At 37.0% G+C, this 144,179-nt stretch overlaps 2 protein-coding genes across 2 annotated transcripts; both read left to right on the top strand.

The window, feature by feature from the left end:
* The first annotated feature begins 14,403 nt into the window (after positions 1-14,403).
* Positions 14,404-29,125, top strand: LOC145984443 (uncharacterized). Its single transcript, XM_083118105.1, has 2 exons — positions 14,404-14,437; positions 28,395-29,125. The coding sequence occupies exon 2, from the start codon at positions 28,410-28,412 to the stop codon at positions 29,082-29,084; it is 675 nt and encodes a 224-aa protein (XP_082974231.1). The 5' UTR covers positions 14,404-14,437; positions 28,395-28,409; the 3' UTR covers positions 29,085-29,125.
* Positions 29,126-56,492: 27,367 nt separating this feature from the next.
* On the top strand, positions 56,493-126,143 carry LOC145984057 (kinesin-like protein KIF3B). The gene is made up of 17 exons (XM_083117424.1): positions 56,493-56,647; positions 66,468-66,548; positions 67,625-67,758; positions 69,852-69,949; positions 72,708-72,815; positions 76,158-76,282; positions 79,678-79,816; positions 81,688-81,840; positions 89,962-90,118; positions 93,512-93,644; positions 95,844-96,034; positions 100,552-100,806; positions 103,631-103,828; positions 104,745-104,968; positions 108,862-109,096; positions 120,317-120,528; positions 124,315-126,143. Exons 3-17 carry the CDS (start codon positions 67,732-67,734, stop codon positions 124,406-124,408), a joined length of 2,349 nt encoding a protein of 782 aa, XP_082973550.1. The 5' UTR covers positions 56,493-56,647; positions 66,468-66,548; positions 67,625-67,731; the 3' UTR covers positions 124,409-126,143.
* Positions 126,144-144,179: the final 18,036 nt, after the last annotated feature.

Raw genomic sequence — 144,179 nt, 5'->3', positions numbered from 1 at the left:
TTCAAAAAAATCTCCAGAAATTCAAGAAATGAACTATTACCTCCTGCGACAGAAGAGGACTCTGAACTTCGAAAACACTGTGCTTATTTCTCCCGGCATAAAGAGAGAGAGAGACCCATGCTGTTCATGGTGGAATTGTGTCCATGAGATATTGCGAGAGGTTGATGTGTGTAACAATAATAGCATTTGTAAATTTCCATGTGAACCACAATAAATTATTATATATATCTATTAAGATACAAAATTCAGTGCTTGAATGCTCAGAGTAGTATTGGCATTAAATAACTGTGGCATCAGTGGTAACACTATTATTCATTGTTGAAGCAGCTTTCTTTGCACTCCTTTGGTACTGAAAATTTCTAACTATCATCCATCCACAGCAGGCATGGAGTGGATGTAAATATATGCACATGATCTGAAAGAAATAGTATTAATTATTTCTGTTCCAAAGCTCAAGAGTGCTACTATGCTAGGGGTCCCAGGTTCAAATCCTGGCCTGGGCATGGATGTTTCTAAGTGTCCATTCATCAATTTCATCTTATCATCGTTCATTCCCATCTTCGCAAATTAGTCAAAAGTGGCACAAAAAGTGAAGTAAAATAAATCAAATAAAACCAAATCTCAAGAATATAGAGTGTATGGCAAATGAATGCCATTTACCAAAGCTTCTATACTGAAGCAGGGAGGAGGAATTATGGAATCAAGTCACATCCCCCTAAAGGATAAACAGTAGAAATGAGAAGGGGGAAATCCCCATTTATCCCCTCTCCCAAACCAAGCAAGCACCTTTTAGACATAGGCACTCACACAGAGATACGAAGATAACGTATCATTAACCAACAAATAAGTCCACCCTGCTGCTGTCACTGGCACCTGGAATTGTGACTCGTATCTTTTTGATGTCTGTGATTGGTCGAAGGGTGGTTTTCTTGATATTTGCATCTGTAGTTTCCAGTTACTGGATGTCCTTGTCCCAACAAGGACACAAAGGAAGATGCATACTTGAAATAAATGATTATATTAAATTACTTGCAGTATATGCCAATAAGATGCACATTATGCTGAAATATGTATTAACACCTCAAGTATGCATTTATATGCACTATAAAACTTTGCCAGAGTGTTCCCAATCAAGTCAAATGAATGAATCCATTGAATGCATGTGAATTTTCCACAAGTAAAAAAAATGCAAATATGCAAAAATCCTCCCTCAACTGATCATCCAGAAAGATGTCACATTTATGCATATATTATAGTCGAAGTTTTGATCATCAAAATGGTGTTGCTTGAACTAGCATATAATATTCACAAAATACAGAAGCTTGTGACTGTTTTTTGGTGGACTACGATTGTTTGTGATTGCCGTAACTTCTTGACCATAGTAATTCTTACAAATGCAGTAGACGTTGTAGATTGTGAACTATGTATATATAAATATATTTGATGAATATCTTTGATACACATGATTATACACATACACTAACCAATATAACTGTTCATGCAACACACACATACGTTTTGCTTGAGTGTTTTTCTCCAGTCGAACGTGACTGGGTTTTGAGGCAGTGTTACCAACTCTAACGCTGCTTCACTGGCATGCTGTAAGTCCCACTAAAAATACACTGTTAAATGATTGAAATTTGAACATTCTCCCCCCTCTTTGATTTACTAAATCAACATAAAGCACTAGAACAAATTTTTTTCTCTATTGGAGGAGGGATGAGTTTATGAATTGGTCTTTTAAATGTACCTTGAGTAGTGCAAACGTTCACTACTCCCACAAGTTTATCAGATCCTGTGTAGACCTCTTTGATGACTCCAGTCCTCCATGTGAGGGGTGGAACATGGTCTTCCTTGATTAGCACTAGCATCCCTGGTCTGAGATTGAGTCTGGTTGTTGTTGTCCATCTGGTTCACTGCTGCAGGTTGTTGAGATAGTCCCTGGACCACTGCTGCCAGATGAGTTGGTAGATCCGTTGCCACCGATCCAAATGATTTTCTGCTATATGTGTCACATCAAGCTCATGAAAGGACATAAGAGTACTACCTATTAGGAAGTGACCTGCGGTGAGATATCTATTGTCAGTAGGGTCATTGGACATAGCTGTGATAGGACGTGAATTTAAACAGGCTTCGATTTTACAAAGCAAAGTTGATTTTTTTCAAATGTGAAATGCTGATTTCCAGCTGCTCTACTTAAGTGGTATTTCATTAATTTTACTACTGCTTCCTGCAGGCTATTGAAATGGGGCACATATGGAGGTATAAAATGCCATGTGAATTTTTCTGATGCTACATATACATAATTGTGTATTTCAATCTTGAATTCTTGAGACTCAAACAGCTGATGCAATAGTTCTCTGTAAGCTCATATGAAGTTCGTTTCATTATCGCTGTATAAATTTCTACATTTTCCCCTTCTTGAAATAAATCTCCTTAGAGCTGCGAAAAAGGCAGGTGATGTTAGATCTGAGACTAATTCTAGATTTATAGCCCTTGTGCTGAGGCACGCGAAGACTGCTACATAGCATTTTCTTGAACTCTTTGTTCTTGCGATTTCTGATTTCACATTAAGTGGACCAGCATAATCCACTCCTGCATTGAGAAATGCTCTACCTGGTTGAAGTCTTATTGATGGTAGTTGACCCATCAGTTGCTCTGACACAGATGATTTTAGCTTGAAGCAAGGTAAACAATTTTGTATAACCTTCCTGATGCCTTGTCTTGCTCTCGGAATCCAGTATTTTTGGCGAAGTGAGGCCAACAATAGCTGAGAGCCCACGTGAAGTAATCTCTGATGCTCTGCTAGTATAATGAGTCTTGTTAAGTGATGCTCTGATGGAAATATAAGTTGGTGTTTGCTCTCATAGGGTATTTGAGCATTTTCTAGTCTTCACCTATTCGATGCATGTTGTTTTCATCTATAAATGGATAGAGACTTCTTAATGGACTATCCCTTGCCACTTGTCCATTACGTTGAAGCTCCTAATATGCTTCTCTAAAAACATCTTGTTGCATTGCCTTGATTATTGCTTCTAAGGCTGACTTTTAAATTGTTTGCTGTTAGCTGCTCTGTTTTTTTGTTTACACGATTCTTTGTATTATGAATAAAACCCTGGTAATAGGCAATGACTCTAACCTGTTTCGATAATGACGAAATTTTTTTAATGAAATTTGTCAATGCAACCTGAATGACTAGTGATGTGACCCTTTTTCTTTCTTCTGTAATTTCTTCCTTCTCTGTGAGTGATGAAGAATATGGCTATGATGAAGATTTTTTACTCAAGAATATGGGTCCATTCCACCACAGTGTATTATCTTGTAATGTGGCTGGTTCTACATCTTGAGATAGGATTGTCATGTGATAACACATGTCTCCATTGTGAAGGATTTGTTGATTCCTAAAAGTGTGCCACCCTGTTGGCAATAAAGGTTTTCCACTTGTTTGGTGGTGATGACAACCATGCTAGGACTATCTTCGAGTCTGTCCAAAAATATATTTGACTGATTGCAAGATTGAGTACTGCTAATACTTTCTTCATTAATTTGGCAAGTAAAACTGCTCCACATAGTTCCAGACGAGGAAGTGTAACCTGTTTTACTGGAGCCACTCTTGATTTGGCACATAGAAGTTTAACTGCAATACAGCAGTTGTGTTTGTTGACCAAACGTAGATTGCTGCACCGTAAGCCTTTGTACTGACATTGCAGAATCCATGAAGCTGTATGTCATTGATTTTTCCTTCAATCAAGATGAATCTACTGACTCTTATATCATTGATGCATGGTAGGTTTCTATACAACTGCAACCATTGATGCAATGATGTTGGTAGTAAGCTCTCGTCCCAATGATGCGTTGAAACCACAACTGTTGTAGAAATGCCTTGAAACTGATAACTTCAGGACAGAACAATCCTAGAGGATCAAATATTGAGGAGATTACTGACGTTACTCTTCTTTTGTTTATTTCTGCTGCGTGTGCAGATGTTGATGCTGTCTTGTTGGCGATTAAGAATGTGTCGTTGCTTGGATCCCAAAGTAGACCAAGAGTTTTGACACCTTTATCCTTATCTAACTCAAGTGGTAACCGCACTTCTCTACGGCTGTGAGGTACTGCCTATAAAAGTACGGGATGGTTTGGTTTGAGTTTTAAGTCCACTTTACGCACAGTAAGGCTAATCGGGACTGGACCTACAGTTTAAAGTGGGATCCGAACCACTATGTGCCTCTACTGGGTATCGAACCCTGGACCCCTTGATTACAAAGTGACAACGCTACCACTGCACCATGGAGGAGGCCTCAAAAGTGCAGGATGGTTAGTTAGAACATCATTTTTGAAGATTGAAACCGCTACCTTATAGAAGGTTTATTAATTCTTGTTGTAATTTCAGTGCATCCTCTACACTGTCACTGCCTGATAAACAATCATCCATGTACATATCTAACTTTACTGTTCTTCTGCATTCGGATACACGTTTTGCTCCTGTTTGGCTAGCATTTGCATACATGCTGTTGCGAGGAATGAAGCTGGTTTTGTGCCATAAGTCACTGTTAAAAGTTCATACGTGTCCTGGGTTATCTGATGAGTATCTCCAGAATATTCTCTGCAATTGTAAGTCGTCTTCATGCACTATAATTTGGCGGAACATTTTCTCAATATCTGCTGTGAAGGTTATGCGGTGTGTGTGAAACCATAGGATGATTGAGTACAAATCTTGTTGCAGAATAGGACCTGCCAGTAAAATGCCATTAAGTGAGTTTCCAGACGTAGTTTTGGCACTGGTATCATAGACAACTGTAGTCTTCATTGTGCTGCTGTCTGGCTTAAATACCAGATGATGAGGCACATAGAATACTTGTGTGCCACCCTTGACTGTGTCTAATTCTAACTTCCTCATATGTCCTAAAATCTTGTATTCCTTCATGAAGTTAGTGTAATCTCTCAAACCAGGCTGCCTCTTCAATCTTCTCTCCAGTTGTTCCAATCTGCTCATGGCTTGTTGACTTGAATCACCTAATTGTGGATGATTAGGACATTTAGGTAGACATAATGTGTAATGACCAGATTCAGATTGAGTTGTATTTAATTTAAAATGCTCTTCACATAGCTCTTCTTCCTTAGATCTGTGTGGTGACTCTATTTCTTCCAACTACCAGAAGCATTTAAGTTGGTTCTCCAAACTGTCATCAATTCGTACAAAACATGCAGTGATTGATGAGTTACATTCTTGAGGCATGGATCCACCCAGTATCCATCCAAGTTGCGAATCTTGTAGAACAGGATAATTGCCATCTCTACTTAGATGCTCTGGCTTCAATATGGCATAGAAAAGCCCTGTGCCCAAAAGAATGTATATCATGCCAGATAGATTGAATATGGGGTCCGCCAGTGTGATGTCTCTTGGAATATTCCAAAAGTCGTAGTTTATGTGCTCTGCAGGCATATCTCCAGTAATATTAGGCAGCACTGAACCAGAAATTGTAGTCGAGAAGTCATTAAATGTTCACATTGACACTGAAATGAGTTTCCGATGTTTGAGTTATTTATCCCATGAATTGGAATGCACATCCTTTGTTTCTTTAGATGCAGTCTTTGTACGGTTTCCTCCATTATGATGATAGACTGACTTCCATTATCTAGTAAGGCACAACCTTGTTATTCTGTGTTTCCCTTTGAACAGTACTGAACTCCGTTGAACATCATGCAACAAGGTGTTATGCCTCTGTGCACACGCTCTACAATTGCTCAATTTACAGTCCCTGCTCCGACGTGGTTTCAAACAGTTCCAACATAACTTGTTTTCACACACACACAGACTATCTCCTTTGATTTACACTTACACTGAGAAAACCTGGGCATGCATACAGAAAATGATGCATTTGATGAATGTGACTGAGGCCTCCCCAATGGTGTATTGGTAGTGTTGTCGCCTTGTAATCAACAGGTCCCAGGTTCAATACCCGATGGAGGCACAGTGGTTCGGATTCCACTTTAAAACTGTAGGTCCAGTCTCAATTTTTGTGCATAAAGTGGACTTAAAACACCAATTCAATCAATCAATCAATGAATGTGACTGCTGTGTATTTTTGTTTTGTTTGGCCCTTGTGTCACTGAATTTATTACACCTTGGTGTCTGGCTTATAGTTTGATAGTTTCTAGTGCTTGACATTTATGCTCGAGGAACTTAAAGAATTCTGAGAGTGGTGGGAAGTCTTGCTCAGTGTGAGTTTTTTCCCCAATCACCTCTTGTTTGCATGTCTAATTGAGATAGGAAGTGTTGCAATAATATTGCATCCTCTAAAGGTTCCAATAACTGTAATGCCGAAAGATTGCTTGTTATGGTATTTATGAAGTGACGCAAATCTGATGCATTTTCCCTGCTAACTGAATGAATATGCAAGAGTTATTTTATGTGTGTTGCTGCTATGAGCTTCTTGTATTCATAGCGCTGAACTAGCTATTCCCAAGCTATTGCTTAATTGCCCTCAGTGATTGACAAATTCTGTATTAAGCATAGTGCTTGACCCTTCACAGCTAATTTCAAATAATGGAATTTCTGAATTGCAGATAATGTGTTATTATTGTGAACTAAGGCTACTAATGTATCCGAAATCCATAAGCACTTGACGTAACTACTATCAAAAGTAGGAAGAGAAATCGAAGGTAGCTTGGTTGTCTTTATATGTAAATTTCTGATCAACTGATTCTTGACAATGATTGTTGATTGCAGCATGTTTAGAAATTACGTATTGCATTTGAACCTTAATCTGAAAGTAGAACTCTTCAAGTTCAATGCGGAAAGTTTCATGATCTTGTGACTCGTTGTCTTTGAGTTCCAGCTGTGTTTGCACTTCATTGAATTTTGCCCAAACATCTGATAAATACTGAGCATGGCATTTCACCTCTTCAATATTTTACGTTTCTTTAAAGTCTGAATTAATTCTATCAAACGTGTAAGTTGCCCCTTTACAACTCTGCTCTTTTGTGTTAATTTCTTTATTGCTTGATTCATCATGAAAAGGAGAGAAAGAAGAAAGAGGGAAGGAATTGAGCTTGTGTGGGTGTTGTGTTAGCAGAAATGACTAACCTTTACAGCTGATTGCCACTCCCGACTCCAGATGTCAACAAGGCTGCTTGGAGCTACTTTGTTGATAATGGCTGCAACACGAGAATTGCTGGCTGCGACGATATAAACTGCACGTGAAATGTGCCATGCCCGAAATGTTCACGTAACCTTCTCAGTTCCCATACTGAGAAATATTCTGCTATGTTCAATGTATGTAACACACACTAACTAAATGCACCTAGTGTGTTCTTGAAGCGACATGCAACTGAAATGATTGTTTTCTACATCACAAACTATGCACTTGACAACGTCCAAAATGGCATCCGTCTCCTCGGAGGATCAAATGTTTGCGATTGTTGTAAGTGCATGACCATAGTGATTCTTACGAATGCAGTTAGACATTGTAGATTGTGAACTCCTTATATTTGACGAATATCTGTGATACACATGATTATATACATACACTAACTAATTTAACTGTTCACGCAATACACACACCCGCACACGTCTTGCCTGGGTGTTTTTCTCAAGCCGGATATTAAGAAGAAGAAGTCAACTTGCACATTGTCAGGATATATTCTGTTTTGTTATTGGAAAATATGTTGGTTGTGTAAAATATTTTTTGTGGTTGATAAAACCATATGTATAACCAGCCATTGTACTAGATGTCAAGAAAGTAAATGCTCGGTGGCTGTGGCCAAATCTTGAACTAACGTTGGTATGAGAAATTATTTGTAACATATAACAATGCCACTTCACATTTACAATACATGAGATTTGTCACATTAGAGTAGACAGGAGAGAATATTTTGCCACAGAAGTCTATTTCTGAGTCTATTTTAGCTTGTAAAAATAAACTAGTGAGAATCAACAGGTGTGTTAACAAAGTTTGCAAGATTGACGACTCTTAAGACAAAATTTCAAGTTGGTTTGATGGAGTGAAAAAGTGGTAAAGAGCTGGACCAGTTGTCTGAAGATCGCAGGTTCAAATCTCATGTAGAACCATTTTTTTAGTAGAATTATTGCTTTTTGGCATTTATAAGAGGGAGAATATGAAATCTCTTCTTCTGATAAATTTAATTACTTGTAGACATCATATGAGATGTGTTTTTCCAAATAGCTTATCCAATTCTAAATTACTTCCTATGGGAGGCAATAGGGTGGACAAAGAGATATTGGTGAAAATCTTAACCCTTTGTGGCCCAACTGTGAGGTAAAATGTAAGTTGATTGTTTTTTTTAAAAAAAGAATAAGCCATGACAACTCATACACCTCATTTACAAATTCCTTGGCACGCCACTGCAAATCAACCAAGGATGATGTTGTACTACTGAGAGAACGTTGACTGTGTGAATTGTGGTCTCAGACAGAGGTCACAAAGCTCAGCAATCTTAGAACTGTGCATGTTCAGCTTGCAGTCTTCTGTAGGTAAGACTTGTTGAATCATACACGACATGGGCTATCCTATCTGTGATCCAATTCTAAGTTTCCTTGTTTTCAATATTTAAAGTTAACAAGAAAACATAATGTTTCGTAGATTCGAAAAACACCAATTTAATTGTAATATTCGGTTTGAAATACTTTCTATGAATAGCAGATAAAATAGTGCAATATGGTTTCAACACTTGTGTAGAACCATATAAGCAATAGAACAACAAGAACGGTGTGGTCCAGTCACTATGATACCTGCTCACCACACGAAGGGGCCATGGTTCGATTCTCCCCCACAGCACTTTTTTTAAACGATAGAATGCCAACCAATATTGTTTGCATATTTGCTGACAACATAGTTGTCAATAGTTGTGAAACTGCTCGATGCAAAACTAATTTAATAAAGTTGAAACCATAAAATGATGCATGAATAAAATAAATATAATAATAAAAATAATAAACAGTGTATTTTTTAAAACTAGTGTTTGCATGGGATTGATGGAACTATATTATTTGCTTAGAGCATCATTGGTTTACTGATGTAGCTATGCAATTAAATTTTGCCTCTAAATCCATACACAGATGCAAATGTTAATGTTGGAATTGTTAGTAACCCAGTGTCAAGCTGTCATTTCATAAAGTAATGTGTCTTTCAGTTTGCCATTTATATTCCTTCAGTTCAGGCACGTATCCATGAATTCCTTTCGGGGGGGGGGGGGGGCTGCTCAACACCATTTTTTTAAGGGGTATAGTAAGAACCTCACAATTGTATGTTCAAGACCAGTGGTGGCAATAGGGTTCCAAAACGGAGGGGGGGGGGTGCGGAGGGCGTTGGTAGACAAGCCTTAACATTAAGAGGCCATAATGTTGAGGCAAGAAAATAAAAAATGGGGAGCAACTATCCCTTATTAATTCGTCGCCACTGTAAGGCTGTCATTTTAATCAGAACGTGATATCGGAACATTTTTTTCCACTCGACTCCTCTGTTTCCATGCATTAACATTGTGTGCCAGAACCATCTCAGTATGTGTGTTTGTCCATTTCTTCTCACCAGGCATAAAAACATCTATGGTGTCTTTTAGTGTTTTTACGAAGCTGTTACACATGCACGGGATGGACAATCCACTCGACAACACGAGATTCAAATTGTGTGCTGCGAACTGGACGCAGACAGCTCTCGAATATTTCTCTCTGATTCGAGCCTGAACACCACTAACGTGTCTTGTCCTTCCATGTTTGCAGCTCTTATAAAAGCTGAAACCCACCAAATTGTTCAGATTCAGGCCTTAGCACTCACAAGTGTTCAAAAATGCCTGTCACAGCTTCCGCTGTCTTGTCATATATCGGCACGAAACAAAGGAAGTCTTCTTGAATACAGGTGGATCACGAAACAATTAATGCACAGTGAAAACCCTTCCGTTCCCAACACATCTAATGTTTCGTCTCCCAGTGTGATCAAATGCTTACTCATGTAACTCCAGTGACGTGCCCAAGGGAGGGTTGGTGAGGTCATAACCCCATTTGACCCAGTACATAGCGTAAGTTTTGTTAATTTTGTTCCTCTTGAACAAAGACAGGAAAAAAAATAGCAAAATCAGGACTGACCACCAAAAATATTATGCGTAACCCCTCTCCCTTCTGAAAATCCTGGGCACGCCTCTCTTTATCTCGGATACATTTCTTAAAATCAACTCACCAGATGTTTTTATCCGTATTGGAGATTGAAGTAAGATGCGTTCTTCCTGCAGGTTTGGATATGATCCTTTAGGGTGCTGTCGTCTGCCTGCCATCACACCTAACCTTAACAAGGCCTTAATTTTCCATCCTTGTGACTTGGATTTTCAAGACTTAGGAAGGTTTCAGACCGAAGGGACATGCGATACATGTCGATTGAAATGGGCCAATCAACAGCAACGTTTCACACCGTAGCGACACAAAAGGCCACACAAACCTAATCTTCAGGCGACACGGTGTGAAATCTCCCTTATTAGGCCACTGTCATTGTTACCTCGAAGTAGTAGCTCTTGTTGACCACAGAAAAAAATTCTCCTCAACCGGTGAGAATGCTCCTCAGTTTTCTTCTCTCTCCTATATTTTCTGTGCTTGTTCACTATACAGGCAACACCTTACAATTTGATATACACAGGACATGTACTATGTAGACATTTTAACGAAAAATCGGTTGAAGTCAACGATGGGTAGGTGGCTCAGTTGGTAGAGCCCTGATTTGGGTCCTGGTAGAGCCTGCAATTTCCGCCTAAAATGTCTACATATGCAACATCTTCTTGCTTTCTCTTCTCGACATTCATAAAATTTTCGGCTGTCTCTTTATGGTAATTAAGTGTTTGAATGTGTTTCGAACCCAGTAAGCTTAAACAAAGTATTTTTATATACTATGAAATTCTCGGACTGCATATACGAAATTTAGTTCTGGCAAAACTAAATCATCACTCAAAACTTTGATTTTCAGTTGATCTATGCAGCTTATTTCTGTTTTAATAAACCACTCCAATACCCGGTACTGCTGAAATATTCACTGTAGAGAGAGAGAGGGGGGGGGGGGGGCTTGATATCTTCGGCCCTCGAACCGAACTAGCACTACACTGAGGCCCCGGAAGTTCTGCTGTCGTCAATGTCTTCATTCTCGAATCACTATATCTTATAAAGCAACCAGACGACGCTGACTGATCTGATCACCAATCGACTGTATAAATTGTCACACTTACCTTTGAAATCTCATTAACAGATTCTTTGTACAGATCAACCGAAAACTTAAATCCGCGTATTTATATCCTCATTATATTCTAGAATGTTCCGCAGATAAAACGATTTGTTAATATTGCCAGTAGTTGACTCCTTCTCTCATTCAAGAACATACCCTCTCCCCCCTTCCAGAGATTATAAATTACAACGAATCGCCCTACGTGTGGCGCTACCTTTGTTGGGCAGCTTCCAAATGCTGACAAGTCTCTACATAGTGCTCAAGTGCGCTGCTACAACACCGAAAGTGCAAGAAAAGTTTACGTTCAATATTATCAACAATAGGGTTATAGAACATTTTCGTCTTGCCTCGATAATTGTCTATCTCCTTAAATCATCGTCACATTATTCAAAAAGCCAAAAACCTAATTTTATCTAGTGTAAACAGAAAACATTCCTGAAGGGGGGCTCGAGTCTCCTGATTCCCACCTTGGATACGTGCTATTGACAATAATAGGGTTATAGAAAACTCTCTGTCTTGTCTCGATAATTATTTCTCTCAGATTTATAAATTTATTATCTTCACATTATTCAAGACTTCAAAAATCTAATTTTATCTAGTGTAAATTGAAAAATTTCCTGAGGGGGGAGAGGGGGGCTCGAACTGCCTCATCCCCACCTTGGATACGTGCTATTAACCATAACAGGGGTATAACACATGCTCCGTCTTGCCTCGATAATTATTTCTCTCCTTACATTATTTTCACATTATTCAAGAAGCCAAAAACCTAATTCTATCTAACGTAAACTGAAAAATTTCCTAGGGAGAGGGTCGAGCCCCCCGTGCCCCATCTTGGATACATGCTATTATCAATAACAGTGTTACGGAACATTCTCCGTCTTACCTCGATAATTATTTCTCTCCTTAAATTATTGTCACAATATTTTATTTCACACCACAAGAAACCAAAAACCTCATTTTATCTAGTGTAAACCTAAAACTTTCGGGGGGACTCGAGCCCCCTAAGCCCCCCTCTGGATATGTGCCTGCTTCAGTTTATGTTAAAATAATAAATGATTTATGTTGCTTTATACCTTGAAAATTTTGTAGCTTTAGGCATTGTATGCATGCAGTGAGAGAAGATATTGACTTTGTATCATTGCACTCATCAGTCCCTAACTTCATACAAACTTCATCATCTCCGCCCTGCCATCCCTCCTTATACAACCATATCCCTTGCTTACAAAATTTCTCGTCTCTCCATGGCACCGAGGTTTTGTTTGTGGAACCACATGATTGAACTAGGGGATAACGTCATATCATCATATCGTGGAGGCTATGCATTGAAGCAGAGAAGAACTAATGTCCTGTATCTCAGACAAAAAAGAGGCTTTTCTTTGCATGATCTTCACTTCACCATACTTTCATTTGATACCTAAACTTACATTGTCCAATAACAGATAAAGACTCATAATATTTTTTTCTACTGAAGCCTAAGTGGGCATATAAAATGCTCTCGAAAGCTCGGAAGCCTTTATGGAAATCACCTGGCTGATTGCCTGAGAAAACCTCTTGAATATTCGCCACCAGGAAAGCTTCAAGAATTAAATCATCAGGTCGTTCTCAAAAAATTATTTAACGCGAGTTTTATCGTGACGGTAGTTTCCTTGTTAAGAAGCCAAAAATTTGCGAATAAATGTTATAGTTTGTTATGAGGACAGTGCGGCAGCGCAAGGGATTTTAACTAAGAAGTTGCTGTGCACTTAAAGTTTTGTCCTGACACCACAGCATCTGGGCAGACGAAAGATAGGCTATCCATTATGTAAAACGAAAAGAGTGGTAACAAAGCAACAGAACATTTTCAGAAAAGTGAAGCAGTAAAAAAATAAAAAAAGGAAGAAAGAATTGATAATTACATAAAAGTTACTACATGATTTCGTATTTATTGTGCTATTTCCTTTTTCAAATTGCAGAGCAGAACTTTAGGTTGCATAGTACCGATTTCTTTCCTTGACCCAACACATGCAAACTGAACACTCAGCACTTGTTGTTAATTATACAACGTATTTAACATTTGCTTAACTGAATTGCATACCTCAACTGCTTGTGCTTTGTAATCAAGGGATCCCGGGTTCAATACCTGGTGGAGGCCCATACTGGTTCGGATCCCATTTTAAACTGTAGGCCCAGTCCCGATTATGGTATCAAGTGGTCTTAAAACAATGGATGTCAATCTAAAGTGTACATTTCAGTCACGGTCATTTATGTTAATTACTATAAGAGCGTTGCAGTAACATGGTACTTCAAACTTAAGGATTTTTTTGATAGAGAATGAGCAACGCTATTAGGGGGGAGGGGAATATACCTCCGTGGAAAAATGTCCTTCCTTGCTTGCCCCTAAATAGAAAAAAATCCTCGAGTCCTCCATATATGTCATTGTTCTCCCGTGAACAAGCTGTTCTTTTCAAATTTCCAAACGTCGTTGTTGTGCTAAAATCAGGCAAAGATGAAGCAAGTCATTAGTGTTCTTCAGTTTCATTAGCATATTATCATAGATGCCTACTAAATGTTGATTAGTATTTGATTTAGAGATAAAACATGCATGCATATTTTATGTTTTCTTTATTTTCAACGTTGCACCCCGTAAATTTCATTCCGCACCTCCAGGTGATTAAACCTGGCGCAGCCGCTGGTTCTCCCTAACAGCCGCCACTGTATATAAACACGGATGTAAAAGTAATCCTAGATACGAGCCTGCTCGAGGAGTCTAATTATCCTGAAAATTATGCAAGATTCGAAGCTTCTTTTTATTTTGCACCAGTGTGGCGTATAAAAAACCTGAATTTTGTGATAACGTAACATGTAGGCCTAATTTAATATTCTGATGTAATTCTCAAATACTTGAAGCAAAAATTGTGGTAAATTGATGCATATAATTAGAGAGGAATACTTAAACATTAATATTAATCCATGTTTTGAAAAAGGAAACTTTTAATTATTGCAATTTCAAGCCTCGGTATCGGTTCAAAGAAGCATCTGTCACTTTCTCCGACTTTCCCCAATAAACGCGAAAATAGTACGTTCTCGGAATGTAGTCTTCATTTGTCTTAGTTTGGGCCATAGAACGGAAGATAAGACTGGTTACCTAGCAACGCGCTTATTGACTGACGTCATTCGTATGATATGTAAGTTGTGCTTTCGAAGTCAAAAGTCTGGAAGTTGTTAACGTTTACTTAGATGTAAGTATAATTTCATGTTAATTATAATGACATCATTATTATCCAGGGACAACTGTTATTGATAACCGTGATTTTCGTGCAGTCTAATTTGCAAGAAATACTTGAAATGTCGAATTTAATTTGCGAACTTTCTCAGAGCGGGAAATGCAATTTCCGTATAATGCGAATAACTTACTTAAGTAACGAAGTTTGTGATATGTTTTATAGTATGTTATAATAGTAGAATTGAACTAAGAATTTTGTATCAGTCGCAGATGCGATAATGTTTTTATGCTAATAGTTTGTTGTATAATTCGAGCAATTTGTATGGTGATCGAAATTTTTGCTGCAAATTTTCTGTAGTGTATAATATTAATTCACGTGTTCATTCGTCATGATCCATAGAATTTATTTACTGCGGAGTGTTCGTTTTGTACCAGCTTTTTTGTACTATTGCCTTCATTCCTTGCACTAACTTTTTTTTTTTTAACGTGTGCTGGAAAGTTCAATTTAGGTTTGGTTTAGTTCGATTGCTGTTGACTCTATTTACATACGTTATACGTATTTTGTGGAATAATTTCGATAAACGTACGCTTTTTCTTGTAACATTTTCGTAATGAATAAATGCCTAAACCTTAATTTGTTCATATGCTGTATGAGTAAGCATGTGATGCAAGTAGCACCCAATTTAAAATATAGATTATACATTTTTATTGTACGAGCGGCCCAAGTTCCAATTGATTAATTCCGATTCCATCATGATACACAGGCATATTCATGGTTTGGTAACACTTTACTATACCGGAGACAGATTTCTTCAAATTTACAGGAGAAAGTACTTACGCAAATCATTTTCTGTAGTGTTGTTGATGTTCGGGAATGTAGTTTTGATCCATTTTAATGCGAATGCATGTGGTTTTGTACGAAAATCTATTTCCGATGCGCTATTGCTGCTGCCGCCATGATGTTGTCCGTATATGCTAAATTGAACGAAAGGAGTTTTAATGGAACCTAACCTAGTAGGCATACCTCGTCCCCGTGATGGTTCGTGGGGCTATCGTGAATTTTTGGGCTAACGTCAATGCTTTTTGGGGCTACCCGTGGATGGTTTGTGGGAAATAAGGAACAACAGTAAGTACTCGTTAATGTAAGAAATAGACATTATTTTTGTTATAAATTCATTATTTCACCTAAAGATATGTTCCGCAATGCAGAAGAGTACGTTAGCAATGTAAAAAATTGCAAAATAAATCATTGATAGGTGTCTCCGGTATAGTAAAGTAGTACCCATGGTTTGATTTCTGGAACGAGTTTACAATACCGGACCACTCTCCAATTTCTAAGAAATTTCGCCTACACACTAATTGTGAACTCCTAATCACGAATCTGCATGTAATAATTGGCGGTCGAGTATGGAAATCGAGAGAAAAACGAAATAAACTATGTTTTCTAAATGTAACGTGACCCTACCATAAGAACAGTAGCTCCACGGAACACGAAATTTTCCCCAAATGGGTGTCACCTATCGCACAACACTTTAGCAACATAGTGTTCTGACGTCACGGGAGAGAGATTTTTCATGTTAGGCAAGACAAGGTATAGTTCTCTTAGCCAAAATATTAATTTTTCTTTGTATTTATGCTAATGGAACCTAACCTAACCTCGTAGGCATTCCTTGTCTGACGTCAATATTTAAGGTAGCAAGATTGTTTGTGTATAAAGGAAGACCATTAACGAATTGCGAAAGAAAGATGGTTCCCAATTGCTGTGTATGGAAAATGACCGTGGTAAATCACAAGGTTATTTTACAAGTTCTACACGTAAATGTACAATTTTAACAAGTGACCGCCAAATATGATCTAGAGATATGTCATCAGGACACCAAAATTAGTAAGTAGGCAAAATGTTATAGAATTTGGAGAGTGGTCCGGTGTTGTAAACTCATGCCTGATTTCTATTTATGCCTGTTAACACATACATCAGAGTTTTAGCAATTACCTACTGTGTGTTTGCTTGAGAATGTTTTTTGGCCGAGTCTGCTACCACGTGCATGTCAGCAGTAAGAATAAGCTTCAAATTTGCTCCTGCCACATAATTCGTCTGCTAAGAGGATGTTACAGATCTTAAGAGCAGATTGAGATGATAGAAATGCAAGTTTTTGATTAGTGGGAATGAATGTAAAAGTAATTTAGAACCTTTTTCTTTAGAAAGCTTTTAGCGATATTATTTTAATGCTAACAGAACCTAACCTAACTATGAGAGCATTTAGGTTTATTATTAGAAGAATGCTAAGGGACATAATCTTGTGAAAGTAATCGCTACAACTTCACAGTATGTTTTACAGATGTAATTGCATACATAACATGATGAAATCACGAGAAGACAAAGACCGAGTCTGCTGCCACGTGCATCTTTTTTGAGGTTCCAGCAGAAAAAAGAACGTAGCTGCAGACACTACCATGTTTTTTTCACTTCTGCACACTAGTGTATGATTCTTCTCTTGAAACCAGCCATTCGTTTACTGTTGTCATGGTATGGACTGTTGCTGTCATGTAGGTTACATGTGTGGTGCGAATGGAGGTTTGTAGTTAGGGCTCTTAGTATTCAAATAACGTCTATAAATGTGTTTGTGGTTAGCTTAGGCTGGCCACGTTTAGAGCTCTTGGCATTACAATATTTTTTCAAATACTTTCAACATCTCATGATGTTTGTACTGTTCTCAAACATGACACCTCTTCAAGCCTCATGTCAGAAGTAGTTTGTGGAATTCTGTGTTAATGGGAAGTGGGGATATTTGTGTGTGCTACCTTTTACGTAATCACCAATACACGAGACTTTTCGGAAATCCAAATAGTGCTAATTACTTTCAGAGAGCTTCAAATTTACTTCCATAATCATTACCACTATTCTACGATAGTTTCCCACTCTTTTCAATGAATGAAAAATGCATTGCCAATGGGATGTGCAGTTGCTTGCACGAGGTACTTTTTTTACATCTTTTTTTTTTTCACCAATAAATTGCACTTTTCGGAATCCCGAACAGTGGCAATTACTTTCACAAAGGTTCAGGTTTACTCTAACAATCATTTCTACAATACTTCAACTTTCTTCTATGAGACAATCATTTAACATTCAGAACAGTTACTGTATGGATTTTCTTGATCCATAGGACATGCAAACAGTGTCAAAATATATTATTAAATCTTGTAGTTGTGCGGTAACATCAAATAGTTCTGTCAATTTGCTGCCTTCAGTGATAATGTAGAATAAGTCTAGATATTTTATGTAATGTCCACATTATTTCACTCGGTTTCTTGATTCAATTTGAAAATAAAGTTGTTTTTTTTGTTTAGACCTATTGAACCCAACTGGCTAACATTCTCACCTTAGAAATTGCCTACTGATTTTTTTAGAGAGAAACTGCAAACTGATCCCAAACCCAAAATTCTTGGTCCTGAAATTGTATCCATGTGAAGGAGTATCCCAGAATAGTTTTTTTTATATATAGCTATTGTTTTAAGTCCACTTTGTGCACAGAAGACATATGCCATCGGTGAGGCCCAGGAAACTGGTTCCCAAGATGGATGACAACATAGATGGCAATGCGATCAGTATTGCAACTAATATTGTGTAGATTTGTGTCTTGAAAGGTGGTAAGTGAATTGATGGAAACAGTTATATTTGTGGAGTGATTTGCAGTAACTAAATGGCATTAATTTGGAAAGGAAAGTAAAATAAATAAATAGCATGCATAATACAAGAAGAAACATCGTAATGTGATTCCGGACGTCAGGTGTTGGATTGTGTACTAGAGATTATTTTTCTATGTTATTAGAATATAAATAGTATCCTCAGAGATATTTCATACCGAGGCGACAAACCACAAGTCTCACTTGGAGCGAGCAGTCGATAGTCAAGACACTCATTGCATCTTGCATGCATGAACAACAGATCATGGCAACATGTTGCAAGCTATTGAGGAAATGGCCCAGTTTGATCGACATGCAAGCAACAAAGCCACACGTGCGGCTTTTCTTGTCACCTAGATCTGTTGTTCGCACAATTAGCAGCAAATGCTTGCTAATAGACTGAAGGCACCACATCACTTGTCACTTCATTGGGAACTCCTCCTGTGCTGCGTTGCTTTGGTCTGAGTACCCTTTCTTTAAGCAGCTTTCCGACCAAAAATTTAGTTACCAAGAGTATTCCATGCCTATATTTTTTCCCCTTTATTATTAATGAAAGTCACAATAAAAGGATGTGGTCGACTGTGTAGAATGTTCGTTAATATCGTCATGACCACTGTACCATATATCATATAAATTATCACATTCATAGAAATGCTTCATGTAGAAGCATCAGATGTTGCAGCGAAAACTCCATTTACTTGCATTATAAGCAGACGAATACCGTGTAGTGAGGCTAACACCGGTGACTCTAGCTATATCATATTTGAATCAAACCCACCAGATCTCCCACAACAGTGCCATTTTGCTCATTATGTATTCAAGGTGCTGTTGTATAAGTAAAGTTAAAATAAAAGCATATTTTGAAGTTGGGGGACTGGAGTTTGCCCACTGAAAAATTACGTTGCCATTTTTTTAATCAACATATTTTGTTCTTTTTTGTAACATAAAATTTGTTTCAACCGTAGAAACCACAGATAACCTATATAGGCCTATTTGCTCCTAAAACTTGGCTTTCACCTTTTGTTAAACTGAAACACTACTGTGCACATACACATGGCTAAAAGCATACACAAATGCTAAGATCAACCTAAAATCCCTAACCTATAAAAATATAGCAGATCAATACCAAAACAAACACATCATCTGTGCTGCCATGGACTACTTTTTCAGATGTAAGTAAAAGATAGTGGAAATGGTATGATGTCTGGTCCAGAGCAAAGAGTTGGCATGCTAAAACCTGGTTCTCTTGCCAGGATGGTTAGAAATTGTGTGGGCGTAGTATGTGTGGAGCAAATGATGGGAAGTGACAGGTGTAGATGGAATTTGGGTAACTGAGTTGCAGTTACTGGTACTTGAAATTTTACTGTAAGTTACTTTTACTGTTGGTTTGTTCTGGAAATTTTCTTGCAAATAAATTCTATACACTTTCTCACATTCACATGCTCAACATCGTCATTGTTCTCAATGCTGGTACTGCCACTCCTCTCTCTCCATCATGAACATTTGTATGACCTTCCGTACCTATGACACCATTCCATATTTTATATTTACTCATTACTGTCACACCATTAATTTCACAGTGAATTTCGGCAACATTACAGTCTCTTGCATTAAGAAATCTAATGTCTGACTATACCTCATAAATTGCAGGATAGTTTATTCTCATGGCCATCATTACTCACTGTAACTCAAAAGCAAACAACAGTAGACTGGTTAACATAAGGCCACTACATGTCCAATGCACAATTTGCAACTACCCCTCAGGCAGGCAGTGTGGTTTTTAAGAAATTTCCAGAAAGGGGGGGGGATTCTACTGACTGTCTAGAGACAGCACCAGATAGTGCTTTATATGTGTGTGTGTGTGTGTGTACACCTTTGCGGCCGCTAGAGGAAAGGGATTGCGGGGGGTTGGGGCATCTCGACAATGGTAAATGGAATCACTCGACACTTTGTTTTATGTCACTGAAGTTTAAAAAAGAAAGCTGTGAACAAAATTTATTTTTAATAATTGCTGAAAATTGCCGATTTAAACTTGTATCATGACAGAAAGAAAAGGCAAGTGCACTTTATGATGAGAACAGGTAGTCGGGACTGTGCCTACAATTTTTAAAGTGAGATTTTGACCCCCCCTCCCCTTTCCCAACTGGGACCTAACTTTTGGGAACCTGAATCGAACTTGGGCATACCTTGGGTGGGGGGGGGGGGCAGGTTATGGTTACATTTACGATATCATAAAAATTACTCATTAACTTGCTTCTCAGGTCCCAGGAGCTTAACACAAGTTCCATTAGCTTCTTAATTCAGAAAATTTTGTTAGCTCCGCAAGTGCCTCTGCCAAGTTAGGCCTAATTTGTCTGGGACAATAGCAATTACCAGTAGCGTAGCATCCTAATACGCCCATATGCCCGGCGTTCCCTGATTTAAAATTTTAAAAATGCGTAAATGCTGTAAATATAAAGTAAAACGTGACTAATTATATACATGTTTGAGCATATTGGCATTATAAAAGCTATTTTTCACGATCCGTCTACAACGCTCCACTAACAGCTCCTTGTAGCATTTCTCTAATGTCTTTGCTTGCCGGATGCCGGCTAGGTTTGGCGTACGGGACCGTGCCTGCCTGTAGGCAGAGAGAAGGAGGGAAAGCTTGTGGCTTGGATCTCTACAGCACGGGCGAAATGCTCTCGCCATATGCGGGCGTACGGAGACCTGATTGGTTCTAGGGGCCATGTGACCTTTCCTGCCTTCCGATTCAAGGCGATGTACTTCCGATGCAGACGACAGAAGTAGAATTCCTACCCAGTTTTTCGCGCTCGTGCCTCTGCTCATGCTGTGTGATGCTACAATAAGCAATATTGACTGAGGTATCTTTCTTTAATGACCACTGCATTGTGTAATTTATCACAAGAACAGTGAAGTGCATTTAAAACTAAAAGAACCAAAAAGTTTTTGTCAAACAAGTTGATAAAGTCCTCGTGGTAGAAGTTCAGCCTGTGGCTGCTCTACCACCTAACCCACAAAACTATTCATTTAAAAAAAATATTTTTTCGTTAGTATCTAACTGCCTAATATTGTGCCAGTGGAAATGTTTAGTATTCGTTTCAAAACTCTTAACATTGTATTATCTCTTGACAAAATTATTTTAAAATGTTTATCAGCATTCTCAAGATACAATAAACAGTGGTCTGAAACTCTGAATTACTACTAATAGGCACTGTTACGTCAGTAGAGTGTACGATTGTTGGATCATCCACACACCCCCCCCCCCCTTTTGTGTCAGTGTGTTTTGCACAGTGCGAGAGGTTTCCGGTTCGAATCCCAAGCCTACACATGTTTGTTCGTTGTGAGTGTCTCTCCATCAACTTCATCAATATCATCACTCATATTCATATTTGCGATTAGCCAAAAGTGATAGAAACCGAAGTAAAATAAACCAAATCATTCAATAGTGGTATCATCCACAACAATGAAGTCTACTGTTGTTCTAAAGGCGCTTGTGATTGAGGTAGGTTTTTTAATTACTTGCGTCATGCCGAAAGGTTTCCTTGATTATAAAATACTGTTTTGCTACACATGTGTTACGTGTGGAGCAAAATACTCCGAATGGCGTGCGGTGTTTCTGACTTGAGCAATCTTAATTAAAAATGGTATAAAACACCAGTGCTCCAAGCATTTATTGCACACTGAGGCATCTTATTTTGTACATTAAACAAGCATGGATCATGTTTTATCGGAACCCGGCTGACTTAATGTAATAAACACAATGAGATTGCGATTTTAAATGGACAATACATATGTCGGCTAATTCCATAAGTAAACTCTTAAGCAAAAAAAAAAAAGGCCTACCCTTCCTTCTAACTTGGCGTTCCCATCCGAAATGCTCATGCTACGCCACTGGCAATTACCACTACTATATATCTAATGCCCATCAGTGTGTACGTAATTTCAGAATCAATTATTGTTATGGAACTGATCAAGAGAATTAATTCAATATCAGTTCTTCTGTACTTTTAGTCATCATATTTTATAACTGTGTTTAGCTTGCTGCAAAATTACAAAACTATTAACTTTACAATGCATGCTGAAACTGAAAAATATTTCCAACAAAGGATACCACATTCCAACTACCAATGTGTTTTAGTTTGATTGATTGATTGATTTAGTTTATTTTACTTTGCTTCTCTGCCACTTTTGGCTAATTGCGAAGATAGGGATGAGTGATAATATGATGAAATTGATGAATGGACACTCACAAACACTCATGCCGAGGCAGGGATTCAAACCTTGGACCTCTGACGTCATAGCACGATGTGCTACTCTGCCATGGGGGTCGGCCCATGTGTTTTAATTTAGTGATGATGAATAATAATGTATGTGTAACATCACTCATCACTAGATACATCAAGCCATGGCCGTGTACTTTTCCATTTGTTAAATTTTTCACAGGCAACTAACAATCAAAAGGAACTCTCCAGTTTAATACTCCTGCCTTCTTGTGTAGATGCACTTGCAAATTTTCAGAACTGACCCTTTGATCAACACAGCCTTCACTTCCACCAGCTTTATCAGATTTCATTCATTTTGAAGGCAGATTCCTGATATTACAGAGTATAGAACTCGTAATGCCATTTTTAAAAAATAACATTCTAGCTTCTCAATGGGTGAGAAGTATGAGTCATGTGATAACTCATTTGTAACTTTCAAAATCATTGAGATGGCATTTTCTTGCCATATTCCGTGGACAAAGAAAAGGGAAGAGAGGAGGTGGTGTTCAACCTTGGCCACTTGTTTGACAGTTCCGGGAATAGAGTGGTGCTTGAGGTCACATCTGTGTTTGCCAAATAGAGCTTTTAGTTGTCTGACAGAAAATGTTGCAATCGAATGGCGAAGTGGGAAAAAGTAAGTAAATTGCCAATATTTTTTTGTTTCTCGCCAAAATATCAGTGCCCCCCCCCCCCCCAAGGGATAAAATTGATCAAGCAGAGAGGGGGACATAAGTATCCAGAGGGGGGAAATTGCCCCATCCCCCCCTACAAATACCACACTGCAGGCAGGTATGATCTGACTGCTTTTGCCATTCACTTTTTTGTAACCAATTGACCCTAATTTTTTAAATGCAACTTTTGTGTCTGAGGGACTTTATTTATGATGATTCTGAATGGGCCATTCTATGCAAGATGTCCAGCACTGTTTGCTCAAACTATTTTTCAAAAACTAATATGTTGCATTAATACATTGGTGGTTTAAAATAGGTCTTCTTTTATTTATTTTACTTTTTGTTTACAAGTGATATTATTTTTTAGCAAACTTATGTCATTATTTATTAGCTAGACATTCACTTATGATATAGCCTGGCAATTTATGGTGTGTGGCACCTACAATGCAAATAAAAGTAAGGAACTCGTATGAGTGCCTATTATCATTTTACTATTGTTTTAATCATTTTCATCTGAATAAGCATCTGCATGTGTATATATATTTAAATCTATGCGTTTCTGAGATTCCTAGTTTATACTATATTGTGATTTTATAATATTAATATTAATATGTTGTTTCACATGCAAACATACCTGGAAACACTGTGTATTTCAAGGTAGGCATATGTGAAGTTTTTATTGTTATTTATCTACTGAAGTTTCTTGCAAGTATTTTAAAACAAAAATATGGTGTATATTGCATGTTTGTAAACACCATTCTTTGTGTTGCAATCACTCAGTTAAGACCCGAAACAATTAACGTAAATTTTTAATCATGTTAAAATTCACTAGATTTGCATACTTCTCTTCATGTTACTGTTTACACTACACTACACTACATAGAAATTTCAGTGAAAAATGCAGGTTCGACGAGGACTTGAATTGCTCTACCAACTAAGCTACTGAGCCAGTCTTGCTAGAGCAATGGCATGGTAGGCCAGAGACCATGGGGCACCTCCCCAATGGCATAGTGGTAACGTCATTACCTTGTAATTAAGGGATACTGTGTTCGATACCTGGTGGAAGCATATAGTGGTTTGGATCCCTCTATGAACTGTAGGTCCAGTCCCATTTAGCTTATCTGAGCATAATGTGGACTTAAAACAAAAACTCAAACAGAGACCATGGTTTGAGTCATGGTCAAGTCTGTTTTTTTTTTTGTTTTTTTTTTGCTGAAATTTCCATGTACGAGGGGCTTTTAATAAAGATTTCCCCTGAACCACACTACCCATAGGCTGAGACATACTTAAGTTTACACACTTATTAGTACCTCTCCACATAGCTGTCACCCATAGTCACACATGTCTCCCATTGTTTTATGTGGCTGTGGAGGCCCTTTTTGTGGAACAAAGCAGATTGGGACTAAATCCAGGAGAGCACCTCATCAATTAGTGTGTCATCATCTGGGAAGTGTGTGCCTTTAAAATATAATGTCATGGAGGGAAGGAGGTGGAAGCTAGATAGTGCAAGGTCAGGATAGTAAAGGGGATTGGTTAGAATTTCATAGCTGCAGGAGAGTGCTTCCATTTAGATTAAATTCGCATTCTACATAGGAGCATTGTCTTGCACAAGATGGACATCTTCAGAAAGCAGGCCATGCCTTCATCTTTTAGTGGCATTCAGTAATTTTACCAGCAGTGAGGCATAATAGATCCTGACTATTGTGGCCCCTTTTGCCAGCAAATCTGCCAACACCACACCCTTCTAGTCCCAAGACACTGTGAGCATCACCTTGCAAGCAGAGGGTTGTACACCTGCCTTTTTGCTACTAGTGAGTCATATTTTTTCCATTATTTTGACTGGGCTCTAGTCTCTGGGTCATAGTGATAAACCCACATCTCATTCTGCGTAATTAGTCTGCTGAAAAAGCCCTGTTGGTCTTCGTGGTACATTGCTAAACATTTGCGGGAGCACCTGACTCTATTGTTCCTCAGGAAACGTGTGAGAAACTGGGTAACCCAATGTGTTGAAACCTTCTGAATGTGCAGGTGCTCCTTGATAATTTTTCCACAGACTCTACAGTAATCGTGACTCTGTCAGCTAGTTTCTGAATGGTTATGCAATGATCTTCTACGATTGCATCCTCAACTTTGTTGACTGTGTCCCAATCACTGCTCTATGAGGTCAACCGGGAATAAAAGCCATTTCCGCTGAGGTTCAGACACACTTGAATTCCCTATTCCAGTACTTTATGACCTCAGAGAATAGTGCATCTCATTCATACAGCATTGCAATCTTCTAGAAATTTTGTTGAGGTGTGTGTCGTCAGAGGAACAGGAATTTGATAACTATCTTATACTCTACTGGCTCCATCCTCACACCTTTCTACACCTTCACAGCTGCAAAACAAAAACTGTTATTAGTTCATGGCTACAAATTGCAGTATGTCACACGTAAAGATGCATGTGCATCCTTGTGTACTTTCATTCCCATAGGGCCACTGGAAATGGGTTATGGGAAATCTTTATTGAATGTCCCTTGTAATATTTTTCTTTGTTTGAGTCTGGGAAAACTGAGAGGAAATTGAAGTGCAAGTAGCTCTAAAGTGTATTTACAGTGCTGTGCACTGAGGAGTGGCAAGTCTAGTAGTAATAGATCACTTAGAGTTTTTATAAGTTTTAAATCACAATATTTATTATCCTCTTGAAGTTGAAGTTTGCCGGCGACGTTTGTTTCCACATTGTTTTTTATCCTTGTGTGGCTACACCGTTTGGAAAAAGCTTTCCTAACTGTCTTTTCCACCATTCGACCAGTTTAGTAGGTAGAGTCTGTGAAAAGCAGGTAGAATATATTTTTCTTAAGTTTTCCACCCTCAATCACCTCTAGCCCATGGACGTCTACAATGTTCCAAGGGTTATGGTGTCAGATATGATAGTCAGGGACTGATAGGCTGCAGCAACACAGGCCTTCCATCTTTCCCTATCTTGAGCAAGTTCTATATACTCTTTTCCATCCCTACCGATTTTCCTTAGGTCCATCTCAACGTCGTCCCTCCATCTTCGTCTTGGCCTTCCTACAGGTCTCTTACCATCAGGTTTCCCAACAAGAATCCTGTAAACTCCTCTTTCCTCTCCCATTCGTGCCACATGGCCTACCCACCTAAGTCTTCTTGATTTAATTATTCTAATAATATCTGGACATGAATACAAATTATGTAGTTCTAAATTATGTAACCTTCTCCACTCACCTGTCTCCTCATCCCTTTTAGGTCCAAAGATTTTCCTAAGGATCTTATTTTCAAATACTCTCAATTTATGTTCCTCTTTCAATGTAAAGGACCAAGTTTCACATCCATATAATACTACAGGCAAAATTACTGTTTTGTATATTTTAACTTTTAGTTTCTTAGATATTAAACGAGAAGACAAAAGTTTATGAAGAGAGAAGTAACATGCATTTCCTGAATTAAGCCTTCTTTTTATTTCCTCTTTAATATAATTTTCATTTGTTAATATTACTCCTAAGTATTTGAATTTGGAAACAGGTTCAAACGAGTTGTTATCAATAATTAGATTTTGATTATTACCTAACACTTGGTTTCGGCCTGTAAGCATATATTTAGTTTTCTCTTTGTTAACTTCCAAACCTATCTCTTTAGCAGTTTTGAAAAATATTTTAGCATTATTCTTAATTGTATCCACATCATCCCCCAGTAAGTCTACATCATCTGCATATGCTAACAGCTGAGTCATACCATTTAATTTTAGTCCTTCTTTAGTTTCTTTTACCTTCCTAACAGCATATTCTAAGGCAAAATTAAAGAGCAATGGAGATAATGCATCTCCTTGTTTTAACCCATCATGAATTGTAAATTTGTCAGACATATTAATACCTACACGAATTTTACTTTCTGTTTCACTGGTGCATATTTTTATCATACTAACAAGCTTCTTAGGTATTCCAAACTCTACTAATATATTATATAATTTATCTCTTTTGACCGAATCATATGCTTTTTTGAAATCAATGAATAGCTGATGGACATTTTGATTATATTCCCACTTTTTTTCAAGAGTCTGTCTGATGTGAAAAATTTGATCTGTAGTTGATCTGTTACGTTTAAATCCACATTGATAATCCCCTATAATTTCATTAGCATAGGGGGTTAGTCTTGTTAAAAGAATGTTAGATAATATTTTATATGTTGTTGAGAGTAGAGAAATTCCACGGTAATTATTCCAGTTCATTTTATCACCTTTTTTAAACACAGGAACAATTATGGATTCTTTCCACTGTTGAGGGATTTTTTCTTTATTCCATATTAAACAAATTAATTTATGAATTTGACATATTAATGAATTTCCACCATATTTAATTAACTCAGCTGGTATTAAATCAATGCCAGGTGCTTTGTTATTCTTTAGCCTTTTAATAGCATCTTTAACTTCAGTCAACTTAGGTTCTGGAACTAAAGGTTCTGCTGTGTGGACTTCATTTACTTCTGATTTATCTCCTACATGGACATTTCAAAGGTCATTAAAGTAGTTCTTCCATCTATTTAGAATATCGCTTGGGTCAGCTTGAAAATCACCGTCTTTATCTTTTATCAAGTTTACTTTAGGTTGCCACCCCTTTCTAAACTCATTTACACATTTATATAAATCTCTGATATTTTTATTCTTGCTGTTTGTTTCAATTTCGTTAATTTTGCTTTTCAAGTAATCTCTTTTTTTACTTCTAAACGTGCGGTTAACTTCTCGCTTTATTTTATTATAATTGTTTAGATTTGTATCATCAGAGTTATTTAACCACCTAAGTCTAGCCTGATTTCTTATTTCTATTAGATTATGACATCCATTATCAAACCATGGCTTACTTTTTCTCGGTTTATGGTATCCTATACTTTCTTTAGCTGCTGATTCTATTGCATTACGTATGTGCTCCCAATTCTTATTTACGTCTGTTTCATGTATATTTTCATTATCATTTAAATCCTGCAAAACATCAAATCTATTTGACAGTTTAATTTGGTAATCTTTCTTAATTCTTTCATCAGTAAACTTTCCTGTATCAAATTTTAGAACGTTTAGATTTTGTTGCTTATGATTTATCACTGAGAGTCTTTCTCTTAATTTAGCAATTACTAAATAATGGTCACTGGCACAGTCAGCACTTCTATGTGTACGAACGTCAATTATACTAGTATGCCTTCTCTTATCAATGAGAATATGATGTATCTGATTATGTGCTCATTCACCAAATTACTTATCTATCTTATTTTATGAAAGATGAAACAAGGAGCACAGTTTTAGTTATGTTCTTACTTATAGGACAACATATTACATGTATAATATTTTGTTTTCCTTTTTTCAGTTCTGGTAACTCATCATGTCGGACACAGAATCTGATAAAGACAAACCTGAGATCATAGAAATACAGCCTCTGAAGCTATTTTCGTCGGAAAGTTCATCTTCTAACGAGACTCTTACCACTGAATGGTTGGCAGCTTGCGAAACTTCAGAGCCATACAACTGGCTTACATCATATGGATCCTCGGAAATTAATTTGAATGCAGTAGATCATGACTGCTATGATTTCCGCCTGTGGTTGGCTACGTGCCAAAACTTTGCTGTTCCTGTAGATACTAGCTCAACTGGCCCTGATTGCCCAAGATTCCGTCGACACTCAGCTCCTACTTCTCGCTCAGCATCTCCTGAATGCTTAGGATCTCATTCACACTCAGCTCCGCCTGCATCATCTGATTCACTTGAGCTCTTACCATCTCCAGGACCTTCAAATGCACCAGAACCTTCAGTATTTGAAGGACCCTCAGATTCATCTGGACCCTATCCAGAGTCTCCTGGATACTCAGGGTCTGATGGGACAACGAAGTCTCATGTTCCATTGAGACGACGTGCACGCCCAGGATCCCGTGCACACCCAAAGTTGCGTGGATGCTCAAAGTCTCGTGGACGTGGAAGGTTGATGCGACGCTCCAGATCATGCGAATGCCCAGAAATGACTGCATGGGCAGCCACTTCCAAATTCAATGTTTCATTGTGACGCCAGGAAGGGTTTCGTCATAGGCGTGACCGAAGAAGCCACATCACATTTGGAAAGCAACCTACATTGAAAAGATGTAAGTTATTTGACTATATATATATATTAGTTGCTATAGTAATGTAGTAAAATTGATATTTTCAGCCATGTGCCAGTGTTATGTTTGAATTGTCAAGCTTCAAAGTATTTTTGGTATTTCTACAATAAATTTTACATTTTACATACACACAAAAACAACAACTAATCTCCATGCCACAAGTCTTTTGCGGGCCAATATCATCATAACAGATCATCAAGTGCCAACCAATTGTCCTCACAATGACAATGCTTTTAGCCCCCATCAAGGTTCAAACTTTCTACCCAAGGCTGTATTCTTGACCACTTGGCTATGTGAGTGCCCATATCAAACAAAGATACAGAAATAATAACTCAATGGAAAAGTACATGGGTGTCATTCACATGAGATATAGCTAGACAGATATATATCAATTGATCAGCAGGCCCCTTACTGCATATTGGAATCTAATATGCATAAAGTAAGTGTACCAGGACTGCTTGGTCATAACTGATAAAATAGATAGTGTTTCATTATAGAACTACAAAACACTTTATATTTTGCATCAGTATATGTAAAATGATTGACACAGAATGTTTCAAAAGTCATGCAACACACAACTTTACCTGAAATAGACCAGAAATCCTTTGTCATTCCCTCCCAACTTGTTTGCAGATTGGGGCGAAGCAAAGTAGCCTGGAACTATCACTGCAGAAAACAGATGGAAAATTTTGTGCAGAGTCAAAGAAAATAACCAACTTAGTGAAGAAACCTTCGAGTCTCTATTCTTCATGTCCATAATTGAATTTTATAGAATTGTTATAGAATTCTTGGTGCCATGCACATGCATAAAATTCTGGAAGACCTGTTGACAGTTTAGGCAGGTTAACAATACTACTTGTGAACAATATATCCTGTTTTGTTCATCTAAAATTTTAATATTTTGCTTGCATCGTTTTAGATGCAAATTTGTCATGTCAAAAACTTTGTGCCACCCTCTCCCCACCCATAACTAAAACCAGATAAATTTCATGTTGACAAGTTCAATTGTAGCAAACAGTTATTCTCAGGATTTGTTGTAAGATTTGACAAGGTCAGCTTTATACATTTATTTGATGCATATTAGATTAATTTGTATGTGTTTTTTGTATTCTTATAATTGATGTTCATGAAAAATTACTTTTGTGCATTTGGCAATTTACTTCCCATTTAATAATACCAGGTTTTACTTTAAAATAATCAAAAAATTCTTTAAAAACTGAGGTGCTTCTATTATGTAAATATGTCCAGTTTCAGGCCACTTTAAATTTAAAACTAAAAGAAAGAGAAAATTATAAGTATTAATTTATCAAAATTCACATTCTTAGTTTTTCAGTTATGCATATTTTTAAATTTTAGCTAAAGTTACTCTTTGCACCCCAAAATTTGATTAAAACATGATAGACATGGAAAGAGAAAAATTGACAGGTAGTATTTCAAACATTTTAGTCATTGAATTTTTTTGTCACCAAACAGAGCAAATACCTGTGTGACATGAGCATCTTGTATAACCTTTAAAAATATGTAAAGACCTAAAAAAAAGTTTTGATATTGGCACATATACCTAAAATAGGTTCTAACGAACAAAATTGTTTAGTTTAGTCACTATAAAATTTTATCAGATGATGTGGTTTTTAATGAAATACTAACATTACTTTTTTTTTCTTATTGACCTTTTGGGGGGGAAAAAAATTGAAAACCTGAGATCTGATGTCTGATAATTAGATAGGAGTTTAGTAAGTAGAGATGTGAAGTTTATGTGTTTTTAAATCCTGTACATGGAAAAGAAATTATAAATACCATTTATTTATTGCAGCAAAGCTTCTTCGGTTCACACATATTAATCATCAAGAAAATAAAATTGACCAGTCTATCTTTTCATCATCTGACTCAGGCTACGAAACAGGTTTCGACACTGAAGTTGGAATATTTAGCTTTTTTAGTACCCCATATTTCCAAAATTTGAGCAGTTATGGTAAGGTAAGTTTGTGACATGTCATTTTTTTTTTTTTTATTTATATCTAGATTAATCTTTAGCAGACACCAAGCTTCAAATGAAATTACCTGAATTATGGCATTCCGGGTGGCTGATTTTGAACAAAACAACCTACACATGGAAGCAATTTACATGCCATTTCTTGATAACTTCAGATGATAAACAAATTCAATGTGATAATGTTGATATTTTTCCCTCACCACATTATGGGATAGATCGTATGAATGGGTTATTCTTCAACCACCACGTTTTGCTGATATATTTTGCTTTTACATGTAATAATAAAATTTTAAAAAAATGTTCACAACATGTGACAATTAATGGTCCAGTGGGAAATGTCCAATATTCCGAAAATTGAGATTTTCTAAAATGTTTCATACATCTGTTTTTTTTTCTTTGAAAAGTGGGGGGACTGATATTACATGTCTTCAATGTGTTGTCTTTTGCTTCCCTGCAAATTTGGTCCATCCATTGTCTGTAGACTCAACACTAGAAGCAATTAGAAACATTATTTATCTTCATCACAATTTATATAAAGCAGTAAATATTATGTAAAACAAGCAAAATGCAAATTAGGAATATGTGCATGTAACTTAAGCTTTATAATGATATTCATTTTGAGTCCACACCATAGGCGCCGACTCCATGGGGCTTGGGGGGGCTCGAGACCCCCAATGTTAACGATGTGGGGGCAGAGCCCCCCAAATAATTTTTCTTAAGAGGATCTAATGTATTATTTTGCTTCTCTTGTAAAGTGTACTCTGAATTGTGCCACATGAACTTAACTTTAAATACACATTTGAAATGTTCTAGACCATCAACTTTGGGGGGCTGAGAACGTTAAACCATCAACTTTGGGGGGGGGGGGGCTATGACCAGAGACAGCAAAACACATGGCTTATTACTATATACTAAGTATGTAATAATGAGTATTGTTAAAATTTTTACTAAAAAGAGTTTCAAAACACGATGTGCATGAACTAGGATAGTTCATGAGACGTTCGGGCTACAAATGGCTCTCACATGACATGCAGAACGAGATCATTGATATATTAGGGAGATCTGTTTTGCTCTCCGTGGTAGCAGATATTAAAAGTCGGGAATATTTTGCTAAACTTGTGACATATCCATCCATGGACAATTAATATTCTGCATTCAAACTGTGAATAAAAATTTTGATATTTTTGAGGAATTCATGGGATTTTATGAGATTCCGAACACTGAGGCCAAATCTTAATAAAGGGATTTATTTCAGTGATCAGAGGGCCTCCAATAATTTTGACAATTCTCTTGTCCATTGAAGTTTCCTTGTGTAGTAAAATCCTATCTTGCTGGTTTGAGCATTCACTGCTCAATCAACACATCACATGTAGAAGTCTGTTCAGGTGCCAGTACAGTACCTAAAATGTTCATGCAGAAGATCTGGAACAATGTTTGCTTTATGTGGGTGAGGTCCATTTTGCATGGAAAGTTGTGTCTCCATTGTAGTCCTGTTGCCAAGAGTACTGGGAAAAAACTGTTATCCAACATGTCCATGTCGTGCACACTTTTAACTGTGTCACTGAAAAAGAATGGGGCAATGATTCCACAGCTGGAAATCGCAGCCCACACATGCACTTTTTCACCCTAACTTTCAAAATTGTGCATGTTATTAGGAACTCCCTTCACCCAAAATCTGACATTCTACTTGTTCACAGAACCTTTCACATGAATGTATGCTTTGTCAGAGAAACATGTAATTTGCAACATGGCATCACCTTTTGAAGTAATCCAAGAAGCAAAATGTACATGTCGTTCATTGTCATTCACTGTTTGTTTCTGAACCACTGACATTTTGTATGCGAACAAGTGAAGATCTGAACAGAGTATTCTCATACTTTGAAGAGTATTATGAGAGGTACCCAACTCAGTGGAAGCAGTTCTGTAGGATTTCACAGAACTTCAAGACATAGCCACTATCATGGCCTCAATATATTTTCACAGGCTGTGGTGGCACAGGGTCGTCTTCTCTTCAAAACACTGCCACCAGTTTCAAATTTTCTGGCCAGTTTATACAATCAAGTTTTCGTGAATTTGCATAACTCAGGATAATTCAGACCTCAGAAGGTGTCACATTGGTAAATATATCCATAATTTCATGTTTACACAGTTTATTTCACATTTTGCAGTTCATTTTGTATCATTTCATGACAAAACATGCTAGCAAAATGCACCTCGAGGGTTTCAAAAACATGAAAAATTTATATTACACTCTGTTATTTCACATTTCGTGTTTTCATCAACAACAAAATATACATGCCCCTAATCATTAGGCATTAGCAAAACCGATATTGTATTTGAAAAATTTCATGTGGATTGGTGAATTCCAGTAATTCTTGTTGAAACTTCAACACATTGTATGATTTGTACATATACCCCCCCTCCTCAGTACCAAAAAATAACAAAGTGAGGATACAGCAACCAGAGGAGGATTCCCCCTTCAAATATCACCCTGGGTGTTAACTGCATAGATATACCTGCAATGGACAATACTGATATAGTACTGGTTTAATCTGCCCAACCCATGTGTCATTATTAATTTTAATATGTGTAATATTAGAGAGACTGTTTCCAAATATGTGTCGCCTTTGGAGACTGAGGTGAAAGGCTTACCATGAAATCGTTTAAGGCAAGTAAGCTGGACTTCATTGAATGCAATAATTTATGACATCATGTTTTTGTGCAACTGATCATTTGTATTTGTGTGCGAAGACCTCAGTATTTTTGGTGGATTGCTGCATTAATTTGGAACATGGTAGGCAAGCTGGAAATAAGTTGTTGTCAAGGAAGTGGAACTTGCTTGGAATGGAAGAGAAAGAAACAAGTGCAAGTGGAATCGATGCCTCCATGTGCAAAATACTGTGACCAATATGTGAACATTTTTTTAATTTTAATTAAAGAAGGAAATATGTATACATTTCTATGCAAACTCTTTATTGGGAAAGGGAAACCAAGCTTTACACATGCCAACATATCATCAACAGCAAACCTCAAGGAACATATTAAGGTAAGTACTTGACTTGGAAGCAATTTTATTGAAATCATTTTTTTAAAAAAATTACTCCATGTTTTGATAGCGAAACTTGTATTATGTTTAGTATGAATTTAAACTGTCCTACAAAGTTTGACTAAAATTCCCAATCAACCTTTTGGCTTTTCCTAATTGAACTGATGCTATGATGCAGATTTTTTATTAGAGATTCAATTTGACTGAGAACAGTACAGGGTGGCTCAATAAGTCACTTAACACCCCCAGTACAATGCCACTGCGGCATGGAACGTGAAAATGGCGATGACCAATCGTTATCAGGCCAAGGGGGAACCACATTGACGTCACCCGCATGGTCGGCAGCCATCTTGATGTCCGCCATCTTGAATTCAACTTCAGAAATTTAAATGGGAAGGGGGTCGTGCGACATATCAAAATGGGCTAGAATTTCACCAGGAAAACAACTGTGACATTTGTTTTCACCTAACTTTAATTGTTACAGAGTTAACAATACCACAAAGTTATGGCTCAATAAGTCACTTAACACCCCCAGTACAAGACCACTGCGGCATGGAACGTGAAAATGGCGATGACCAATCGTTGCCTGGCCAAGGGGGAACCACACTGACGTCACCCGCATGGTCGGCAGCCATCTTGATGCCCGCCATCTTGAATTCAACTTCAGAAATTTAAATGGGAAGGGGGTCGTGTGACCAAAATGGGCTAGAATTTCACCAGGAAAACAACTGTGACATTTGTTTTCACCTAACTTTAAATTTAAGGGTGATTTCCGCATGGGAGAGTGACACGTCCTTTCCTTTTTGCTTAAATGTTTATTGTTCAAATAATCGTTAGTATGTGATTATGTGGTATTTATTGTTAGACCAATCACTGAAAATGTCCGGATATTGACTTACCGGTATGTACATATCTTGTAGTATTGGTTGGCATGGGAATTACGATTGTGTTTTGTCTTTACATAAAAGTTTAAAAGAGTGATGATGTGAATTGATCGTGTCAAGAGTAGCATATTTCCTTTTTCACTGATCTGAACGAAAATGCCACTAACATGTGAGGAATGGATTGCCATCATATTGATGTCAGGGGAGAGAAGTACGCGTGACATTGCTGCAGACTTCAATAACCGCAATCCTGCAAGACAACTAGTGTCACATGTGGCCGTCAGTCAGTTGCTGGCAAAGTTCCAAGATACTGGATCTGTGGATGACAAGCCGCGACATGGACGTCCGAAAACAGCCAAGGATGAGGGTACCGCTGTAGCGGTGTTGGCATCATTTGCGAAGTCCCCAACCCGTAGCACACTGAGACTGGCGCTGGAAAGCGGTGTCAGCAGGGGTTCAATTCAAAGGATTGTACGTGACCACCACGGGCATCCGTATAAGATACAGCTGCAGCAGCACCTTAGTGAGGACGATCCAGACAGGCGTTTGCAGTTTTGTGAGTGGGCTATAGCACAACTGCAACGTGACCCTGCCGTCGGTAGCAAGATTCTGTTCAGTGATGAGGCTAATTTTTATGTGTCGGGAGAGGTGAATAAGCAAAATCTGCGGTACTGGTCACCCGAAATCCACATTGGACAGATCCCAGCAAGGTGACGGGAGGCGGGAAGCTAATGGTGTGGTGTGGTACTTGGGGTTCCCGACTTGTTGGTCCATTTTTCATTGAGGGCAACTTAAATGCAGAGGGCTACTTGCTTCTGCTACGGGAGCAGATCTTACCATCCTTACTGTCTGAGGATGGGAGCTATCCTGAATGGTTCCAGCAAAATGGTGCTCCACCGCACTATGGGATGATAGTCGGTCAGTACCTGGATCAACAATTCCCTCACCACTGGATTGGTCGCCGAGGGACTGTGGAATGGCCTGCATGCTCACCTGACCTGAAACCATTGGACTTTTACCTCTGGGGACACCTGAAAGCCATGGTGTATGCTACGAAAATCAGGGATCTGGCCCACTTGCGCACATGCATTGTGGATGCCTGTACTGCAATAACTACTGAGGTTCTTCAGAATGTGGTAAGGTCATGGGAGAGACGATTACACATGTGTGTTGCTGAAGAGGGACGTCATATTGAACATGTGTTATAACTTTGTGGTATTGTTAACTCTACAACAATTAAAGTTAGGTGAAAACAAATGTCACAGTTGTTTTCCTGGTGAAATTCTAGCCCATTTTGATATGTCGCACGACCCCCTTCCCATTTAAATTTCTGAAGTTGAATTCAAGATGGCGGACATCAAGATGGCTTCCGACCATGCGGGTGATGTCAATGTGGTTTCCCCTTGGCCTGATAACGATTTGTCATCGCCATTTTCACGTTCCATGCCGCAGTGGCGTTGTACTGGGGGTGTTAAGTGACTTATTGAGCCATAACTTTGTGGTATTGTTAACTCTGCAACAATTAAAGTTAGGTGAAAACAAATGTCACAGTTGTTTTCCTGTTGAAATTCTAGCCCATTTTGATATGTCACACGACCCCCTTCCCATTTAAATTTCTGAAGTTGAATTCAAGATGGCGGACATCAAGATGGCTGCCGACCATGCGGGTGACGTCAATGTGGTTCCCCCTTGGCCTGATAACGATTGGGTATTGCCATTTTCACGTTCCATGCCGCAGTGGCCTTGTACTGGGGGTGTTAAGTGACTTATTGAGCCACCCTGTAGTTGACAAATGTGTGGTATTGCCTTGTTTGCCTTTTTCTTTTCATAATTTTTTCTTGATATTGAGGTATTTGAAATGTAGCTACATGTAAAATTAATTATGCTCCAAAATTGTTTGCCAAATGCTTGAAATGGTTGGTAAGCTAAAATGGCATTAAACTTTGCAAGTTGCGTAGAAAAGCAGGAGTAATAATATTTTAAGACCTGACATAACCCCATAATAAGAAAGGCATAGTTCAATATTTATTTCCTACAATTGGTCACAGTGAAAAAAGAAGCATTTGTGTTGTCTAAAACTGTTCATAGATTTTAATGGAACGTTTAATCAGATTAACAAGATTCTTTAATTTAAATCTGCATCTTAAATAGAGTGAGTGAGTGTGTGAGTGAGTGAGTGAGTGTGTGTGTGTGTGTGTGTGAGTGAGTGAGTGAGTGAGTGAGTGATCCATTTATAATGAAAAATAAAGAGTGAGCCATATTGATGACACTTTTTAAATACACATTTCAAGGAATGGAACAAGCATATTTATTAAGCACTATGTGTAATACATAACCAAGATACAGGAGTTCACAGGACTCTTCATTATTTGAATATAACATTCCATAGATGGACACAACCTTGAAGATAGCATTCTTAGGCTCTCATAGTCATACTCTCCATTCTGCAGCTCAGCCAATGATATTGCTGAATCTTGTAACATCCACATTTGTGCAAGACGAAGCTGCCTTCTTTTTGGAATGAAAAAGGTGATTAACATGTTGTAGTGCTCAGCATTGACTGTTATGGTCCTCTTCATCCTCAAAAAGTAAGGACCAATCACACAAGCATGAGTTACTGCACACCACACTATAGCTGTGGCACTGTGCAAGGGTCTTTCATGTAAGAGATGCAGGTTCTGTCCAGCCCAAAATCTGCAGTTTTGTTTATTAACATAACCACATAAGTGGAAATGAACTTCATCTAATATGATCAGGTGTTCAAATAAGTAAAGTTATTGACCCTATTCATTAAGCAATTACAGAATGTCGCTCCACGAACATAGTTTGTTAGACACAATTGTTGCACAACCTGACAATGTTGCACAACCTGAAACTTATAAGGATACAGTTTCCGTCCTTTTTCAAATTTATGTGAATACTGCTGTAAGGAATATGCACCTGTTGAGCAAATATGTGAGTATACTTTTTGGGACCTTGCTCAACTGTATTTGCCACATGTTCAATGTTCTCTGCACTACGAGATATTCGAGGTCGTCCAAGTGAATGATTTTTGTTGGCATTAGCTGTCTCACAGAAGTTTTTAACAGTAAGCTGGATTACCTTCCAAGATGGTGCTTCACACTTCATGAAATGTGTTGAAATCAGCTTTGTGCTGTATTGATGGAGCTTCCACTATATGGCGTATGGTTTTAGAAGCAATGTTGGGTGGAGTCATGCAGAGCCTGTCCGTGGTGACCAGTCAATGGCAGGAATGCAACGTTGTACAGACGGGATCAAATGAAATGTACTTCCCATTTCCTACCAACTCAGAAGCGAGTTGGAAACTCTTCATTGCTCCTGTATAGATAAGAAAGTGGGGGAGGGCAGTAGCAGACAAGGCCAGCACGCAAACTTGTTTCCAGCAAGCTTTCTGTTGGAGTCTTGGCAGTTTGTGGAAGGATTTTGTGTTGCTATCCCCCCGCCTCTTTCTCTCTTTGGATTGAGAAACAGGGTGCGACGATTATGCGATGAAATACGGTAATATATAACGATGAAGCTTTATTTGAAGATGATAATAATAATAATAACCCGTGGTGCAACAGTCCGTGAGGGCCAGGTCCTACCTACCGACTGCCGGACTCACTTCCACCTGCCGAGGTGGGAATTATGGGGTGACGTGTGGTCAGCAAGACAAGTCTTCAGTTGTTGTAGGTTTCCGTGACCGCGTCACGCTACTCATTTGTAGCTCCCCACTTTCCTCACGACGCTGGATGGCTACCGGTCCCATACACAAGACCAGGTGTCCCAGGTTTGAATCCCGGCGTGGGCATGGATGTTTCTGAGTGTCCATTCATCAATTTCATTGTATCATCACTCTTTCCCATCTTCACAAATTAGCCAAAAGTGGCACAAAAAGCGAAGTGAAATAAAAGTAAATCAATCAATCAATTGTTAGGGCAGAACCATATATCACACAATACAGGTGAAATTGTCGTTGGTTGACGTAAATTTTTAATATGCCTAAACTCTTAAAATACTCTAATATCAGGTTTCCTGTTGCAATTATTATTTCAATTTTGAGGGCCTTCATGACCGAGTGCTTTGCATACTGCCCTATGAAACTGGAAACCCTATGTCCTATTGATTGATTGATTTGCTTTATTTTAATTCGCTTCTGGTCCCACTTTTGTTTAAACGCGACGATGAGGATGGTCGATGAAATGAAATTAATGAAGCGACACTCACAAAGAACACAATGCCAAGGCCGGTCATTAAGCAAGCTGTGCTAACCACTCTACCACGGAGGCCGGAATCCTTTTTAATGTATAGGAAAAATCATTCTTTGACATCGAACTAAGAACAGTTAATATGTGTCACATTGGAGTTATTATATTTTAAATTTCGAACAATCAATTGAGATTTATTTCTAACCATTCTTTTGCCTACATCAAAACTTCCACACAATAAGATCAGTTACACTAAGGACAACAGCCCGACCCTGTGGCCGAGTAGTTAGCACATCGCGCTGCGACGCCAAGGGTCCCGGGTTCGAATCCCGGTCGGGCTTGGTTGTTTGTGAATGTCCATTCATCAATTTCATCACTCATCCCCATCTTCGCAAATTAGCAAGTAAAATGAACTAAATAAAAATAAAAAAACTAAGGACAACAGCGTTAGAGTCTATGCAAAGGATGATGACGGAAAATAATTCACATGATTATAGTGGGGTGTAAGGGGTGTTTCTTCCACGTAGTGCACCCAATAGTCAACCTCACTTCCACATAATACACCCTGAACTGCAGACTAACAAGGCTCTGGCGACTGGCCCCATAGCCAGTATAATTTTGTTTGTGTGTGTTTTGTCCTTACTTGTGCTGAGTGCTCCTTTACAGCCTCAGCTTTTAACGAAAGTCAGAAGATTTTAATATTTTATGATTTAAGTTATGCAACGTTAGAGTTGTAATGTGTAACAATAAGGGGCTGGACCCCGTATAATGTGACGGGTGCAAAATAGCCTTGGTGCTGACGCACCCAAAATTTTAAATTCAAATCAAATCAAACATGATTATAGTGATGCATTACATCAGTGAAACATTAATTTTCGGTCATGGTGATAAATTGAAAAACGCAGGGACACAATGACCGATTTATTTATTTATTTTATTTCGCTTTTCTTTCACTTTTGGGTACTGAAAGATGTGTTAAGATGAAAGTTGTGATAGGACAACTAAAAACGTAGATGGATAGGACACAGTCTAAACCCCACAGACCATTATACTGACCTTATATCTAGACGCCAGATCCTCGTTAGTGTGCAAAATGCACTCCATGGTCACAATGACGTAAGCATTCGTAAAATTGATTTGTATATTTTGTTTTTATTATTATTATTATTTTTGAAAAACGCAAGCCAAACTATTGGGCCTTATGTGATATGCTCATTACGTCTCAGGAACACTCGCGGCCTTCAGCCAGTTTTATCCTTAAACAAAATTAGGATGTTAACAGACACTTCCAAGACAATATCCAAAGAATACTGTCACATACGCGAAATGTAAAACATTTTTATTTTCTCGTTTCTATTACATCCCTGGGCCTTCCCGATGGTGCAGTGGTAGCGTCGTTGCCTTGTAATCAAGGGGTCCCGGGTTCAATACCTGGTGGAGGCACATAGTGGTTCGGATCCCACTTTAAACTGTAGGTCCAGTCCCGATTAGCCTTACTGTGCATAAAGTGGACTTAAAACACCAAATCAATCTACTACATCCCTGGGGAGTAAAAACGGCTGGAGCTTGATGCTGATCATTCACCTCCAAAATGGCCGAACTCGAGAATTTCCGGCACCCTACTGACACATCCCCTAAATGTGCCTTCATGGCACGGTTCTATACGAACGTGGAACTTTACCTTACCTTTACTACTACTAACTACTCATGCCATGAATTATTGTATTTTTGATCCTTGAGTATGTCTCCATTGCTAACCTGGTTCATACCCAGTCACAACAGCGATTAGTCAATGCAATAAAATACGTCAAACTTAAAATGAAACAGGTGTCGGCGCGCCCACACACACACGCATACACACACAAACACAAGGAGAAAGAGAGACAGAGAGAGAGGGGCGGGGGATAGGAACACAAAATCCTTCCACAAACTGCCAAGACTCCAACAGAAAGCTTGCTGGAAACAAGTTTGCGTGCTGGCCTTGTCTGCTACTGCCCTCCCCCACTTTCTTATCTATACAGGAGCAATGAAGTGTTTCCAACTCGCTTCTGAGTTGGTAGGAAAAGGGAAGTACATTTCATTTGATCCCGTCTGTACAGTTTGGAAATTGTGGCATGCAAGTTAAATGCCGTGTTCTGTATTTTTCTTGCGCACGAGAAGTTTTCATAAAACTCGCCACTGTAAAGCTAGTCTCACACGGTGGTTAAGTAGGTCCTCACTTTGCGACCCACCTCCGACTCTAAACTACCAAAAAAATTTATGTCTTCAGTTCATGAAGGCAGCAAAAGGGGTCTCGCATGATCCTTAAAATCACATCTTTAAAAATGGCGACTGCACAAACACGGTATACCACTTCACAAGTTTAGATGCTAATAACTGCTGAAGATTTGGGAAAATAATGTTTTCTCTTAAAGGAATAAGATAATAACATTGGCACTGTTGAAAAATGTAGCACATATAATCTGTGGCAGTGAATGTGAGTATATAACATATGTTATTTCAAGTTGATATAGCACTTTACGGACACACTAGCATAAAGTTGCATTACCCGTATATTACGATAGAAGTTGTATATTCTAATGAACCCTTCTCGTATGTTTTTTTTAAATGTATCCCCCAATACGAACTATTCAATTAATGTACATAAACTTCACAACATTCAAAGTGCAAAAATTAAGGTGTTTACATTAATTTACCATATTATATTTGTATTTCATTGACACTTCTTTCCTCCTAAAATACTTATAAAATTAACTTTGAAGTCCATGAAGAACTATATATATCATTACAACACTAGCAGATTAATTTACTGTGGTGCTACACACAGCACAGTCTATTTTACAGCCACCAACCATACTTACGTATGTGGCTGTTCAGTGTTTACTTCAAAATAGTATTCGCGTTGGTTGTGAAAGTGAAATAACAGTATCACAGTAGGAAATTTATACATACAAACTATATATTTAAAACAATAATAATTAGTAGACTCTTCACTCAACAGATAAAATGTTCACCCCAATCATAACAGCTGTATTGGTCGAATCTTTTTCTTTAAGCTGCCTTGAATAATCAGTCAAACATCTTCTTCTTCTTCTTCTACTTCCTACTTCAGCAGCTGGCCAGTGTGCTCCTGATTGCTAGTTCTATGGTATTAACGATGGATTTAGAGACTGTTTCTAATTCTGTCGGGAACTGAATAAGAGAAAGCTCTCACACGATCGTTAAGTAATGAAACTAGAAGTTGATGGTGAAGTGAGACGTACCTAACAGCTGTGTGAGACTGGCTTTTGGTCCATCGTAAGATGGGGCACTGCATTTTGAACCTGACTGTCCAAGTCCCATGAATTTTCATCGCCTACAGCTGGAGTTATCGTTCGAAGATTTGAACCTGGGACCTCTGGCATCATAGCATGCCATGCGAACCATGGAGGTCGGTGGCTGTGAGTTTGATGTGGTATCTGAACCACTGCATTCCTCTACCAGGTATCGATCCTGGGATCCTTACAAGGCAACACAATAGTGCCAGAAGAATTGTGTGCAGAACAGTGTTTTCCCAAGTCTAGAACTTATGGTTAAAGCATTTGTGGTGTAGGTGTAGGTTTGAATACTTTGTCGCGTATTATAAAACAGAGTAAAATATCTACCACAGAAATCTGTGAACCTGTATTTAAATCTCCTGGGAAACATGCTAGGAAAGAGAAATGAGAGCGATGATTATGACCTTGCAGCTCCTCTCCTATAAAAAACTTCAAACTTCTTTCAGGTGTGAGTTTCTCTTATATGCTGCAGTGATATGAAATTATAATACTGTGTAGAAATATTCACTATATTATTTCACTGGACTCATCATGTGCATACGTTATATGTAAAAAAAGCTGAATATTGGACATAGCGAATTCTCTGTTTCCCTTCCGCTAACAGTTATTTTGACAACAGCACGGTAGCACTGGCTGCGTTTTGGCTGAACTCATATTCCTTTTAAAGCGTACACCGTATATTGAGGAATGCTTCCACAACACCATAATTCATTGAAGCAATAATATGAAAAATGAATTAATTTTTACTCCAAAGCTCAGACTTCCAAATACACTGCATTTGAAAATCTTTAGAATATTTATACTCTCTGAAATTACAAAATAAAATGTACCCAATCATATGGCCTACCCTGTATAAATATCTAGAAAAATACACATCATATGAAAAATGTTCAACATGAAAAATATAATTCTGGAAGGGGGTGATGAGATTGGAGCTATTGGTTATGTCGTAGATGGCATTACTGTTGATGAAACCAGTATGGACATTTTTCCAAAGGGGAACCCCATTTTTTATTGCAGAACTGGTTTCACTGACAGTAGCATTAGCTACAACACAACTGATAGTGAGTGCCAACATATGACCCCTTTCCAGCATTATTTTAATTTTTCATGTGATGTTGTTCTTTTTTAGATATTTATATTTTTCATTATAAATGACCACATGTACATGTATGATTGTTATTTGTTATAAATTTGTATCTGTATGTATCTGAGAATAGTCATTTTTAATAAACTGCTCGCCATTAAAACTGCAACACCCAGAAGGAGTAATCGGAATATTGGACGAAATGTGCACAGTGTGTAAAGGAGAGGTGCAGAAGGAAATTATTAGGTGTTCAAGGCCGTCATGCGTCATGTGCGCCTGCCACGCCATCTGGTAAGTGGTACCTGTAGCAGGTCAGATAGGTGCAGAAGAGCAGTGAAATTGCATGGTCGTGAGTGTAGTGTGTTAAAATCGGTCAGCAATGCCACGTCGTCGAATACGGCAGCGATTGCAGCAGGTTTTCCAGTTCGATCGTGGCCGAATTGTTGCATACCATGAATGCGGATTATCCTACCGTGAGATCGGTGCCTGTGTAGGACGGAATGCATCCACAGTGATCCGTGTATGGAACCAGTGGGTCCAGGAAGGCACTGTAGAGCGACGTAGAGGATCACAACGTCCACGTCGGATGACGGAACGAGAGGAAAGATGTCTGATATGCATGGCCCTTACAGGCAGAATGGCCATGTCAACGAGGATTGCTCATGAAGTACGGGATGTTTTACAATGTCCAGTGTCCCCACGAACTGTGCTTCATCGTTTGGCAAACCGGGGAATTTTTTCCCGGCACCCACTGTTGCGGATTCCTCTGACGCTAGAGCATAGACGTTTGCTTCTGAGATGGTGCCAAGACCGCCATGCATGGTTGGCAGAGTGGAATGCTGTAGTGTTCTCTGATGAATCCCGCTTCTATATACAACATCATGATGGACGTACACGCATGTGGCGGCACCATGGCACTAGGCTTCATGATGCCTGCATCATGCATCATCACACAGGGCCTTCATTAGGTATCACGGTATGGGATGCCATCGCCATAGGTGTTCGTTCGCATCTCGTACGCATTCAAGGGACATTGAACAGCAACGGTACATCACACAGGTTCTCACCCCTGTTGCTGTCCCATTAATCCATGCACTGCATAATGCCACTTTTCAACAGGATAACACACGCTCCCATGTTGCAAGGAATGTCCTCACATTTATAGAAGCTAACCATGTGCCCCTGCTTCCTTGGCCAGCACGTTTGCTGGATATGTCGCCAATTGAACATGTCTGGTCCATGGTGGGTCGCCGGCTGGCCCAACTCAGGTTTCCGGCATGTAATGTTGAAGACCTCTGGCACCGTGTGGAAGCCGCTTGGGACGCCATACCGCAAGCAGACATATTAGACTCATTCTGTCCATGCCTCGCCATGTTGCAGCAGTTATTGCCGCCCGTGGAGGCTGTACACGCTACTAGCTCCTTGAGGTTATGCAACCATGTTCTACGTGTCACACCACCGAGCTCTAACTGTAATCATTTTCTTATCTTATTATGAACTACATATTTGCCAAGTTTCGTGTTTCTATCTCATTTCCTTCTGGGTGTTGCAATTTTAATGGCGAGCAGTGTATTTGGTCAAACAATTACTTCTTTAAAATTCAAAGAGTGGATAACTTGTTACTGTTATGAACTTCCCTCAGTTATTATTGTTACATGCAATGTGAGTAGAGTGAAGAAGATGAATAGGTGCATTGTGGTATTGGGAATGGTTTTGATTGTTGCTTTGCTTAAAGTTGCCATTATTGTGTGCATAAGACATGATACACATTTTAGGATTGTTGATATTGCTGAGTTTACCTTTGTTGATATGCTTGGTCTAAAATCATTGTTCCAAGCATATAATAAAAAAATAATGAGAGTACTTCTTAATAAACTTATTTACAAGTACAAAATGACTTTTTGATTACACCTTGTGACAAACTCTGTTTACATATGTGTATATAAATATATGTAAGTATGCATACTCGTATTTTATTGTTACTGTACACAATCATATACAAAAAGTTCTCATCTGTATCAATATTTAGATTGTAAGAGAGAGTATGCAAACTGAGTATAAAAGTGTTTGTAATATTAGAAGTGATGGGGGCAAATAGCCTAACTGCTGACACACCCACACTTTTCATTTTTAAATTTAAATGTAATATTAATTTCTGATGAAAATCTTGGTTAACTGGAATAATATGGGACATTACACCCCCAACCCTCTCCTTTTGCTTTCTGAACTTTCAGTTTGGAATTTACATATTTTGCCTTGATTTTTGGCTTAATGTGTACGTAAATTGACATTTTTAAAAAAAATGCATATTTACAAAGTAGTTTTCTTGGGATATTGGTCAGGTGATTCCCGGATAGGCTTCCAAGCTTTTGAGACCTAACGTTGCTCTCATCTTCAGGGATCCAACATTAGCTCTTGAAAGCTCAGAAGCCTATCCAGAAATCGCCTTGCTGATATCCTGAGAAAACTTCTTTATCATTCACCAACAAGAAAGCTTCAACAATTATTTGCACATTTGTTCTATTTTTACTGCTGTAGGGCAGCTACTTTTGATGGGCTTGGTGTCCATGGGTTTGGACTAAATGTCTGGATCAGATGTCTTAAATTACTATTTAAGATTTTTGTGCTCTGTGACATTGACAGTGGGCCAGCACATACTTCATACTACTAAGAATTAAGATTCTGACCCTCTCTCCATGCCACAAATACACTGATAGCAGGAGGATGATAGAACTCATGTTCTTTCCTTTGACACAAATTCTCAATATACAGTTTTGCTTTAGATATTTTTTTTAAAAGTAAGCAAGCAAGCATGCCTGTACCTTCTCTTTGCCTAGACATAAATTAACCCCTTATTACTACTGCCAATCCATGTATTATAGAGTTCATGAATGAGACTGTTTTTCCATCTGATTCCTCTCCAATTTGGATTTCAAACTGTATCAGATCTCTTATGGATATCTCAAACTTACTCAAGGTACATGCCCATGGTTCATCTTTCATTTCCTATTAAGACTTCAACATGTTATCGGTTTATGTATTTTTCTAGGGCTGAGCCAATACTGATCGTATCGGCCGATACCAGCGGTATTGGTTGATTGTTTTTTGCCAATACCAATGATCTTAAGTGGCTAGAAGAGAAATAACTCATTTTTCAAGATTTGTGATTTGTCCATTTCAAAAGTTGGTTTACCCTTCCTTGTGACTTGGGGGTCCAACACAGGAAGTTTTATATGGATTTCCAAGAAATGTTGTACCCTCCCTGGGAAGCATATGACAAGATCAAAGGCAGGACTGAAGTGCTGTACTCAATCGTGACATTGAAAGCATGTAACTGCCTGTTTGTCAATGCCATGAGGAAATAAAGGGAACCATTCATTGCCAATTCTTGCTCGCAAACTCACAAGTAACGTAAACATTTTCAAAACCAGCATTATTATCATGCTGAGCTGATTCTGGAGTTCTTGAGATAGGGATGAATGTCACCGCCAGAAGGGAGGATTCCTATCCTTCTGTGTAAGTCTTTTGTGTTACTGCTGGCTGATACCGACACTGCAGCAACTTGTTTTTATTGCAAATGACAGAGAATAATGGACAGCAGGCCATAAACAGAGCCAGCCAAATGAACATTATTATATACACCTGTATTTGTATATATTTTAAGTCATTTTCCTCCCTCTTCAGGTTAACCTAAATGACAAGAATGTTGTTCACATGAAGTTGAAGCAGGGGGGACTTATAATCTTCCATCGATTTTTCAGTGTATCTGCAACACTTTAAAAAACCTTGCAACATTTCAAAAACTTCTTCTTTTTTTTGCATCCTCTGGGTCCAGGAAGAAGTTCACATGTGACATTTTAAAGTGCTACAATGCTACATGAGGAAAATTTAATGTCATTAATAGAATGTGTGTGATGAGTTGTTATGACCCTGTAACTAGCTTTTGTTATTTTAAACAGGAATTTACATGTATTAATATTGGTATTGGTATTGGCTCAGATCTATATTTTTCATGTGGATTCTGCTTTGTTTTTCATGAACATCTCATCTCTTTTGAAAGGCATGGTTGGACGGCATGTCCTAAAAGCTGCCGTAACCTGTTTTTAAGCTATGATTGGGAAGGTTTATGTAGTTTCTTCTGTGAAATGACAGATATTGCTCAAACCTTGGGCATTCAATTGACAGAGGAGCATTAATAGCATTTTCTCCAAGCATAATTGGTATTTTTTCCACTCCTAAAGCCAATCTTCTCCACAAGCATGCCAAATGTTGTTTCCACCTGTTGTGTAATATCACACTCCTTAGTCCGTTAAATACGTCTTTTAATATTTTTATGCTGCATTTATGCAATTTTCTTGTGCCAAATTCTCCTCTATCTCTCCAACCTTTTTGCATGTGTAGTATTACTATCAGAGGTTAAAAAGTTAAATTCAATGCACTGAGAGACCTTTCAAATATTAGTTTAATAGGAATAAATTAGCTCAGTTTACCCATCTGTTTATCTATGAACCAAATCATTTATAATCAACAAGTTGCCTCTTCAATTTCTGAGTTTTCAAAACTTGAAAAATGTTCTTTAATTGATGATATCCAGAATGTATCCAACATTAGCAATGAAAAGTATAGTGGCTGTTTTTTCATATCTATCCATAGGAGCCAAGCAATCAATACTGACAGCAATGACAATGCTGTGTAGAGTGGTTAGCACAGTGCAATGTGATGCCAGGTTCAAAACCCAGCCTGGGCATGATGTTCTTTGTGAGTGTAATTTCATCATATCATCACTCATCTTCATCATCGCAAATAGCCAAAAGAGCAGAAATGCAAAGTAAAGTTGTTGTTTTTTTTTTTTTAAAAAAAAGGCAATGCTGGGGAGTTGGGGCCAGAGGACATGGTTGGCCTCAATCAACCAGCCTGGTCCCCAGTGAATGAAAAGACTTAACATATAAATATTATCTTTGATCAGTTCTTAGATTCTTAGACAGAGTCACTGTTAGGAAACATGAGGCCCTGTGCAAATTATATCTGCAAGCCCCTTATATTTTGAAAAGTGAAAATATAGAAAACTCCAATTTCTCATAACAATTCTACACTAAAAACATTATTTTGTATATGTGTGTGTGTGTGGTATACTGGGATCAAGTAGTATTTAGGTGCCATACCATACTGAACAGAGCTGCAGCTGAAAGGAAAACCATGGTTAAGGTCTGGAGAGAGACAACCTTGATTGGAGGAACAGTTAACACTTGTTTATCGCACTACTAAAGGGTACATGTCCTTGAGACAAATGCCCCTGGATATTGAGACCAAATGAAAAGGGAAGCTTTTTTTTACATTTAGTGACCTGCAACACGAAGCAAGTAAATACCCTTTCTTTACATGAGAGCTGATGCCCAAACCGGAATATGTATATATCAGGTATGTGTGCATGGTAGGTATGTGTATGTGTGCAAGCAAGGGAGGGGCAAGCATGCATTTACTGAAGTGTGAGACATACATCAAATTTGTGATCCCCACCGAGTTTAGCACACTTTCCTTTTACGTAATTAAAGAAACACATGAAAAGTAGGACCCTCCTGCATCCACAACATCATAGCACAATACCTACCAATGCATGGAAGGTTTGCTGGAATTTGTTTTGTGTAATGCTGTTTAAAATCTATGCCGTAACCTTCTTGATTGTTGGTATATCATCAAAGTAGGAACCTTTCAGTGCAGATTTCAGTTTAGGAAATAAAAAAAATAATCACACGGAGCCAGATCCTGTAAGTAGACATGGTGTCACAACACACAGAGTTCCTTTAGGGCCAAAAAGTCCTTCACAATCCCAGTCTTGTAACTTGGGGCAGTATCATGAATTAGATGCCAGCTGCCATCATCTCAATACTCTGGCCACACGTGTTATCCCGTGCATGAAACGTTTCAGTACCTCAAGATAAAATGCAGCAGTAAGAGTCTGTTGGAAATTCCAGTCTTCAGTAATGATTGTTCTCACTTTCTCAACCAATTTCGGTGTTCTTACCACCCTTCCTGCACCCGGATACTCGTTGTTTTCAATTGACTCCCGTCCTTCACCAAAACACCTGCACCATTCAAATACATGCATATGGGATAAACAATTATCCCGTGTACTTGCTGCAACATGGGAAATGTTTCCGTAGCAGTTTTATTCAGGCGCTCTCAACAAATTGTGTATAGTTTTCTTCTTGGATCAATAATGGTTTAATCTCAGCAAGACTGAGCTCCGATATGGATTTTGGTTGTACTAGATTATGCAAATCAGCATATGTTCTGTGCCCGATTGATGCTAATAAAACATGTTTAGCCTTATCATCAGGAATGTCTGAAGCATTGCAGAAATGTTTGAACCTCTCGAATTATTCGTTAATGCTTTCCTGCTCTCTGCAGAATTAAGAAAAGTGTGACCACTTTTGAATGACGTACAGAAATTTTTAAGACATCTTGGATAGAAATCACAGGAAATATGTAGAAATTATGAGAAATAAGCAGAAAATTATGTTCGCAACATCCTCGTCACCATTGTTGAGTGCAGGTTCTTCAGTATGCCGGAGTGTGGAGGAAAGAATACAACTAGATTTGAAGTTACAACCAAAAGTGTGTAATTCACAAACTCATCAACATGATATGCATAAACAACTTACATCATAATACAGATACTACACGTCTTTTCTTATGAAGAACGGCACTGATTTGCAGCATACATGATGAAAATGAGACAATAGAGCTACGTTACATAACATAGAATTATAAGGTCTGGCGCACACCAATGACACAGATCTGGTCTTAGTTGGTATACGACAATACCCCTCACTTGTTTGCACCACAGAATGCTTGCACAGTGGTGCCACCTACCGAGGGAAAAAAATCAGTCCCGATTTCAAATTACTGCACTGAAAGAGGGAAATAGAATATGAAATACATTCCTATTCTGTACGCTTTCATCAGGAGACATTTCTAAGAGTTTATCCTGTAATTAATGTGAAGGCTTCCCTGATGATGGAGTGGTACTGTCATCACCTTGTAAGCAAGGAGTTTTGGGTTCAATACCTGGTGGAAGTACATAGTTGTTTGGATCCCACTTTAAATTGTAGATTGAATGAAACTGAAATCCGAGTTTAACGTTATCAATTTGCTAGATCCTTGATACTGTGAAACACAGGTTTTGACACATTGAACATGTTAAATTAACTGCATTGCCAATATTAAAACTGATAACTGGGGTACAAGATCCTCATGAGAAAGAAAAACACATTACCACCTGAGAACTTACAACTTTAAACCAGGGACCATTCAGAATAAAGTTGGAACTCCCGTCTCATTAGATTTGTCATTAATTCAGAGTCGACCTCCATGGCATTTTGGTTATTGCATCATGCTATGTTGCCAGGGGTTCCAGATTAGAATCCTGACATAGGTGTTCTTTGTGAGTGTCCTTTCATCAATTTTATCACATCATCTCCCATTCTTATCTTTGCAATTAACCAAAAGTGCAATGACTTACAACATTCATATTGGCATTTTTATTTCTGGAAGTTAACTGTATGTATCTTTAACAATTGACTGTTGATTGTTGTGAGTTTACTGATGATCATCAGATTGAGTTTTATTTCGGCTTTATGTACATGGCGAATGTAAGGTTATAATGCCTTTTCTTCCACTTAACATCCAATCCACTTCGATATTGTCTTACATCTGTTTGCTAATAAATTGAAAAGAAAAACAAAAACAGTTTTTGCTTCTCTTTCCCGTACTGTATCAAAAAGGGAGCTGTCAACTGTGATCATGTCATTGCTATTACCATCTTCTCCATCTGTAACTGCTACTGCTCTGGAGGGAGAATAAGAATGTCTGCTTCCTCATCTGATGATTCTGCAAGCATTAGAATGCTTTATTGATTAATGATTTATCTTATTTTACTTTGATATTCTGCAACTTTTGGCTAATTGCAAGGATGAGTGATGATGTGATGAAAATGAAGATACACTTAAGAACATCCCTACCCAAGTCGAGATTTGAGCTGTATCATAGTGTGCTGTGATAGCCAATATGTCACAGAGGTCGGCTAATACTGCATCAAGTGTTATATACTTTCCACTATACATAGGCTTTGTGTATTGTATTCACTCCTATCAGAGATGCAGCATGAACGTGGTAGGACAAATTCGTAGAAAGAAAGTTGCAGGTTATTTTTCAATAGCTTTTCGCTGATGTTCCATATATGATACACTTCTAAATATGCCACAATAACTCCAACAAATCAAACCAGTGATGAATGCCTTGCAGTGTAGTTTCTATCAGATATGTGATTTACACAATCACATGAAACACACATGACAGTGTTTATAGGTAAAAAAAAATTGATAACATGACATCAACGAAAAAAATTACTACTTTTTGTAGTGTAAAATAACAGTACATGAACACTTATTGTATTGTTTCAACAAAATAATCAAGAATGGGACTTCTTTGTTGTTAATTACAAAAAAATCAGAAAGAGTTATCCTAATATGAGTGACACAAAAAAAATGTGTGTGTATTGCATATCTGCAATGTTAGCGAAAACTGGATTAATAACATGTTGCATGGTTGTTTTAGATTTTTAGACTTGTACTTTGTGTGGAGGGAAGGGTAATATGCTTACTGCAGCCTCTCCACTTTTGAACTATCACTTTAATAAAATGTTTCCAGGATGGAGTAGAGAAAAATGTGTATCAAGCAACATGAAATTATAGTCCTGGTCCAAATTAGTATAATTTCTGAATAAAGTGACCCTAAAATTTGGTTTCTGAGTCTGCTTTCCATTTGATTTATTTTCATCAAAGCAGGATTCTGTCTGTTGAACAGTGTGTAACCTGAAATAAACAGAAGTTAAGAAATTAAACTTTTGCAAACCAGTGCCTGAATTATAAGAAATAAGGAAGTGTGTGCATGTGTGTAAAGGATATATCATACCTCTTTTTTTTTACCCAAAGAAAAACACCTCTGCCACTTAACAAACCTGTAAAATATCCTCCCTCCCAAAATTTAAGATAAAGCCATACGTTTGGATGAAATTAATATTCCTCTGTATGGCGGAGTGGTTAGCACAGCTCACTACAATACCAGGGGTCCCGGGTTTGAATCCCGGCCTGGGCATGGGTGTTCGTGAGTGTAAAGTAAATTTCCAATACATACATAATTTCTTTTGCACTGCTCGGATTTGGAAAATATCCAGTATCAGTATCAGCAAATTTTATGTAGGTATTTTATCGGTATCGGCCAAAATTTTATATTGGCCCATCCCTACACAATACTATTTACAGTTTCTTTTTGACCAGGCTTTTAAATGTCTTGTCAATCAAGAGATCTTGTTATGCCTCTTTTTCATATTCATTTAACTTACACGATTTTATTATGGAGCAACTCTTTTACAGCTGAAAATGTATTCAACAGAAAAAAAGCTGTGAGAAAGATTGGTGAAATATTCAATAAATCTGTTTCATACAAAGGTATTTTTAGACAATATAAAATAATGACGGTTCCATGCAGTGGAATGCCCATGGAGGAGGGGTGTGGTTTGGTGGGGTTCACAACCTTCACCCTTTGTCCCAGTATTCCTAAAAAAAAATGAGAATGTCGTAGGTAGGAAAAGATGGCAAAAGGAGGAATAACTACTGAAAAAAGTATACATACCCCCTCCCACTCCCTATCGAAAATCCTGGGCATGCCACTGGTTCTATGTCTGTACATATTTAGCAGCCCATGTTTACCAAAGCAAACAAATCTTCATAAATACAACCTTAAGACACTCAGTACATAGACAAAACACAAGATTCAGCTATATTTTAGACACACCACCAACCAGGCTAAGCAAAGTGTAAAATATTTTAGAATTAAACTGTTCAACCAGTTTCGTGTTGCACCTATTGAAAAATTTAGAAGGGTGCAGCAAGCCTGGTTAAGAGAGAAGGTTTTCTACATTATAGAACAATACATACTTCACTCGAAGAATGCTGCCCCCATGGTGGACTGGGTAACACATTATGCTATGATACTAGGGATCCTGGGTTCAAATCCCAGCCTAGGCATGGATGTTTGTGAGTGTCAATCTCATTTCAATTTCATCATTACTCATCCTCATTGCAAATTAGCCAAAAGAGGCACAAAAAGTGAAGTAAAATAAACTAAATCTATCAATCAATCACTCAAAGAATGATATAAACTTCTTGCATTTTTAATGCATGATATTCTGTCTTCTCCATACTCATAATATGCTTTACTCCATACTTGTATGATGTTTTCCATTGTTACCTCATCTTAATCAGTTTTCACAACCATTGCCATGTTTTATGTTGATATGTTTTTAATATTCATTATTTTTTCACCTTGTCATACCTGTAATATGTTTATTAATCCATTTTTATCATCTACAAATATACATACACTTATTGCTCTTGACATCTGTTTTATATTATTTTTGTTATATTTGTATTATTTTTTTCTATTTTTATTTAATCATCTTCACACTACTTGTTATGTGCATGGTATTGTATTTTGTTATTTATTTATTGTAATTTATCTCCTTGTCATACCTGTAATATGTATTGTTTTATATTATTACTAAACCATTCCTTATTCTTTGTTCCACACTGCCTGTTAAAAGTCTGTACAGTGTTTTATATTATTTAACATGCTTCTTCATGTGTATACGAACAAGCGGTTGCAAATAGAATCCAACCTCCATGTTGGGGCATCTGGGGTCCCGAGTTCGAAACCCAGCCTGGGCATGGGGTTCTTTGTGAGGGTCCCTTCATCAATTTCATTAATCATCATCATCTTCAGATTAGCCAAAAATGGCAGAAAACCGAAATAAAATAAATCAAACAAATAAACATCCACACACACTCATTATCAGTAACTGTGCCATGGGGTAGCAGAAGAGCAGACTCCCCTGTCACCTCTATCTCCTGGTATGTCCCACAGCAAACAAGATAAATTCTAATTACATGCATTAAATGAAGAACCTTGAAAGTCCAATAAAAATTGTAGGGCAGACTACATACAGCTCATATTTACATGAGGTATCAACTATTATTTACAAAATGACCTCAAGGCTGCAACACTAATCAAGTGAGCTTCAAATCGCCATTTTTGTTATTTTAAAGATGGCACCTCCTATACACACTTGCACCAGTGAAGAGGAGTGGTTTCTTGCCCTCTTGTCAGAATAAAATATACAGAAATTTCTCGGCAAATGAAAATTCAATATCTTTGTGCATGCTAACCACACCAGCTAGTTTACTAATGGAGGAAGAAGTTCGACAATGGCTTCAGTTCACAGACAGATGGTTGGAAAGGCCTTTGCAGTGACTGCACGTGGACCCCAAAGACTTATTATTTTTAAGATATACAATACAGGCACTAACTCATTGTCAGTTGAAAATACAGTAGATCAGCAATAGGTCTGCTCTAAAATGCAGCAAACTTTGCAGCCCTACATACAGAAATCTACTAGATAAACAAAAACAAATTAAGGTTTCATTTGATTCTCCCTTGTATAAATGGACAAGTTTTAGCCCAGATATGCATTTTGTGTAAGGGCCGTGGTTACTCAGTTGGTAGAACATCTGGCAACCATGCGGAAGACATTGGTTCAAATCTTGGGACAAGTGATTTGGAGCAGGATTGTTTCTAGTCATTTCCCCGTTTCTGGTTGGATCTGAGCCCCACCCAGCCTCACATCAATGGGTACCTGGGGGCAACCCTGGGAGAGGGGATAAAGGCGATCCAGCATGATGCTGATCATATCATCCGAACTATGGCCAAGATAAAGAATATGTGGAGCTCTACCTCTTCATCATCCCATATGCCTTCATGGCATGGGTGCACATGCACAGGGGTACCTTTACCTTCTACGCATTTTGTGTAGGCCCATAGCCAGAATTTTATTTTTGGAGGAAATCATGAGCATCCGCTATCTAGAAGCGAGAAAGGGCGGATAGAAGCCTGAAAATTAATTTCTTTGTCTGTTTAATCCTGCTAAGGAAGTAAAATTAATTACCACTATACACTATTGACATTTGATATTTGTAGGATTTCGGGGGATCTCGCCCCCTTAGCCTCCTCCCCAGCTACTTGCCTGTTTCGTGTGATATATAGCGTATATGTAAAATGAGAATAACTACGAGAAAATAATTCCACCCATCCCTCTTCTTCCTACTTTTTTTTTTGGTCGCCTTTGCCGCTTGCTTTGATACGAAATGAAAAACACTGGACTTGACTTTATAATGACCATCTAACTACACGCAGCAACACATTTTCATTTTTCCTTTTTAATTATTATTCCAAATTTTGCCACAATTTTCCATTCTCGTATCCAAGTGGAAGGAGCGAAGCCACACACCCGTGTGTATCGCCACTAGTGGAAGGAAAGTGACAAGAAAGTAGGGTAAAGCCTTTATGACATTACATTACAGCATGTCTATGTGACTGACTTTGGTGGGGGGGGGGGGAGTCTGGACTGGTGCCAGTCAGTCTTATATATGAATCCTCCACCTCCCGAATGCGTACTTATCAAATACAGATGTGTAACCGCTATTGCGTAATTCATTCACCATTATATAATATAGCTTATGGCAATTCACTTATTTGATTCACTTCTCGGCTTTAATTTATATACTGTTAGTGGTAATTATAAGCAAACACCGATTGTAAGTTCTTGTGGCTCCTGGAGTATTGCGGTGTATAAAATATAGTTTGTATTCTGTGATCATTATGGGATGGAATAAGGCTTCTGCTTTTCAACATGGTGGTACGAGAATGGATCTCTGTGTAGTGTAAGAAGATGGGATCACGTAATCTTGGAGCTATTCCAAAGCGTAATTTGGGAGCCATACCGAAAATTAAACCATCACTTGCCAAACCTCCAACTGGTGTAAGTTAAACTTGTGCAAACTTTTTTGTTTTATTTAACTTTGAAACGTGCGATAGGTGCAACATGTCATTCAGTTTGACAGTTTTCGATTTTAGTATTTATGGATGGATTTTATTGTACCTTAGAATGCACACTTATGGTTATTAAATGAAATGTACATATGTTTTGATAAGACTGCAAAGAAAATTATTAATTGCTGTGTATTTATTTAGCTTTGCTAATTATGCGTTTGAAAGCATTTACGTCCAACATGTTACGCTTTGACAATTGACGAGTATTATTTATTGATTGAATGCTTCGATTCTGCTTTAGACCTTATGCATATATTATTACTAACTGGCATATATTATCACAGGACTGTATAGAAATCATTTGCTCATGATATATATATATATATATATATATATATATATATATATATATATATATATATATATATATATATATATATATATATGGAATCTTGAACTTTCGCAAAAGTGAATTCTCTCATGGATTGAGAAATTATAATTGCAAACCAGCTCTTATATTTTATGTACGGGAAAGGGTTCTCAACAAAAATAGTTCTGTTTTCTGCTGTTATTCCCTAACGCACAGTGATTTTCCTGTACACACGCACATTCCATGGGTAAACTCTGATTAGGTACTGCTTTTAACCACCATGTCTATATACATTATTGGTATGTAGCAAAATTTGTGGTAACGGTTCCGATTGTTTTATGATTTTTTAAAAATTCTCTTAAAAAGAAGACTATCATAAAATTTTGGCAATAATTATCATAGAATTTTGGCAATAATTGTCACATGAAATTTGAACCTTTCTTAAAGTAATGTGAACTGTTTGGATTTCGAAGAGAAGTTATTTACGTTGAAAAAATAACTTAAAAATTACCTTACGCAAGCATGCACACTTGCCATGGACAATGTATTTTCAGTCAACAAGCGACTGAAAGTATCGTACACTAGGGAATTAATGTAGAAGTAAATCAAATCATTAGTAGAATGAATGGTAACAGTTCGGTATATCGGAGACACATTTTTTAATTTTTACAGAAGAAACTACTTACGGAAATGAGTTTCTCTTAAGGTTTCCAACGTTTGTCGAGGTATTTTCTTTCATCGTGGAAACTATTTGACTGGGAAATCATGTATTTTTCAAGAGAAATATCTCACCGATGCACAATTGCCATTGCTTTCGCTACGTGAACCGGATGATGCATAAGTTTGATGACGGAACCCCCTGTCAGTGTTTCCAACCCCCCTTTTTTTAACTATGCTTGCCTAACCTAACCTTATCAGAAATGGTTCTTGGGGCTCAGCTATCCGTGCATAATGTACAATTTGCACACGTGACTAACACGATAGTAGGTATTCCTCAGTGAAGAAGGTTGGAAACACTACATACCTACAATGGTAGTCGACCTGGGTGCGCCATATTGTGTGTTACAGAAGCGAAGAAAGGTATAACAAAAACTACTCTCTATTGAAAAATTGTGTGGTGCTTGTTTACTATCCTTCGGATACATTTATTTATTTTTACAGAAGAAGCTACTTACTGTAATAAGTTCCTGTAGCATTGTCGAACATCGGGAAGGTATTTTGTGCGATGTGTGAATGTTTCATAGCTGAAATTCATGTTGTTTGTTGAAAATTAATTCTCCGACGGAGAATAGCTAGCCCCACGAACCATTGGCACATGGATAGGTTAGTTCTGTTAGGTTAGGAAACATAGTTAAAATTTGGTGTCGTGTTAGTATCAAGATCTAGAAATTGGAAATAATTGCGAGCCATTGGCGCATGGTTAGGTTAGTTCGTCTCAGGCAAGCGGAAAGGCCTATCAGAAAGACGTACTGGTAATGTGAAAAATTGCAATTAATTTAATCAAAACAACGTTGATACACCTTCAGGAATGTTCCGCGAAGCAGATACGTAAGTACAAATGTCAAAAATTTACGAAATGAAAAAAATTAGAGGTGTTCAAAGGATAGTAAATTTTTACCAATTGTGTTTTTCATGTAAAAAGCATAATGGCACCTTGAATTATGTTCTGCAATACACAGTTGGTAAGTACAAACCATGCGAAACACAAAATATCCAATTTTGATGTGTCTCCGATATAAGGAACTGTTACCGAATGAATTTAGCGAATTTATTTTAATGCTAAGAGAAGCAAACCTGGCCTGCATTTTAATGTTAAGAGAAGCAAACCTGGCCTGCCTCTATCTACGAAAACATATATTGAACAAAATCTTAAGTAATTGCTAAAATTCCATAGTATATGTTAACAGAAGTAAATCGAAATCGAACCATGTTAAAATTGCATTCATAGCATGATGAAATCGCAATAAAACAAACAGAACTTGGGCCAAATTTGTTCTGAAGTTAGTAATTCAGAAGGATAAGAAAATGAGTGTGCGTAAGTTTGGAGCAAATATTTTTGTTAGTCCCCGAGTATTCATTTGTGAGAAATTAATTCACGAAAAGTACGTTGTGCAAATTGTCATGCTCTTAAGTTCGACATTTATTTTTTGCTTGTATAAGTAGTAAGGCAATGAAACATAGGAAATGGCATAAAGAATAACACACTACATAAAATAGAGATTCATGTTTGGTGATGGTGGCCCTCCAAGAAACTGGAAAAATTTTAATGTGTTAGGAAGATTATCATTCATATGAACATTTGTTGTTGTTGTTGTTTTTAGCTTGTGGAGATGCGTTACAAGTGAGTAATTAGCAATTTTGATAAAAGTTCGGGTATAATTTAACAATACAGGGAATTTCTCCAATTTGTTTCAAATTTTGGATACTTACTAATTTGAGTCTCCTAATCACGAATCTGCACTTAAAATTTGGCGCTCACGTATAGAAATTCCTGAATTATGGCTATCCCCACGGACCATTGGCGCTAGCCCCATGAACCATTGGTGTGTGGTTAGGTTAGGAAACATAGTTAAATTTTAGGGTCGTAGCAATATCAGGAATATATATATTTCATTCTTTAAGTATTCGAAACGGAAAATCTTGCGATAAATAAAATGAGCAATTGTGCATTGTCGGTTGCAATGACTGACCCTCTTATTTTGCAAGTTTGACACGTGAGCGCCAAATATTAACTTCAGATTCCTGATTAGGAGCCCTAATTTAGTGAGTATGCCGAATTTCAAACAAAATGGAGAAATTCCCGAAATTGTAAAATCGCTCCAAAGTTCGTTATGTCGGAGACACTTTTCTTCAAATTTACAGGAGAAACTACTTACTGAAATCAGTTTCTGTAGCATTGTCGAAGTTCTTCGAGGTATTTTCTTTCGTGGAAACTGAAAACTTCACCATAGAATGCTGCAGAACAAGAAATAATCACTTTATATGTAAGGAACTGGCATTTTCTGTAAAGCGACAACATTATGCTGTTGTTTCCATTATGGACCTGCAGATGGAGCGAGTGTTGAAAGTTATGCAGTCTCGCCAGTGTTTCCAAACGTGTCTTTTTTTCACGAGAATTTTTTTTGTAACTATGCTTACCTAACTTAACCTTGCCGGAAATGGTCCGTGGGGCTATCGTGAATGGTTTTTGGGGCTATTCATCAATGGTTCGTTGGGCTATCGTGAATGGTTTGTGGGGCTATCCGTCAATGGTTGGTGGGGCTTTTGTGAATGGTTTGTGATGACATAATGAACACAAAAGTAGGTATTTTTCAGTTAAGAAGGTTGAAACACTGCATACCCACTCCAAATCGACAAAACACAAGCACGAAGCGTGATGATCCACAACTGTGCACGCCATATTGTATGTTCCGCAATGGAAGAAAGAATTACCCGTAATGTGAAAAATCGATTTTATTTTCATGTAAAAAGCATAATGGCACCTTCAACTATGTTCCGCAATACACAATTCGTTAGTATGAACCATGAGAAACACAAAATATCCGATTGTAATGTGTCTCCGATATAACGGACTGTTACCACAATTTTTTATGTATGATTTATGATGTCACGCACAGGGTGATTGACATCAGAGACCAGATGTTACTAATCGCAGACACAGATGAGAGAGAGACACCTTTGTGTTCCGATGGGAGTCTCCCTTATCACCCAACATTACGGTAACTTCTTGTTCAGATGTCAGACGAGGATTGCCTATGTTGTTAGGTTAAGCTAGTTAGGTTTGGTTCTATTAGCATAACTACATTACAAATTTATTTTTCATGGTAATAGAACTAAACCTAGCTTACATCATAACGCGATGAGTGCCCCTCCCCCCCTTTCAGGTCACGCACTCTGTACCTGGTGAGTAGTATATGATTCGTCTGCCACTTGACACATATTGCCCCTGCAACCATGGTGTGGTAACTGCATGCTTTCAAGGCATGTAGGCCTATATAATTTATTTTGAAGAATTAGGTCATGGTGATAGTAATTATACGTTATCGTTGTACATGTTTTGTTGATTTCTTGCTTGTGGGATGGAAAATTTCTTCCCTGTAAGTTGCAAGGAATTAGATGTGCCATTGTTGCATTTCGAGGATGAATATCTCGCATATTTGTTTTTTCCCCATGTTAAAATTACTTTCCATTACCTTACAATATCGAAATTTGCATGTTGGAAAAAAAAATGATTTTCTAGGATGTATGGTTGCTCACCGGCCTCGTTGAACATGCTGTCTAAAGTTTTTACATGGAAAACATTGCATACACATGCAGGAGGTGGAAGGGAAGTGTGGAAATTTTAATCATTTAAATAGCAATTTTATCCTACTAAAAACATAAATAATAACACTGTAAGCTGTATGGGTCTAACTACAATGCAAAGCCTACTCACATAGAAAGATATGGGAGGGAGGTGGAAAAAAATCTTTCTGCCAAAACTATTATATCATTTATTGAATTCAGTCTATGTAGAACACAGGTGTGTAACATGATATCAGAATTTGGTGCTATGAAAAGAAAGATTTGGCAATACAAAGCAACCAATTGCAACTAACCTAAGACTTGATTTAGATGAAAGCATTTCCTTTCACATTTTTGCTAGCATAAATGCTACCAAAATGTGTAGTTTTTCGTGTAACATTCTTGTAAGCATTGCGATGCAAAACTTGCAGGAGGCATGATGAAACATGTACAGCATGAAAGGCTAGCCCTTTACAGTTTCAGTCCAAGTTCCTTTTGTTTGATTGCAATTTCATCACGTATGCATTTTTTACATGGTTTGATTTTGATATACGTCTGTTAACACATACTGCAGAGTTTTAGTGTACTTACTGCGGGTTTCCATACTGGTTTTTCACTTCCTTATACTTCTGTATAATTCTTGCTGCCAAAATGTTCAAAGATTTTGTTCAATACATGCTTTCGTAGTTAGGTTAGAAGGGCCAGGTTTATTTCCCTTAGAATTGTAATATAACCCTAAATGCTTTTGTGGTTAGGTGGTCAGGTTTAGTTATCTTAGCATTAAAATAATATCTTTAAATGATTTCATAGTTAGGTTGTACACCGTGTAATGTGTGAAGTGTGCAAAATGGCAAGTTTTGCGCAAGGTACCTCTAACATCTTATTTTACCCATAAATTGGACTTTTTTAAAAATGAAATCTGTGCTGATTAGTTTCAGGGAGTTGCCAAGTTTCTTGTACATTCTCACTATTCTACAATACTTGCTGCTGCTTCCATCAATGGAGAATGCCTTGTCCATTGGAAGCATGCATGCTTGCGTAAAATAATTTTTAATTTTTTTCTTCAACATAAATAACTTCTTTTGAACTCCAAACAGTGCTCATTACTTTAAGGGAGGTTCAAATGTGTGTGACAACGATTGCCAAAGTTCTACGATAATTAGTCTTCTGCTAGGAGAATTTGAGAAAAATCATAAAGCAATCTGAACCATTACCCAATTTTCATTTAATAAGTAATAAATTTAAAGACAAGGAGATGTATTTTATAACTGGAAATGCTTATTTAATTTAAAGGATATCTTGGAAACAAATGTAAGCTATATGCATTTTTTGTAATGTTGAGTAACAATCAATCTGGCCTATATACTTAGATAATTCTGTCCATGAATCAGTGCCTGGTGATTACAATTGAAACCACTAGTATATTCTGTATGTGTACTGTGTACACTATAACATGTATTTAAGCAGACTTTGATTTGTTCCAAAAACCACGTCAGTGGGAACGTTTTTCCTTTTTGGTTGAATAGTTATCGGCTTTTTAAAAAATGTGAAGTGGTGATACATTGTTTACATCATACAAGGCTGCCATTAGATCTGCCCATGTGATGTGAAACTTGCTTCTGATTGTTATGCTATGTGAGGCTAAGAAAAGTAGGACTATTTCTGTGAAATATGCTATGGCATCAAAATGCTGTAAAGTTTCTCCATTTTACATGGTAGAATTTGATTGTTGCAGAATTTGGCTTAGAATGGATTCGTATATGGTGGGAAAACCCTTAAGTTAACGTATATAAGTTGAGCCGCAACCATGCTAACATGACTTTCATAATCTTAAATTGTGATATCACTGTTTTACCAGCCTAAAGAGCTCATGAAATTGCCAAATCAAAATGGTAACTTCTGCATCAATGCTGTGTTGACAGTTAAAAATACCTTAAAAATGTCCCTAGCAATAAGATGTTACTTTTTAGTAATTGTATTGCATGCAGACAAATATATTAAAAGTGGACATGTAAGACAAGTTTTCCAAAGAACAGTGCATGCATTGTTCAATCGTGTAATGTCCATAGTGTCTTAATATCTCTATTTTGCTCCATTTCATCATCTGCAATGTACTTATGCACATGTGCTACAAGTCATTCATTTTGAATCATTGGCATGCCATTGGCGAATTTTGGGATGTATCCTCAGTGAAGATGTGTGTTTGGAGTTATATGTTTCTGCCATTCATGTCTCTTACTATAATGTTCTTGAGGTACCCCAGGAAATATGGAAAGCAACAATTATCCAAAGTAACATGTGTTTTACTGTGTACCAAAATTCAACTTTTGAAGCCAGATTCAGTTTACTTGATTTACCAACATATTTTGAACCAGATAGACTTTCCGTAAAGTTGATTAACTTGTCACTGGTTAGTAAAATGTTTTTTGTGTGCATGTATATGTGGAAAAGAAATTGGGGTCACACTTTACATGCACACAGATGTTTTAAGTATTATAATCATGCCATAAAGTAATATGGATTATTGGTATATAATATGGCATCACTTGCACCAATTTAGTCTTACAAATTGTAAATTTAATCTTGTGTACTTTTTTTTAAAAAAAAAATAGAATACCTATTGTGAAGTTGAAGCATGTTCTGAGTTTTAATTTCAGGAGCATTATCATTCAAAAACTAGCTCAGCATCACATGTACAGTTATAATGGTTGTCATGTGTAAGGAGCAGTATATTGATTTTTTTTTTTCAGAAGTCTATAACCATGATAAAACTGATAGTTCGTACATCCATACTTGATTTTTATATGCCTTTGGAGCAAACTCTTGGTTGCAAATAGAACAGGCACTCATTAAATGTGTGCATATTGCATATATGTGTGTGCTTATGCATATTTAAATGTAGCTTGGCTACCAAATTTATGTTGTAGTTATGTTGTTATTCACCATGTGCAAGTTTTGTCTTACTTTTGAATGTAGGATGATTTTTACGCAGTGCATGGCATGTTAGGGAAAGCATATGAAACTTGTAAAATAAGTGTAAATTTAACATTTGGAATTTGTAGACTGCGAATTTGTTGTTTTAAGGATCTACAAAAAAGTAATAAAATTACGTTTTGGTAAAGAAAATGTTCAAAGAGAACTTAAAATGTAAGCACATTTACCTGTGTGAGTGGCAAAACTAGTTTCTATCCTGGATAGCAGTCAACTAATGTCTTATGTTTATGTTTCTGTGTCATCTTCCATGTCATCACTTGCACGAGTTCATTAACCATTATTATTTTTTTGCTCTTAAATTAAAAATGATAGAAATGTTATGTGTCAAGGCAAGCATGAAATATAGTAAAGTGAGAAATTGATGACAATAACCAAACAAGTCTGCTTAATCAGCCAGGTTAATTCGAGGTTAGCTTCCAACATTTCGAGGGCGTACATTACTCTCATCATCAGGGTATGTTGAATTGGAGACCAGTATACGGTTATATATGTGAGAGTGAAGGGACGGAGCTTAGGTTCTGTCCTGTGATTGGCTCGTTCTGGATCTCTGAGTTACATTGGCGGATGTCATTCTTTTATGGTGATAATGAGGTTTTTGTGTAATTTCTACAATAATATTTTTTTTTTTAGTTTTTGCAGTGGAATATAATTACAATGCATGTGCACACTTTTCAGTGTGATTGAGAAATTATATATATATATTATAAAATTTATTCCATAATACTCGGAGGGAAACGAAAGACTTTTTCAAGCTTCGGTTGCTAATAATAGTAACAATGGATGTATTGATATCTAATTTTAGTATGTCACACCTTCTTGTGTACACTAATGTAGGTAACAGACAGAAATGAAATATCATGTGTAGTTTTCAAGAAATGGTGTGTTAATTGCTGCCATGTGGTTCCGGAATGCTCTGTATATGTACATACATACATACATACATTGGAATGTCTGAACATCTGTTTACAAGTCAGAAAGCATACGCTAGCATTACAGGAGCAGAAGAGGCACATACTACAGTAGGACACTATTCTCCACAGTTTCCAACAAGCTTCCTATAGCATTCTCTGGCATTTATTTCCCTTAAGAATGGCTGTTTTGATAACATGAATGCTGTTCATGCCGTGGGACAATGGTTGACTCAACATTGAATTACCACTGCCATCTAGATGTGTCCACATACATATGATCAATCATATTGTGGTGCCACTGTTTAAATTTGAGGAAAAATATATTTGCCATGACTTATGCCCCAGCCCTCATATGTTTACTAATAAAACTTCATGTGATGTTATTATGTTGTTGTTTGCAAAATTTGTGATGTAGGTATTATTATGACTGCATAAATTTCTCCCTCGATTTCCTCAGATGAAACTAAGACATCAGAGGAAATGGTTCCTCTGTCAGGCCTTGTATATGATACACTGAACTTCTTGGACAATTGGAGTTACCAGTGGGCTGAAGGCAAAGGGTGGGAAACTATAAAGTGAAAAATATTCCTGCCTTCCTTTTGGTGCAAGTCCCTGACTGCCCAACTAATTGAGTGGTGGAGGAGGTCTTTCTAGTCAGCATAGCCGCACTGAGGGATGTAAAAAGTGTTGCTTGTGAACTGCGACATTAATAAAACAAAAAGTATTGCAAAATAAAACTTATAAAAGCCATAGCATTGAGTGACTGGTAGACTCCTTATCCCTCAGTGCACTGCTCTGTTTAAGGCTTGGCTGACGCGAAGACCATGTTTTTCTAATTTCCTTTCAAAAAAACACTATGGCATTCCAAAATCCAAGAAATTACATCTGCTTAGAATACCTTCTAGAGCATTAACATACATCTTCATGTTTGCTTTTGCTGTTGTGCATATATTCTCAGTTTCATAATTACATAAGTCTATTAAACTCTTGATAATCTAGAAAATAGGGAATGAAGATTCACATGAAAGCTCTAAAACCTCTAACCAGATGTAATTTTTAGGATTGCCTTCGCGTCGGTCAGAGGTCCAGCTGAGTCTTAAAAGCATGCTTTTTAAATGAACTTTTTTTTTACAATGTAGAGGGCACGTTGGCAGTAGATGGTACTTACACTGCTTTATTTAAGGTGTTGTTCTCGTATCATGTTTCAATGAGAAATTTTGTTAATTTGCACCATTATATTGTCTTTACAGATTAGTTCCAAAGTCAAAATTAGGAATGTAGCTTCTTCAAACACGGAAATACTTTCAGCGAAATGGGAGAAAGCCAGAGTGGTAAGTGAGAGAGTTGATGGACCAAATCATTGTTACTTAGTTAGGTACACTCCTGATCAGATAAAGCAAGTGATCCGGACCAGGAATTTTTCAGTCATTTGCCTGTTTCTGCGGGGATCTGAGGCCCACCCAGCCTCATAAATGGGTACCTGGTGGGTAAAGGCAGCCTGGCATGGTGCTGATCATATCATCTCAACCATGGCCGAGATCAAGAATGTGTGGAGCTCATACATTTACATCACCCCATATGCCTTCATGGCATATGTGCACATGCACAGGGGTACCTTTTACCTTTTTTTTTACCTATTGCTAGTGCCACTTATCTGAACATGAGTGAACAAATTTAAATGTGTATAAAATCTCACATTACTTTTACTTAATACTGTTTTGCCAGTTTGTTCAGGGAAAGAAACTTGCCATATTGGTGTCTCACACTGCAATATAATATTCTTGAGACACATGTTGAAGCAGTTGAATGTAGAAGTCAACTTTTGTTCCTTGTGGGTACAATAGTTCATCTAATAAAGAAAGATATAAACCTGTTTTGTGCTCTTCAGTGTGTTTATGTTAACAATTTTACATGCATGTTTAGAATTGAATAGTATGTAGACATAGTCTTATATTCTTCATATATATCCATTTAATTACAAACGTTATAATTTTAAAAAATTGGTCTTTTGACTCATTTCAACAGTACACAAATTCGCAATTCAAGAAATGCTCAAACAAGGGGAACAATACCAATGCTGATATTGTTACTGACATTTGAGCATTATGACAATTTAAAAGTTATTCACCTTGGTTCACTGAAACGTATAATCTAGGTTCTACTCTACATAAAATATCCTGACAGTTTAGGTTAATCCACTGATACAAGACAGCACATTTATTAAGAATTTTTATTCTGTATCTTGATAAAAGACAACCAATAACAAAAATCGTGTGTGTAAATTTTTCTTTTCCTGTCTCTCTTTGTGTGATATAGACTGTTTTTTTTTCTCTCAGCTTTGTAGGTGGAGGAGTGGGTGAGGTAACTTCACATTATTGAAATTTGTTGTGATTTTGCTTTTTTACAGATGATCAGGTGACTTTTTTACGTCAATGCGTTTTAACAGCAACTCTCGACTCAAGTTGCTGTTATCAGAATTCTCTGTCAGCCAGCATAAGGACACAAACTTAAAACATGGATGTAGAAACATCTCAATCACAGGTGACAGTGGTTTAATGTTGTGACCTTACTGCCTCTCTCCATGACACCTGCATGGTACTCATCAAGTGGCAGACTTCCAGTGATGATCTTTTAACCAACTTCCTTGTTCCCTTGCTACCAACTTTTTAAAAATTCATGTTTCTATAATCATTAAAATATGCAACAATATAATGTTAAAAATTTTAATAGTTTCATTGAATTCAAAAATCTTTCTTGACATTTCACTGTATCTCTCTTCTTCTGCATGTATCCCAAAGGCTTGACTTGTGGGATTTATTTTCACTGTGTCTTTGTGCTTCCCAGCATAACTCATTTTACCTTCATTTCTGTGATCTGATTTTTTCTAAAATGATTGCCACATTTACCAAACCTTCATAACCCAGGATGAGGTCCAACATGAACCATTTTCTTTGTTGGTGGTGCTGGTGATGTTATTGTTTTAACATGATGACAAAGGTTTTGGTATAATGCTTTTACACTTATCCATCTGTGTTGCATTTCACTAAATATATAAACTTATAATATTTATTTGCATCTTGAATGATTTGAATGAACTTTTTGTGCAAGCAATTTGAAACTCTTCCATCAACCTGCTGCTTGTGTGCTTGTTCTTTTTTTCTTTGCTTTGTTAAAAAAAATTATTTGTACTCTTTCATACAATGAGTGCAATTTACTTTAAGTTTTGACCGGGCACCTGTTGAAGTAGTAATGCAGTGGGTGTGATTGGCCTTTAGACACGATCCGAAATCAGGTGAATATCTGCATTAAACCTGCCTGAAAATGCAGTGTTTTAACCAGGAGATGTATTGTTTTTTGCTGTTTTTATAAACAATCATAGATTTTTTTTACTATATTTTCTGAAGTCATTCCTCATTCCACACATATAATTTTCTACATTTTACATATATTTTCTCAATTTTATGAATATTTTTCTGAAACCATTTTTTGGAAGAAATGAAATGATACCTTGTAATAAAAGGTATTGAAAAATATTTTCAGTACATAATATATAAGTAATTAATGAAAAATGACCTAAAAACTTTTTCTTGGGATTGAAATGATTACAACTACTAAATCTGAAGTGGAATCCTCGAAATGAATTTCCGCAGTTTGCACATAAATTGTTCAATGCTATTTTCAAGACTATAAGCAAAAGTTCAACTTAATTCGACAAGAGTATAAGTGGAATTAAGCAAGGTAAAGAACATGACATTTAGCTGTTGGAATTTAAAAAAGGTGGTTACAACACACATGTACAAGAGATGCAGTGCAATTATAGTCAGTCATTCATTTACAATACAATTGTATAGAGAACAATGGGCTATGCCTGTCGCCCATCACTCATCCTGAAGTGGTTTCAAACACCTGATTGCTGTTGCTACAAACGTCTGAGAAATGGCCAGATGTTCATGTGTCGGAAACATTAGCAGACCACTGTGCGGAAGGAAACACTCCACGCAAGCTGCTTGTTATGGTCTTTGTGTTAGTTCATCAAATAATGATTCCTATTGAACACATGAGAAGAAAGTCTCAAGGTATGACTGTGAAAGAAGAAGATTGATATTCTTTTAAATGATCGGCAAAACTACTACGTAAGCTGAGTGAAGGTAGCAAATGACATTTTGAAATATCTATGAAATAATCTCATTTTCATGGGAGAAAAGTAGCAATGAACAGTTTGTAAAATGCAAATATTTGGGTGCAAGATGGAAAAATATATACTCTTCATATGCTGCAAAGTGTAACTGGGCATTTTTTTTTATTCTTATGTGTGTGAGCAGTCTGATGCATATGTCACTCACCTAGCATCTTTACTAGATGTGTGCATGTTATGTCTTTTAATCTTATTCATTTGAATGTATATTATATGGTGATTGTTGATGATAATTTTTTTAATCCATAAAATGTTTTGAAATTAATTAACCTGTTACCAGAGCTACAAGCTGTTTTTAGTGGGCACCTTGCATGTCAGTTTGAATTTCTGATAGTTTGTTTGCATTCACTATAACCCATTTTCCTCTGCACCCATAGATGTTTGTGTTTATCCTCTAAGAATTTATTAATATATATATATATATATATTTATTTATTAGGCTCTCCTAGGACCAAAGAAACCTAGCACAGAATGTGTAAAGGTAATTGTTCGCTGCAGACCGATGTCTGAAAAGGAAATCTCAGAGGGCTATTCACAGTAAGTTTTATTGTTTATATAATTAAATGTGATAATTACAATTCAATACATTTATGTATCGAGAACTCTTCTCAAGTTTGCATTTTATATATAACAGGCATGACTACCAATCCTTCATGGAATGTAAATATTTCATGTCTACATCCCTAGAGAGAAAAAATGTGTGTGCAATATCCCGTGTCAAGTTGATTTGACTTATGCTTGTTTGGGTAAATTCATTACCCCTAAACAGCAAGAAAGAGTTGAATTAACAGTTTTCTTAAATTTATTGCTCTTCTACAATTCTAGTAATAACACATTTCTTCATTTACTAATTTTCAGTTTGAAACTGACTGTCATATTCTCCAAATTAATCATTGTATTCATTTGAATCATATGTCTTTTTTTTTTTTCTTAAGAACACAAATGTAGATGATGCACTTAGTTCAAGAATCCTATGATCCATTGCCAGTACAATTACATTGAACCAGAGTGGGTGTCTAAAAGCTTCTTGGAATGTGAGGTGTTCAAATGTGCATTGCTGCACAAATATTCGTAGGTGAAAAACTATTTTACCAGAGACAGTTTTTTATTGGTCAAAGTATCACACTCTTGTGGGAAGGGGCATAATGGTATCCCATTCCCAAAGAAATGCAATTGAAGGAGGAGGAGAAGAGATTTTAAAATTTACGAAAAAATAATTATTTTATGACACCACAGTCAACGGATGTTAAAAAGATGTTTAACTCTTACGGTCCTACAAACTTACAAAGTTTCATCAACAGTACATCATTAAAAAACTAACTGGATTATGCAGTAGCCTACTAAAAGAATAGGTGCTGATACATACCTTTCTCTAGCAGTAATCTAGGTAAATATTGTTTCATTGTAGGTACCAAGCATAGATGTGTATCTCACTGTTGCAAACCCTTTTTGGTACCATGTCCTACAGGAGTGGACAAAAGTTCTAAAGAATAATTTTTATCCAGGAAATTTTGTTCATAATATTTTTGTAGATATTTGAAAAGAAGTCAAAAAAGTAATAGTGATGGTGTTTTGTGTTACACAATTTAAAATAACCAGCATACATAGTAGGCACAGCTTGAACCAGCAGCCTATTTATTAACAGATGCCAACACTCCTTTTTTGCTGTTGTGTAATACATATTAAATATTTTTTTTTAATGATAAAATATGGTAAAATTGTCAACTGAGCATGATTGTAGGTACATAACAGTTCTACATTTTGAAAGTTTCCTATTCACTTTGGAATAATGTGGGATTCGCAGGGACTTCCTGAAAAGTGACCATCTCTTTTTCTTCTAATTGCATCTGTATCAAGATGGAATGCCAATGTTGTACAATTCCATCCAAATCAGAGAGGCTGGTGGGTTCTTGATTTTCCATGGAAAGACCCAAATTTCTTTGTTATGCAGTCAGAACCAGGGTTCTTTATAACTGTCAAAACCATGTGACCAATTTCACAATTGTTTGTCAGTGTGTGAACAAAACTGCGAAGGAAGTGAGTAGTCTGAAAAAGCTGGGGAAAAACTGCTTTTCTTGGAAAAAAATCTTTTTAGGGGAGATTTTTTGCATGGGTTTTTTAACCTTTTTTTCTTCTAAACATTTCAAAGCAATGGAAATACAAACTCTTCTGTAAAAAACTCTAATTTCTAAATGTTAAATGTGACTTTCAACAAGAAATGCATGGCATGCACACTCACACATACACATGTATGGTTAATATCTGGCTCTTGGCTGCTGCACCATGTTAGCTTGTTGCGAAATCTGGCATTACAAATTTGTAAGATGAAACTGCAAGTGAAATATGTTAGCCACAATTGGCAAAAAAGGCCATTTTTTCCACCATAGAAGCCAGCTTTTGAAGTCCATTTATTTCATATTGCAAGGCACTCCATTCTTTCCTACAAATGTAGTAGAAATGTTAAGTAATATATATATTATATACTGGTAATTACACTGATAGAAATATAGCTAAAAAGGAATATTCATATCTGATACCAATTAAGTGAAAACTAATTTGATTTTGCTCTGCAAGTGACCAGCAATGGGTGGCATCCCACACCAGACAAAAAGAGCTTGCTGCACACAATGGTGAATATTACCAGCTTTTATCTCACACTTTGATGAGAGACATGTTCCGTTATTGAATCTTGCCTTACATTGTGCTGAGGCTCTAAAGGGAAATTACCACAATCCATTTTTGTATTTTCATAATACCAGAATGTGTTCTGAATGTTTTCTTTAGCACCTACATCTTCACGTTACGACAGTTTTTAATAGGTCAGGGCATGTTTTTTAAAACCAGCCAGGAAGCAAACTGTCATGTTGTAGCTGTTTCTGTAAAGCAGCAATGCATTCTGTTTTTGTTTTTTCTGTCATTGATCATTTTTGATCTTTGATGCATGTATGTGACAAGATTAAAAGGGTAAGATAGGATGTGACTTCATAATCCCACTCTCAAAATATGTGTCTGTCTAAGTTAAGACAACTACCAACACTTTTGTACCTGTCGTACAGTTTAGGATCCAGTGAGAGACTTCAAATTATGTATTATTTTATATTAAGTATGTAACTCAAGTATATGCTAATATCTTACAATTGTGGTTTACATATATATTGGCAAAAAAGCATGATTTGTGCAGGTAATTTTGCTATTCATGTGTTGACAATTTTCTGCTCTACTAGAGAATATAGTGTAACATTTCCATTTTGTTATTTCATTTGGCTCATTATGTGTTTAACTACATTTTTTTCAGAGTTGTGCATCTTGATCCATCGAGGGGAGTGGTAGAGATAACAAATCCAAAACTTGAAGGTGCTGATGCTATAAAACGTTTTACCTTTGATGCTGTCTATGATGTCAAGTAAGTAGTTTTGTGTTGCTTTTGTACAATTAGATACACAAAATGAAGTGCAAAGTTGAAATTAACCACACAGTCATCATTCATTTTAAGTGGTACAGAACAGCTATGGTATATCACACATTGAAATTCTTCTTTAACTTACAATCAGGCTGCCTCATATTTGATTCCGTGAGAGAGTGGAAGGTCTTATACAGTGATTTGAATCCTTATGACACTTGTGATTTGTATGTGAGAGTAAGACTGCAAAGTGGATTTGGAAATACTTATTCCACTATCATAAGCAGCCCCAACTATAGTAAATGCCACGAAAACTGTCCAGTCAAGGTATGCCATTCACGTACGGTGTTGCAATTAAGCAACAATTTCAACTGTAAATAATAATTCCAAAAAGAAATGTTAGAAAATAGTACTTAACGTAAAGAACATTATGAGGTATTTTTTACACTGAAATACTTTCTTGGCCATTTAGAAAAAAATAAACATGTTTCCATGAAATTCACGAGGAAATTATGATTTTTTACTTCAAACTGCAAAAAATAATGGAAGCAGTGACACAAGAGGTTGAAAAAAATAGCGAAGCATTCCTAAGGTTCATAGATGCCTATAGTATATATTTCATACACAAAATGTATGAGAATTAAAAAAGTAAAATGTTAAAAGATTCGCAAAATTTTTCGCTTTATGTAATGTAAAATATCATCACTGACTAACTCTCGTTCTATTTGATCAAGTGAAAACTTTCAGCTAGAAAGTTTGTAATAAAACATTGAAATTAATTTTAAGAAGAAATACAGCATCTTTAGAGTGACATGTCAACTGTAATTTATGTTTTATTTGAACTGATTTTGCCGTGCATCGATCTTTTACTTACTGGAGAAACAAAATATTTCCCGCAAATCCACATATTTGTACTTCATCCACAGTAAGAACCATCACTATCTCTCTCTATAACAGTGGCAGCATCAGGATTAATCATCTAGGGGTGCTGGGGGGAATGCGGAATCAAATTAAAGGGTTGCGATCTTGAAAATAAAGACAACATGAAACAAACATGTACGGATGTTAACACCAATCAACTTTTAGAAGGTCTCCATAAAAATATGCCATTGAAAGTAAATTCTATCATAGCTATTGGCTTAATTTTTGTGTAATTTAGCACCGATTTTCTGTCATCTTTGACCAATCGCGACAATGAGGATTAAGGATTGGATAACATTGATGAATGGACACTTACAAAGAACACAAGGCCGGGACTCTAACCAGTGAACTTCAATGGCGAGAGCAAAATTCGGCCGCTTATTGAACCATGCCACGGAGGCAGTGTTTCATTCTTGTAAGATTTTAAAATAGCCAACAAACACATGTTTTGTAATTTGAAATGAACAAGCCTTGTTTAAGGAAGGCCGATGGCATACTACATTACATTTCACTTCAAGAAAGTGGTTATAAAATGTAAACTGAAAATGACAAATGGGCAGACTGAATATACAAAAGGGGAAACAATTCTTAACAACAATGCAGACGAAAGAGAGACAGTAGCCACTGATGTTTGTAGAGACCGCCGCTACTTTATGAAAGCAAATATTAAAATCGTCCATTTCAGTGTTTTTGCATTCCTGTTTGTAACTCTTCATTGTTGACTAGAAGACAACGTTCACACCTTGAGCCTCTGCCGAAGTTAAAGTACTGCTGATACGTTCTACATACTTTTCAGAAACCCCACAATCTTCCGCCGTCAGTTATTGTACTTGTGCAAAGTTGATGTTCTTTGCTTCTTTGTTATATGCAAGATTTCTGAAAAATATTGTAAATGTTTTGAATGATTACCTTACTTTGTTTTTAAATGCCTGTTAGGCAGGTACGCACATTACCATAACTTCCACCTGCTATTGTACTGCACGTAGGACATTACTCCTCAATGCCATTCATAATGAATGCAAAATCAAATATTCCGTACACAATACTCCATCAAAGACACAATCAGCCGGCCGCATACGTACAGAGTGTGAAGTGTCGACCGAGCAGCTTAGAAGTGTGGCAATCCTGGAGGGCCAGGGGAGTAGACTAGGCAAGGGGAAGCTTCGACCTTGACTGGACAGTTTTCATGGTGTTTACTTTAGTTTTGGCTTATAACTTTTTAATGACACGTTTCCGGACCAGGGTTCCTTATGTCATATTGGTATTTTGGCCAGTCTCCATTCACCCTGCCAGTTTGACTGAAGATCACAGAAACACCGTGTATAAAACTAAGCACTGGGAGGAGCTCAACTTCAGTAGCTCAAGTATACTAGAAATTCAGATAGTTGTATTTTTTGTTAAATAATAATAAAATATTCTTTTTACATACTTTTTAATGTATTATTTTAGTTATTTAATTTTAGTATTTTTTTAATTATGTTAAATTATATTATCCCATCAATATTCTCAGTGCACTTTGTTAAATTAAATTTATATATTTTTAAGCTATGCAAATTATCATTCTGAAAGTGTCAAGGTATTATTTTTTTACGAAAAATAATTACACAGTTTGTAATTGAATAAATAATGCATAATTTCATAGTGCATTTCTGGCACAGTGTTTTATTTAAGATAGAAAACATTTGAGAGAACATAGCTGACTTCTGCAAACTATAATGCAGTCATAAAACAGTTATGCTGATAGTATGGAGAAAATCACATTGCTGCAAATTCAGGGATTATGTCCATTGATGCTTAATTGATTATATTATTAACACATACCGTATTTATGCGTTTATAATGCGCACCTTGGTTTTTTGATGGGGGAAAAGTGACAAACAATTATATCTTGTATGTAATGTACAGTACAATCCAGTTTCAAGAAATGGCTTTCTTAGTTGTAGGTTGTAAAGCTGTTGCTATGCCAATCAACAGTGAATGACATCATACCTATTCAATGAGTCAACCTGTTGCTATGTGGACCAAGAGGAGAATATTCTTTTGTGTAAACAATAAGTAACCAACACACGCCACCTCCCATCCTCTCCCACCACTGTGTTTAGCATCCCAAATCTTTTAGCCTTTCCATATTCAGAAACTGCAGGATTTAAGCTTTCCAACAATATATAACATGATAAGGTTCCATAAACATGAAAAATCAGTGCAAGTATCACAAAATAATGGAATGACCCTCTATGGTTTCATGTTGGCTGTCCGAATTATTCCATGCATAATATGCACCACAGTTTTTGGGGGCAAAATTTTTAGAAAAAGTGCACATTATACAGTAATTGTTACCATAGAAATTAATTTTGAGAAAAGTTTGTTGTATCTGTTTGTTTGCAAATTATTGTCATTAAGTAGAGCTAAATTTTTATTTTTCAGTGCAAAGCAACAAGATCTTTATGATGAAAGTTTCCGCCCCTTGGTTGACTCTGTCTTGGATGGCTTTAATGGCACAATATTTGCATATGGACAAACTGGTACCGGTAAAACATACACAATGGAAGGTATGTATGTTTTTACTTTATACTTTTGTGTAGAAAGCTATCTGTCTTAGCTGGTAAGGGACATGAATGATGTGATAAGATTAGACCTAAGCCGATACCACCATTTGCCGATACCGATGCTTGTATAATTCTAGTATAAAATAACAAAGGCTAGTTAACATGTCATACTAACTCGTCACATCACTAGACACGTATTTAGAAATATATAATTTGGGGAGCCAGTCTGAGCCAAGTGTCTCAGAAATATAATAATAAAAGTGTTTCTATTTAATATGTTAATATAATTGTTGGTCGATTCGTAATAATATGTAAGTTAATTAATTAGTACTTAATTTCTCCAATGCGTATGGAGTATTGTATGTAACCACAGACTAAGAAATGGAGGAAAGACGTTAATACCTATTTTTTATTTCTATCTTGACTAAAAAATATTATTACATAAATCTTAAAAGGACACTATATAATCAGAGATAAAACTGCAAATATTGATTGATTTAGTTTATTTTACTTCGCGTTTTGTGCCTCTTGGCTAATTTGCGAAGATGGGGATGAGTGATGAAAATGATGAAATTGATGAATGGACATTCAGAAACAACCAAACACGACCAGGATTCGAACCCGGGACCCTTGGCATCACAGTGCGATGTGCTAACCACTTGGCCACAGGGTCGGGCAACTGCAAATATTAATCATCTAGCTTACGTGTAGTTAAGACCACTAAAATTTGTGTAAAAACAACTGTCCTGGCAAGGAAATTAATGTCAAAGAAGTAAGAAATTGAATATTTATTGAATAACAAAAACATTGATGGTACATCCATTTGATGAAAGGTAAAGTTCCTGTTAAATATTTTATATACATTATTTTAATGTACATAAATATTTAGAGGGGTCTCCTCGATGGTGTAGTGGTAACGCCGTTGCCTTGTAATCAATAGATCGCGGGTTTGATACTCAGTGGAGGCACCTAGTGGTTAAGGTCCCACTTTAAAATTTAGGTCCAGTCCTGATTAGCTTATCTTAGTACTGTCATTCAAAGCCATATGTTCCCAATCTAATCTCGGCAGAAAAAATTGATTGATTGATTTGCTTTATTTTACTCCGCTTTTTGTGCCACTTTTGGCTAATTTGCGAAGATGGAAATGAGTGATGATGTGATAAAATTGATGAATGGACACTCACAAACATCCATGCTCAGGTCGGGATTCGAACCCTGGCATCGTAGCGCGATGTGCTAACCACTCCGCCTGCCATTGGGAGCAGCTTTTGGCGTAAATACATAACCCTCATTGGCCAATACCCGCAGTCACATGAAATACAAGTGAAGAGGATAAATATAAATTGCTGATTCCCCTTCCGCTTGAACATAGATAAAACAAAGCTAATTTTGCAGTTACTTTCATCCCTCTTTTCCAAGAACTCCACAACTACCTGACCCGGCATTAGTGCGGTGGGGGGTTAGAAACATCCACCTATCTTACGAGCACGATCTTCAAGCAAGAATTGGCATTGTATGGTTTATTTCCCACAGTGATAACTAAGCAGTTACATGCCTTCATAGTCCGTTTGGATTCAGTTTTCACTTACCCATGCCTTTGAATTTGCCATCTGCTTCCCAGGAGGGTGGGGTTTTATCCAGAGTTTTTAGAAAAATATATGGAACTTCCTGTGCTGGTCTCCCAATCTGTCACAAGGAAGGGTGAACGAACTTTTAAAAAGGACAAATGTTGAGACTAGCTATTGCCTTTGCCCACTTTTTCTAGCCACTGAAAATCTTTGGTATTGGATGGTATCGGTAAAAGATAATCAACCGATTCTCACTGATGCTGATACCGCTAGTATTGACCAATACTGATATGGGTATCGTCTCAGCCCTAGATAAGATATTTTAATATATTAGTTGAATTTTGGTGCATTCATAATTCTGAACTTACTTGTAAGTCAGATGACATAATGTAAGGTGACATTATGGCACTGCAGCTTGCAAGCCCCAGTGACTCCTTCTCTTATAATATACTAGATTAGATTCTCATTTTGCATCCAACTAACATGAAAGGCACATAAAATTAATTTACACCTCATAATTAGCATAAATATAAATTTCCTTTTCCTAAGGCAAAATCTGTTCCATCACCTGGTTACATACATTAATGTAGAGGGTGAATAAGCCATGCATGTTTTTTATTGAACATTTGTTATTGTAGATCAAATTACATTCAATTCTATATCTGCTTATTAAGGGCTGAGCATATATTGGAAAGTATCTTTTGAAATTTATGGCTGATATTTTTCCAGGATTTCAGTCCCTCACGAGGTCCATGAAGAGTCCGAATGAACCATTCAGGCTCCCCATTGAAACTATTTACAATTTTGTGCTAGTAAAATGCACATGTGTATTGGTCAAAATTTCATGTCTGTCCATTCCAAAGCAAAAAGTAGCATCACGTGATCAAATTTGAACTTCATGGTGTTTTCTGTCATGATTTATGTTAATGTATTTAGCCCAAAATACAATAATTGTAGTAAGGATGGAGCGATGTGAAATTTTGTCCACTACTGAAAACTGATGTGCTACGAATCAGATATAAAATTCCATGTGATTCTTGAATGATTCAATGACCTTGTTAATAAATGCATGTTACCAGATAACTACAATGCAAAGGAAGCTGCATGTTTAGACATTTACTTAAACTAGAGCATGTAAAAATTAAAACAAACTTGCAAGATTTTGCACTAAATTATAAGATATTTATATACACAAATGATGAAGGAGACTAAACACTTACCATACAAAAAGAATGAAGTTGATATTTCTGTCGCATGTTGTAGTGAGATACTTTGTCGGGTGGTGATATTCCACAAAAATAGTATGTATCAACGGAGCCTATTTGTTTCCACGTTCCTTCAGTTTGTATTTCGCGGGATTTACTGCATTTTCATTGGAGAATATAGCAGTAGCACAGTGTCACATAGTACAGGGGCACAGAATACTGATGGTAGCATCAGTAGAGTGTTGCCAGAAACAGTTGATGGGTAACAAATTTTATGTACTTTCACCAGTGTTTACTGCATGCTCAGTGGTGGGTGGGTGGTTTCGGGAAGGAGGGGAAGGGGTTATTGGTTGGCTAGGTTGAGTCCGGGGGGGTATATTGGTATGCATGCCTGATACCTTTCCCATCGCCAGCAGGAAGATGTGTCTGTGTGTGCATTGGGGGGGGGGGTAAAAGATGGATAATGGCAACTTTGAAACAGTTGTGTATATATAATATATTTATATATCAGATTGGTTTGTTACATACCTAATTGTAGTATTTATTTCTAACTGTTAATTTTTCTTTGTTGCAGGTGAACAAATTGTAGTATTTATTTCTAACTGTTAATTTTTCTTTGTTGCAGGTGAACAATCATCTCCCGAAAAGAGAGGTGTTATACCCACTTCATTTGACCACATTTTTAACCACATTGCTCGGTCAGAAGAAAACAAACAGTACCTTGTCCGTGCTTCTTTCTTGGAAATCTACCAGGAAGACATCAGGTAATTGTAGTTAGAATCTTCAAGTATACTTTAGCACATGTATTGATGAATTTGTCTTCTTTCTTTCAATATTTGAGCATTTAATTTGAGAGAGGGTTTTAATTGTTTTAATAAAACTGTTACCATTATTACTTCCACATCCTATTTACTTGTATGTGTGTACTCTTGCATGCTTCCTAAATGATAATGTCTGCTACTACTTTTATTATGCTTGCTTGTCCATTGGGGGTGTTCACTATATTTCCATGCCATTCTTCAAGCTTTGACATCACCTGGATGCTGTTTCTACTGTCCGTTCGGTTTTGCAAAGGTACTTCATTAACACACCTCTTGTCCAGCTTACTCTTCTACCACCACAATAGTATTTCCTTTATGAGAACTTTCACACTGAAGTGACATGCAACACATGTTGCTTGGGAGTGAGCCAATCAACAGCAACATTTTGAACCGTCGAAGAATGATAGGCCTGCATTTGATTGAAATCCTCAAGCGACACATGTCACTTCAGTGTGAATTCTCCCTATATTATTAGCAGTACATTCTGGTTGTAAATCAAATGCACACACACATTATGGCAGTGATAATTGATGATGATACGTTGAGGTATTTTGACACTTTTATACATTGAGGTATTTTGACACTTTTCATTGATCGTCTTGGGGTACCTCACCTCATAATTTCCTAACCAAGTCATCCCAGATTTAAGCATCATTTTCCTTTTAAACTTGTTTTGTACTGTAATTTTTATATCCTTGCCCTCTTTCCATTCTCCATGTTCCATACTTCTTCCTTGTTACAATATGTGGCATTGGAGTGCCAAAAGAAAAGAAAGCCTCAACAAAACTGCAAATATTATGTACCAGATTATTTATGTGATGTTGGGATTGTACATTAATTGGTACCCTAGTGATATTGAATTGACCAATATAAGCATATTGGTTTATCAGTAAAGTTACCAATACCTTTAGTGGTCTGATATTTGTATAAACAGCTCATAATTTTATGCAAAATTCTTCTATTTGGTTGTAATTTTTATTAACATAAACATGTAATTCATATACCCTAGTTTTGTAAAGTAAATATCTAAACCTGGAACTTGTCCAGAGGAAAATCCATTGCAGTCACTTGGTTATGGTTACATTGAGTAATTAGAGGTCAATGAACCATTCATTTTGTTCAAGAAGCATTTGCTGTTTTATATTGATATAAGTAAATTTTGTATTGGTACAGGCCAGAATTTCATATCAGTCCATTGCTAATGCATACAGGCACTTATTTTTGGTAAATAAAAAAGCAAAATTTTGGTACAAAAACATGGTCAATTTCAGGTTCAAAAGCGGTAAATAAAATAAATTTTTGCTGTTATAGCGGTGAAAAACTGTATATAAAATGACATTTTGGTTTTAAAAATGTGAATATAATCCCAAATTTTATTTAAAAACTGCACTTACTACACAAAATAAACATCCTTCTTAAAGCACATTTTTTTTGTTACCAGAATATTAAGTTTATTCCTGTATAAAGGGGTCCATTTTTCAATCTCAAACATTTACAGCAGAATTAATAAATTTTCTATGAATTGCATAACTCGCAGAATAATTCAGATTTCAGAAAGTGTTTCCTTTGTAAATAAACTCGAAATTTCATGTTTAATAGTCTATTTCGCTCTTTGCAGTTCATTTCGCATTTTTCGTGACAAGACGGTAGGAAATTGCACCTCACACCTTTCAGAAACCTAAATAATTAACATTACAATGTGTTATTTCACATTTCCGTGTTTTCATCAAAAACTAAACATGCATAAATCTACTAATATAGAGTGAGTATAGCATTGTGCACAACGTTAAAACCTGTTTCTCTTTGTTTCATAGGGATTTGCTTCATAAGGATCATCAGAAGAGACTCTTACTGAAGGAAAGAGCTGATTGTGGAGTGTATGTAAAGGATCTCACTGCGTTTGTGTGCAAAAGTATTCAAGAAATTGACCATGTCATGGTTGTTGGCAGTCAGAACCGAACAATAAGGTAAGTGAACATATTTTTCTTTTTCTTAGTTACCACATTTAAGATGAAAGAACAAATTAAATGAAAAGTCAGTATTGAGCTTGATTGAAGCTTTAACAAAATACTCAGGTTTCAAGTTTAGTGTAACAGGGTAATGATGCTCTAGCAAATGGAATCACAATTGTTTCTTTCTGTCCACCTTCAGTCACTGTCCCCTGTCCTCCTTGTTTTCTAATAGGTGCTGAATGTTCCTTTACATCTTGCTTAGGCATTGCAAATCATTTTTGGTCCTCTGATTTGAGTATTGTTTCTAATTAAAATTACTGAGCTCGCTTTTTCTTTTCATTGTACCACTGTCATGGAAGCATCCTTGGTGGATGAGCACATGGAGTGGTAAACTCTCAATCTTGCCGATGAAGATTCTGGGTTTGAGTCCTGGCCTGGGCTGTTTGCTCCATTGTGAGCGTACCTTCATGAATTTCATGTAATCATCATTTATCTTCATTGTTGCACGATTAGCCAAAAGTGAGAGAAAAGGAATGCAAAACCAGAAAAATAATACTGATATTTGCATTTATATGAAATACTATATTTTACTGTTCTAAGCTTGATTATATGCGGTATTCTGTGTTTAGCTAAAATAACTGGCATTTTTCACATATGTTCATGTACGTTAATTGTCCCATTGATCTGGTCTGGAAATTTTCATTTTTGGTGTGAAAAGCCTGAATTAGTCAGTGAATGTTTTTACAAAATTGTAGACACCCTGGTTGAGTAAGTAATAAAGGCTCAAGATAAACAGAATAGATGTGTTCTCCTGAAAAATCTAAAAGTAAGAGATGCATCTTTGTCTCGGTAGGTACAATTTATATCACTAGATTAACCCATCCACATAACATTTAAATGCCAAATTTTTTGCTGTGAAATACCATTTAATTTTGTCCATCTCCCGTGATGGTTGCATGATTAGCAAAACAACATGTCAAATATTGTAAAAACTATCCAAGCAATTTATGTGAAAATTTTATTGAATTGAAAGTACAGTAATAAGTATGAACATATGCAGTTTACTTGAAAAATAAATAGAAACTCACCTAATAGTTTTAATCACACGCATCTGTCCATTTCCATTCCTCAGCCTTTCGTTTATTTCCTGCCACAGCCACCTCTTCCTCACTCACTATCACTACATTCTTCACTTTCGCTAACACAAAATGAATCGCTGTGTTCATCTCCACTTCCAAAATCCACATTTTCCTCTTCATCGTTATCGAAAAGCAACTTTTCAATCCCAGAATCTTCTACAACATTCTTACGCAACATGTTTGCAAGACGTAACAAATTAAGGTTTGTTTACATGAGAAATTACTGAACAAAACACACTTGAAATGGTATGAAAAACTCAGCAGCACAAACATACACATCATGGATTATAAAGATCATACAACCTCTGCCATCTATTGGCAGAAAAAGAAACTACATTATGAAAATCGGGAACATGTTGATTCGACGACGACTAGGTATGGCAAGTGAACGTCAAGGTAGGCCGTCGAATCGACGACGACTAGGTATGCGGATGGGTTAACTACGATAAGGATGGATAGTGATGATGAAGTTAATGAAGGGACAAGCACAATTGCCAATGTCTTTCCTAAGATATGAACCCAGTACCTCTTGTCTTACAGCCAGCTTCGTAAAAGTTTTGCAAGAGGGCACTCTGTTTTGAATTAAGTCTATAAGTGAACTGTAGTGATGGCATGTTTATTATCGTTGAAAGAATATTTTTCTGCCTTTTCAGAACCTACACCCAGAATTTGGGTACCATTGTACAGGATGGTAGTAATGCCAGTTTTAAAGTGATGAGGGGGATCATATGCAGCCAATAAATAGCTGCTGTAGGCTTCTTAGGGGAAAATTCCTTGCATTAAGATGCAAGATATGTCTGATATTCAATACTGAAGGGTTGGTATCAGGTTTGTTGGCCAGTGTATGGAAGTCAAGTTTCATGGATTCGCTGGATAGTAGGGTGGACCATAGTTTGGTGGAGGCATAGGTTGTAGTTTTAACAGGGATGTGTTGAAATGTAGGCATTATCTAAAGGGGTGAAGGAAAATGGAATGGCATTTTTGGCATAGTGCAGATGGGAACTGGTGAAGTGAGATACTGTAAGTTGTTGGTGGCTTTGATGTAGGAAGAGGCTTACTGTTTTCTCCACTTGAAGCAGACATGCATATTGGAAAAATTCAGGCATGGAACACTAAAATAGAACCCAAGGAATGTCTGCAAAGGTTTTTACAGAGTCTGGTGGATTTCCCATATATCCTCCTGATATATGGAAATAATGCAAAATGCAGTTTCCGTTTTGTACCAGTATTGTATAGCAAAGTGGATTTCATATAATACATGAAAGAATGTAGTAACTTAATATTTATAATTGCAGTGAAATCTCAGTCATACCTTTTGCGATAGTACATTTTTTCTGGCAGTCCCTGCCAATTTCCCTTAAGTTGAGTACTATTATATATATGTTACAGTCAAACCCCGATTTTACATTTTTCTGGGGCTTGTAAATAGATAACTTAAATTGCGGGAAATGTAAAAAGCATAAGGGAGGGGTGAAACTCAAGTGTCGGTAAGAAAGGACTACACAACCAACTTTAAGATGTCTTGTGTAAGGGGCTCTCACTTCCACACGAGCAAGAAAATCGGGGCAGAAATACTTGTCACTTTTCAGTAATTACAAGACTAGTAATGATACCATAGGGGCCATGAGATAGCAAATGCCACCCCCCCCCCCTGCAAATGAGAAAAAGGTGAAGGTAGTTTCCCATGCACTTTGCACCATGTTCCGGCCACCTTTACCCCACATATTCTTTAATTTTTGCCGATTTGAAGGTGATGTGATCAGCACCACTCTTGGGGAGTCCCCTTGCTATTTTGGCCCAAATATGCATTTTAATGGAATTTAGATATGCACTAAATTTGGCTGCTCTCAGAAAATATTGCTGCACCCCTCGTTTATTCACACATTTTTCCTGGTCCCTTCACTTTACAACATATGAGTCATGCAATGTGCATAGAGAAAACATTCTCTGCCTCACGTAGATGAATTATTTATCTTAACTCCCCCCCTTCTCCCACACAATTGATTTGACATGAATATTTTTCCATCAGTTAGTAAAATGTTGCCCTAACTGCCCATAGGAAAAAATGATCACTTTAGCTTGTGCGTTTTCAATTTCATTCTGATAACCAAATTATATAGCATCCGTGAAAAAACTTCAGATTCAAAATAACCGAACTATATCCAATCATATTTCCTTAGAAATCTAAACGAATTTCCATTGAAGAAAAAGTGCCATTGTTATCCGGTATGGCAAATACTTATTTTTTTCAATTTTCAACGTTGCAAACAAGATGAAAGGAAAAGTTTTTACAAACAAGTCCCCCATCCCTCTTTTTTTCATTCCTGTCAACTATGAAGGATTCCGTAAATGCGTGGCAATGAAGCGAATGGTGATCCGAGTCCCATTGTAAATTTTCCACTCGCATTTTTGTGGAGGGGAAGGGCGAAGAAACACAGCTCAGTCACACACATTGTGCCCAAACTCTATGGAAGGCAGCATTTAGAGAGCATCGGTTTGGCAACAGTGCACTTGTCTGAACCTGCGGCAGAAGGATTGAACCATTTCAGCTTCACGGGGAATGCAAGAAGTGCTGTTTTCCCTTCCTGTCCGTCAAGGGAGGTGTGACAAATGCAACTTGTGCACCTCCTCCCCCCTCCTGCTGGACCCTGTAGCCGAGTGGTTAGCAAATCACACTGCGATGCCAAGGTTCCCAGGTTCGAATCCCTCTCGGGCTTGGTTGTTTGTGAATGTCCATTCATCAATATCATCATTTCATCACTCATCCCCATCTTCGCAAATTAGCCAAGAGGCACAACATGCGATGTAAAATAAACTCAATCAATCAATCAATCCTCACCCTCCCGGGAACCCTCCCTCCTCTAGCACGAAAACCTAACTTCTGGAAGTTCAAGGTCACTTGGAATACCATTCTGGAGGCAATTGAGTGTGCACTTCCCATCATGCGGGAACCAAATCATTGGTATTTTTGCATGAGAAATAATGGAAAGTAGCTTCCTTAAAAATATTTTGTGTTAGAAACTGAATATAGCAATCACGAACAGATTCTAGCGATTTCTGGTCATTGCGTACAACATGTATTACCTACCAACAGGCACAAATACAAATTATGACCACAGTTTTTCAATTTTTGTGGAAAGGTTAGGCTGCCAGGTTGGATTTCTTTAGCATTAATATTTTTCTTTAAAAAAAGTGTAAAAGTGAAACTCCTTTTTCTCATTATTTCCCCCCTTCCACCGAATGTTTTGCATCACTAAGAAAACTGGTGCCAATGTAGCAGTGATCGAGTGTGTATGAGAGTCAAATCATTGGTATTTGTCACATGAGAAATAATTGTAAACAAACTTCCCAAATGCTGCAAGTCATGAGTCTCTTACACTTGCCTCACCAATCTTGAATTTTCGAGCTGCAGTCTTGTTGCAGTTGTCCTGAGTAGATCGCAGAACTTGCAATTTGAAAGCAGCAGTATAACTCACCCTCTTTCCCATTTTGATCTTGTGTTGTTCTACCACAGAATAAACAAGTTGGCTACAAAGGTAAAGGTTCTGGAATGCTGAACATACAGAAGGGTGGCTCATTGTATACAGGGAAAGAAATTCCATCTTGGTCCGCATAACAATAGGTGACTCATGCATATGCAAGCATTTCATTCTTGATGGACATAGCAACAGCTTTATGACCTACAAGTAAGAAAAGCTTTTCTTGAACCTGAACCTGAACATGAACCTTTAGTATGCGTTATATTCAATATTTTGCAATATTTCTGAATCAAAATGAGGGTGCATGTTATACACACACAAATGTAGTATATACATATTACTTTCTGTCTTTACCTGATTTTTTTTTTTCATTTTAATTATCTTTCAATACTACTTTTATCTCAGTTATGCATTTTTTCCCTTCTGTCCTCCATATAATGTATAATTGAGATTTCACTGTACACAATTACTGAAATGTTCTCTCCAGCAGGGCATATGATTGCTACACTGGAGATCCAGGTATAAATCCTGGGATTGGTGATTTGGCCACCTTTACCCCTCAGAGTTGCCCCCAAGTTACCAATTGCTTGAGACTGGGTGAGCTCCAGAGCTGCTTTATGCATGAGCATTGTTTGAAACTTCCCACCTGATCCATGGGTACTAATCATAACCTGTTATAATCATAATCCATAGTTCCTTGGTTTGATATGTATATGTTTCTAGCAAACTGACTTGATAATTTATATTGTCCATGAAATCATGCTTGTAGTTTCCATAGGTACTTCAAATTGTTATCTTATTGGTATGTCACTCTACAAAATAGCTTTGAGTGATATTGTGTAGTCAAGGACACCAATGTCATGTAAGGGAAGTTTTTGGACACCACTGATTAGTACCCTATAATAGTTCTTGCTCAGAAGCAGTTTTTATTCCCTCACAGTGCCATCTTCTTCATTTTTGATGACTTGAACAATTCAGTAGTATCAAGCACACTTTTTACATAGATAGTTAACAACAATAAAGACTTCTACTCCAAAACACACGGAGTGCATGTTATGAAGCTATAGGTGGCTGAGCTTGAAAATGTGTCTACTACTTCCACACCTCCCTTGTGCCTGATATATGCTTTAAAGAATAATACTGCTGTTTAGGCCACCATTTCCATCCTTTCCCTTGAAGCTGGAGCTGAGAAAAGATTGTAATTTTTGTGCCTAAATTTGTAAATATTGTGAGGTTATGTAATTCTTTCTGTATCTAGAGGATGTACTGTGTACATACTACAAGTACACCAAACAGTTCAAAGCTATATCGATGTACTATTATCTGCCCCCTTCTCCTTTGGGATACAAAGTGATAATATACTGCAAATTGTTTCCCCCAATAATGTGAGCTGATAGTACCACCCTAATAATTCATTGTAGCTATGATAACTTTAGTATGTTTATGTGATTGAATTAGTGTGGTTAGAACAGCACACCAGAGAGGGGAATGCCGTGCAAAAAGAAAGGGAGATATTTTATATGCATGTGCTAGTAAGACTCAAGCAATGTGTACTTTATGTGTATCAGTATTCAGATACAGTAATGTAATTTGTTTCAAACAACAAAATATTATTAATGTGACCATTAGTGCATGAAAAGTATATCTAACACTGTTATCTCTTTGTTACTATTGCTATAACTGAATGTTCCATTTAAAAAATAAAATGTTTAAAAAAAAATTAAACAAAAAAGTGTTAAAAATACCAAGGAACTTAGTACTCACTTTTCCACAAAGCTTTTTTCGGTTGTGGTAGTGGCCACCAAAATGAATAGAGCAACCAAAACAGCTTTACATTAAAGGTTTCTCTGTATTTATTTACTGCAGCATGTCTCTTTTCCCAAAATTTGAAAAAAATGTTCTTTGTTGTTGTTTTTTTTCTCCAATTGTGCTTACTAGTCAGATGGACCTTGAAGAAAATCTCAGATGTAAAATATTTCTTTATCATATTGTAATGGTATGTACACGAATTGTGGTTTCTAGATAGCTGTCAAGGAGCTACTGTGAGGTGATATGGAGAATTTGTGTCCCATGCGGTTAATCAGGGGGAACTACCATTATTGTGTTTGTCTTGAAAGCTTTGATATTTTCTTGCATGTTCAGTGGAACCTCGATTTTACATTTTTCATGGGACCAAGCTGAAAAAAATGCGGGAAAATGTAATATTGAGGAAAATTTTATAACAAGATTGAATGCATAATTTGGGAAAATATAAATTTTGGGAATATATAATAAGGGCTCCACTGTAAATACTACTACTTAATCATTACTATTCACACAGGAATGCCAACACACTTTATGCTAGGGATGGACAGATACAGGATATTAACAGGTTCCAATAAAGAACTAAAAAAAAAAAAAATACTGTTAACCAATATTCTACCATTTGATATAATGTTGCAGCTGTTCCATGAAGAACCTGAGTTGTTCATTCACCCCATTAATTTATGCATGTAACCAAGCTAATGCAATAAATTTTGCCATATAAAAATAAGCTCTGTATTTTGACATTTACAGAAAATTGGCAAATAAATTAGAACTTTATATTTCCAGAATTAATAACAAAAGGGCATAATTTTGCTCAACATTACAGCCTATTCATAGAAATATCAAATCTGTAAAATTATTGGCAATTTTATCGAGAAGCATGTTCACTAATATGCCTATATCAGCTGATACTGGTATAATGTTGCAGCTGTTCCATGAAGAACCTGAGTTGTTCATTCACCCCATTAATTTATGCATGTAACCAAGCTAATGCAATAAATTTTGCCATATAAAAATAAGCTCTGTATTTTGACATTTACAGAAAAATGGCAAATAAATTAGAACTTTATATTTCCAGAATTAATAACAAAAGGGCATAATTTTGCTCTACATTACAGCCTATTCATAGAAATATCAAATCCGTAAAATTATTGGCAATTTTATCGAGAAGCGTGTTCACTAATATGCCTATATCAGCTGATACTGGTAGAGTACTGATTATTCTGTCCTCCCCCAACTGTAGTGGAACCTTGATTTTGCATTTGTGGTGGGAGGTACCAAGGTGAAAGATCTCAAAATGCAGGAAAATGTAAAACCAGGGTTCTACTGCATTTAACTTATGTCTGTTGCATGTTTTTACCTAACTAGCATGATTTCACTATTCCAGAAGAACTTTTAGATAAAAATGGAAGGAAACTGTATATACCACAGAAAATGAAAGTTTTTATATTTTGCAGCCTGACCATATTTTTCTACTACAAAACTTTCATTTTTGTGGTATATTTACTTTTTCCTCGATGTGTATAATTTCATTACAAATATTTGTGTTATATAAAATATGAGTGCAAGTATATCCTTGAATTGCAATTACGTACTTAAATTTGACAGGATTTTTTTTGTACAATCAGGGAAACTTGTTTAACAGCATAAATGTATTTGTTGTATTTAAGATATGTAACAGTTAATTGAATGTGATTTCTGTTGGTTTGCAGGGCCACTAACATGAATGCTCACAGTTCACGATCACATGCTATATTCATCATAACTGTTGAGTGTAGTGAGGCAGATAAACAGAATAAAATAAGAGTTGGGAAATTGAATCTTGTTGATCTAGCCGGAAGTGAAAGACAAGCAAAAACTGGAGCAAAGGTATGGAATATAGATCTGTCTGTTATTCTACCTGGCTTTTTGAACTTTCAAGATTTGTTTGTGTTACATAAAATGGGTAATATTGTTCTGAAACTTGAGGCCTTGTTCCTGCAGGTAACATAGGAGAGTCTCGTGATACTCAGTTTGTCACTGGGATTTTTCTACTTCTGTTACATAGACAAATGTGTACACACAGGTGATCAGCTGTATTTGTATGCAATCAGTATTATTTTAGAAATACAGTCAAACTTTGATTTTATGTTCTTAAGGGGACCGAGGTGAAAAAAACTTAAAATTTTGGAAAATGTAATATCAGAGAAAATTTTAAAGCATTTGATCTATTGGGACCATCAAGATTGAATGCATAATGTAGGAAAACATAATATTCAGGAATGTAAAATCAGAGTTTCGCTGTATTCTGATTGTCTTTCAAATTAATTAAGTTCAAAATTGCTGTAAATAGCTGTTTAGATGGCCATTAATATGTATCTGATGATACATTATCCGCAGTTCCATCTTCAAACACTCTATTTTTTCTTTGTAATTCTTGTCATTGATGTTTTCTCTCATGTTATTTTAAAATGGATTAAAACTACATAGATATCACATTTAGTAAGAAACTACATATAAATAGTGTCTCATATGTTTGGTGAATACAAGTTTTAAGTTAAAAACTAGGCATTAAAAGTGGTATATAAAATTTCATTTTAGTGTTAAAATGGTGAATAAAACCCTAAAGTGAGAATCATAGAACTTAAGACCTTCTGTAAACAAAATCACGTGTACCCTAACAGTGTTGCAAACTTATGAAAGAAAAAATAATCCACATAGCCTACAAGGTGTAAAAACATTCCATTTGTCAACAGATGTGGAATAAGCAGTGTATCACTGAGTGATGACCTGTTGAAAGTTATGTATGTTAAAAAAAAGTTTTAAAAATGTACTGGTGGCCGACTTTCAGACTCATCACCGAAGTTCCCTGGCTCGAATCCCGGCATGGATGTTATTTTTAAGTGTCCCTTCATCAATTTCATCTGACGATCACTCATTCTCATCGTCGGGATTAGCCAAAAGTGGAAGAAAAGCAATGCTAAATTAAAAAAATCAAATACAAAATGTACATCTTTGTAAGGCGGTTCCGTACCAAAAGATTAATTTTCTCTCATATTTTACTAAAAAATCTTGCTAGAAGAATGTGACACATGAGATAAATTACGTTTTGAAACCGGGGTTTCTTCATTAAATGTATTTGCTGTTGGAAAGTGTTATGATTTATTATTATAGATAATGAAAGTAAGCTAATACATATGATGTGATTGACTAAATTAATAATTATACAGCAAAGACACCAAGGGAAACTAAAACGGCAACTTAGAGAAGCATAAAATTAGGGAAAGAAGACTGTAGAATACAGAAATATTTTGAGGCAGTCACATTTTATTGTACGCTACATATAGAATAAAATGCATATTTGGGGGTAAATTTTTAAATATTGTCACATTTTTCTTCTCTCTTGTTGTGAGGTGTTCATTTGAAATCAACCTCCCTCACCCTACGGCCTGCCCTCCTTCACCCGCAAAAGTATTCCGGAGTGTGAGGATGTCACCATCCGGATGGTGTATCATATGCCGACAATCGACATACCACTTCCGTTTCTGTACTTGACTTAGTGAGAAGTATTGTGGTTGGCAACAGCCTAATAACGGATTTCTTCCGCATCATGTAGTCTGTTCTATGAAAGTACGCTAATGGAATAAAAACGTGTAAATTACATTGGATTATACATTTTAAAATATATTTTCATTAAGGGTTTCTGTTTATAATAATAATACGTGATTATTGTATAAATTACAATCAATCACGTGGACAGCAAGAAAATAGCGCCAGTTTTGAACATGGTGACTTCCATGCATGCAGGAAGGTCTTCCGTGTTTTCAGAGTAGTCTTTCGCAAATACAGCCGTTTGAAAAGTGGCAAGAAGCAGGTTGTTCTTAACGTTTATGTGACGTTGTGTCAGTGCTATCCTGAGCAAGCAGTGAAGTTGGTGTCCAAGTGTGTTTGCGTCTTTGTGTTTTCGGTATGGTGAAAAAAAGGAAAATGACCGGTCAAGTTGTGAGTCCCGCGAAAAGAGCACGTTGTTGCTCGTATAAACAAGTACACGGATTTTGAGATAAGCGCAATACAACGCGAGGTGCTTTCGTATTCTTTCAATCAAAGAGCCGTCCTGTCCACTGTGGAGAAGATGTTGATAGGGATGACGATCTCCCCAATTTTAGCAGTCCACGTTAAGTCGCCTCTTGTGCCACATTGAGTTCCTTTTTTGGCAAGCAAATTTGACAGACCGTACTCTGACAGGATGATGTCTAGCACCGAAAATGCCTCAAGTTCAAAAAGGAAGTACTGAATCAAGGTAAGAAAATACATTACTTGCATGAGACGTGCGTAAATAATGTGCTTATTATCGTCTTCTTGTTTTCTAGTGCACGAGAAACCGAAAGAAAGATAAACAATCTCTTTTTATTCCCCGGCTTATCTTTGTTTAGCTTCTGCTAAAACTGGCGGTATATTTGTTGCACAAAGGAGAAAACAATACTCCACATGTCAACAATGTTGTGTAATAATTTTGTGGAAATAAAACCAAAAGGCTTGAATTACTGAAATGAACCTCTCTCTCTCTCTTGTATAACTTTGGCGCTGTCATACTGAGAGAGGAGGGGGGACGGGGGATCTGTTAACCCAGTGTCATATAAATGGAACTTTTGGCGTAGAAAAATATGTTCATTCTTGAACGAGAACACGTATTTAATCACTTGTAGAAAATTTATTATACTTCAAAGTGTAGATTATCAGTTAAAATAAGAATACGTTTATCCATGTTACGTAAAATTAAAGGTTGCGAGTGAGCAGCATATGATGGCCACACCATTCACGAACAGCTGGCGCGGAGTGATACGTTACTCGAAGTGAGACGGTTGTTTACAGAAGGTCGGAAGGTTCGTGATTCTTACTTTAAATTTGATTTTAAAAACTGTAGTTATTAAACAAAGTAATCATTTCCTGTGTAATAGCACATTTATGTATTTTTTAGAGTATTAAGTTTATACCCATGCAAAGGAGTTCATTTTTGCATCTAAAATATTTACAGCAGAATTTATCAATTTTCTGTAATTTGCATTACACTCAGGATAATTCACACTTCAGAAAGTGTCACGTCTGTAAGTAAACTCTAAATTTCACATTTTGTAGTTCATTTCGCATCATTTCATGACAGAAGATGGTAGGAAAATGCACCTCGCACATTCCAAAAATGAAACATGTATGCCCCTATGTGTAAATTATTTTTAATTATTCAGCTTGTTTTCTACATACTATAATATAGTATATACTTTCCAGGGCCAAAGGCTAAAGGAAGCTTCTAAAATCAACTTGTCACTGTCTGCCTTAGGAAATGTGATTTCTGCTCTGGTGGATGGAAGAAGTTTGCATATCCCTTACAGAGATTCCAAGTTGACGAGATTGTTGCAAGGTAAGATTTGTAGTAGTCAGATTAGTATTCCAAATGGCTTGGTTGCAGTTTTGGGGACTGTTTTGTATATGGTTATATCAATTAATATATTATTAAATTTTACTGTAACATGTGTTATGTTTTTTAGTTAATGTGCATATATCGCCTTTTAAACTGTAGGTCCATTCCCAATTAGCCTTTCTGTGTATAAAGTGGTCTGAAAACAATATTTCAATCATGATGTAAACATGCTTAAATAACAGGGTTTTTTTCTAAATAAAGATGTCTATGGCATATTCAATCATGAAATTAAAAACTGAAATTATTGAATATATTAAAGATAAAATTTCAATTAATATATTACTAAATTTTACTGTAACATGTGTTATGTTTTTTAGTTAATGTGCATATATCGCATCAAAGCTTACTACTGTTACTTAGTTGCTTTCATTCCCCTATGTAACTGTTGGTTACTGCTCATTTTTTCCCTCATTATTACCTTTACATGTGAAGGGAATATTCTAAAACTTGGTTATATGTGGGATTTTAAGTGTGAGTGTTCAGCTAAGGTATAGTGACTTTCTTACACATATACATTAATTGCCATAGTGATTTGGTCTGGAAAATATTGATTCTTTGCCTGTAAAATGTGGAAAATACTAGGAGAATTTTTTTTTTATGAGATTGATGATTATACTTATTCATTGTATATGCCTTTACAAAAGGTATTACAATGGTATATCTTTTCATTTAGCTGGTTAAGGCCAGAAGAAAAGAAAGCCATTCTTCAATATCTGCATCAGTATTTATACATTTATGTGCCAAGTTTGAAAAGTGAGTGCCTGAAAAGTCCCATCCAGAGGCTATACACGTGTGCAAGACTCCATCCACTAATGGTTATTAATGAAGTAAACAGGGTCTCCCTGATGGCATAGTGGTAACATCATTGCCTTGTAATCAAGCTGTCCCATGTTCGATACCGGTTGGAGGTACACATTGGCTCAGACCGCATTTTAAACTGTAGGTTCATTCCCAATTAGCCTTTCTGTGTACTGTGTATAAAGTGGACTGAAAACAATATTTCAATGATGTTGTAAACATGCTTAAATAACAGGGTTTTTTTTCTAAATAAAGATGTCTATGGCATATTTAATCATGAAGTTAAAAACGGAAGGTAATGAATATATTAAAGATAAAATTTCTAATTCCAGTGTGATCCTCATGGGCATTGCAAATCAATAGTTTTATAATGTGATACACTTTAATACTACTAATAACTAACCCATAGCGTAACAGCCCATGAGGGCCATTTCTGACTGACAGACTGCAGACCTCACTACTACTACTCACTACTACTGCAATCATCCAACCAGATACAGGGTGACATGTGGTCAGCATGGCAAACCCCTGTCTGTCATTGTAGGTTTTTCTGACCAGATTACTCTACTCATTTCTAGCTCCCCAATTTCCTCATGATAGTGGGTTTCCACAGATCCCATACACAGGCTGAAATCTCAGGAGAAATGTTATTATGCTTTCCCCAGCAGACTAAACCTGCACTTAAGACTGCACAACCATAGTGCAGGACACACTAAGACTATGGTTGGAAAAATTCTCAATTTGCACATTGTTTGCACAAACCTTTTATTTGCCACTTTTGTTCATACCGAGATCCATAGTGGTAATTCATTCCTGAGATAAACAAATTTGAAAATACCATATTTTGTAAATCCATTATTGTTTTGAAATTCCTAAAAATGGCACAGATTTGTTTCATAAAATTAGAATTCACATCCACTCACCAAATATGGTCAAAATCCAAAAGGTCAAGGGTCAACACCTCCCTTATTTGACACATTGTCATGTAGTAAAAAAAGAATATGTGTAATTTCCCAATGCTGGTTCTCAGTGTCCCACTAGGATGAGAGAAGATTATATGCAACATAGTCAGGTATTGGTTTTTATGCTTATGTAATTGTTTTATTGTCTCCAAAAATGATTTCGATCAAAACTTGCATATGAGGTCAGTAAAATTAAATTTTACATTTCAATATGAACTCCAATGATCATATTTTGTTTTTTCCAAATTGTGTTTAATTTTTAGAGTAGTAAAATATTATTATATGCAAAGTTATAGTTGCACTTGCCCCTCCCTCACACTCACACAAAGGAGGTGCTATTCTTTCTGTATTAATTTGTTGTTCTGATTACTCTTGACAGATTCCTTGGGTGGAAACTCTAAAACTGTGATGGTAGCAAATATTGGTCCTGCCAGCTACAATTATGATGAAACACTTACTACATTGAGATTTGCCAACAGAGCCAAAAATATCAAGAATGATCCTCACATCAACGAAGATCCCAAAGATGCTCTTCTGCGTGAATTTCAGCAAGAGATCGCACGACTACGTGTAAGTAGCAGTTTTGGAATTTATATTTTGTCTCAAAAGTTAATGCTTAACAATCATTTTCAAGTCTCTTTAATCAATTAAAATCCTCGAGTATTGGATCATAGCAGTTGTGCTTTGATGTGAATGTTATAAATCTACATAGCAGTTCAATGGAAGTATAATGCCACCATGTGTATACTTGTAACTTGACAAGATGGTTTGGTATGTACAGATTAAAGCCATAAAATGTGTGATGAATTGTTTGGATTTGAAACCATTGGACTTTTGTCTTTTATATGTACCAATGCTTCAGATACTCATTCTGTCTATCTTGGCAGTAGTGTATTTTGTAATGTGGTCATATGTAGGTAGGAGCCACAGTAGTCTGGTCAGTAGGGTGTCTGACTGCCACTTGGGAGACCTGGCTTCGATTTCCAGGGTGGATTATCTAAGGTTGGAATTACTCTAGCCTTATCTCTGTATATAGTGGCTCTGGCATTCACCCAGCCTCAAATAAATGGGTACCCAGGGTGGTAAAAGTAGCTGGAGCATGATGCTGATCACATCATCTCAAAAAAGGTTAAGATAGAGAATGTAGTAGGGGTGGGCCTGAATGAGGCTATTATTCTCTTAATGTAAATATGTAACTAGGTGACTGCAAAGAATTTTACTTTAGAAAAGGAAACTGTTTTAGTAACATGTACTTTACAAAACCAAAGCTCATGAATTTTGTGAGGGTTATCCAGAAAATATTTCTTTCCAATGTGCCATTCTATTTACAAACCATTTACACTGTCATTTGATGTTCATACGAAAGATTAGTTTTCATTGTTGTTGAGGCACTTGTCAAAGTGATTCACCAGTTTTTGTATCCCTTCATGGTAGAATAAATACCGTCTGCAATGCAAACCATGTGGTAAAGCTTATTTGATGGTTTTCATGGTAGAACCACCAGCCATCATGGAAGGATTTCTGATGTAGAAACACATGGAAATCACTTAGCTGTAAGGGTGATGATTGAATTTTTCCCAGCCAAATTTTGTGATGAGATCTTAGATTGTGGCAGCAGTGTGTGTGGTGGGCATGATCAATAATCATGAAAAATCCTTGCCTAAGCATACCACATCACTTATTCTGGATTGCGGGATGGATTTTTTTAAGCCTGTCTCAGTAGATACCTGCATTAATTTTGGGCCTTGAGGCAAGAAGTCTGCAAGTAGAAACTGCATTTCACATGCCGCATGCTTCTTGATTTTCTTAAATATTATAAACTGTTTGAATATCTGCAAATGGCATCTGTACCTTCCCAAAGGATCAATAGAATCAGCATACATGTGCACTAAATCACAATCTGTTTAGGAGAATATCAAATTGGTAAAATTGTTCGCAATTGTACTAATATGTCCATGTCAACAGATACTGATAGAATACTGAATAATCTGTCCCATTACACCAGTGGGATACTTACAAACAGGTTTGATTAATTCTAAAACTTTAAATTGTTGTTATGACAGAACTCCCCAAGATTTCTTAAAATCAATATTTCAATAAAAGCTTTTTCCACTGATAAGAAAGGCACGTGAGTTCACCTACTCAAAACTAACTGAAACTGTGACATAGATTCAGTAGTTTAATAAATACACGATTCTACAACCCTGGATATAATGACCCTCTCAAAGTAACAACCCTTTTCCCAGGAACCGTGAAAAATTTGAAAAATTGAAGAAAATTGGCCGAAAAATAAGTTTGTTGCACTCATTCCCTTCATGAACACTCTACCCCTCGCAAGTGGGTCTGTTCTAAAAATACACCGCGCTTGAATGATATCCAATAGCACTTGACATCTGCCCACCCCTTTCCCAAGCCTGCCAATGTATTTATTATACCCTGTCCCCAACAGCCGCTACCCACCCTTGCTCTTGGATACGCGAGAAGAGAAGATTGAATGTGCTTGAATGTTATTTTAAATCAACCTTGGCTTGTTTCCTTGTCCTAAGAATTGCTGAAAACTTGCAGGAGGGGGAAGGGGGAGCAACCCGAAATGACTACTGGATTTAGCAGACAACTTCCGGTAACTGCTTTCATTCGAAGTGTGTTCTTTGTTCCCTGTAACACTTCATTAAAAAGCAAAAACTGTTAGAGATAATCAAAGCCGCATAGGCCAACCAAAGATCTTCAAACCGCTTAAAACGAGTACGTTGTCATCCAGGTTTCAGCAAGAGTTTACTTCGATCTTACGTGCATCCTAACTCCCTTTTCCCACTTCATACGTCTGCGACGCCAAGGGTCCCGGGTTTGAATCCCGCTCGAGCTTGGTTGTTTGTGAATGTCCATCAATTTCATCACTCATTCCCATCTTCGCAAATTAGCCAAGAGGCACAAAACTGGAAGTAAAATAAACTAAATCAAACAATCAACCACTTCATACGTTTTCCTAACTCAACCGATGTCATAATATTTGCCAAATAAAGTGTTCTGTTGGCTGAGTGACTTCTCCATCTTTTCCTGCCAGCAAATGTGTAAAGGGGGGGGGGGGGTGATGCCAATTGTTTCAGCCACGATTTTCTTGTGTGCACATGGGCAGAATACAGGTGAGGGTGGAAGTGGACCGCTCCTCCTTTCCTTTGACATCTAAAATGGAGCAACCAGTTCCGGAAACATTCTTGAAAATGAACAAAAGTAAGACAAAAAAAAAGGAAGGATCATTTCTTTCTTCTTCACACTGCTGATAAAAGTTCAGTCTTCAACATTTGCATTATCTTCAAAATCCAGAGGATTTTTCTCTTGGACCACCGAATGGTCAAACTTCCAGCCAGTCTCCTTGTTTTTACACTGCAGCTGGTGACAGTGTTTTGTCTAGGGTCTGCAAAGCTGTCGCTTGCTGATAACATCAATGACTCATCCAGCTCCTGGCAAAGCTGTTTTGATTTGAAGATAACTAAATTTGATCACGAGAAAGATAAACAAGAGTTAAAACAACTTCATGTTCTGTGCCTTCTGATAAGCAAAACTGTAAATTTTATTTTGCACCTGACACAAAAATAAACTTTTTGAAACACTCAGAGCAGTGTTGGAAGGAAATGCAAACAATGTAATCGCCACTTTTCTTCAAAACCATTCATGTGAAAAAAAGAAGTATTCAATGTAGAAATGGACGCTGAGACGATTAAGAAAAAATAAAACATTATTAAAGGGGAAAATGTTTGGAGTGTTTGACATGGAGAATACTCTTAAATCCAACATTAAATCATCGATTAACATGAGAGTAAATAACGATCTCCCATTTTGATATCTGAAAAGCTTGGTTTGAGTTTATTTGATGCTGACGGGCTAATTGGGACTAAATATGCAATTTAAAGTGAAATCCAATTCCAAACCCGAATTATTATCGAGTGAGACAATGTTTAATGTGTCGTAGGATGCACATTCGGTGCAAGTTGTGTGTTTCCTCTTTCAGGCTGGATTACGATGCAAGTCGAGGAAAAGTTTGGACTGCTCCCTCGAATGGGGGAGGGGGATGAATATGAAGTTGGTTGAAGCATAGAAGTGAGACTTTTTTTTTTACGATGTATTTTACACAGCCGAACCAGAATGAATTACAGCCCCGCTTCTTTTTTTTTCCCCTCCTAGGAAGGTTATGTTGTCTCTCCTGTAACAGGCAATGCTCTAGTAGACCCATATAAAATCCAACATTCATTCTGCCTGACTATCTACCAACTTTTGCTGGCGCCAGTGTAACTGGTGTCAAGATTCTTCGAGTTTCGCTTGAAATAAAGGAGAAAATGTTTTCCTTTTCGTAGGTCTCCATGCAAACCGGGTTCTGATGAACCAGAATTGTAAGAATTTCAGGGAAGAGCAATGACTGTGCACAATTAAACAAATATAACATTATTTAAAATCCTTTTTGGGAAAACGTTTTCGTGTTCTATTTTCCTTTTGACGACAAGCATGCTGTGCATAACAGTTTGTATAACTATGCAGGATAAATGGTGTTACCATCTCCTAGGAATCTTTGTGTCCATTTGAGCTCCGTTGAAGCTGAAAATTTGGTCAAATTCCAATAACCGACCCTATTCCCGAGAACTGTGAGAGGTCGTATCGAGAGTTGACTGTACTAACTTTATCCGCGAGACTTACTTTTAATGGTTCTCTTACTAATTTTGGTGGCCCCCGCTACCATCCATTTGGAAATTTGTTGCTTCAGTGCTGAGCAGGCTTCAGTTTCCTGCATACCAATAGGAATGCTAGTGTAGTCAATTTATCTGCTACATTTCTTGTGCTTGCTGGGTTTCAGTTGCTGCAATAGCAGAAGCAAAATGTGATGCATCCGACAGCTGTCAACATTTAGCTCATGTGGAAAATGCATAATTGCATGTGTCTCTTTTTGATTTTGGTGTCAGCATAAGTAAAAGTAAAGTCTTGCAGATAAAGTTAGTAATTCACTATGTGTTTTTATTAACTCTGGTGAAATGTAATAAAATTTGTATTTATCCAATACACGTTCTTTTGTTGAATGTACCTTTTCTTTTCCTCTAAAGGCAACCTTGGCTGAACAGGCAGCAAAGAGAAAGAAGAAGAAAAAGAAGAGGAAGAAGAAGGAAACCAAGACTGAGGATAACTTGATAAAGGCGGAAGAAAAGTTAAACAAAGACAGCTGTCCAGATAATGAAGAGCAGTCCGAGGAGAGTTCAGATGAGGAAATGACAAGTCTCATGGAGCAGTTATTGAAGGAACACAATGCTCTTGAACAAGAGAAACAGAAGATACTGAATGATACAAAAATGATGAAGGAGGTAATTTTGTGTGTATTTGTTATATTATGTTTGTGAATGTAGTCTTCCCACCACTTTGAAAACTAACATTAAGTTATTTGTGTGAAATTGTTCGCTTGTCAACGAAGATAATGTCCTTCTTACATTACACTTTACCCTTGATTAATATGTGCATATATACGGTATTGTGATGTTAAGAAATTGTGATTTCACTTGCTCTTGGACATGCGAGAGGAGAAGATCGAATGTTCTTGGATGTTATTTTAAATTGACCTTGACTTGTTTCCTTCTAAGAGCAGCTGATAACTCGCGTGGGAAGGGGGGGGGGGGGTATGTGAAGCAGCCTGAAATGACTGCTGGACTTGCATTCTTTGTCAATGTGCATGACAGGTCAAGCTCTTTAATTGATGAATTCCACCTTGGAAATATTCTCCAGTGTCATATGAGAAATATGAGATAAGATCGCAGGAATGTTCCAAAATGCAGATGCATGGCACCTGGAAGTCTTGCATATCTGTCTACCTCTGGCCTAGATTCAGCAGGTTCCCCATGAGTGAGCAACTCTTGACCTTGAAGCCGACAACTTCTGGTAACAGCTTTCATTCAAAGTGTGTTCTTTGTTCCCTGTAACACTTCATAAAATAGCGAAACTGTTCGAGATAATCAAAGCCACATAACTAACTAACTAACTAAAGATCGTCAACCCACTTAATGTGTTGTCATCCAGGTTTCCGCAAAAGTTTACTTCGATTTTACATGCATCATAACTCCAGTTTCCCATTTCACACGTTTTCCTAACTGTGCCTGGGTTCAATACCCGGTAGAGGCACATAGTGGTTCAGATTGCACTTTAAGGCCTCCCCGATAGCGCAGTGGTAGCATCGTCATCTTGTAATCAATGGGTCCCGGGTTCAATACCCAGAGGTTTCACATAGGGGTTCGGATCCCACTTTAAACTGTAGGTCCAGTCCCGATTAACCTTACTGTGCACAAAGTGGACTTAAAACACCAAATCAATCTATCAATCAAAACCTAACTGTGTCAATGTCATAATATTTGCCAAAAAAGCGTTCCCTTGGCTGAGTGACTTCTTCTTAGGGGGCGATGCCGATTTTTTCATCCACTATTTTCTTGCTCGTGTGTGCACACAGGCTGATTGCAGGTGAAGGTGGAAATAGACCCCTCTTCCTCCCCTTTGACATCTAAAAGGGAACAACCAGTTCTGGATACATTCTTGAAAACTAACAAAAATGGTAGGACAAGTAGAGAAAAAAGTGACCTGCTTCCCTTCCCAGCTCATTCTCTGCCACTGGTGTGCACGGCAATGTGATAATGCAGAATTGAAATATTGCCCGTGTTATTGTCTGTTGCATGGTAGAAAGTAAAGCAAGGATTATTTCTTTCTTCTTGACACTGCTGATAAAAGTTATGTCTTCGACAGTTGTATTATAGTTAAAATGCCAAGGATTTTCTCTTTGGCTACCTGTTGCTCAAACTTCCAGCTGGTCTTGATGTTATGCTGCTGCTGGCGCCAGTGTTTCATCTAGCATCTGCAAAGCTGTCGCTTGCCAATAACAGCAATATCTGTAATTTTTTTTTTTTTTTTTGTGTAATTTGATGCACCTGACACAAGAATAAATTTCTTGAACCCTCAGAGCAGTGTTGAAAGAAAATGCACACAATATAATCGCCAATTTGAATGGACCCTGAGACCGATTAAAAAAAAACATTATTCAAGGGGAAAACTTTTGGCGGAGCGGGTGTTTGACGTCGAGAATATTCGTAAATCCAACATCAAATCGTCGATTAACGTGAGAGTAAATAATGATGTCCCATTTTTATATCTGAAAATGCACAGGTTTCATAAAGCTTGTTTTGAGTTTATTTTATGCTGATGGGCTAATGGGGACTAAATATACAGTTTAAAGTGAAATCAAATTCCAAACCCGAATGATTATTGAGTGCGATGCTGTTTAATGTATCCTAGGAAACACATTTGGTGCAAACAGATTGCAAGTTGCATGTTTCCTTTTTCAGGGCAGATTCCAATGCAAGTCAAGGAAGAGTTTGGACTGCTCCCTGGAATAGAGGAGGGGGAGGGGGATGAATATGAAGTTGGCTGAAGCAATGAAAATGCACTGTTCCCGCCAGTGTGATTGGTGTCAAGATTCCTTGAGTTTCACTTGCAATAAACAAGAGATTGTTTTTTTCCATAGGTATCTGTGCACACAGGTTTCTCATGAACTAGAATTGTAAGAATTTTGGTGGAAGAGCAACGACTGTGCACAAAAGAATATGATATTATTTTAAATCCTTTTTTGTGAAAACATTTTCATGTTTTATTTTCCTTCTCTCAACATGCATTCTGTGCATAACAGGTTGTGTAACTACACAGGATAAATGGTACCATCTAGGAATCTTTGTATCTGTTTGAGCTTCATTTAAGCTGAAAATTGGTGCAAAATCCAATGACGACCCTTTTCCCGGGAACTGTGAAAGGTCGTTTTATTGAGAGTTGACTCTATGAATATTTTTAAACAAGACTCTGGTAGATTGCTATTGTGTAATTCCAATGCAAAAATGATTATTAACATTTATAAATATTCTGAAGTACTTCAAATTGTTACATTTCTCAAGAATCTGCATTGTTATTGGGGGGAATTTTTTAAAAAATTTGCATTGACTTTGGAATCATTTAAAACTGGTATTGACCCAGCCCTAGTAGAACAGTATTGTTTGTTTTCAGTTTCTAAATGAGTGTTTTCTTCCTTTAAAATGTTGGTTAGCTTGCCTTGTGACTGGAGTAGATAGAACTTTATATTGCAAGATTTTTTTTTCTTCCTAGCAAAAGGATAAGTTTATGCGCTACTTTGCTGCCCATGAAGAGGAGTTGAAGAGAGAAAAGGAGCATCAGCATACCTTATTAGCAAAAATTAAACACATGGAGAGCAAATTACTCTGTGGCGGGAAAAATATAATTGATCATACTAATGAGCAGCAACGTGCACTGGAGAAGCAAAGACAAGAAATTGCAGAACAAAAGGTATTACTTGCATGAGTAGTTAAATGCATGTATAAAAATATTCAATGTTGAGAATGTCATTACCGTGGAACCATGAATTTGTGTTCCCAGATTTAACATTTTTCCCACATTATGCATCCAGTCTTGATGGTCCAAACATAGCAAAATTCCTGACTTTACATTTTCCTACATATTACATTTTTTCACCTTGATCCCTGAACAACGTAAAATCAAGGTTCCACTCCCGCCCATTTACACCACATGTGTGTAGCATTATTATAAATAAAATACTAGGTAAGAGGGAGGTGACCTACTTATGTTTTAATAAATAATTTTTATTTTCAAATACTAAACTTTATGAAGGTTATAAAGAAAAATGTAGGTTTATAAGTTGTATAGTGTATGAATAAAAATATATCTGGTCAAGGTTTCTTACATTTGATGAAATTTTTGTGGCAACATCAAATTATGCTATTTTGTGGTCCACTGTATATTTTCTTTGCCTACTGTTTTTGCTCATTATTTATAGATCTATTTCACTACACTAAAGTTAGATGCATTCAAGAAAAGTCAGCAGAGCTAACTTGTTTTGTGTGGATTGAAATGTGCATTTTTACGTACATGATGTACCCTCTGTGGTTTCCAATTTTGACAATGTTATATTTTATCAATTCTAACATGGATCCATGAACCAAAAGCCTTAGCAAGGCACCCATCAGCAGTGTAGAAACAAAAATAGTAAACCACAGAAAGTATGTTAAAAATACCTTTGATATTTAGTGGCTGGGATTACATGAACAATCAGTAAGGATTGTATATCACCATCAGTACAAACAGCTGTCATGAAATAAAAAAATATATTCATTTGTTGGCTAGGATATGAACCTTGTATGTCCTTATTTCCTTGTCCAGTAATTGTTCATTCATCGTTTTACAGAGAAGGGAGAGAGAAATGCTTCAAAAGTTAGAAGTTGAAGAAGAATCTACAGTTGAAATAAGAGAGACTTATTGCACACTACACCAGGAGGTTGAGATGAAGACTAAGAAACTCAAGAAGCTTTTTGGTAAACTGCAGAACATCAAACATGACATTGCGGATGCTACTGAAGAATTCAATCGTGATCGTCGAGATTTGGAGTTGACACAGAATGAACTGATGCGGTGAGTAGTTATTTCATTTGTTGTCAATATTTTAAGAGAAATAGTAATCTCTTTCCATGAGAAACTAATCATTTATCTTCCACTGCACTCATTTGCCCTGGTGCGTACAATAAACAATAACATTATGCCGTAATTAAAAAAGTATACTGGAAAACCTAATTTATTTGATGTTGAATGGACCAAAAAATGTCCAAGTTCTCTAAGTTGTTCATTTCAAGATGACATCTGTTTTTCAGTTGGAAATAAATTTTAGTATAAATTATTTTCATAACAGAAGTGTTAAACTTGGTAATAGCTCACATTGGCAATGGCATTACATATAGTACATAATAATAGTCTGAGTTTTAAAGATACTTTACACATACTGTATTTACTCAAGTATGCTGTGCAATTTTTTGGACCAAAAATGTGAAAGAAAATTAGGATGTGCAGCTTACAGAGATGCAGAGGTTCCCAACAGATTAACACCATTTATTATGTTTATTTGTGCACCATCCTTCACACTTTCCCATTCTCTTCCACAGAATTATTACAATTCTATTTCCTGAGAAACTTATTTGTTCCCTACAGAAAGGAAAATACACTCTCACTCACTGAAAACTGATAGGATGTTGACAGCAGTCACACTGGTGCCAGCAAGAGATAATCCGGTAGAATGATGTGTTGCATTTTATGTGGACCTATTGTAGCCTTGTCTGTTACACAATTAACTGGTGAGATAAGATCTATTTGCAGACTCAACACCACCTTTTTGGACACCAGACCAAAAATAGGGGGTTAAGTGAAAAACTGCTTTATTTTGTTTTCTTTGCCTCAATAAACTTCATATTCCCCCCTTTTCAGTGAGCAGTTCAATGGAACTTCCTTGACTTGCATTGTAATCTACCCTGAAAAAGAATAGACACAGCTTGTGATCTGCTTGTACCAAGACAAGCAAAGACAGGAAACTCAGTGCTACACATGAACATTTTACATACTGAGGACACATTAAACAATGCCACTCTCGATAATCACTCAATTCAGAGTGCTGGTAGCTAAGGGTGAAAAAAAGTATTTTCTGTACAAAATGCAGTGGAACTGCCACCTACTCCCAGTGCCTTCCCTCACCCCTCCCATTTGTTTACATTGCATGCAGCCTTGTTGAGTGCTACCAAAGATATTACTTGAGGATCTTTTCTTTCACCAAGCAGTGACTCACCCAATGAAAAACAAGGGAGATAGAAATGAACAAATTGATCTTATGCCTTTAACCCTTAAAACCCCAAGGTAGGTCCATCGGATCCTTTCTCTCATATTTTTGATTACAGGAGTAACAAAAATTTATCAAGTTCTTCGGTTCTTTGTGCCAACTATGTTCATGTTATTGACCTTCTTCACTGTGAGTCTCAACAATGTTCTTATTTTAATTTGTTGGTAATATTAGTAAAAAGAGCAACGTTCAAACCAAAGGTGGGTTCATTGGACCCCTATGAAATAAACAGCTCTTTCAATCCAAATAGTGCTGCGTAACAGGACAAGGCAGTCGTTAGAGTTGGCAGTAGTGGCATTCTTCTCACGTTGAGAATAATCATTTTGCATCAGTAGCTACAGAAATCATTTTGCACTTGTTTTTCAGTCACTTGTGTTGCAATGTGTCATTACATATTGCACACTGCTTCTAAATGTGATTGTTCACAATGTTGTTGTGTTCCTTTGTGCACAATGGCAAGTAGCAATATGTCTTTAGAACACATGCAGCTATTACTAGACCATTATTAGGCCATGTTAGCAATGATGATGTTGATTTGGAGGAGATCAGTGTTAAAATCAAAAACTTTTTTACCAGTGAGTGAAGTTGATCATGAGAGTGTGGCTTCCTCAGAGGAGATTGATTGTGAGATTGGTGAACTACAAAGCGCACAGTCATCAAGCAGTATGGTTTACCTAAGTACAGATGAATAATTATAATACTGTAATAAGAAACATATCCCCCGTTTACTAGAACATAGAGTTTCAACATTATAAAATGAAAGCTGAACAAAGTTGTATTACCTCAGTTGAAAGTACAGTAGTTGCTAGACAGGCCTGCTTGCAACTGTATTTTGGTAATGACATGCTTCAGATATAATTGATCAGGATACAAATCAAGTGACTTCAAGGGTACTCTCTATCATAATTGGGAAAACTCTAACCCAAACAGAAGACAATCTAAGTTTATGAGATAACTGAGCTACAGTTTGATGCTTCCACATCTTGAGCAAAGGGGTAGGGGTTGGACTTTCAAAAAATATCCAACTAGCCCAAGCAAGGTTTTTGTGCGAATATGAAGTAAAGACAGACAGTAATCCTTCGAGTAGGCAAGGACCTGTTAAAAAGATGTTTCTTGTGTCCATCGAAAGAAGCAAGAAAACAGAAATGAACAAACCTCTGAAAAATGGAACAGAAATGTGTGTGCTGAATATTCTATTGAAAAACGCGTATTTGTGTTCGCTGCGAATAGAAGTTTGCCTTGTATCAAAAAGAAAAATGCAATAATTTTAACTTAATAAAGTTAATTTTTAATTACTTTTCGTAAAATATAGCTCATTCTGAATTTTATCCCTCTTCGATTGAAATTTAAACCACTAGGTTAGCTTATAAGTGTCACGGAAAATGAGTGCAAAATGACTGACAAATCTATGTGGAATACAAACTATGTACTCATAGTATCGTATAGAAATGTCATTTCATTATGATAGAAGAATGTTTTCATTGTCACTAGAATTACTGAAAACAACAGATACGCTATGTAAATATTACATATTTTATGTTTATGGACAGTTTTCAGAAGTTATAATCGAATGTTGCATAAATATAGAAAAATTGATCTCTAAACCATAGAAAGCAAATAGGGGTCCAGTGGACTCACCTTGGTCATTTCTGTATGGAAAAAAAGCTTGGTGTTTTAAGTGTTAAATTACTCTATTGTACTATTCTCATGTTTTGAGTAGACCATGCATAGGGAAAACGTATGGGGTTTTTAATGTCATTTTTTTCAGAGCCACTTGCCCTTGATTGGTGTGATTTTTTGTCATGTACGTATTTTTTGTATGTTCTAGATACGTTTCGTTCATCACTATGATGTTTGAAAGTAACTAACCTCCCACCACTGCCATGCATACTGTGACTCACTGTTGCAGAAATTTCCTCTTCGTATCTACATCTACATCTTCAACTTCATTATTTCGAAATGAGTAAATTCTCTTTCTGCACATTTGGCACTCTTCGAAGCCAAATCAAAATTACTAACACTACTGTCCTCCAACATGATTTGTTCCAGTTCTACATCACTTGCTGGTTGAGAGAAGACAGCCATTGCAATATTTTACTTAGGAAAACAACATTGTGCAAGCAAGCAGTTTTCTTACTCCCCAGTGAATGGCAGTAAAGACTAACACACTTCTGATCAACAGGTTAAAACAGTTTATTTCTACCGCCAATAGATGGCATCTAACAGCATTTTGAAGTCAACCATGCATCAAACGTATACGTCTACGTCGAACCACTATTAGCATACAATTCCGCAAACGTACATACATGTGTACTTCATCCTGCCTTGAAGGGTTAAAACACACCCAAAAGGAATGACATTTAAAGAGTGTAATTTATTTCATTCATACTGTCGAAATCATGGAATCCTTTCTCTCATTGGATGACAGAACCCCTCACCCCCCTATTTTTTCACTACTCTCCTTTGAGTTAATTGAATTTTTCATGTGGGGGTCTTGAAAGTTTAATTTTTTATCTTTTTTTTATGTTCATTTGTTGGTTCACATTTTTTAGTTGATTTAACATGTAACAGTGTTCCTTTCTTATGACATGATATACGGATCAAAGAACATATTGTAACTAATTAATACATTCTTTCTTTCCAGAGAACTGAAGCTGAAGTATCTCATAATCGAAAATTTTATACCCCCAGAAGAGAAAGCTAAAATAATGGGCAGGGTGAGATATGATGATGAAAATGACACCTGGATTGTTTTCCCACCAGTTCCACAGCACAACACTGCAATAATGAAGCGGCCTGTTTCAGCTGTTGGATCTCGACGTCCTGTGTCCGAGTATGCTAGATTTGCTGCCTTGATGGGTGGAGTACCAAGATACAAGGTAATGTATCAGGTTACCATTATTATTAGATATCCACAATGGTAGTTTCACCACGTTCAGAATTTATGCATATATTGGGATGGAAATAGAATTCACATTACTATACTTCCACATTTTTTTAAATTAATAAAGTGCATTAGATTTAAGTCAAAGAAATGATATTCTCTAAACTTTTGACTGTGTGTGTCTGTCTATATTGAAAAGTTGGACGTATATTACATTTTCAGCAATACCAATATTCTACAAATCTGATATTAAATGGTAAATATTACATGTAACTTTGTGATTGCAACAAGCTTTGTTTTCCTAATAAAAAGAAATGTATTTTGAAATATATGTTGCAAAACCAGGGTACGATTCATTCTATATGAATACGTTGGAAAAATCTTCCCCACTGCATTTCTCGTGAAATTCTAGTTTGTTTTGATGTATCACATCACCCCCTTTCCATTGAAAATATTTGAGTTAAATTCAATATGGCAGCCAACAATATGGACCACCTCTGATTGACACACACAACTATGGTTCCCCCTGGGCATAACCTCTGTCTATCATGATCAATTGTACCCAGCATAATTCCTTTACATTTTATAGGGGGTGTTAATGGACTTTGTACATTGTAATGTGGCCTTTATCAGTCACACAGCTGTACATATTATTTTGTATATTCTGATCCCATTGCAGTCTGTTTGATTTTTTCATACGTTTTAGAGAATAGTATGGTGTGTCAAATATATTTTTTCAAGATATTTGGTGAAGATTTGTTTTGAAATTTTCAAGGTCAAAAGTCAAGATCACATGACAATATATTCTCTTTATCCAAAGGTAAGCTTTCATCGAAAAGCTTGTTCCATTCCCTGCACAATAAACTTTATTTCAGCTTCCTAGGCCAAGTAGGAGCCGAGTTACAGTACATTTAGTATAGCTAGATGAGCTCTGAAAGGGAAATTTCTGTGAACTTTGACCTTAAATAATTTTACATTACAAGAAAAACACTCAAAATGCACTAATATGTAATCTTAACGATATTTAAACATTCCGAAATTGTTTCATATATTTGAAAGGTTAATAAAATATGATGTATTGTTCATACATGTCACAGTACAGTGTTATATTGATCTTAAATATACCGTGCGTTCATTTCTATCTTCAGCCGAGAGATCGGGAGAAGCGTGCCGGGCGGCACTGACAGAGATGCCGACATTTGCGGCCTGTAATGCCCGCTTATTTTTATGGACATAACCAGACATTTATATAAATATTTTAAAACGAGCACTAACCTGTGTTGTAATTCATCATCTGTAATTCATCCAAGTTCTGCCCTTATATACACAAAAAAATATGCTTTAGAAGCGATATTAAGAGCCACAGATAATAAAACATTTTAATATAGTTTTGACCAGTAACGTCCTGCTTAAGTTTATATCCTTGAAAGAGTTTTGTGTCGATGGGGATCGTTTGGAGGTTTCGAATGTGCAACACTGTATCAAGATTACGCTGCAGACGAAACAGTTAAAAGTCAATGGTTTTCGTGAGCTTCCTTGCAATCCGAAATCTCCGAGCTTGAGTTTTTTGTTCCTTCGCGACTAGATGAAGACAGAGCTGTGAATATAGTGGCGAGCAGATGTAAACCAAGAGCGTGTTAATTTCGTACTGTGCGCAAGAGTGTTATTCTTGGTTATTTGCCGTTACTTGTTTGTGTTATTGCAGTGTGTATGTGTGTTGTGTCAGTGAGACGATTGGAATGCCAGCCGCAAAGTTCACGTTACAAGGGGGGGTGGGGGGCTGATCAGCGTTGCCCGCCACGCTTCTCCCGATCTCTTGGCTCAAGATCGAAATGAACGCACAGTATATACCCCATTTTACATTTTCCCTGGTTTAACTGGTTTAAATTTTATAGGCCATTTAATATGAAGTGAATTCCTGATTCCTTCTATTTTGAAGTCTGTAGTGTGAGCTGCACTTTCTTTTAAAACTAATTTTATCTCCTTTTTACAAATCATTCAACTTTTGAAATTTGAAACAGGATTATAAGGATTTCAGAAAAATATAGCAGTACTCTGTGTACATAAATGTGGTTCACAAATAAAATGCCAGCTTGATTTGTTGCCAATAACATGGTGAGATAAAACATGCATAGAGCCATTCATATTTTTGACAAACAGGAAATAACATGCAGTGATATTAATTTTTCGTGGTTTTGAAAAGTATGAGGTACATTGTTCTGCCATGTTTTGTCACAAGATGATGTGAAATGAACTACAGAATGTGAAATAAACTCTTAAACACTAAATTAAGAGTCTATTTACCAACACACCACTTTCTGGAGTCTGAATTATCCTGTAAGTTAAGCAAAATCATGGGAAATTCCTTGATTATGTAAAAATTTGAGAAGCAAAATGAACTTCTTTACTTTACACAGAATAATCTTAACACCCTGATTACTACATAAATGTGCTGTTAGAAAGGAAATGTTTGTTTTGTGTAATAAGTATCATTTTCAAATCAGATTTGGGATTTTATTCACCATTTTAACACTGAAATGCCATTTTATATATACTGCTTTTGATCCAGAAATGTGCTCAGTTTTTGTACCGAAATCTTTCATTCGTGATAAATATGTGGCCCTACTATTATTGTTTCAATTAAAAGAGAACTACCTCAGGCTGTCAGTTGTCAATTTCAGTGGGAGGCAAATATTTCTGTTTAACAGTCCCTTTGGCTTTGGAGTTTCACATGGTTTTGTGAAAACTTGCCTCTTGAAGGCTGAGATTGACAGATACCCTGATGAGTTTTGTTTAACCTTGGAGAGAGAAATGAGGGGATTCAATTATTACTGCTCGTAAACTATTTGCATATTTTTGACTCAGCCTTAAAAAAGGCATCGACGAGAAGACATGCTGATGGGCTGCTGGGAGAAGAAAATCTTGAGTTTTCACATCATGATATGGATAGGCAATCAGAAAATTCCTTCTATTTTGAGAAAACTTATAAAAATCAAAATTCCTCAAACCATAATAGCAGCAGCATTGGTTTGAGCAATCTTGCATAATCCTTCTTGATGAGCCATAAATTTTGAACATTTTTATGACAACTGATGTTTATATGTATAATATTTTATGTAACTATATTTCCCAGCTTATGCAGAAGGAGCAAGGTAGGCTAAAAAATTGAGAAACAAAAATCTCAGGTACATGTTTTTATACTTTACTCCAGAGCAGGGTTGGATATTTACAAGTAAGGAAAGGTTTTCTACTTAATGGTAAAATTAGTGTTGATATAAACATAATATGTAAAAAATTGTAAAATACCTAAAAAACATGTAAAATGCATAAGAAATCTGTCAAATTCTCCAGGCACACATCTTAAAATATATGTGTCCAAAAGCTAAGCATAAACAGAAAAATGTAATGGAAAAGATGGGGGATCATGGTAAATCGTTAGCAAGGATTGTAATGCACTGTACTGCATAGGCAAGAGGTGCACCAGGTGATGCCAGCATCAAATAGGCATGTGGTCGAAAGATTAATACAAGTAGTGCACCAGACCCAGAGTGGCTCAGTCTGTAGTATTCTCGCATTGTGAGCTGAAGGTGGTCTTATAAAGAGTGTGCTGTATAGTCTCAACATGGCAAAAAGATGCCTCTTTGATTCTGGATGCCTGGATGCAGGTGTTTTAAACAGACTCCTAGAAGTGTTGATCCGGCAGAGACAGACTGAAACCACAGCAGCCCTGAATGCCATTCCCAGGTTCGGGAATGTCGTGAAGGTTCGGCAACACAGATGTAAGTCAGAGGCCAGTACAACGATGCCCAAGAGCAACAACTCCGTAAAAAGACCAATATCTTTTCTTAACCACATAACACCTGTCCTATTAGCTTCCAGTTGCCTCAGGAGTTAGTTTCTTTGTAAACTGTGTACCGGAGGCTCAGGAGAGCTGCTGGGCTGTATACAGACATCAAGCAGTTTGTGTCCCACTCTCTCCAGAGCACATAGTGTGCTTCTTTTCCTGTATAGCCAGTATCATCAAATTTGAACCTTGAATGAATATAAGACTGTGCTCATCACAGATGATTGTGATTCAGTTTGCAAACCAATTCCCAGTGCACAATGGTCTGGAGAGAACATGGCAGCCAGTAAAACCCCAGGAACATTGTGGAAGAGGACCAGTTTTGTGATCGTGGCATACTTGTGTGGACAGGCATCGTGCTCAATGGTTGTACGGAGCTGCCCATCTTCGCTGATGGTACCATAATTGGCTTCTTTGCGTTACTTCAGCTTCTACATGGAACAATCACCAAGCAGGGTGGCTACTCACCAGGAATTCCTTGAATTCCGGGAATTATGCGTGAATTCTACGTGAATTTTTCTCCGTAGATGTGAAAAATGGTAACTTTTATTAATCCCAATCCCATTGAATTTATACATATTTATTAATGCCTTGAGGCAAGGCTTTGACAGTTTAGCTTTCATTTTTATCAAGGAAGGAAAATAAAAGAAAGCTGTGTGGAAAATAAAACAGAATTCTTGCAAGATATCTTGGAAGTTGATTAGTTAAATTTCGTTAGAAATTCTTATAAGTTAACAATTTTACGTAGATTAGTATATCCCGTAACATTTGTGACTTGTGTTTGTAGATGTGTTTCGAGTCTTGAGTATGTAAAAAGGCAAATGTATACTCTGCACCTTAAATTATATACCCAGGTACAGCTGACTGCTCAGGAGAAGATCCCTGACGGAAGTGAAGTGACGTAGCAGCAGGCGACTCCACTATTAGGGTCGGGGGTGAGCACCCTGAGTGAAAAACAAATGTGGGCTCGCTGTAACCGGTGCAGAGACGCAAGTCGTTTAGGGTTACCAGAAGTTCTCTTTTACCCGGACAAATCCTGTTTTTCGGGTACTAAAAATGCTCCGGGCAGGTTTTTAGAAAAATTTGGAAATATCCTATTTTTTGGGGTATAGACAGCTGCTTAAGATTAGTAACAAAATGTTATTTGTAAACAATTATTAATATTGTTTCCGTTTTCAATTTCAAAGTAAAGAAATACAACACTCTCAGTTGCAAGCGCAAAGAAAATAAACTTTTCTTGCAACAAAGAAAAATTGTTGGACCTTTGCGTCTCTTCTGTTGTCACCACCGCGCCGGGTGAGGTTTTGATTTCAAACCATTTGTGACATCTACCGCGGCTCTTGGTGAGCAGCAAGTTTCTGACAATAGGTAAGAATATGCAATTCGCCGCAGCTTACTTTGATTTGACTTTCATGGCAGAATTCAGAAATAAACAGTATTTTTTAACTGCCGTACTTTTGTTGTTCCATGGCAGTGGAGTAGTGAAATTCTGTCGATCAGCAATCTGAACCATGCCAAAATGCAAATGTGTTTTTAGTGACGTCTTACAAAAACGGTTTCGTGACTTTAGGCCTGGAAGAAAGAAAACTCCGAGGCAGAATGTCAATTTACGCCATTTTTTTAAAGTAAGAGACCAAGCTTCACAACCGTATAATATTAGGAGCATAGTGAATAAATATTAGAATATTAAGACATTTGCCTACAATGAGGCCTATTATTAGTTATACGGAAAAGATGTAAAATTATTTTACAGGGGTGTCTGATCTACAAGCTCACCGAACTACCAGTAAGCACAAAACGTGTGTCTTCGTCTAAAGTTAACAACATTTTGCAATCTAAAAATGCCTTCTTTTTTAAAGTTTGTCATTTGGTAACCCTAAAGTCGTTGCCGTATATTCTTTTAAAATTCTTTGAAATACAGTCTAAATAATGCACAGGATAAGCAATACAAAAGTATTCTGGCCACTGAAAGAAAAGCAGCAAACTGTTGCTGCGAACACACGCTCTGCGTGCTTGATGCAAATCAACTCCCACACACTTCGAAAAGCCGGAGCGGAAGGCTTTCTGCTACCCCTAAAATCTGCAAATGGACCGGTCCTTTCCTTCACACCCGCTCCCCGTCTCCCCTCGTTTGGGTATCTTCTCGTGAGCGGTGAGCTGTATATATACCGTTTAATTGAATTAAATTAGAATTTTTGGATAAATTGGAATTATGCAGACCCTTTATATTGTTAATATATTTGTGTATGTTTATGTATGGGTGGTGAGAGGCGGTACTACATAAGGTTGAAACAGAGAAAAAATCTTCTTGTACCCTTGAATTTTTGGAAACTTTGCCTTGAAAACTGGGAATTATACTTGAATTTTATCATGGCCCTAGAGTGGCCATCCTGTCAAGTTAATTTTGTTTTCTCGTGTTGTCATGCTGATGGGATGGGTATATTCTGGTTCTCTTGTGCCCAGAGATATATACAGAGACAGTCTGCAGGACTGCATCTGAAACTTTTCAGAGGTGCAGTTGATCCAGACTTCATCTTCATAGACAATAATGCACATCTGGCCCGACCCTGTGGCCGAGCGGTTAGCACATCGCGCTGCGACGCCAAGGGTCCCGGGTTCGAATCCTGGTCGGGCTTGGTTGTTTGTGAATGTCCATTCATCAATTTCATCCTTTCATCACTCATCCTCATCTTCGCAAATTAGCCAAGAGGCACAAAATGCGAAGTAAAATAAACTAAATCAATCAATCAATCAATAATGCACATCTGCATCGAGGCAACGAATTTGATGTTTTTCTCGATGGAGAAGATATACACCACCTGGACTGACCAGCAAAGTCAGAGAACGTGAACCTTATTGAGCATGCCTGAGATGCATTAGTGATAGAGTTCCAACCCGTCAACTACCAGCAGAGCATTTTAACCACCTCATTGCTGCTAAGTTTGCATGTTCATTGGGAGTCACCATATCTCATATTAACCACCCTGTTGTTGAAGTGAGTTTCCAGTTTTGTTCATTTTTGTCAATTTCTGCCTATGCAGAACAGTTGTTACTTTGATGTTTTGTGTTCTGTTGTATACCAGAGCTCTTTTGTTTTAAGTTTTGCCATTCTAACCTTTCAGTAATTACAAGTTTTCTCATATTTTAATTACACTGGTCTACAAAATTCAACTTTGTAAAATTTTCGATCAACAAAATGGGTTATCCCCATGTATTTCGACCTGCTGAACACGAATCTGGCATTGGTTTTTCCACAGCACCCTCAGTTTTTGTGTAAAATGTACTATTCGCTATGTAATGCTATTAGGTTTCTATGATGCTCAAACAGATTTTGTCTCTAAATACTAATATATCAACACAAAAGTCCATAAAATGATAGTGAAATATTTTTCATACATACCTAGATTACTTTTGGACGTTTGCTGCGCCTCTTATGGGTGCAGTAGTGTCCAACAGTAGTCAGCCATCATACTTGTTGCACATTGCCCCTGATAGCATTGCTCCAATGTTGATATGGTCTGATGAAATCGTTCCCAATGTTCATCGGAGACTTGTCCAAGAGCACCAGCAGGAAAAGAATTCAAGTGTGAGTGGAGAACGTGCATTTTTAAAGACATGTTACAACCGAGATTACGGTAAGACTGTAGTAGTTCGTTGACAAACACATCACTATTGTCTGCTCTCTTGTTTCCAAAAAATCAGAACACAGTTTTTTGAAAGAATTCCAGCAGTCCAGTTCAAGAGGGCTCAAAGCTGTGACAAAATCAGGATCGTGAAGAAGCCGTCTAATTTGAGGGCCAACGAACACACCAGCTTTCACTTTGGCTTCACTCAAAACAGGGAATTTCTGACGTAAGTACATAAAACCAGGTCCATCTTTGTCCATTGCAACAATGAATGACTTCATAAGTCCAAGTTTTATGTGAAGTGGTGGTAACAAAATGTCTTTCAAGTTCACCAATGGAACGTTTGCTACGTTCTTGCAACCAGGTTCCATTTGTGTACGGGCAGGCCAAATCCTTGTGTTGTGGTGACTTTTTCGATCACGGCTATCCCACTCACAAAGGAAACAGAAATGCTTTGTATACCCAGATTGTAATCCTGTAAGTATCCCAATTACTTTAAAGTCAGCACAGATTTGCCACTTGTGGATGTTATATTGAACTTTATTCAACAAAAGTTCCATACTGCTGTATGTTTCCTTCATTTTAGTGGCATAAGCTATGGGAATAGGAGGATAAACATTGCTATTGTGCAGGAGTACCGCTGTGAGGCTAGTTTTGGAGGCATCAACGAATAGTCGCCATTCCACTGGTATATGTTTCAGTCCCATAGCATTAAATAGACCATTCACATCATTGCAGTAACAGAGTGAGTCTTCCATGACAAAGAATGGTGTGAAGGCAGCCTGACGATTTCGAAAGAAACAAACCCTAGCATCTTTCTGTAGTAAATTCTACTGTTTCAGACACGAACCCAGAAGTTCAGCTTGTGCCTTAGAAAGATTGAGGTCCCTAACAAGATCATTCAAATCGTTTTGTGTCGGGAGATGTGGCGTCATTTTCGTAATCGAAATCTGAGCTTTCATTCTCCGTGTCTGTATTAGCATCGACCTGGGTTTCATCTTCCAATGACCATGTCTCTGGAGGAACGGGGACAGGTAAGGAGGAACTGTGCACTACGGGTCGAATAGCTGACTTGATGTTGGGATACTTGATCTTCTTTCTATCCTTGCCCTTCATCCTTGCTATTTTAATCATGCAGAAATAGCAATCATCTACGTGATTAGTTGGCTCCCTCCATACCATCGGGATAGCAAAAGGCATTGCAACTTTACCTTTGTTCTTCATCCAACCATTCAGACGAGACGAACAGTTCACACAGACAATATATGGTGCCCATTTTCGATCCTGATCATCTAACTTGCACCCGAAATAAAGATCATACAATTTCTTAAGTACGGGTGTCACATGTCGTCTGCATGATTTAATAGTGTACTCCCCGCAGATGTAGCAAAAGTTATTTGGATGATTTAAACATTCCCGTGACATTGTACAAACACTAACACAACTGAACCAATAAAAAATAGACAACGAAACACTCAGCACAAGGTATATTTACATCGCACTAATCACACTCGTCAATGAACAGTCAAACAAAGGAAGCATTTCCTCACGACTGAGAACATGGTGTTCAGAAACAATAGACAATGAGTCAGATGCACTGTTGCCATGTTGTGTACAATCAATACGCCTTGCACGAAGCTCTTTCAAGGTACTCTGTACCAATTCTCCGGCTCATATCACATTTCTCATGTAAGTTAAACATTTGTCGAGTAAAGGAAAAGGAGGGGGGGTTGGCTGATCCTGTGAGCCTAAGACTCCAGTGCATTCGTTTCGAGCCTGCAGTATTAAACAGTACCAGTTGGGGGAACTTAACATGCGGGAACAAACGACACAATCCTCCTGTCAAGCGTAATATGTATGTATAGCATTGCTTATTATAACAATTCTTATATAATGAAATATTTTTAAAACTGTGGGTGCTACACAGAAACTAATAACATTTTCGTGCTTAGGGGGTCAAAATACGTAAGAAACACCCATTTCTATTCTTGAAAATTATTCATTGTTGACCAGTGTTATGCCTAACTTTTATTCATGAGAGTACGTTTTGGGAGGAGTCCTAGCTTGCTAGTCAACCATCACTAATAAATCTCATAATCAAAATTACTCAATAATTATTATTGTTATATGAATAAGTTAAAAGATTGTGTAAGAGGAAAGACATTCATTATGCATAGTTTATTTCTAGTTAACATTGTCAAAATTTGTACAAAACATCTATTCTACTAAAGAAACTAATGTCAGAATAACTAGAGAAGTGTAATATTTATGGAATAACTAAAATATTGTTCATGGTCGACATGGTAAATGCAGTTTTAGTATTGCACAGGTGACATTCCACATTGCAAATTAATTTGTTAAGGCATCTGGGATAGAGATGGTAGTGCATCAATGCTTTTTCTATCATCTGGTAGTACCGGAGGGTGGAAATTGGCAGATTGGGCTGTCTGCTGTGTTGTGGAATTTTTCGTGTTCGTAGGACAGGTGATAGGTACATGCTGTCTGGGAATTTTTTAAGTATGGGGTGCTAGGTCAGGTGTGCTTATCTGAATTTATCATTGGTTTCTGCTGGATGAAAGCACCCATTTCTTTGATGACGATAACCATGAGGGAACTAGTTGGGTGAAGTATGGAGGAGATGGAATGGTTTGTGGCATTAGAGGTGTTATGGAAGGCCTGATCTTGATGACACTTTTTTTTCTCCATCATTTAAGTTCTCTCTGATTCATTCTTGTACTGTACAGATGGCCCTGCCAATGTAGTGGTTATGGCATTGGCATGTGGTCTTGTAGATACCAGTGGATGTGAGTTTTGGTAGGTAATATCCCTTTTAAGTTCAGTAGGGCTCTTCCAATCTGGGATATTGGTTTGTGTGCAAGTCTGATGTTGAATGGTTTTAGTGCCTTGGATATTTTGGATGCAAATTTGGGTTTTGGGTCATCTCTGCATTGTGAGTGTTGGAACTGGGCTTCAGTTTTTGCACAACACATTGATAGCTGGTGTTCAGTGTATCTATTGTTCAATCCTATCTCTTTGATGTGCTCTTTCGTCTTGAAGGGCATCTACCATGGAAATGTGTGAATACTCTTTGAGGCTGTTGTTTAGGCAGTAATATATATACGTAGCTTGTCATTGTGGGCAGTGAGTTTCAAGAGGGGCTATTTTCTGTCAGGTGTACACTGGACTGATTGAAACCATCCACTATGATTCTTACAGGTGTTCCTGTTTGTGAGTTTCTGGTATGACATATGCACATAGAAGTCTAGCGTGAGTGTTAACTTTCACTTTTTTTTTAAAGAGGGCACTCTTCTCCATGACTCTTCTTGTAATCATGAAATATTTCAATCAAAGTAAATCTGTTGAGGTGATATGTATATCCAAGCTGCAAGCTTGTGGCAGGCACAATAACCTAATGAAAGACTGTGTTCAACAGAATGTATGTTTATACAGTATCAGAATGTCATTGAATTATGTATTTGAATTCATCCAAATGTTTTGAGTAAAATGTTTTTTGTTTTTTTTTAATGTAGGTATTCAGGTAATTTATGTAAAATATGTATAGTGTGTCCAACCCTGCTCAAGAGTGTTTCAAGGAAATTGATGACATCATATGTGACATGGTATTTTCTGTCATATTTAATAGTGACATTTTACCCCTGCAGCTAGTTCTTTTATGGATGAGGTTGCATGTTCCAAATTTCTGATATTACCATATGCTATATGTTGTAGTTCAATCTTTTTACAGGCTGAAAATATAATGACACTGGAGTTGGATATGCCTATTCAGACAACACTTGTGTATGATACACCAAAGGTTGCACCAAAAGTTCAAGCAGCTTTAGATGCTGCGCTATGTACTGTTGAACGAGATGTTGACATTGATGCAAGTTCTGCAGTGTTAAACTCAGGTGGAAAATTAAAATCTAGTCGACGTGAAAAATGCAAAGTGAAAAATAGGTGCGTATAGAATAGAACACCAGCTTGTATTCATTGCTGGCTGTTCATTTTCGAAGTCTTTATCGCATTACACCTAGCTTCTGTGTTGGTGATCGTTTTCTTTATTCCCAAGCATTTGTGGTGTTGGATTTTGCCTTGCATGCTCTTGCACCTCTTCTTGTTAACCATTACCTATATAATACAATTAATTATAATACACATAATTAACAATCCTGGAAGATCAAGTGTTTTTAGCCAGGGTGCTCCCCCTTAGTTGGCTAATTCCCATATAATGTCAAGTACTAGTTTTCTACCCTTGCTTGTTACTTCTGTAAAATATTGCCCAGGAACCACGGCAAGAACATATGATTTGATGAATAAATGGCTGTACTCAGGTTGTAATGAATTGGCGACTTCCGTGGTGATCACAGTGTGCTCCAACACAAGGGGTCCCAGGTTCAAATTGCAGCCTGGGCATGGGTGGTCTTTGTGAGCGTGTCATCATCAATTTCATCATATCCACCAACACACTTCGTCACAGACTCTCTGGATTTACTAAACACTAAATTTGTGCTTTTGCTTTTTTTTTAAATCATTGGCTGGTGAAGTTGAATAATAGGAGAAATTCAATGCATTATTATTATTATAATTAACAGTGGAACCTCTAGTTTAGGTTTATCTGCGAACAAAGGTGGAAATCTCAAAATTTAAAATGAGATTAATTGTGTGATATTTTACTGTTTGGATTGTGTAGAGGGGGGAAAAGTTTAAAATACAGAAACATAAAATCAGGATTCAACTGTATCGTAATTGAAAATGAAACTTGTAAAAAAGGCTTTTATTTAATCTGTAAATAAGTGCAAGTAATGCAAAGTAGGTTATCAGATTATCTACTGAGTGGAAATTAAATATGAATTATACAAAATTTTCTCCTTTGTCAAAGTAATGAAAACCAGAGACTACCTTTACATATTTTTGGAGTAGTGTTTTTGCTACTACCAAATACTAAAAAGTTTCTTCATCAAAGTTTGGGAAAAGTTCTCTTTCAAAAGCTGAAAATATATTTAAATTTTGTCTTTCTTCAGCAACCATTATAATCATGGAAACAGTCAAGTGTTTCTCATGTGTTCTGGTGTGCTTTGAATTTTAAGTACTGTTGCATCACTTTTGTCACTATTTTTGAATCACGACAATAATGATTAGATGCAACTCATGGATGCACAGCAAACCCATGCAAAGGTCAATACTTATAACAAACCTTAAGATTGGATATAGAATTCATAGTTATTCAGTGGTGTGTGTTTATATAAATGAACTTGCAAGATAGCAGCAGATATTTTTTTCATCCGTTAGATGACTGTTCTTCTGTCATTCATTGTTTTACATATTTTACATAATATCATATTCAGTTTCAAAATTAAATTACATGAACCTGGGAGATACTGATATGGTTAAATAATTAGTTAGCTCTTTATATCCAAACAGGAGAGTCCATAGAGAGCTTTGTGTGTTCGTATTTTTTTAAAATTAATGTTACATTGAATTTCATAAACCCAAGTTGACACTTGTGAAATAAGCTTATTCTTTATGCTTGAAATTATGGAAGAGAAGGGGGAAAGCTGCCTGTGCTAACATGGTATCTTTTTGTTCATAATTTGTTCCCAGGTAAGTGTGTGTTTTTCCTGAATGATCAACTTGCACAATATTGGAGGCAGATATGTTGCACTGATGTAAGAAATTTAGTTGCAAAAAAAGTATATATAAGTTGCATGTCTTGGTTATGGTTGTAATTGCAAGCTTAATTCATTCTTATCTACAGGTAGGGAAATCCTTATTGCATTCTTCATGGGAGATGTTTGTTTTGCATGTTTTTTGTTTTCTTTTTAATCCTTTAGTGAGAGCAGAATGGGTGGTCAAGCTGGCTGATTGATATCTGCAGTCACCCCTTCTGTTTCACCCCTGTTTTAGCATTGATAATGTCCATTTTAGGGAGCAAAATGTTAACCTGTATTACATATTTTTCGTATTTTTGTGTTATTACCTTGTCTTCTTCCTTTTTCCTCTGTTGTATACTTCACAATGTCTGTGTTATGCAAACAAAATATGGTCAATCCATAAACCATTTTGGAAATTTTTAATTTTTTTTTTTTTTGTATGATTTCTTCTGTGGTTAAAAACTGATAACATTAAAATTTTATCACATTGGGTATAGAAATGGTTGCCATGTTTCCATCATGGCATGTAGTGAATTTTGCACATACGTAAGATCATGCACAAAATTATTTATTTATTTATATGGGATAGGCTGATGTGAAATTTTGACCGATACTGATAAAGTACTGATAATAAAATTTACCAATACCGATAACCAATATTCTACCGATCTGATGTAAAATTCCAAATGGTTCTTGGAAGAACCTGAATGGATCATTGACCTTATAAATGTGTGTTTCAAGATGAGTGCAGTGCAAGAGAAGTTGCATATTTAGACATTTACTTCTTAAATAGTAGGGCATGGAGATTATCCATAAAAATTATCAGAAAATAGAATTTTGCACTAAATTATAAGATATTTTTAGATTTATCAGATCGGTAAACTAATTGGTAATTTTACTGATATGCCTATATCGGCTGACACTGATAAGAGTACCGATTAATCTGTCCCATCCCTATTATGTATTTTTTTTTCATAAATTGTCTAGCAGCCTGTGTGTTTGGTATGGATTGACCCAATGTGCGCATGTGTATTGTTTTATCATTTTGATTTTTAGTCTGTTTTTGTGCTGTGCATTACTTTGGATATATTTTCAGGAGACTGTTTATTTATTTGCCTTTAATGGATAATACTATCTCCAATTACAGAGAAGAGCTCATACACTGAAACACACAAGTTGTTGTTTGTGCAGTACCTAGTAGGATTAGTTTTGTTCTGATAATTTCAATGGCCAACAACCACCTTGAATGTTGTTGACATACTGCTGGGCTTTCTGAAGGTTTTCCACTACCATTATGTTGTCAAAATATGGTGACTTGCTGAACTCAGTGCTTGTAGTCATCCCAGCAGATAAAATAGCCGTGGCAACATACCTAGTGGCCATCGGCATAAATGGGATGCACTGGAAACTCACGAAACAGTGATGCAACTAATTCCATGGTAGAGAGATTGTGGCAGTGGCCACTGAAATTAATAGAACAGCAGTGATCACATTTTGGTAATGTGTGTGTCTCAATGCATTTTCTGTTTCTTAAACATAAAATTACTTATTTGAAACTGTTTAATAACACAGCATAGTGTGAGAGAAATATTACAAGATTTTTTTTGTTACTAACATTGATTGTAATACATCCTTTTTGTGTAGTAATCAACAGAATATATTTTGCATTTTAATATTTGCTCACTGTTGTACCTAACAAATTCGCTTTGGAGGGGATGGAAAGGAGCAGGATGTACAATGAAAGGTTTATCTCGTGCACATCAGCATTGAAATTAAATTCTAGTTATTGATTTGAAGAGGAATTTTTGTTTTATCAGCATTCTGTGTTGTTATAAAGACTTGACAATATATTGTTTTAATATGTAGAAACATAGTGCTTGTAATATGGGTACATTCCAAAGCATTTTTTTTTCTTTTCATTCATGCATGCAGGCAACTAAACAATGTAAGAATAGTTCTCACAAGGCAAAAGTACAATGATGCCAATGCATGGTGTTGGACATTGCCTTGAATATTATGAACAGTGGTTGTGAGAAACCACACAGTTGTGTGTGCAGTGTTCTTGTTGTAATATGTTTTTTTGTTGTTTCAGACCAAAGATAGCAAAAGATTTGCCCCAAAGAGCAAAGCCAGACAGCGCTGCATCAATCGTTTATCCCCAAGCAAGAGGCCTGGTTCCGAAGTAGCCTCAAACCAGAAATCTAATGTAGATGATGATGATGAAGCACAACAGCAACCTGCAAATTTAAATCCACTTGTAGAGACTAATGACGGTCATGGAAGACAAATTGTTGATGGTAATAATGGGGGAGAAGAACCTCCTCCAGATGAAAATAACAACAATAGAGTACCTTTAGATGGTTTTTTTGTTCTGGATGATGATGAGATGTTCAAATTCCTTGTTCAGTTGTTACTTCATTGTGCTATGGCTGTTGAATTTTCAGACTTGCCACTTTCTTTGCTTCCTCATCTTCTGTTTTGGGTGTTTGTGTTGAAGCATTTATGGGATGCTGTATTTGGGTAAATTTTTTATGTTCTCGCAAGTCATTTTAGAGCAACTCTCAGAAATTTGAAACTATTGTAAGACTGATAGAATTTTGGCTGTGTTAATAATTTATTTTTAGTTGTTGGATCTCTCGTGAGAGTGAATTTGTAGTAGCATTGAGTTCGTTGTATTTATTTTGCATGTGTAGGCCTTGATGGGAACAAACTCATGTTGTAATGGAACATTTGTGCTAGCATGAATGTACGTTTGATGCCACACATGTATTGGCCCCCATTGTGACCATGCTGTCACAAGTTTTGGCTGTGTTTATAATTAATTTCTTTTTAGTTGTGTTCAATCTGAGAGCAAATTTGTGAGAGTTTGAAGTTTGTTGTTATTCATTTATTTTCAATTTTGTCATCAGTTAATTCAGATGTAAAGTTTTTGTTTTTTCACCGTTTCATTTTTATGTTGCACTTGACTATTATAAGTAAAGGTACTATTAGCAGGAAAATTTTAAAGTGTAACAGTGATGGTAAAATAAAATGTGTCAAGTAAAATAATTTCCTATTATTCCATTCATTAAAATTTTAGGGATCAACAGAAAATTTGTGTATGTGTGTGCTTTTGAGTATTTTTGCAAACAAAAGTTACACGTGTGTATTCCACAATCTTCACAACTTTTATAGCATAAGTTCAAATGCACATGCAATTTAGATTTTACAGTGCAGTAGGGTGGTCCAGAAAAAGAAAACCTTTCATATGCCTGTTATTTATTTTTTTCCTCCTTCAAAAGAACTTTGCACCCAAAAATTTACATTGGTCGCTTAATGCTTATCAAAGTTTTAATATAAGTCCCATTCTTAATATAGACAACACACATGCAAACACACTGAACTTCTTTTCCTTCATTATTACTTTTCATAATACATAATCAACACACGTGTCCCACACTAAATCTACCAGTTTATAAACATGAGTTTATTGTTTTTTTGTAAGTTCATTAAGAAAATTAATATACAACTCAGTTTTTTGAACCCAAAATTTTATTTTAGGTGCAGAAAAGTCCCTATTTTTTTCTCCTTGTTTCAGTTTGGACAGAAATTTTAAGTCATTACTTTTTGATATCCTTGAGTGACCCCTAAAATTTTACACAAATGCTTTTTAGATTAAAATTAACTAAATTACCAACATGCCTCATTACTTTCTTAGCAATGAATGTTTACCATGTTATGGACCACCTTAACAGTGCAAATTATAGCTAGTTATTTATAGTGTCACTCTGCATTGAAACATTTTTTTTTCATTTCAGTTCCTTTCGCAGGTCAAATTTAGATAAAGTAAGATACTTTGCACAAAACTGTGAATGTGAATTTTGTGATAGAAAACATTCAGTTATCATTTTCAGAATAAAGTAATCCAAACATGTCTAATGCATTGCTTTTTTTTTCATTTGTACCCTATTTTATGCATTGGGGTTGCTTTCAATCCACAGCACAATAAAAGTGTTTCATGCAATCTAGTTAATAACTTAAGTTTTCTAGTTTTTTTTTTACCAGTTTACCTCAATCCATTACCAACAGAAGTGTAAATACAAGGTTTATACACATCTATGCTCATGCAATGCTGAGGTCACAGTACACTCATGCTCTGCTCTCAAGTCAGGGGGCTATCCACACTAGCGGTCAAGCTTCACTCCAGTCAAGGTACGATCATTGTCAGTCTGGTGTTTGTTTCTTGACAGAGTACACCAATTTTTCAGTATAAAGAACCTGCTAATTGATGCATAATATATTTTCAACGTTGAACTTAGCTGTTACAGCACTGGCGTTCAAAGAAAATGACAAAGAATTTCGATAGCAGTTAATGATTGATGTGGTTGATTTTTCTTCGCTTTTCTGCCAGTTTTGCTAATCGCTATGATGAAAATCAGTGGTGATACAATGAAATTGATGAAGGGACATCAGAAAGAACATCCATGCCCAGGCTGGGATTTGAACCTGGGACAGCTGATGCCATAGCATGCTGTAATACCTCTCGGCCACATGCCTCCCCGCTGGCACCTTGTAATCAATGGGTTCTGGGTTTGATACTCAGTGGAGGCATATAGTGGTTTGGATTCCACTTTAAACTGTAGGTCCAGTCCCGATTAGCCTTACTGTGCATGAAATGGACTTAAAACCAACTCAATCAGCCATGCCGGTCAGCTATTATAAATTTAATACTGTTTATTGTTGTTATACATTTAGTTTGAAAGCGGCAAACACTTATTTGCAGCTACAATGTTCAAAACTGCAAATGTTAACATTGGCAAACACTACTTTGTTGGTCCAGGTTTGGTATGAACATAGCTCATTGTGTCATGTCAACATTGTTGACCATTTATTTTATAAAAGTATCCGACACAACACATGACAAATATACTTGTTGTAAGCCTAGTTTCAAGGACCCGATTCCTACACACATTGTGTGAAGAGTCCCCTCCCTCGACTTAATAAAGTAGAAGAAAAAAGTAATAATTTTGTATCATTTTCCGTAAACAAAGAACAAGTTCATTGATAATCCTGATTCGGAGCTAATTAAGAATGCTTTTTTCCCCCCATGGCAGAAGGTTGGAATCGAAACCTCCTTCACCTTTGCACACACAAAAAATGACAAATTGGTTGTCCAGGAAAATATGACCCTCGATAGGTTAGTGTTTTGATATAAGGATTTTAGTTGATGCAACAGCTTGGAAGAACATCGAAACAACTAGTACTCATGGATCATATTTGCAGTCAGTTCTAGTTTAATTTTTATCATTGACTGTAATTGTAAGTTGGGTGTTTTAGTCTGTTTATTTTTTTTGGGTTCATGAAAGTGAATATTTTGACTGTTATTTTGCAAACAGAATTTAGAAGAAAATATTTTGGTGTTTGGCCATGGTAGCTAAGTCATTAGGGCATCTGATTACCATGCGAGAGACCCAGGTTCTATCTCTGGCAAAGGGGAACTGATTTTTTTCCACCTGTTCCAGCGGCTCTGGCACACACCCAGCATTGTATAAAGTGGGTACCTAGAAGAAACTCGGGGGAGGGGTAAATGCGACCAGTGGTGTGGTGCTGATCACATCACCCCCACCTTCGGCCATGATCAAAAAAGTGTGGGGCCCCAACTCCACACCCCCTGTACGTCTTCATGGCATGGTGAAAAGCACAGGGGAGCAGAGTAAATGTTAATTGATGTATTTATTGTGCAGTGTTAACTAGATATTTCATTGTCATATGTATGTGAATATAGTACAGCCAACGGCAAATTAAATAGGAGACAAAAGCTTTTCACGACTGAAAATAATTTGGCAATGCTGCGAACACAGAGGCATTCTTGATAAGGTGCTTGAGGAGCATCGAGCAAACTTTCCTTAAAAGCACAACTCCAGTATCGAAGGTCATGCTACACGTGGATTGGCAACTTTTGGGAGTGTGCTGTCTGTCTCCACAGTTCTCCCCAAATGCCTGTTTGAAGATGAATCTTCTGCTAGCATTTTATTTTTCAAATGTAGTTCTGATATTGTAGTCATTTTACAATTATTTTGCTTTGCTTTTATGTTACTCTTATAATTAATCGCAACTATGAAGATTGATGATGATCAGATTAAATTGATGAAGGGACGCTTAAAAAAGAAATTGCCAGATCAGGACTTGAACCTGGAATCTAGAGTGGATAGGTTGGGGAAGACAGTCAATAACTCCCGGCCATGAACGGGCTTATAACATTTGTAATTCCTCAGGAGTATTTTTTGTTCTGTCCATGCCTAATACCTGTTTTCGGACAATTAATTTATAAGACATTAATCCACACTTCGTTCAGTGGAGACAAGCCACGTATTGTTTGAGAGGAGGGACACATCTCGTTCATATACCAGATACAATCATGGCCTATACTTGAATTGATTGATTGAATTGCTTTATTTTATTTCGCTTCTTGTGCCAATTTTGGCTAATTTGCTAAGGTGAGGGATGATATGATGAAATTGATGAATGAACACGCGCAAACATTCATGCCCAGGCCAGGATTCGAACCTGGTACCCCTGGCATCGTAGTACGATGTGCTAACCAATCAGCCGGCACGTGCTAAACACTACTTTCGGAGATCATTTGGACAGGCAATTTTGATATACAAGTTGCATTTTCTCTACTTACATTCATTATGTCCAAATTTTATTGTAATAGATAATCTTGCAACAACGCAAAATGTTTGAATTGACTCGAATTCACAATGACTAATATACCGCATGAGGCACCTAAAAGTACCACCTGAAATAGCAAAGAAACCAGAAACAGTAGCGATGTGAGATTTGCGGGAAACAATAATATCAAATGGGGCTCGTAAATCGGAGGTATGGGGTGGGTCGAAAAATATCGACAAATGGGGCATCTGGAGCAAAGTCATATTTTTTTAAATGGAACGATATACAATAACATGCATAATATAAAAGAGCACACGCAGAGAAACACAACACCGTTGGTCTCATGCATCTACTGCACATAGGAACGAAGATATGGCCATGTGAAAATATGTAAACAAACTAACAATTGGCCCACTTGACTGGCAGTACCACGGCATGTACAAGTATGAGATGTCGGAAGCCATTGGACAAGATGAAGACAGAACGTGTTAAAGGAAGAAAAAATACAGTAGACATCGTCAGCACCATGTATTTGACAGTGTTACAGCATAATGAAAATGACCATGACAGTATGTTGAAGAACCACTGCGTAAGAAGCGAAAACCTGTCAGTGTGTGTTCAAAGTGGTGGCCGTCAGCTGCGATACAGGCAACGAGGCGCCCACGCAAAGATCATTGCACAGAATGTAGCATCTCGTAGGGAATGTCCCTACAGGCCGCAGTAATGCGGTGTTGCATATCCTCTGGAGTTGTTGGCACATCCCGGTAGACAATGTCCTTCAGCTTTCCCCACAGGAAAAAATCTAACGGTGTCAAATCTGGGGAACGAGCCGGCCATTTGACAGGCCCTCCACGTCCAATCCAACGATTTGGAAATGTATTTTCCACACATGCTGTAGCGCATCTTGCACTGTGAGCTGGGCACCAGTCATGTTGGTACCACATGTCCCTCCTTGTCTGAAGTGGTATATCCTCCAATACTACAGGCAGTTCATGTTGTAAAAACTGTATGTATCGGTCAGCATTCAGTGTCCGTTGTATAAAAAAAAAGGGCCAATGAGATGTTCACCCACTATACCACACCACACGTTCACACTCCATGGGCGCTGGCGTTCCACTTGCGAAGCCAATGTGGATTTGTCACCGACCAATAGTGCATGTTCCTTAGGTTGACATTTCCATGATTGGTAAAAGTTGCCTTGCCAGTGAAGAGGATACGTGACAAATCGGGTGTGTCGTGTCGTAACAACCATGTGCAAAACCGAACACGGTCCACAAAATTATTCCCGTGAAGTTCCTGATGGAGGGAGATATGATATGGGTGAAATTTGTGTATGTGCAGAATGCGCAATACACTTCGCTGACTCATCCCAGCATCCCTGGCAATTTCACGGGAGCTAACGTGCGGATTCACAGCAACAGCGGCGAGAACATTTGTTGCACCTGCCTCACCTGTAGTTGGCTTGTTCTGCACACGTGCTCGTGGTGTTACACTTCCGGTGTCTCTTAATTGAATAAATAACTTACCAAACAGACGTCGAGATGGCTGTCGTCTGTCCGGATATCTCTCTGCATACACACAGTAGGCTTCTGAGGCATTCCCCATAACTCAGGATCATGTCCGCTTTTTCTATGTTTGTGAACACCATATTCTTCGCTCTTACCACTACGACTGCTTGCTATGAACTAACACGATCTCGTGGACCTGCTATCAAAACTTGCTCTGCGTAAAGGCAGTTCTGTCAGGCACCTGAGAAGATTACATGCCGTGGTACTGACGGTCAAGTGGGCCACTTGTTAGTTTGTTTACATATTTTCACATGGCCATATCTTCGTTCCTATGTGCAGTAGATGCATGAGACCAACGGCGTTGTGTTTCTCTGCGTGTGCTCTTTTATATTATGCATGTTATTGTATATCATTCCATTTAAAAAAATATGACTTTGCTCCAGATGCCCCATTTGTCGATATTTTTCGACCCACCCCATACCTCCGATTTACGAGCCCCATTTGATATTATTGTTTCCCGCAAACCTCACATCGCTACTGTTTCTGGTTTCTTCGTTATTTCAGGTGGTACTTTTAGGTGCCTCACGCGGTATACTTGACCTACATTTTTTAAATGCAAAATCTGGGTGACGAAAATGTGCCTCAACACGAAATGAAAATGCAGTTTTCATTAAATACACTAAAAATGCTGAGCAAAGCAGACTTTATTTATTATGAATAACACTACACATGTAATTCTCTAACAGGGTTTTCTTCGGAATAAGATTCACGAGGGCTTAATAGGATTATGTATCATTCCTTACAAAGCAATAGCTATAAACATGAGATAAACCTGAAATGAGGGGTTAGTATTCATCATAAGAGAAGTGCAGCAGGTAAAATGAAATACATATGTAAGGAAGAGGTGCGTAAGTGTAAGTTTCTATGTGAAAATTGACTGAGTGGTAGCACTAGATGCTTTTACATCAGGGGTCCCAGGTTCAAATACCTGCCTGGTCATTGGTGTTATTTTTGAATGTGTTATTTATCATACATTCACTCATCTTCATCCTCGCGGTTGCCAAAAAGTGGCAGAAAAGCGATGCTAAATAACAAAAATAAAAATATATATGAAAATTAAAAGGTGAAATAAGAGCTGATTGTAAAATATATTTCATGAGCGAAGCTCGATAGAAGTTCTGTTAAGATGTCAAACCTGTAGCAAGCATATAGCAAAGTTGTGTGAAGGATTGAAGGTAAGCTTCTGTCACATTTAATCTAAGCTCACACAAAGTTAGCAACTGAGTGAGCCAGAGCAATACAAAGCACAGACAGCACTTCTTCACTGAGAGAAATAATGAATTTGAAGGCTGCAAATTTCTGAAAATGTCAGAGTTTGAACTCTAAAATAATAATTCTTGTGATGAATAGTATCATGTAAGCCAGTGGGGATTTGAGGTGCTTTGCATATTGTTGCTTTTCGGAATCATTTTCGTTGTTACCATTCTTGATATAGGCAGCATTTTACAATAAGTTCTTAATTAGTTTGGTTTTTTTTTCTCAAGTCCATTTTATGCACAGATAGGCTAATCGGAACTGGGTCTACAGTATAAAGTGGGATCCAAGCCTTCATATATCTCCACTGGGTATGGAACCTAGGGCCCCTTGATTGCAAGGCTTGACATTATCACTACGTCACCGTGAAGGCCCTCCGTAATGGGTTACATCTGTATCGATTAACATAAATTCATTTTAAACATATTTTGGACACTAAATAGAGTTCATTATCACCATAGACTGGAAATTACTTTTTTGCAAAAATACGAGGAATACCTATTGCTCTTCTCTTGTTACTATTCATTAGAAAATAAGAATTATTACATTTCACTCTCACGGTCTATCGTTGCTATTGATTGACGAAACAACAATGCTTCAAGCTCAGAAGCCAACACCGAAGGTTAGATTTTTGTTATTTCATGCCATTGTTCTACTAATCTAAATAAAGATTAAAGATGTAATAGGTGGAGATGGGATGAAGACCAGGTTCTAAACCCAGCTATTATACTTTGAAGCACGTTACGCTAACCAATTTGCCACGGTTTGGCTTCTCAGTTCATCAAATTACTCTATTTGTCATTCAAATTCCAGAGGTAGCAAAGCAATGTAAAATAACGAAAACAGAAAAGAAGAACATATACACTTATCATCACCCAGCAAATCCACACACAAACCTCTTCTGGCATTCGTTGTGCTTAATGGCCTTGGGGATTAAAGATCCTCCATTTCCTGGTTCAGCTAGAGACAATTCAGGTGCCTTATCAAAGCTGCCCTGAGGCACGCAGGGTTTTTAACCCACTTCACCGTGAGGTCTACTATTACCTTTGCCATTGTTTGTACTTGATATTTCAGTCGTTCACACTAAAATCTTCATCTAGACGGAGATGTGATTGTGTTAATAACTTTTTAGAAAGACATTTACTGCATTTGAAAAACTTAAACATTGATTAATACATTCTAGAAATAAATCATCCATCCTTGATACACAGAATGTAATGTATTGTATTGGAAATAATTTTGCACTCAGTGATACAATTATATTATATTTTTTTCTGATAAATATTTTAAATTGTAATTATAATGTACATGCACTTAGCTTTTTGGTATTTTCTGCACATTCTGTGATGGATTACTAATTTCATTAATTTTTAAGAGAGAGAAGAGTTGTTGATGTGCCATCAGATTGTTGTGTTGTTTTTCACAATAAATATCCAATTGGATAATTAGAATTACAGAGGTAGCCAGCAAAATCTCTCACTCACATGTGGATAAGACAAGCGATGGTATGTGTGTGAAGGGACAGGGGTGATTAACACATTGGGGTCTGGCCTCATAATGCAGCATTTTTACCTCTGGACTGTGGTTTTTGGTTATTTTTCAAAAAATCATAGAAAAAATGTTTTTAATTTGTTTTTATTTACCACATATTTCTTAAATCTACAAAACTTACTCTTCTCAAGGAACAAAAATTTGTTAAATTTTCTTTTCATTTTCAGACATTTTTGAATATTTTTTTCAGCAATGTTTTATGTTTTGTGAAAAAAAAAGTACAACATTGGAACAAATGTTAATATAGAGATATTTTAAGTTCGTAATCTGGAAATTTCAATAACTACATAAATTATCAATACATCTTTTGAATCTTGCATAAGAATACTTCTTATGTGCACATAACAAAAAATAATTACAAATTACAGGTAATTAGCTTTTGTATGAAAAAGTGGCTGCAGGACAGGACCAGACGATGTATCGGTTGGTTCTGCATCATCTGTAAAAATTAAATAAATAAATAAATGAAATAAATTTTCATTTGACATACACTATACAAAATAATAAATGGAAAAACTAAAAATACATCAGTGCATGTAGGAGAATCAAGCAAGAGGCAAGATGAATAGACCCCAAAAAATTACCTCTTCTCACTTCATTCATAAAATACTAGAGTTTGCAACACTGTTTATATTGTCAACAATTAATTATTATGAATATAACCTACCGTCCAAATTTTCAAATTCATCTGCATCATCAAAATCGTCGCTAACTTCAAACTCTGAGGTGGAATCCTCATGCAGAATTTCCACTATGCAGTCTGGATCTAACGACGCCATTCTAAACAATGCACAGTACATCAACCCGACAACAAACAGTTGCAGGTGCGAGATAAAAATAGCACATGAGCCACCTAGCAGTCGGAATTTCAACATAGGTTCTTGAATGAACATGCACATGAGATGAAGTACGAGCATAGCCCATCGTTCAGTCGGCAAAGGGATTGCATACCGCAGGATGGGCTATGCCCATCTTTCGTCCACATTGACTTTAAGTGCACTACAAGCTATGCCTGTCGTGAGACCCCAATGTGTTAAGTTATAAGAGCCTAAGTTTCAGAAAAAACTACCAGATGCATGAAAAAGTTGTAAAGCATAAGACTATTACACTTGGAATGAAAGTTATACCTTACCCATTTACAAAAGTTCTTGACACTGAACTGTGAGCATGCAACCCCAATGGACCTAAAAACACTTCAAATGAAGTTTGGGACCCAAGCGATATTTTTCTGCCATGTCCCATACGTGTTTATTTTTCGCATAAGGATAACATGCCTAGGATGTACGTGTCCCTGCCAAACATATTCTACGACTCTCAAAGGATCTGATCACTTCAATTTACATACAGAAAAAATTGCCCTTAAAGGTATGCAGGTCATGAAAGAGTTACAGAATATATATTCATTGCAAAAACATTAGATTGCTAACAATGATTTAGCATCGTAATGAAGATTAGCACAAGAAATGACCTGCCATGTGTTCCTGTCTGTATCAGGATGCTAGTAGTATCGTTTTTGGGTGGGAAATTGATTGATTTAGTTCATTTTACTTTGCATTTCTCCCACTTTTGGCTAATTGTGAAGATGGGGATGAGTAATGATATGATGAAATTGATGACAGGACACCCACAAAGAACACCCATGCTCAGGCTGGTACCCCTGGTGTCATAGCATGCTGTGCTAACCACTCTACCATGGAGGCTGGTTTGGGTGGCAGAGAGACCACCACTTATCTGTGGTGCAGGGAATGAATGTCCATTGAATGCATATAATTTGCACAGGGACGTCGTTAGGGGGGGCTGGGGGGGCTTTGGCCCCGGCAGTTGTAACTCTGGCCCCCGCAAACAAAATTTTGATCGATTAAAAATTATCCTAAATTAATACTACATATTATTTTCTGGTAAATTTGTAGCAGAGTTGGAAACACTGTTCCGAAGAAAATCTTCGGAAGGAAATGTAGGACAACAAAATTCCACCCTTTCCTTGCTTACCAGATTATAACCAAGGTCATAAAATCTGCCTGCTTAGAGGTTATTACCCTTGCCCTAAGTTCCTGGAAACCAGAGATCCGACCCTTTTGTTGCAAATGACCCTTCCAATACAGATGGAATCAAAGACTCCGCCGTGGCCGAGCGGTCAACAGTAGGTGGTCGAGCGACATAGGCTATGGAGAGAGTTCTCCAGTACCGACATTGTTCTGAGATTTAAAATTGCTCTATGCTTCAGCTTCAGAGCCACAGATTAGCTTTGTGTTCTTGCTTGCGAGGAAGGTCTGGTATCGGGTTCCTACGGTCACTGTGTATTTGTTCGTGTGTGGGAAGAGTTCTAGCGTTGTTGTGCATTTTCATCTTGAATGGATAAATTTATCAAAACCGGATATTTTAAAACTATCTCAAAACATGTGGAAGATGACGGCAATGAAGAGGGTGTTGGTCCAAGTTCTGACGTTCCAAAGTTAGACAAAACAAGTGAATGTACTAATGTGAAAACAATTACTGATCTTGGGGTAGATAATCCTAGGCAACCACTTTTGCAAAACTATCCAAATACTACGTTCGGAAAGCGAAAGCGGTCATTTCAAAAACACTGGTTTGCATCTGCGCCGTGGCTAGAATATAGTGTGGAACTTGACGCAAGGTTTTGTTTTCCATGCCGTAAATTTGGCACAGATTCAGGATATGCAGAACCAAATTTCAGGAAAATAGGGATGCGCAACTGGAAGAAAGCATGTGAAAAAATCAAGGAACACAAAGGAACGTCATACCATCTAAAATGCATGGAACTGTGGGCGAATTACAAAGTGAGTACCAATTACTTTTGTAAAACAATTATATATATGTGTGTGTGTGTGTGTGTGTGTGTGTTCGTAGATTAAATTTAAAAAATGAAATATGTGTATGTCTGTATCCAGTGTTCAAATTGAAAAAATGCTGAGGGAAAAATTTCACAGCTTCCCTATTCTAATTTTGAGAATTGTACCTGACAGAAAGCCAACTGCGTTGGGCAGAAATTTCTCTAGGGCAGGGGTTTCAAGAATCCCGTATCTAAAACATACGGACTGATTTATATAAATTTCTTGGGTTCAAAGTAAATAACACAAATTTTCCAATTAGTGTACAAGGTTTCAGTAATCACAGATCTCGTCTCAGTGGACTTTTATTTAATATCAGAATTATTTTTCTTAGAGGAAGGCAAATTAATCAGGAAATATTTTCTCATTAAATATATATTGTAATTTGCAAACCAACAACAGTAATAATTTTAATGTAAAATTTAGTTCAGAAACTGACAATATATATGTTGATATTAATGTAACATTTACTTGAAATTGAAAGAAATGATTGCGTCAAATTCTGAGCAATGGCAAAATATGATCTAGAATATACTTATGAGGGTAAATTCTTTACATGGTCAGGAGTTAAATTAAAAACTCCCCCCCCCCATTTTAATTCGAACACTGGATGTACTTTGATTTTCGTCAAAGATATGCAACGGTGATACAAGAAATTAATGAATGGACAGTAACAAAAGACACGCCTGCCTGTCCAGGGGAGGACATCGCGTAGTGGTAATGTCGTCACCATATAATTCCATATATATCCTTGGTTCGATATCTAGTGGACGCACATAGTGGTTCTGATCAAACTTTAAACTGTACGTCCAGTCCCGATTGGCCTCCTATTTGTGCATGAAGAGGACATAGAACATTTGGGGACAAAATCGTAATTCGGGAGCTAACGTGCTCAGCCACTGAGGCGGCTAAAATTCAATAGGTTTCCATTTTGGCTATTTTACCTTTTTTCCCACGTCGTAGGTTAATTTTTACGACAAGTCGATGTGGATTGATGAATGATGGACGGATGGAAAAGTGATGGGAGCATAGACAAACAGAATGAGTCACCAATGACTGGTGGAGGTTTGAACATGGGATCTCTGATTTCGTAGCCCTTTACGCTTACCACTCCGCCACGAACACTGGAATAAATTAAATAAGTAATGCCAGTGGCGAAGATATAGTACAAGCAATGCAAGCACTGCTTGCACAATTAAAATATTATTTAATGTACTTAACGTTGAGTGCATTATTTATTTTCTATCGCACTCGATTTCGCGAAATTTTACGGCCGCAAATTCTCTCCGCAGCCCGTTGGCAAGCAGCAACCTCTCTGCTTGCAGCCACTGTGCGGGAAACCAACGCTTCTGAAGTATCATGTGGCGAAGGGTAGATGCTGGTGAAGGTAAGGTCCCCAAACCACTAATAAAAGCTCTGCTTTTCGGAGCTTTTCGGCTTCTCGAAAACACCCGAGCCAAGCAGAAAGCAGACACTGCTATCAGAAAACATATAAGTGTTAACATGATCTCGAAGATGTATATTTGCTTTATTATAAACACAGAATTATTGAAATAAATTATTATAACTGTTCCAAATTCCATGTAGATAAACTTTAAAGCATTACTTTGAGTTTCAAGATTTGTAAAACGTGTCAATAATGTCGACGTTCAGGGATTAAGACAAACATGGTGTTCCGGCACTGGGGAGCGCTGGAATCTGCTGAACAGCTGGCTGTTGTCCGCTTCACACTTCTCTTGTCTCAAATTACAACGCACGCCAGTGTTGACAACTACCAAATAATTTACACTATATTTATCGTAAGTTTTCATACAAACAATGAACTGATGGTTTTTTTTCGATAAAACGTATGTAAAAAAAAAGCAATGAAACTCTCTTCTGAGACCTGCAAATAGCAAAAACGTTAAGTCATAAATGCTATCCAACTCGAAATATTATTTTTATTAATATAATACATTATTAAAAAGAAGAAACAGCGCATGTTCTTCCTATTGTAATGGCCTATTATTCGAAAGCTTAATTAATTTTAAGCTTCAAGTCAGTTCTATTACTCCCCCGTGAACATTAATTTTTACAACGAGGTTGACATCACTTTTCTGTTAGCTTCTGAGCTTTTCGGAATATTTTCCATTTATGTGGGAAGAACGAGTGGTTGAAGTGAGTGTTCTCTTTTGTGAAACAAACATGAATATTTCAAATTTCGTACGGGAAGCTGTAAGTAATAGCAAGTATTTTATTATCAATAACGTGACAAGAATTTTGAACTTAGCAGTATGGCCGTTGAGAGAGGAGTTCATGGATATATTATTATTATTTAAAATGTCCTTTCTTTCCTAGAAAAACTGGGGCAATGGACTGTATAATTTATATACTCCCCCCCCCATTTTTCGGAGTACTGCATTGCTTTCCTTCCTCTTAAGACCATGCTTCGCTACTGAGTAATGCCATGGTTTAGAATGAGTGTCGGAGAGAGTGGAAGCCGAGATAATAACATGTACACTAATGCATTGTTGGCATTGCTAGCAGATGTTAACGGTCTACCGATACCTCGCAGAACGGAGAAATAATTTTTACCTCTATTTGCATTGTTTTAAAAAATATATACAGCACTGACGAACGAAGGAACAAAGCTAATCTCCACTGTCTAGAGCAGGGGTTCCCAAACATTTTCGTTTCACGGCGCCCTTCGTGTTTCAAGATTTTTCCACAGCGCCTACGTCATGAATGTAGGCCTATCTAGTACTTGCTTTGATTGACTGAATTGATGTTTTAAGTCCATGCATAGTAAGGCTAATTGGGACTGGACCTACAGTTTAAAGTGGGATCCGAACCACTATGTGACTCCACCGGGTAACGAACCCGGGACCCCTTAATTACAAGGTGGCGAACTCTAACACTACGCCACCGGGGAGGCCCTATCTAACACTTGTAACGCTCTGTTAGTGTGCTTACGTTGCTTGCCTTAAGTTAAAAAATAAACATATTTAAAATTCAGAAACATTTTTTATGTAACAAGTACAAAATAAGAACATGTATTTGGAACAATCATATCGATGACTGAATTTCATTGAAAATATTGGAACATCACGCGGCGGCCCCGTAAGCCTACCAGGGCGCCGCGGCGCACACAGTGGGAACCACTGGTCTAGAGATTACAATTTCTGTAAAACTGAGTCCTAGGTTTGAATCCTGAAGGAGATATTATTTTCTTTCATTATTACAATAACTTGTCATCGTAATCAAAAATAGTTTAAAGTCCATTTTATGCTCAAATATATTAATTGGAACTGGATTTATAATGTCAATTGGACTCCGACCCATTGTGTAATGTGCCTCCACCGGGACTTGAACCTGGCACTCTTTGGTTATAAGGGAACGTTGTAAACCACACCTGGGAGGCCCGCCGTGGTGAACGTGTCGTTATAAGAAATATGCAATATAAAGCAAAAATGTGAATTTATTCTTGAGAATGTTAAAAAACAACAAGAAAAACCAGAATATTTGAGTCGCTAATAATATTCTGCATATTACATATAATTGTGATGGCCGTTTGCGAGTTTTCCTTCATTAATTGCCATTCATAATCGTCAACATTGCGATTAACTAAAAGTAACAAAAGAGCGGTACAAAATTTGAAAAATAAAATATACATAGAATAAAAGTAAATGGCAATTAATGAAGGAAAACTTGCAAATGAACTGAAAACAAAGGTAATAACAAGTTGATATTTACTACCTACTTTTGGGCTTTTTGAAGTTGTCATTTTTGGCGCCAATTTACCTGTCTATTTAGCATGGTTTGTGGCTATTATAAACGCGCTCCCTACTGATAACACGAACTGTGACAGAAATAAACAAAGTGTGAAAATACCTAAGTCAGTGTCTTCATGACACTTGTACAAACCACCAACGTCGTTTTGCGATAATGCAGGGTGCAAGTTTAGAGATGCACAATTTTCGAAAGAAAAGTGGCACGCGTCCTATTCTTCCTATTACATCTCGAGGCATTGGTGTACACATGGGGGAGCTGATGAGGCTACAACTCTCCCGAAACTTTGAGAAAAACAAAATTTTGAAATGAAATCTGTAAAGAACTCGGGGAAAAAAACAAATTGGTAAGTGCAACCCCCACACCCCCTAAAATGACCCTAGATACCATTTCTCTCTTTGAAAACAACTTTAAAAAGGAATCCCAAAAGTGGTAATTGCCAAATATTTTATATTGTCTCTCTCCACCTCCCCTCCGAAAGAAAATCCTGCGTACGTTTGTGTCTGGAGGAGAGTTACAAATCACTCGCGTAATGTAAAGTGCTGCTTGCGATGGAATACTGCTAGAATTTAAATTTGAAAATAATTTCAATGTTAAAGGCGTCATCATTATTACTATTATTAATATGATTTTGTAACGTCCTATTATTGTTATCATTACGTCCCTGCCTAAATTCGCAGCCAGAAATACGATTGATTGATTGAGTTATTGTTTTAAGCCCACTTTATGCACAGTAAGGCTAATGGGGACTGGACCTACAGTTTAAAGTGGGGTCCGAACCACTATGTGCCTCCACCGGGTATCGAACCCGGGACCCCTTAATTACAAGGCAACGACGCTACCACTGCGCCATCGAGGAGGCCCAGAAATACGAATAAAACGCGATCTTCTATCTTCAGGAAAGCAACGTCTTGACAAGGCACAAGGCGGTCCTAAGACCAGCACAAAGCTTGAATGGAGACAATACAACAATCTTGTTCAACAAATGTTGGCGCGAAGGTTGCGGACAACCAAAGGCGGCATTGCGTCCCAAATACTTTCTGAACTGCCTGTCATAAAATATTCCTGCGAGAGGACAGTCGTCACCTGTCGAACCTGACAAATTGCAAGGAGCGGTCTTTCTTGCTTTAAGGGAACAAGGGAAAGATGGAGAAGATGAAGGGAAGGAAATTACAATCAAATGGTAGAGAAGACTTATCCCTGGGTTGTACCCCTGCTGTTTGAGAGCACAGTTTCTGAAAGGCAATACGCAAATATGGTTAAATTTTCCCTTCCCCAGTAAATCTTTGTTTCCGATTCATTTTGTTCATTCTGCTAGATTTTGCTTCTATCCAGGGTGCCAAGTACCAGAACGGTCCAATGACCTCGGTGCCCTCGAGCAAGGAATAACTTGAGTGAGGAGGCAGGAGGGCTTTGGGGGAGGGAGGCGGGGCAGATGCAAGAGGACGAAGAAAATGTAGCAGTTTACTTACATGATGACTCGTGAAAGAAAAATTGTTATTGCTTGCTTGAAAGAATGAAAGATATGAAATTAGTAATATTTTTCTAGTTTGCTTCGCTCTCAATATAAGCGTTTCTAATAAGTAACAAATTATAATTGTTATCCCAAAAAACTGTGTATGTGTGTGTGCGTGTATGTAATATGTTTTGTTAATGATGACATACTGGATACCAAATAATGTAAAAAGTAAAGTGCTCCCCTGTGCTTTTCACCACGCCATGTAGGCGTATAGAGAGTGTGGAGTTTGGGCTCCATACTTTCTTGATCAGGGCCGAAGATGGCCGCCTTTACCCGCCAGAGTTCCCTCCATGTACCCACTTTATACGACGCTGGGTGGGCGCCCGTGCCGCTTGAACAGATGGGAAAAAATCCCGGTTCACCTCCGCCGGGGATCGAACCCGGGTCTTTCTCATGGTAGTCAGACGCCCTAACGATCGAGTTCTAGGACACCAAATGATGACTAAAACTATATGCGGGAGTGCTCTGAAAATACTAAATAGTTAAAATCTGAAAATGTGTTGTGCTTATTGATACATAGAAATTATTCTCAGTTGTAATTAATAATGGTAATTATGAAAATATTTCGTTGTGGAATTGTATTACAATTAAAGAACAGGTATAACAGTTTTTTCAGTGATTTTATAGTAAAAACAGTATGCTATTCAGCGCAGCTTTGTGTGAATTCACTGAAAACCGCAAGCCTTCGCACAGACGTTTGATATCAAATATAACCAACATGAGATTGAGGTACTACAAAACTATGTTCGTAATATAAAACAAACAACCACACTAAACAGCATTTCTGACCTGCATTCAGCTTTGCCGGAAACAATTTTTCCAATTACAGCAGAGCTGTTACAAGTAGCATTAACGTTACCAGTATCATCTTGTGCGTGTGAACGATCTTTTAGCGTGCACAAGAGATTAAAATCTTACCTCAGAAACAAATCAAACCAAGAGAGAACATCTGCTTTGGCAACCATAAACATAGAACAAGAAATTTCAACGTCATTAAATGTTGATCGTGTCATAGACTCGTTTGCATTACAAACGAAACGACGTCATTCTTTGATAGTTCCAAGAATGTAACTTCCGGTAATGGCCTCGGTCTCAAGATTAGCAATTGCTACATAAGTAAGCACGAACACAAATGTGTCAACAGTCCACAGCTGCGACTCCTGTATATAGTTTAAAACTGTGTTTACAAGCTTCGTTGTACTGATTTTTGCATGTCTCAGGAGAGAGGAATTTTCAAAAACATCTCTCCTCTGAAAGTGCTAAGCAGATTTCGTAAATTCTGAAAAATGAATATGGGTAAGATTTCATCTGTAGGTTTGTTTGTTTGATTTGTTGTCTTCACTTTATGCACAGAAAGGCTAATCAGGACTGGACCTACAGTTTAAAGTGGGATCCGAAGCACTGTGCCATTATCTCCACCGGATATCGAACCTGGGACCCCTTGATTACAAGGCGACGACGTTACCACTACACCATCGGCGAGGCCCTTTCACCTGTAGGTTTGGAAGAATCCTCATGATGGTTGCATTTGTAGCTGTGTTGAATATAAATGTAGTAGTTTTGTCTTTCCGGAAACTTAATATCAAATATCTTGACAGACAATAATGCAATCCACAGGAGGATTCTCCAGAATAGCTAAATAGGAAAAATCCTGCACAGAATAATTTATCAGATGTCAAGAAATCAGCTTAGCACTTCCACAGTAGTTTCGATAAAAAAGAAGAAGTTGTCATTGAGACAGGCAGAAAATAAAATACATTAAGAAAACTGTAAAGTAATAGTTTAATAGTAGTACTTTCATAAATTGATTTGCTTCCTGAAAATTCTTGAACTCTAATGTTTATTTGACCTCCAGTATTCACATATATATTATATACACTTCGTAGTAGTTTTATATACCAATGCACTATATATGTAGCAATATTATAATGTAATATAATGTACATATAAAACATATATATATATATATGTGTGTGTGTGTGTGTGTGTGTGTGTGTGCGCGCGCGCGCGCGCATCACACAGAGTTGTTTAACTTTACTGTCTGGTAATATTTGCATAGGAACAAATTTTAGATTTGGCCCCCCCCGAACTGATCAACCTAGCTACGTCCCTGAATTTGCAACTTGCTGGAAACTAATTTGTCCAAAACCACTCGCTTAGCTGCAAGGTGTGAACATAACATTGATAAGCTAGCACAATTGAATTTTTCTCATCGGATGTCTTCTACCACTTCAAGCCTACAAGAACTTAGATACTAAAGTATTAACACTAGTGTGCCAGAAGGAAGTTGCATGTTTCCAGCAAGAGTTTCAGTGAAAAAGAATCTATGCTTTGTAGCATTGGGTATTTAATTTATACAAGTCCAGAGGGAAAATTTTTGAGGGAAGCGTTAAATAATGTGTCCAATGAATACAAACCAAGTCTACAAATAACTGTAAGGTTGGAACCATGGTGATCCGCTCTTCAGATTTCAGCCATACGGCATCAACAGACATCATCACTTTCTCCAGTGGATAACTCATGCAATTACAGTAGGAAAGTCAAAAATCTGCTATTAGCAATTTGTGACTTTGTTAGTGACTACATATCCAATATATAGATCAAGGAGTCACAATAATGCTACAAGTTGACTACATACCATTTACAGTTAATAATTAAGTTTGTAGTGTTTGGTAAAACTCAGTAGATACATGAAAGTAATTTTAACAGTGTTTATTCAATTTATGCAATCTGATAAACTTAGAATGAACAATGTGGCAACAATTTTAAGTCTTTTAACAAAAAAAGGATATGG

The sequence above is a fragment of the Lepisma saccharinum genome, chromosome 2 (genome assembly GCF_977018435.1).
Source record: "Lepisma saccharinum chromosome 2, izLepSacc3.1, whole genome shotgun sequence".
In the NCBI taxonomy this organism is placed as follows: domain Eukaryota; kingdom Metazoa; phylum Arthropoda; class Insecta; order Zygentoma; family Lepismatidae; genus Lepisma; species Lepisma saccharinum.
The sequence above is the reverse complement of the archived record's forward strand: the minus strand, read 5'-3'. Positions and strand labels throughout refer to the sequence as shown.

Bases quoted from the DNA above. Each gene is read 5' to 3' on its own strand.
- LOC145984443 (XM_083118105.1), top strand. From the start codon at position 28,410: ATGTCGGACACAGAATCTGATAAAGACAAACCTGAGATCATAGAAATA.
- LOC145984057 (XM_083117424.1), top strand. From the start codon at position 67,732: ATGGATGTAGAAACATCTCAATCACAG. The intron at 100,807-103,630 runs GTAATTTTGTGT...TTTTCTTCCTAG, and splicing joins ATACAAAAATGATGAAGGAG to CAAAAGGATAAGTTTATGCG. The intron at 109,097-120,316 runs GTAATGTATCAG...ATCTTTTTACAG, and splicing joins GTGGAGTACCAAGATACAAG to GCTGAAAATATAATGACACT.